Source organism: Haliotis asinina, chromosome 1 (genome assembly GCF_037392515.1).
Source record: "Haliotis asinina isolate JCU_RB_2024 chromosome 1, JCU_Hal_asi_v2, whole genome shotgun sequence".
Taxonomy (NCBI): Eukaryota; Metazoa; Mollusca; class Gastropoda; order Lepetellida; family Haliotidae; genus Haliotis; species Haliotis asinina.
This window is the reverse complement of record NC_090280.1, coordinates 31,075,977-31,191,884: the sequence shown is the minus strand read 5'-3', so window position 1 is coordinate 31,191,884 and position 115,908 is coordinate 31,075,977. Positions and strand designations below refer to the sequence as shown.

Here is a 115,908-nt window from a genome sequence, read left to right as displayed (position 1 = left end):
TGGGATGAGGAGGTCAAATTGGGGGAGGGCGGGGTTTAGGTGTAGTGCAGTGAGCATGACTGTTAGTAGTTGGCTATTGCTGTATGGTTGGTATAGTTGAGATTGGCTGTTACGGGTTGTTTGTGCGCGTGTGTTTTAAACATGTATGCCTATATGTCAGTAGTTTAGATTGGGTTGATTGAAGCGTCCGTGTAAATGTGGGTGTGGGTGGGGCAGTTGGTGTTAATGTAGCTGTTTGAGATGTTTGGGGTTGTGCCCTGGGGTGGGGTGGCGGGGAGTCCGATGGAGTGTTGTGAGATTTAAAAATGATGTGTCTATTTTTAAGGAATGAGTGTATGCAATTTAGAATTCTGCAGTGTATGACACTTTTTTCAAGGTTTTTGTGTGAGGTCGTTGTGCCAAATCTTGTGAATTGCTTTACTGAAATCAATGAAGATGGCCAAAGTGTATTTTTATACATGTGCTACTTTAATATCGTAGTCCATATGTGGTCTAGAGATTGTCGGTGTGGTCTGAAGCCACTCTGGTCCACCTTAATTAGGGTTTTGGTATGGTTTCGTTAATAATAATTTCCAGAGTTTTACATAAATGGGCGATGCGACAAATGGGGCGATATGAGTCAGGCTCATTGTGGGGTTTCCCTGGTTTGAGTATTGGTATCACCCTGGCTGTTTTCCAAGTGTTGGGTATGGTTCCTGAGGTCCAGATACGATTAAAAAGTGTAAGTGTTAGGTTTTGCATGTCGTGTGTGAGGTTGCTGAGTATAGTGCATGTACTGGCATCTGGACCTGGATCGGAGGCGTGGTGTTGTGTGAGAAGGTGGGAATGCACTTTTCTGTGATAGCTAGCATGGCGTTTGTAAGGTTGTTGTTGTATGTGTTGATGTCTGTGCTGAAAATGGATGTAATATGTATGTGCTTGAGTGTGGTGCGTGTGATGTCTACAGCTGTGGGTGATTGGAGGTGGACAGGGGTAACAGGTGGGATGAAGGTCATTTAATGAATTGAAGTTTTGCGTGTTTAGCCAGTCGGAAAAGCGGATACCGTTAATGTCGGTCTTTTTCCCCACATTGAAGTCTACAAGCATAATAGTATCAGGGCATATGAATTTTGAAAGAATGTCCAACCATTGGTGAGTCATTTGGAAATTTGGTTTTCAAAAACCTTAATGGGGGTTAGTTCTTTATTGGTGGGTTTAGCAATGAGAGCCATAAAGATGCCACATGTACTTCGTGACCTTCGTACATATACCCAACCACCCAGTAGCGTTTGGTTGATCCGTTACATGTTCATAAGCAATTTTTCCAGTGTGAAGTGAAATAGTTACTTTATTAGATACTCAATCTGATACGCACTGTTAAGCTTCGCATGTATGTTCTGTTGACCTGCATGTATTGAATGTGAATCCACATACTTTGTACTTTGAACCCAGTGTCATGTTGTTTGGACTCTAACAATTCAGCCACCACAAGGCTAAAGCACGTGCATCCAACAAGAAAGTATATTGTGCAGGTCGGTTGCCTAATGCTGCTTGACTTCATGTGTAGGTATGTGTGTTCATTTTAGAGTCATTGTAGTGATATTTGTTAGACAATTTGAATGCTTCGTACTGGTGTCAATATCGTCAATGGTATGAACACCATAACGACCTTTACCGTCGCTCCACAGTGAGTCAATAAGCTTACTGACTGACACACTTTGCCCCAAGGACCATGTCACCATGACCCGACACAGACATTATATGGGTGTACCATGTAGCGGTTATAAGGAATGCAGCCACCAAGGAAGGACTTTGTTTGAGGGTGGGATTCTCAATGGTAGGCAAGATGATATATACAAGTGTGAGTATTCTACTTCCCAGCACTGTTATGGCGTGTGTTTCTATATTTGTAAAAGACCGGTGGCTTTCTTCTCCATTCATATGTATTGGTATATGGAATATCTGTACAAATAGGGAAATCTAGCACATAAGATGTAGTATGCATCCTTTGACATTGTCTACAGTTGTGATGATCAGTGGAGGTTAATACGATTTGTGATTGATTCGACCTCAGTTTAGTGTAATCAGCGCTGCATAATACTTGTTTGTGAATAGCTATTATATGTAACCGGTCTCGTCTACTAACGTTAGGTGCGATTCCCCAAACACGTTTTGCCTTGTTAATATTAGTTTCCATCAGATAATTGTAACAAACAGTGACAAAGATGCTGCAAATCCCTGTTCAACTTGTATCGTACGTTCCTAATTATTTCAAGAACAATTTCTCTAACAAAGAACAAAAGACTAATTCATTCAAATGTGGAGTAAGGCCACGGTTTTATTCATGAAATACAAGGTAGCGAGAGTGTCGCGCAACACCTACAGCCTGGGCTAGGCCTAAACTATGTACAGACTACCGGCTTTACAGCATAGGGCAGAATGTACTGAGAGGATGAAGCCCCAATAACCCCATCACTCCCTTGACACGCAGCAATAATGAAAACAACCTCCCAGGGTAAACCAAAAGAGGCCTAGTTAAAGTGCACAATACATGTTAACATTATGCTAAACTGACCTGCAAGGGTATTAACAGTACTCCAATAGTACAAAACGGTACTTCAATAGTACAAACGGTACTCCAATAGTACAAACGGTACTCCAATCGTACAAAACGGTACCCCAATGCTACAAACGGTACTCCAATAGTACAACAAACGGTACCCCAGTGGTACATTTATAAAGGAAGGTCATCGAATTACTATGCCCAGACTGCAAGTATTACGCCGCGACGCGCATGCTGATCACCAACCTTCTGTCATGATCTTCACCGTGACTGGCTGCTACTATAGCTGAAGCATCTCAGGCCACAATATACATGCAACATATGTCATATTTGGGATTTCACTTTCTCAACAATATACATGTTGATCGCCAGCCCGTCCTCATGGATTCACTGACGCATACTGTGACTGCTGTTTCCATGCTCCTGGCCAAGTGCAATCTGCCATGTAAACTAAGAGCCAGCAACTTGTCAAAGCATAAAGGAATTAATACACAACACATTCAAAACCTTATAACTCTAAAAGAGGGGGATATAGGGTGGGAATTAAATTGTGTGTTGCCTGAATGGCGCACTCAAAAGAGGACATTCAAACCATATGCATTTATCCCCCTTTCTTGAAAGGAATCAAGGGCTTGGATAACTGTGAGCCATTTTAGGTTCCACTACGCTATATCAATATCACATGCTTCCCGAGCGAGGACCGTATGGAAACAACTCAAACGGACAGAGGCCTGTGACAGCTGTGATTGGATGAAATAGTGTAAGATGTGTATGTGTTTTAAAAGCACATCCACCCTGTTATTAAAACTGACCACAATTTTAAGTATTTAATACTGTCATTTTTATCACCATGGGTCATGCTTATGTGTGTACATACATTTTGAAGTAGGTGACATTCGGTGCGGAGCTGGGGGTTGATGTGTTCCGCTTCCTGTGCTTGGCAAATGTGCGGGACAAGTTGGCCACAACTTGTGTTTTATTGTAGCTTAGAGGCCAGACTGTGCCCATGTGTACATGGAATGGCTGTTGATAGCCTGGCTATTTTTTAAAAAAATATAAGGTTACTATAGAAGTCTATGGGAAAACATTTGGTGTTGTGTAACCTGTAGCCCGACACACAGAGTTACGTCCCATTGCAATAGCCGTTAATCCATACATTGGTTTATACAAGGAAAATTTAATTTCATATAATCGAACCATACATCCGAAATTACTGAAATAAAATATTTTATCCTGTAGGGATAAAAGTAATTATTTCAAGAACAATTTCTCTAACAAAGAACAAAAGACTAATTCATTCAAATGTGGAGTAAGGCCACGGTTTTATTCATGAAATACAAGGTAGCGAGAGTGTCGCGCAACACCTACAGCCTGGGCTAGGCCTAAACTATGTACAGACTACCGGCTTTACAGCATAGGGCAGAATGTACTGAGAGGATGAAGCCCCAATAACCCCATCACTCCCTTGACACGCAGCAATAATGAAAACAACCTCCCAGGGTAAACCAAAAGAGGCCTAGTTAAAGTGCACAATACATGTTAACATTATGCTAAACTGACCTGCAAGGGTATTAACAGTACTCCAATAGTACAAAACGGTACTTCAATAGTACAAACGGTACTCCAATAGTACAAACGGTACTCCAATCGTACAAAACGGTACCCCAATGCTACAAACGGTACTCCAATAGTACAACAAACGGTACCCCAATGGTACATTTCCAATGCACGGTCATCGAATTACTATGCCCAGACTGCAAGTATTACACCACGACGCGCATGCTGATCACCAACCTTCTGTCATGATCTTCACCGTGACTGGCTGCTACTATAGCTGAAGCATCTCAGGCCACAATATACATGCAACATATGTCATATTTGGGATTTCACTTTCTCAACAATATACATGTTGATCGCCAGCCCGTCCTCATGGATTCACTGACGCATACTGTGACTGCTGTTTCCATGCTCCTGGCCAAGTGCAATCTGCCATGTAAACTAAGAGCCAGCAACTTGTCAAAGCATAAAGGAATTAATACACAACACATTCAAAACCTTATAACTCTGAAAGGGGGGGGATATAGGGTGGGAATTAAATTGTGTGTTGCCTGAATGGCGCACTCAAAAGAGGACATTCAAACCATATGCATTTATCCCCCTTTCTTGAAAGGAAACAAGGGCTTGGATAACTGTGATCCATTCTAGGTTCCACTACGCCATATCAATATCACATGCTTCCCGAGCGAGGACCGTATGGAAACAACTCAAACGGACAGAGGCCTGTGACAGCTGTGATTGGATGAAATAGTGTAAGATGTGTATGTGTTTTAAAAGCACATCCACCCTGTTATTAAAACTGACCACAATTTTAAGTATTTAATACTGTCATTTTTATCACCATGGGTTATGCTTATGTGTGTACATACATTTTGAAGTAGGTGACATTCGGTGCGGAGCTGGGGGTTGATGTGTTCCGCTTCCTGTGCTTGGCAAATGTGCGGGGCAAGTTGGCCACAACTTGTGTTTTATTGTAGCTTAGAAGCCAGACTGTGCCCATGTGTACATGGAATGGCTGTTGATAGCCTGGCTATTTTTTAAAAAAATATAAGGTTACTATAGAAGTCTATGGGAAAACATTTGGTGTTGTGTAACCTGTAGCCCGACACACAGAGTTACGTCCCATTGCAATAGCCGTTAATCCATACATTGGTTTATACAAGGAAAATTTAATTTCATATAATCGAACCTTACACCCGAAATTACTGAAATAAAATATTTTATCCTGTAGGGATAAAAGTAATTATTTCAAGAACAATTTCTCTAACAAAGAACAAAAGACTAATTCATTCAAATGTGGAGTAAGGCCACGGTTTTATTCATGAAATACAAGGTAGCGAGAGAGTCGCGCAACACCTACAGCCTGGGCTAGGCCTAAACTATGTACAGACTACCGGCTTTACAGCATAGGGCAGAATGTACAGAGAGGATGAAGCCCCAATAACCCCATCACTCCCTTGACACGCAGCAATAATGAAAACAACCTCCCAGGGTAAACCAAAAGAGGCCTAGTTAAAGTGCACAATACATGTTAACATTATGCTAAACTGACCTGCAAGGGTATTAACAGTACTCCAATAGTACAAAACGGTACTTCAATAGTACAAACGGTACTCCAATAGTACAAACGGTACTCCAATCGTACAAAACGGTACCCCAATGCTACAAACGCTACTCCAATAGTACAACAAACGGTACCCCAATGGTACATTTCCAACGCACGGTCAGCGAATTACTATGCCCAGACTGCAAGTATTACACCACGACGCGCATGCTGATCACCAACCTTCTGTCATGATCTTCACCGTGACTGGCTGCTACTATAGCTGAAGCATCTCAGGCCACAATATACATGCAACATATGTCATATTTGGGATTTCACTTTCTCAACAATATACATGTTGATCGCCAGCCCGTCCTCATGGATTCACTGACGCATACTGTGACTGCTGTTTCCATGCTCCTGGCCAAGTGCAATCTGCCATGTAAACTAAGAGCCAGCAACTTGTCAAAGCATAAAGGAATTAATACACAACACATTCAAAACCTTATAACTCTAAAAGGGGGGGATATAGGGTGGGAATTAAATTGTGTGTTGCCTGAATGGCGCACTCAAAAGAGGACATTCAAACCATATGCATTTATCCCACTTTCTTGAAAGGAAACAAGGGCTTGGATAACTGTGAGCCATTTTATTTTCCACTACGCTATATCAATATCACATGCTGCCCGAGCGAGGACCGTATGGAAACAACTCAAACGGACAGAGGCCTGTGACAGCTGTGATTGGATGAAATAGTGTAAGATGTGTATGTGTTTTAAAAGCACATCCACCCTGTTATTAAAACTGACCACAATTTTAAGTATTTAATACTGTCATTTTTATCACTATGGGTTATGCTTATGTGTGTACATACATTTTGAAGTAGGTGACATTCGGTGCGGAGCTGGGGGTTGATGTGTTCCGCTTCCTGTGCTTGGCAAATGTGCGGGACAAGTTGGCCACAACTTGTGTTTTATTGTAGCTTAGAGGCCAGACTGTGCCCATGTGTACATGGAATGGCTGTTGATAGCCTGGCTATTTTTTTAAAAAATATAAGGTTACTATAGAAGTCTATGGGAAAACATTTGGTGTTGTGTAACCTGTAGCCCGACACACAGAGTTACGTCCCATTGCAATAGCCGTTAATCCATACATTGGTTTATACAAGGAAAATTTAATTTCATATAATCGAACCTTACACCCGAAATTACTGAAATAAAATATTTTATCCTGTAGGGATAAAAGTAATTATTTCAAGAACAATTTCTCTAACAAAGAACAAAAGACTAATTCATTCAAATGTGGAGTAAGGCCACGGTTTTATTCATGAAATACAAGGTAGCGAGAGTGTCGCGCAACACCTACAGCCTGGGCTAGGCCTAAACTATGTACAGACTACCGGCTTTACAGCACAGGGCAGAATGTACTGAGAGGATGAAGCCCCAATAACCCCATCACTCCCTTGACACGCAGCAATAATGAAAACAACCTCCCAGGGTAAACCAAAAGAGGCCTAATTAAAGTGCACAATACATGTTAACATTATGCTAAACTGACCTGCAAGGGTATTAACAGTACTCCAATAGTACAAAACGGTACTTCAATAGTACAAACGGTACTCCAATAGTACAAACGGTACTCCAATCGTACAAAACGGTACCCCAATGCTACAAACGGTACTCCAATAGTACAACAAACGGTACCCCAATGGTACATTTCCAACGCACGGTCAGCGAATTACTATGCCCAGACTGCAAGTATTACACCACGACGCGCATGCTGATCACCAACCTTCTGTCATGATCTTCACCGTGACTGGCTGCTACTATAGCTGAAGCATCTCAGGCCACAATATACATGCAACATATGTCATATTTGGGATTTCACTTTCTCAACAATATACATGTTGATCGCCAGCCCGTCCTCATGGATTCACTGACGCATACTGTGACTGCTGTTTCCATGCTCCTGGCCAAGTGCAATCTGCCATGTAAACTAAGAGCCAGCAACTTGTCAAAGCATAAAGGAATTAATACACAACACATTCAAAACCTTATAACTCTGAAAGGGGGGGGGATATAGGGTGGGAATTAAATTGTGTGTTGCCTGAATGGCGCACTCAAAAGAGGACATTCAAACCATATGCATTTATCCCCCTTTCTTGAAAGGAAACAAGGGCTTGGATAACTGTGAGCCATTCTAGGTTCCACTACGCCATATCAATATCACATGCTTCCCGAGCGAGGACCGTATGGAAACAACTCAAACGGACAGAGGCCTGTGACAGCTGTGATTGGATGAAATAGTGTAAGATGTGTATGTGTTTTAAAAGCACATCCACCCTGTTATTAAAACTGACCACAATTTTAAGTATTTAATACTGTCATTTTTATCACCATGGGTTATGCTTATGTGTGTACATACATTTTGAAGTAGGTGACATTCGGTGCGGAGCTGGGGGTTGATGTGTTCCGCTTCCTGTGCTTGGCAAATGTGCGGGGCAAGTTGGCCACAACTTGTGTTTTATTGTAGCTTAGAAGCCAGACTGTGCCCATGTGTACATGGAATGGCTGTTGATAGCCTGGCTATTTTTTAAAAAAATATAAGGTTACTATAGAAGTCTATGGGAAAACATTTGGTGTTGTGTAACCTGTAGCCCGACACACAGAGTTACGTCCCATTGCAATAGCCGTTAATCCATACATTGGTTTATACAAGGAAAATTTAATTTCATATAATCGAACCTTACACCCGAAATTACTGAAATAAAATATTTTATCCTGTAGGGATAAAAGTAATTATTTCAAGAACAATTTCTCTAACAAAGAACAAAAGACTAATTCATTCAAATGTGGAGTAAGGCCACGGTTTTATTCATGAAATACAAGGTAGCGAGAGAGTCGCGCAACACCTACAGCCTGGGCTAGGCCTAAACTATGTACAGACTACCGGCTTTACAGCATAGGGCAGAATGTACTGAGAGGATGAAGCCCCAATAACCCCATCACTCCCTTGACACGCAGCAATAATGAAAACAACCTCCCAGGGTAAACCAAAAGAGGCCTAGTTAAAGTGCACAATACATGTTAACATTATGCTAAACTGACCTGCAAGGGTATTAACAGTACTCCAATAGTACAAAACGGTACTTCAATAGTACAAACGGTACTCCAATAGTACAAACGGTACTCCAATCGTACAAAACGGTACCCCAATGCTACAAACGCTACTCCAATAGTACAACAAACGGTACCCCAATGGTACATTTCCAACGCACGGTCAGCGAATTACTATGCCCAGACTGCAAGTATTACACCACGACGCGCATGCTGATCACCAACCTTCTGTCATGATCTTCACCGTGACTGGCTGCTACTATAGCTGAAGCATCTCAGGCCACAATATACATGCAACATATGTCATATTTGGGATTTCACTTTCTCAACAATATACATGTTGATCGCCAGCCCGTCCTCATGGATTCACTGACGCATACTGTGACTGCTGTTTCCATGCTCCTGGCCAAGTGCAATCTGCCATGTAAACTAAGAGCCAGCAACTTGTCAAAGCATAAAGGAATTAATACACAACACATTCAAAACCTTATAACTCTAAAAGGGGGGGATATAGGGTGGGAATTAAATTGTGTGTTGCCTGAATGGCGCACTCAAAAGAGGACATTCAAACCATATGCATTTATCCCCCTTTCTTGAAAGGAAACAAGGGCTTGGATAACTGTGAGCCATTTTATTTTCCACTACGCTATATCAATATCACATGCTGCCCGAGCGAGGACCGTATGGAAACAACTCAAACGGACAGAGGCCTGTGACAGCTGTGATTGGATGAAATAGTGTAAGATGTGTATGTGTTTTAAAAGCACATCCACCCTGTTATTAAAACTGACCACAATTTTAAGTATTTAATACTGTCATTTTTATCACTATGGGTTATGCTTATGTGTGTACATACATTTTGAAGTAGGTGACATTCGGTGCGGAGCTGGGGGTTGATGTGTTCCGCTTCCTGTGCTTGGCAAATGTGCGGGACAAGTTGGCCACAACTTGTGTTTTATTGTAGCTTAGAGGCCAGACTGTGCCCATGTGTACATGGAATGGCTGTTGATAGCCTGGCTATTTTTTTAAAAAATATAAGGTTACTATAGAAGTCTATGGGAAAACATTTGGTGTTGTGTAACCTGTAGCCCGACACACAGAGTTACGTCCCATTGCAATAGCCGTTAATCCATACATTGGTTTATACAAGGAAAATTTAATTTCATATAATCGAACCTTACACCCGAAATTACTGAAATAAAATATTTTATCCTGTAGGGATAAAAGTAATTATTTCAAGAACAATTTCTCTAACAAAGAACAAAAGACTAATTCATTCAAATGTGGAGTAAGGCCACGGTTTTATTCATGAAATACAAGGTAGCGAGAGTGTCGCGCAACACCTACAGCCTGGGCTAGGCCTAAACTATGTACAGACTACCGGCTTTACAGCACAGGGCAGAATGTACTGAGAGGATGAAGCCCCAATAACCCCATCACTCCCTTGACACGCAGCAATAATGAAAACAACCTCCCAGGGTAAACCAAAAGAGGCCTAATTAAAGTGCACAATACATGTTAACATTATGCTAAACTGACCTGCAAGGGTATTAACAGTACTCCAATAGTACAAAACGGTACTTCAATAGTACAAACGGTACTCCAATAGTACAAACGGTACTCCAATCGTACAAAACGGTACCCCAATGCTACAAACGGTACTCCAATAGTACAACAAACGGTACCCCAATGGTACATTTCCAATGCACGGTCAGCGAATTACTATGCCCAGACTGCAAGTATTACACCACGACGCGCATGCTGATCACCAACCTTCTGTCATGATCTTCACCGTGACTGGCTGCTACTATAGCTGAAGCATCTCAGGCCACAATATACATGCAACATATGTCATATTTGGGATTTCACTTTCTCAACAATATACATGTTGATCGCCAGCCCGTCCTCATGGATTCACTGACGCATACTGTGACTGCTGTTTCCATGCTCCTGGCCAAGTGCAATCTGCCATGTAAACTAAGAGCCAGCAACTTGTCAAAGCATAAAGGAATTAATACACAACACATTCAAAACCTTATAACTCTAAAAGGGGGGGATATAGGGTGGGAATTAAATTGTGTGTTGCCTGAATGGCGCACTCAAAAGAGGACATTCAAACCATATGCATTTATCCCCCTTTCTTGAAAGGAAACAAGGGCTTGGATAACTGTGAGCCATTTTAGGTTCCACTACGCTACATCAGTATCACATGCTGCCCGAGCGAGGACCGTTTGGAAACAACTCAAACGGACAGAGGCCTGTGACAGCTGTGATTGGATGAAATAGTGTAAGATGTGTATGTGTTTTAAAAGCACATCCACCCTGTTATTAAAACTGACCACAATTTTAAGTATTTAATACTGTCATTTTTATCACCATGGGTTATGCTTATGTGTGTACATACATTTTGAAGTAGGTGACATTCGGTGCGGAGCTGGGGGTTGATGTGTTCCGCTTCCTGTGCTTGGCAAATGTACGGGACGAGTTGGCCACAACTTGTTTTTTATTGCAGCTTAGAGGCCAGACTGTGCCCATGTGTACATGGAATGGCTGTTGATAGCCTGGCTATTTTTTTAAAAAATATACGGTTACTATAGAAGTCTATGGTAAAACATTTGGTGTTGTGTAACCTGTAGCCCGGCACACAGAGTTACGTCCCATTGCAATAGCCGTTTATCCATACATTGGTTTATACAAGGAAAATTTAATTTCATATAATCGAACCTTACACCCGAAATTACTGAAATAAAATATTTTATCCTGTAGGGATAAAAGTAATTATTTCAAGAACAATTTCTCTAACAAAGAACAAAAGACTAATTCATTCAAATGTGGAGTAAGGCCACGGTTTTATTCATGAAATACAAGGTAGCGAGAGTGTCGCGCAACACCTACAGCCTGGGCTAGGCCTAAACTATGTACAGACTACCGGCTTTACAGCATAGGGCAGAATGTACTGAGAGGATGAAGCCCCAATAACCCCATCACTCCCTTGACACGCAGCAATAATGAAAACAACCTCCCAGGGTAAACCAAAAGAGGCCTAATTAAAGTGCACAATACATGTTAACATTATGCTAAACTGACCTGCAAGGGTATTAACAGTACTCCAATAGTACAAAACGGTACTTCAATAGTACAAACGGTACTCCAATAGTACAAACGGTACTCCAATCGTACAAAACGGTACCCCAATGCTACAAACGGTACTCTAATAGTACAACAAACGGTACCCCAATGGTACATTTCCAACGCACGGTCAGCGAATTACTATGCCCAGACTGCAAGTATTACACCACGACGCGCATGCTGATCACCAACCTTCTGTCATGATCTTCACCGTGACTGGCTGCTACTATAGCTGAAGCATCTCAGGCCACAATATACATGCAACATATGTCATATTTGGGATTTCACTTTCTCAACAATATACATGTTGATCGCCAGCCCGTCCTCATGGATTCACTGACGCATACTGTGACTGCTGTTTCCATGCTCCTGGCCAAGTGCAATCTGCCATGTAAACTAAGAGCCAGCAACTTGTCAAAGCATAAAGGAATTAATACACAACACATTCAAAACCTTATAACTCTAAAAGGGGGGGATATAGGGTGGGAATTAAATTGTGTGTTGCCTGAATGGTGCACTCAAAAGAGGACATTCAAACCATATGCATTTATCCCCCTTTCTTGAAAGGAAACAAGGGCTTGGATAACTGTGAGCCATTTTAGGTTCCACTACGCTATATCAATATCACATGCTGCCCGAGCGAGGACCGTATGGAAACAACTCAAACGGACAGAGGCCTGTGACAGCTGTGATTGGATGAAATAGTGTAAGATGTGTATGTGTTTTAAAAGCACATCCACCCTGTTATTAAAACTGACCACAATTTTAAGTATTTAATACTGTCATTTTTATCACCATGGGTTATGCTTATGTGTGTACATACATTTTGAAGTAGGTGACATTCGGTGCGGAGCTGGGGGTTGATGTGTTCCGCTTCCTGTTCTTGGCAAATGTACGGGACGAGTTGGCCACAACTTGTGTTTTATTGCAGCTTAGAGGCCAGACTGTGCCCATGTGTACATGGAATGGCTGTTGATAGCCTGGCTATTTTTTTTAAAAAATATACGGTTACTATAGAAGTCTATGGGAAAACATTTGGTGTTGTGCAACCTGTAGCCCGGCACACAGAGTTACGTCCCATTGCAATAGCCGTTTATCCATATATTGGTTTATACAAGGAAAATTTAATTTCATATAATCGAACCTTACACCCGAAATTACTGAAATAAAATATTTTATCCTGTAGGGATAAAAGTAATTATTTCAAGAACAATTTCTCTAACAAAGAACAAAAGACTAATTCATTCAAATGTGGAGTAAGGCCACGGTTTTATTCATGAAATACAAGGTAGCGAGAGTGTCGCGCAACACCTACAGCCTGGGCTAGGCCTAAACTATGTACAGACTACCGGCTTTACAGCATAGGGCAGAATGTACTGAGAGGATGAAGCCCCAATAACCCCATCACTCCCTTGACACGCAGCAATAATGAAAACAACCTCCCAGGGTAAACCAAAAGAGGCCTAATTAAAGTGCACAATACATGTTAACATTATGCTAAACTGACCTGCAAGGGTATTAACAGTACTCCAATAGTACAAAACGGTACTTCAATAGTACAAACGGTACTCCAATAGTACAAACGGTACTCCGATCGTACAAAACGGTACCCCAATGCTACAAACGGTACTCCAATAGTACAACAAACGGTACCCCAATGGTACATTTCCAACGCACGGTCAGCGAATTACTATGCCCAGACTGCAAGTATTACACCACGACGCGCATGCTGATCACCAACCTTCTGTCATGATCTTCACCGTGACTGGCTGCTACTATAGCTGAAGCATCTCAGGCCACAATATACATGCAACATATGTCATATTTGGGATTTCACTTTCTCAACAATATACATGTTGATCGCCAGCCCGTCCTCATGGATTCACTGACGCATACTGTGACTGCTGTTTCCATGCTCCTGGCCAAGTGCAATCTGCCATGTAAACTAAGAGCCAGCAACTTGTCAAAGCATAAAGGAATTAATACACAACACATTCAAAACCTTATAACTCTAAAAGAGGGGGGGGGGGGGGGGATATAGGGTGGGAATTAAATTGTGTGTTGCCTGAATGGCGCACTCAAAAGAGGACATTCAAACCATATGCATTTATCCCCATTTCTTGAAAGGAAACAAGGGCTTGGATAACTGTGAGCCATTTTAGGTTCCACTACGCTATATCAATATCACATGCTGCCCGAGCGAGGACCGTATGGAAACAACTCAAACGGACAGAGGCCTGTGACAGCTGTGATTGGATGAAATAGTGTAAGATGTGTATGTGTTTTAAAAGCACATCCACCCTGTTATTAAAACTGACCACAATTTTAAGTATTTAATACTGTCATTTTTATCACCATGGGTTATGCTTATGTGTGTACATACATTTTGAAGTAGGTGACATTCGGTGCGGAGCTGGGGGTTGATGTGTTCCGCTTCCTGTGCTTGGCAAATGTGCAGGACAAGTTGGCCACAACTTGTGTTTTATTGTAGCTTAGAGGCCAGACTGTGCCCATGTGTACATGGAATGGCTGTTGATAGCCTGACTATTTTTTTAAAAAAATATACGGTTACTATAGAAGTCTATGGGAAAACATTTGGTGTTGTGTAACCTGTAGCCCGACACACAGAGTTACGTCCCATTGCAATAGCCGTTTATCCATACATTGGTTTATACAAGGAAAATTTAATTTCATATAATCGAACCTTACACCCGAAATTACTGAAATAAAATATTTTATCCTGTAGGGATAAAAGTAATTATTTCAAGAACAATTTCTCTAACAAAGAACAAAAGACTAATTCATTCAAATGTGGAGTAAGGCCACGGTTTTATTCATGAAATACAAGGTAGCGAGAGTGTCGCGCAACACCTACAGCCTGGGCTAGGCCTAAACTATGTACAGACTACCGGCTTTACAGCATAGGGCAGAATGTACTGAGAGGATGAAGCCCCAATAACCCCATCACTCCCTTGACACGCAGCAATAATGAAAACAACCTCCCAGGGTAAACCAAAAGAGGCCTAATTAAAGTGCACAATACATGTTAACATTATGCTAAACTGACCTGCAAGGGTATTAACAGTACTCCAATAGTACAAAACGGTACTTCAATAGTACAAACGGTACTCCAATAGTACAAACGGTACTCCGATCGTACAAAACGGTACCCCAATGCTACAAACGGTACTCCAATAGTACAACAAATGGTACCCCAATGGTACATTTCCAACGCACGGTCAGCGAATTACTATGCCCAGACTGCAAGTATTACACCACGACGCGCATGCTGATCACCAACCTTCTGTCATGATCTTCACCGTGACTGGCTGCTACTATAGCTGAAGCATCTCAGGCCACAATATACATGCAACATATGTCATATTTGGGATTTCACTTTCTCAACAATATACATGTTGATCGCCAGCCCGTCCTCATGGATTCACTGACGCATACTGTGACTGCTGTTTCCATGCTCCTGGCCAAGTGCAATCTGCCATGTAAACTAAGAGCCAGCAACTTGTCAAAGCATAAAGGAATTAATACACAACACATTCAAAACCTTATAACTCTAAAAGGGGGGGGGGGGGGGGGGGGGGGATATAGGGTGGGAATTAAATTGTGTGTTGCCTGAATGGCGCACTCAAAAGAGGACATTCAAACCATATGCATTTATCCCCATTTCTTGAAAGGAAACAAGGGCTTGGATAACTGTGAGCCATTTAAGGTTCCACTACGCTACATCAGTATCACATGCTGCCCGAGCGAGGACCGTATGGAAACAACTCAAACGGACAGAGGCCTGTGACAGCTGTGATTGGATGAAATAGTGTAAGATGTGTATGTGTTTTAAAAGCACATCCACCCTGTTATTAAAACTGACCACAATTTTAAGTATTTAATACTGTCATTTTTATCACCATGGGTTATGCTTATGTGTGTACATACATTTTGAAGTAGGTGACATTCGGTGCGGAGCTGGGGGTTGATGTGTTCCGCTTCCTGTGCTTGGCAAATGTGCGGGACAAGTTGGCCACAACTTGTGTTTTATTGTAGCTTAGAGGCCAGACTGTGCCCATGTGTACATGGAATGGCTGTTGATAGCCTGACTATTTTTTTAAAAAAATATACGGTTACTATAGAAGTCTATGGGAAAACATTTGGTGTTGTGTAACCTGTAGCCCGACACACAGAGTTACGTCCCATTGCAATAGCCGTTAATCCATACATTGGTTTATACAAGGAAAATTTAATTTCATATAATCGAACCTTACACCCGAAATTACTGAAATAAAATATTTTATCCTGTAGGGATAAAAGTAATTATTTCAAGAACAATTTCTCTAACAAAGAACAAAAGACTAATTCATTCAAATGTGGAGTAAGGCCACGGTTTTATTCATGAAATACAAGGTAGCGAGAGTGTCGCGCAACACCTACAGCCTGGGCTAGGCCTAAACTATGTACAGACTACCGGCTTTACAGCATAGGGCAGAATGTACTGAGAGGATGAAGCCCCAATAACCCCATCACTCCCTTGACACGCAGCAATAATGAAAACAACCTCCCAGGGTAAACCAAAAGAGGCCTAATTAAAGTGCACAATACATGTTAACATTATGCTAAACTGACCTGCAAGGGTATTAACAGTACTCCAATAGTACAAAAGGGTACTTCAATAGTACAAACGGTACTCCAATAGTACAAACGGTACTCCAGTCGTACAAAACGGTACCCCAATGCTACAAACGGTACTCCAATAGTACAACAAACGGTACCCCAATGGTACATTTCCAATGCACGGTCAGCGAATTACTATGCCCAGACTGCAAGTATTACGCCGCGACGCGCATGCTGATCACCAACCTTCTGTCATGATCTTCACCGTGACTGGCTGCTACTATAGCTGAAGCATCTCAGGCCACAATATACATGCAACATATGTCATATTTGGGATTTCACTTTCTCAACAATATACATGTTGATCGCCAGCCCGTCCTCATGGATTCACTGACGCATACTGTGACTGCTGTTTCCATGCTCCCGGCCAAGTGCAATCTGCCATGTAAACTAAGAGCCAGCAACTTGTCAAAGCATAAAGGAATTAATACACAACACATTCAAAACCTTATAACTCTAAAAGGGGGGGGGGGGGGATATAGGGTGGGAATTAAATTGTGTATTGCCTCAATGGTGCACTCAAAAGGGACATTCAAACCATATGCATTTATCCCCCTTTCTTGAAAGGAAACAAGGGCTTGGATAACTGTGAGCCATTTTAGGTTCCACTACGCTATATCAATATCACATGCTGCCCGAGCGAGGACCGTATGGAAACAACTCAAACGGACAGAGGCCTGTGACAGCTGTGATTGGATGAAATAGTGTAAGATGTGTATGTGTTTTAAAAGCACATCCACCCTGTTATTAAAACTGACCACAATTTTAAGTATTTAATACTGTCATTTTTATCACCATGGGTTATGCTTATGTGTGTACATACATTTTGAAGTAGGTGACATTCGGTGCGGAGCTGGGGGTTGATGTGTTCCGCTTCCTGTGCTTGGCAAATGTGCAGGACAAGTTGGCCACAACTTGTGTTTTATTGTAGCTTAGAAGCCAGACTGTGCCCATGTGTACATGGAATGGCTGTTGATAGCCTGACTATTTTTTTAAAAAAATATACGGTTACTATAGAAGTCTATGGTAAAACATTTGGTGTTGTGCAACCTGTAGCCCGACACACAGAGTTACGTCCCATTGCAATAGCCGTTAATCCATACATTGGTTTATACAAGGAAAATTTAAGTTCATATAATCGAACCTTACACCCGAAATTACTGAAATAAAATATTTTATCCTGTAGGGATAAAAGTAATTATTTCAAGAACAATTTCTCTAACAAAGAACAAAAGACTAATTCATTCAAATGTGGAGTAAGGCCACGGTTTTATTCATGAAATACAAGGTAGCGAGAGTGTCGCGCAACACCTACAGCCTGGGCTAGGCCTAAACTATGTACAGACTACCGGCTTTACAGCATAGGGCAGAATGTACTGAGAGGATGAAGCCCCAATAACCCCATCACTCCCTTGACACGCAGCAATAATGAAAACAACCTCCCAGGGTAAACCAAAAGAGGCCTAATTAAAGTGCACAATACATGTTAACATTATGCTAAACTGACCTGCAAGGGTATTAACAGTACTCCAATAGTACAAAAGGGTACTTCAATAGTACAAACGGTACTCCAATAGTACAAACGGTACTCCGATCGTACAAAACGGTACCCCAATGCTACAAACGGTACTCCAATAGTACAAGAAACGGTACCCCAATGGTACATTTCCAACGCACGGTCAGCGAATTACTATGCCCAGACTGCAAGTATTACACCACGACGCGCATGCTGATCACCAACCTTCTGTCATGATCTTCACCGTGACTGGCTGCTACTATAGCTGAAGCATCTCAGGCCACAATATACATGCAACATATGTCATATTTGGGATTTCACTTTCTCAACAATATACATGTTGATCGCCAGCCCGTCCTCATGGATTCACTGACGCATACTGTGACTGCTGTTTCCATGCTCCTGGCCAAGTGCAATCTGCCATGTAAACTAAGAGCCAGCAACTTGTCAAAGCATAAAGGAATTAATACACAACACATTCAAAACCTTATAACTCTAAAAGGGGGGGGGATATAGGGTGGGAATTAAATTGTGTGTTGCCTGAATGGCGCACTCAAAAGAGGACATTCAAACCATATGCATTTATCCCCATTTCTTGAAAGGAAACAAGGGCTTGGATAACTGTGAGCCATTTAAGGTTCCACTACGCTATATCAATATCACATGCTGCCCGAGCGAGGACCGTATGGAAACAACTCAAACGGACAGAGGCCTGTGACAGCTGTGATTGGATGAAATAGTGTAAGATGTGTATGTGTTTTAAAAGCACATCCACCCTGTTATTAAAACTGACCACAATTTTAAGTATTTAATACTGTCATTTTTATCACCATGGGTTATGCTTATGTGTGTACATACATTTTGAAGTAGGTGACATTCGGTGCGGAGCTGGGGGTTGATGTGTTCCGCTTCCTGTGCTTGGCAAATGTGCGGGACAAGTTGGCCACAACTTGTGTTTTATTGTAGCTTAGAGGCCAGACTGTGCCCATGTGTACATGGAATGGCTGTTGATAGCCTGACTATTTTTTTAAAAAAATATACGGTTACTATAGAAGTCTATGGGAAAGCATTTGGTCTTGTGTAACCTGTAGCCCGACACACAGAGTTACGTCCCATTGCAATAGCCGTTAATCCATACATTGGTTTATACAAGGAAAATTTAATTTCATATAATCGAACCTTACACCCGAAATTACTGAAATAAAATATTTTATCCTGTAGGGATAAAAGTAATTATTTCAAGAACAATTTCTCTAACAAAGAACAAAAGACTAATTCATTCAAATGTGGAGTAAGGCCACGGTTTTATTCATGAAATACAAGGTAGCGAGAGTGTCGCGCAACACCTACAGCCTGGGCTAGGCCTAAACTATGTACAGACTACCGGCTTTACAGCATAGGGCAGAATGTACTGAGAGGATGAAGCCCCAATAACCCCATCACTCCCTTGACACGCAGCAATAATGAAAACAACCTCCCAGGGTAAACCAAAAGAGGCCTAATTAAAGTGCACAATACATGTTAACATTATGCTAAACTGACCTGCAAGGGTATTAACAGTACTCCAATAGTACAAAAGGGTACTTCAATAGTACAAACGGTACTCCAATAGTACAAACGGTACTCCAATCGTACAAAACGGTACCCCAATGCTACAAACGGTACTCCAATAGTACAACAAACGGTACCCCAATGGTACATTTCCAATGCACGGTCAGCGAATTACTATGCCCAGACTGCAAGTATTACGCCGCGACGCGCATGCTGATCACCAACCTTCTGTCATGATCTTCACCGTGACTGGCTGCTACTATAGCTGAAGCATCTCAGGCCACAATATACATGCAATATATGTCATATTTGGGATTTCACTTTCTCAACAATATACATGTTGATCGCCAGCCCGTCCTCATGGATTCACTGACGCATACTGTGACTGCTGTTTCCATGCTCCCGGCCAAGTGCAATCTGCCATGTAAACTAAGAGCCAGCAACTTGTCAAAGCATAAAGGAATTAATACACAACACATTCAAAACCTTATAACTCTAAAAGGGGGGGATATAGGGTGGGAATTAAATTGTGTGTTGCCTGAATGGCGCACTCAAAAGAGGACATTCAAACCATATGCATTTATCCCCCTTTCTTGAAAGGAAACAAGGGCTTGGATAACTGTGAGCCATTTTAGCCCGAGACACAGAGTTACGTCCCATTGCAATAGCCGTTTATCCATACATTGGTTTATAGAAGGAAAATTTAAGTTCATATAATCGAACCTTACACCCGAAATTACTGAAATAAAATATTTTATCCTGTAGGGATAAAAGTAATTATTTCAAGAACAATTTCTCTAACAAAGAACAAAAGACTAATTCATTCAAATGTGGAGTAAGGCCACGGTTTTATTCATGAAATACAAGGTAGCGAGAGTGTCGCGCAACACCTACAGCCTGGGCTAGGCCTAAACTATGTACAGACTACCGGCTTTACAGCATAGGGCAGAATGTACTGAGAGGATGAAGCCCCAATAACCCCATTACTCCCTTGACACGCAGCAATAATGAAAACAACCTCCCAGGGTAAACCAAAAGAGGCCTAATTAAAGTGCACAATACATGTTAACATTATGCTAAACTGACCTGCAAGGGTATTAACAGTACTCCAATAGTACAAAAGGGTACTTCAATAGTACAAACGGTACTCCAATCGTACAAAACGGTACCCCAATGCTAGAAACGGTACTCCAATAGTACAACAAACGGTACCCCAATGGTACATTTCCAACGCACGGTCAGCGAATGACTATGCCCAGACTGCAAGTGTTATGCCACGGACTGTGTCTCTAACACAGCTCCCCCAATACTTGCATGTGTACTTGTAGTTCATGAACATATGTAGTAATTCAGATAAGGGATAGCACTTAAATAATAGAGCTATGTCCCTGTAAAATAGTTTAAACCCTAAAAACAATTATGTCTGGGGAAATATCCTGTACGTGTTGCAACTTGCAACTAAAATAAACCCCAAACCCAAAATACTATTTGAGAATAACTGAAACTTTAGTAACAATCTGGTTAGATACATCTAACTCGCATCATAAAAACACCGTATTTGCTCCTGTCTTAGGAACGTCTCCAGACTCTCCTGCAGTGCATTCACAAATGTAGCATTGCCCACATCTGACAAGGCACCCGTGGCGAGCCACCTCCTCGTGGTGGGTGCTGGGTAATGCTAAGAGCTCGCCGACACCCCCGCTGTGGACCCGGGGGGATATTTGGTCCACCAACCCGTTTGCCGTGGGTTGCGGCCCTGTGTCGGTGGAAGACGGGAGTCTGGGGGTTGAGGGCAATGGGGGCCTGTAAACGTGTTCCTTTTGCTCAACACACCCCTTCGACCCTTACTTCACCTAGACGGGTGGTTGAATGGGCCCGGTTCAACCAATCGGCTGGTCATGCCAAGCCCTGTGCATAGACTGTAAATTTTTTTATCAATGCACAGGTATAATTTGGAACTAATTTTGATTGATTTTGGTCTTGGCTTTAATGTCTAAAACATGTTTGATGTTGAATTATGTTGCTTTGAACTTTGCCTAGAGTCTTATGCCAGAAGGCGATGGCTCATGGGCCAATCTGGTAGACTAATTATTTCTAATTCTTCTACTGGAGTATATCATCCGAGTATCCTTGGTGCTGCAAGTTGGAGACCCACTTGTTAATAGCATTGTCCTTGTGATGCTCCGTGGTGGGTGGGGAGCTCGGATGATGAACCTTCTACACTAACTATGGAATACAAAACCCCCCAAAAACGAAACAAACATCAACTGGACAGTGATGATGATGACCAACGACCTTCTAACTCAACTGAATACTGGCCACGATTTTTAGTTCTTGAGACACTTGACAAGTCACCATTAAAATTAAATCCGTTTGCAGTGTCAAAAGGTATACAAGGTATTGCAGGTGAAGTCCCAAACATCAAACGACTGCGATCAGGCTCTTTGCTCATCGAATGCAGCAGGAAACAACAAACAACAAATTTGATGTCAACACAGCTTTTGGTTGGAAAACCGGTTTCGGTATCTCCACATAGAACTTTGAACACTAGCAAAGGAATTGTCAGAGACCGGGATCAACTGTTTGCCGATATGAGTGAATTAGATATAGCCACAGAAATGAAAGAAGAAGGAGTGATTTTTGTGAAACGATTCACAACCTGTAAAAACTCAGAAACTAAACCAACAAACACCTACCTATTCCATTTTTCTTCTCCAACTGCTCCAAAAGCAATTAAAGCAGGATATTGTCATCTCAGTGTTGATACTTATATTCCTAACCCGTTGAGATGTTTCAAATGCCAAAGGTATGGTCATGGTGTTACCAACTGCACAAATGCTATTACATGCGCTCACTGCAGCGAAAAAACTCATGTTACTGAAGACTGTGACAGCAACTTTAAAAAATGCTCTGGAACACATTCATCTTTTTCAAAAGAATGTCCGATCTGGAAACAACAAATGGAAATTAATAAAATCAAATTCACAAGGAATCTTAGTTTTGCTGATGCAAAGAAACTTGAACCAAACGAGTCCTATGCTTCAGTTGCGAGAACATCAACAAATCAAACTGTAACTTCAACAGTGTCCACTTCATCAGCGCAGTGCCAAACTGATTTGACATGGGTTGACACTGTTGCACCCGAAATCTACTGTCCTGACCAGTCAACGCAAACTGTTGTATCTACATCAACAACTGTTAGAGAAGAAGTTCAGCCATCTTCCCAGGAACAATCATCATCACAGCCCATTTCCAAACCTTTCTCTGGGAATACCAAAACAAAAAATCAAACCAATAAATGAGTCTGCAAAAAAATACCATAAGGGCAGAACCTCAAAAGCGGCAGAAAATACAGTCCAAATTTATAATAAGTTTGGATCTCTCGAAGATATGGATGTTTCTGACAACATCCTGCGTAGATCTCGTAGCTTGTCACCAACCAAAAAGACAAGGGGTAGATCCCCAATCAATCCCCCATAGAAACAGTTTCTCCGTGTATTGTCCAGTGGAATTGTAGAGGACTAAAAACCAACTTTAATGAATTACAACTGTTGATTCAGGATTTACAACCATCAGCTTTCTGCTTACAGGAAACTTACCTGAAGCAGGCAGACAATTTTAACTTACGTCAGTTCATTGGATATCATTCTCTTTCTCCTCCAGGTGATAGGGCCACTGGAGGATCTTCAATCCTTGTAAATCAGAATGTTATACACAGCCCTGTCTCACTTACAACTAATCTTCAAGCCGTTGCAGTGAGACTTACTCTTCATGTTGCCTTCACAGTATGCTCGTTGTATATTCCGCCTTCTTCAACACTTCAACTGTTTGATTTACAAGCTTTCTATGACCAACTTCCCAAACCCTGTATAATAATGGGTGATCTCAATGGTCATAATCCACTGTGGGGTGGTACAAATATAAACACTAAAGGTAAAACACTAGAAGATTTTATTTTCAATACTGATTTGTGTATATGTAATGATGATTCGAGCACATATCTGCATCCAGCAACCGGCACCTACTCTTCTCTGGATCTGTCTCTTGCAGACTCTAATCTACTTAATGAATTTGAATGGTCAGTCTACGATGACCTCTGTGGAAGTGACCATTTTCCTACTATACTAAAATGTGTAACTCCATCTGATGTTCCTCCATCATCAAGGCGGAATTTTAAAACGGCTAACTGGGCTTTATATAAAACACTGTGTGCTGAAAAACTTAAACCCGAACGGTTTATTGACGTTCCTGATGCTATTAAATGCTTTTCAGATGCATTGAATTCCATAGCTGATGAGTGTATACCAAAGTAATCTGCAGTTCCACATATTCGAAAACCATGGTTCAACGATGACTGCAAACAAGCTAGGAAGGCAAGGAAAAAAGCAGAACATTATTTCCGTCGCCATCCTATGGTGCATAATTTCAATAAATTTAAAATTTTAAATGCTAAAGCAAGGCGTACTTTTAAACAGAACAAACGCCAATCTTGGCAAAATTATGTATCTAAAATAAATTCTCGGACACCCATGTCCAAGGTATGGAACATGGTCCAAAAAATTAAAGGTAAAGGCACTAAATCTACTCTCCATCATCTTAAACATGGAGATCAATTGCTTACTGATAAATCAGATATTGCTAATAAGCTAGGTGAAACCCTTGCTAAACACTCTTCCTCTTCAAATTATGTAGCAAAATTCCAGCAATATCAAAAACAACAAGAAAAGAAAACTATTAATTTCAACTCAGATAATGGGGAAGATTATAATGAAATGTTTTCTATTCATGAACTTCATACTGCTCTTGATCAGGCCCATGACACTGCTACTGGAGCTGATAACATACATTATCAACTCCTGAAGCACTTACCAGAATCCTGTTTAGAAACGCTCTTGTATATATTTGATGATATTTGGACTTCCGGGAAATTTCCTTCTTCATGGCGTGATGCTATAGTAGTACCAATACCTAAACCTGGACGTGATCATACGGCTCCGTCCAATTATCGCCCGATTTCATTAACAAGCTGTGTTTACAAGACCATGGAACGCATGATAAATAATCGACTTGTTTGGTATTTGGAAACTAATAACCTTATCACAGATATACAATATGGTTTCCGGAAAAACAGAACTACTGTCGATCACTTAGTGCGTTTAGAATCATTTGTAAAAAACGCACTAATTAACAAACAACACGCTGTGTCTATCTTTTTTGATCTTGAAAAAGCATATGACACTACTTGGAAATATGGCATTTTACGAGATTTACATGACTTCGGTTTGCGAGGTCGTCTGCCTGAATTTATTGCCAACTTTTTAAATAACAGACATTTCCAGGTCCGTGTGGGTTCTACCCTGTCTGATCATTACAATCAGGACCAGGGTGTTCCACAAGGCAGTATTTTGTCAGTCACTCTTTTTAGCATCAAGATCAACAGTTTATCAAAAGTTTTAAATGATTCAATTGATGGATCGTTATTTGTGGATGATTTTAATATTTCTTGTCGTGGTAAAAATATGCATACCATTGAACGGCAACTGCAGTTGTGTTTAAACAAGATTAATAAATGGTGTCTTGAAAACGGCTTTAAATTTTCTAAATCGAAAACTAACTGCATACATTTTTGTCGTAAATACAAACCTCATAAAGACCCTGAACTGTCTCTAGATGGGACACCCCTTACAGTTGTGAAGGAAGCCAAATTCTTGGGTCTAATCTTTGATTCACATTTAACGTTTTACCACATATTAAATCACTTAAAACTAAATGCCTGAAAGCTCTTGACTTGTTGAAAGTGGTTTCAAATTCAAAATGGGGTGGGGATCAAGCTACCCTTCTCCATCTATATCGATCACTCGTTCGTTCTAAACTTGATTATGGCTCCATCGTCTATGGTGGAGCCTGCAAAAGCAGTCTTAAACTTCTTGATCCTGTCCATCATCAAGGTCTAAGACTTTGTCTTGGCTCCTTCAGAACTTCACCTATTGACAGTCTTTACGTTGAGGCCGATGAACCATCTCTTGCACAACGCCGTATCAAATTATCTTTACAATATATCACAAAACTATACTCTAACGAATCTAACCCTGCATATAACTGTGTCTGCAATCCCCTTTATGAGGATTTGTATAGCAAAAAGTCTTTTCTTGTTCCACCTCTTGGGCTCAGAATAAAGCCGTTGATGGCTGCTGCTGGTATTGAGCTGAACAATATAGCTCCTTTCCGTCTTCTTTCCTCTCCCCCTTGGCAGTTGGTTAGGCCACAGGTTGACCTAACATTAACTACATTTAAAAAATCAGAACCTAATGAATTGCAGTATAAACAAGAACATAATCAGTTGAAACATACATATAACAATTACAAATCCTTATTTACAGATGGGTCCAAGGACGGTGGTGCAGTTGCTTGTGCTACTGTCATTGGATCCAGAACAATATCTTCTAGATTACCAGATAATACTTCTATTTTTACAGCAGAAGCTAATGCCATATTAACAGCCCTTAAATATATTCAAAGACACCCTAAACGTAAACAGTATATAATCTATTGAGACTCTCTTTCTTGCCTTCAGGCTATTAAAAATATTTCTTGTAAACATCCACTTTTAATTGAAATTATTGAACTGTATAATACTCTTGCTACTGGCCAATACGACATCGTCTTTTGTTGGTTACCCAGTCACGTAGGTATTTCTGGGAATGTGATGGCCGATCTTGCTGCAAAAGCAGCACTTAACAAATCTGTGACACCACTTCTTCTTCCATATTCAGATTACAAAGCTTGCATTAGAATGTATATCCGAGATCTGATGCAGAAGAAGTGGGACACTCAAGTAGGTATCAATAAATTACATGAAATAAAACCGTATATTGGTTACACCTACTTGGGCTGTCGGTCCAGATTTGAGGAGGTCATCATGCGACGATGTCGTATTGGCCACACAAGACATACACATAAATATTTGCTTAAAGGTGAGGATCCTCCGTTTTGTATCCCTTGTGATGGAAGAATCACAGTCAAGCATATCCTGCTTGACTGTGTTGAGTATTCCATCACAAGGGATCAGTATTTTAATTCACGAACTCTGAAGGATCTTTTTAATAACACAAGCTGTCATTTAATCATTGCATTTTTAAAAGAATAAGATATATTGACCGAATTGTAAATACATAAATATTTTATTAATGGAAGTTTAAATTCATACTGTGCTTGTTAGTGGCTGTATCCTCAAAGGGGGTTGAAGTACTGTAAAACTATTGTCCCCATGAGAGGGTACGTAAGTCCACAAACATTTCACGTTTTTAATCGTAGCATAAGTGTCTTTTTATTTGCATGGCTAGATTTCCCAAATTGCTGACGGCTGAGGGGATGATGTAAATCCAGCTAGGGTCCATGCAGGTAGCAAAGGAACAGTAAGTCCCCATGGACCCTAGTATGGTGATCTACCTTCAGTTGTTAGCAATCTATGGCCCATTTTTGTCCTCTATAGATAAATTGTTTTAGGTATAGTTACTAGTTTTATATTCTCATCTGTGATATTCTAGTTGTTTTACTGTCCTTCGTTGACAGGTTTTATATAATAGATAATTATATATATTTCATTTTAGTATTAAATGTTCTCGTCACGATATGGCTGAGATATTGCCGATGTGACGTTAAACTTTAACTCACTCACTCACTCACATCTGACAAATGCACCCCATCTTCTCTGTAGAAACCGGTGTCACTTAAGGTAATTGCATGCTTAACTGTCCTGCCCCAAAAGCTCAATGCTGCTTTAATACCTGCACGATTCAGACGCCGCCTTGCATTTTCCATAGCTCTGTGACTTTCTGCACCATGCCAATAAAGTCTAGGGAAAATCTGGGACCAAATAAGAACAGTGTGTTGCAACAGATTCGCAATTTCAGCAATGTCTGATTGTACACTATTTAAAAGATATTGGATTGGCTGCCTTCCAAGATCATTAGATCCCAGATGTATCAAGATGACACTTGGTGGTGGTCTCCTGTTCAATTCTGTCAACAAGACTGGTTTCAGCTCAGCCCATTTCATCCCCCTTTTACCAAGCCATACAACACTGAGCCCTAGCATGTCCAGCCCCAGCTGATTACCTATCTTCAACCTTGAACTGTGTCTCTGAGCCCAATAAATGAAGGATGACCCAATGATCCAAACATCTGATAGAAACTTTTCTCAGTTCAATTGTAAACAAGATAAATTTACTTAAATGTCTCATGTTATAGGTCGTGGAAAGGGTAAGAGTATTATGCAGAACTGAAATGTGAATCCTATCTATCTAACATAAGACACATAAGCACTGGAATGCCATCTCCCCCATTTCCTAATACTATCAAATGGTACCCCCTTTTCTGCTGCTGTTGATGCTGCCCCTATTCTGAATGAGTGAGACTTGTAAAGAGCTTGATTCAGCCCAAGGAATGCGACCTATCTGGAGACCATAGCTGAAAATTGATACCTTGTTAATGGTTGAGAATTGTAATGCTGAAATAAATAAGGGCCAACCCTAGGTCTGATTCTGAGGTAATTCTTCATGCAAGTAACTGGGCACATATTACTTCCCTGTACTTGCTTGATCCTCAATGTAAAACTCTTTCCCCTTTGATCAGTCTTTGAATATCGTAGCCTTATCAACAAGGTCGATTTATCCACTTGTACATCTTTCAATCCTAGCGGTCAATCTGCATGAAGGGTATCTGTGAAAACTAACTCGCCAACCCGAAACAGCCCCAAAAATGCCAAAGCATAACAAGCTTTAAACAGTGTAGCTTCATACGTTGAAACACATACAACTTGCAATGCTTTCGGTAATTGCACCAAGATATTGTAGGTAATTGGGGCACTTGTGTCAAACTTTTTGTTTAAGCGTCTACTTCCTTCCAACATCTTTTGGACAAAGAAATTGTTTGTGACCTCAGGTAAACCTCTTAACTTGTGTAGGTAACTTAGAGCTGATACATGAAGGTTCAGGGTGCTTGGAGAATATTGCTTGAGCGACAATGAGGATAAGTATAATACAAGGGTATTCAGCTGTACTGGAAATCCTGTATTAATACCATGAAACTGGCAAAACTTTACAAATGAGTTATGTGCAGCTGCATAAGCTTTCTTTGTGCTTACTGATAATGAGGCACTAACTAAACGTTGGGCTTCTACTGCACAAGCTTCCAAATTCTGTCTGGTGTTGTTGTCGCTTTCTCGTCTGCATTCGGCACCAACTTTCGGAACCTGGTCAACTGAAAACGAGAAAGCGAGTCTGCTATTCCATTGCGTCTACCTTCAATGTACTGAGCTCGTACTGTAATGTTCCACTCCAGACATCGGAGCACAAGATGACGTACAAGGGTCATAACTCTTTCACACTTTGACGTCATAGAGTTTATGATCTGCACCATTGCCTGGTTATCTAATAGAAATAGCACTTTCCTATTGCTGAGGCGCTGACCCCATACCTCAATGGCAACAACAATTGGGAAATATTCAAGAAGAGTGATATTTTTGGTCAAATCGCTGTCAATCCATTCATCTGGCCAGGCCTCGCTGGCCCAACTCCCTTGAAAGTAAACACCGAAACCTCGGCCTCTCCCCCCAGCACTATCTGTGAACAGCTGCAAAGTGTCACTTGACTCCACCATTTTGAACGCATAATTGTGTTACCATTAAATTCTGTGAGAAAAGACTGCCATGTCAACAGATCTTCTTTTATGCCTCTGGTAACCCTTATTCTGTGGTGCTTTTTTCTACCCTTCATGGAATTTATCAGTCTCCGGAGAAATGCTCTCCCTGGTGCCACCGCCTTGCACAGGAAGTTTAATGAACCAACCAGAGATTGCATCTCAAATAATCTCACCTTTGATGAATTCAAAACTGCATCAATCTTTTCTCTAGCTTTGTTTATTTTCTCTGTTGGAACCCTAACTGACATTGCCATACTGTCAAGCTCCAGACGAAGAAAGACTAATGACGTTGTTAGATAAACCGTCTTTCAGTCGCAATGGGTACACCTAGCTCCTCACACACATCACAAAATGCCTCTAATGATCTCTGACAACCATCTGAATCTGCAGGACCACTGAACAGAAAATCATCCAGGTAGTGCACTGTATCTCCTGATTGCTCCCTATCCTTCACCATCCATTCAATAAAAGTCGAAAACTTTTCAAAAAGGTGACAGCTAATACTACAGTCCATTGGGAGGCACTTGTCATAGTAGTACTTATTATCCAGCACAAAGCTAAGTAAGTCAAAATCTTTTGGAGATACTACCATTAATCGAAAAGCACTCTTTATATCAGCTTTGGCTAACAATGTCCCGTTTCCAAATTTCTGAATAAAGGAAACAGCATTGTCAAAGCATGCATAATGCACTGGTGACTGCTCAATAAAGTCATTAACACTTTCACCTTGGGGATAAGATAAATGGTGAATTACCCTGAAATCACCAGGAGTTGATTTTGGTACTAAACCTATCGGAGATACCCTAAAATTAGCTAATGGAGGAGAGGTGAAAGGTCCAGCTATTCTCCCTAAATCAACTTCTTTTTTAATCTTTTCCTTTGCAATACTTATATTCTCCCTGACAGATTTTAAGTTTCGTGCTGAGAACCTCCTTTTGGGACCGCTGTAGTTTAACCGAAATCCTTCTCTAAACCCTGTTACCAGCTCCTGGGCGACTTCCTGGTTGGGATAACTTTTCGCCATTTCCGCCCAAACCACTTGTTTGATTGGAGTCCATCCCAGGGTTAATTGATCTTGAGATTTGGTTTCCTCGACAATTCTGGGCTGGATGGTTGTCGTTCCCACATCTTGAACATGCATGCTTGAATCTGCATTGTCGACGAAAACAGGAAGCATAATTGAAGGAGTTGCATGTGGCCTGCCTTTTATTACCTGGTCGCTGAAACTGTCTACTCAATCCTCTGTTTTGTGTGGTAGAACTCGGGTTTTGCTGCGCTAAGGGATCTTGCACATACAGCATCCATAGTTCTACTTTGACGGTGCCCCATGGACTGCCTGGACACCTAGCTTGCCGTAACCTAACTTGCTCATCATATAATCTCCATCCATATCCGGGATGTCGAGTTGCTGCCATTCTAATGGTGTTCATGTACTTAAGCATGCCTTGAGTAGCCTCCGGGTGTGCGAGAATGTAAATGCTCATGTAAACAGTAAATGCTGTTGTCCACTCAAAAATGTTCTGCACCCTTTTACCTGTTGACTTTGGTTTGAGCTCGAGTTGACCTCCCATGTTCACAAACACTACTGACGTACATGCATAATCCTCCAGTTCCCTGTCTGATTTCAGCAATAGAGATAGACTGACATACTCACCTTTCCATATTTTCTCCTTGAGGGCGATTGGGAGATTCACACCTACATCATCAACCCCACACTGAGTCAACCCGGGTACATCACCGTCAGAAGCTGACAAAATCTGAGGTGGCCATGTTTGCGTACTTAACGGGGAATTTGCTGTAAAAACAGGCTGTGAGGGTTTGGGAACAGGAATATCTGTCTGCGGTAAAGAGTGCGAATTAGCATCAACTATGTGTGGATCCAATGATATGTCAATATACTCACCGCCTGTGGGCAATGCCCTACCGTGACTCCCGTTCGGCTCTGCTGGCCCCACCTCGTCCGGAACCACCGGTCTCGGCTCGCGTCAGCGGACCCGCTCTGTCACCGCCTCGTCCTCGGTCGCTCGCCTCGATTTTCTGGCTGCTTCACGCCGTTTTTTTCCTGTTATCTTGTGTCCTGGCACTGTAATCACGTTTCCGCGCTTTCTCTTCGCCCGTCTAGTCCCCGGCATGTCGACACCATCAAACCTTTCACTCTCAGCAATTAAATTGTGTGTTGCCTGAATGGCGCACCCAAAAGAGGACATTCAAACCATATGCATTTATCCCCCTTTCTTGAAAGGAAACAAGGGCTTGGATAACTGTGAGCCATTTTAGCCCGAGACACAGAGTTACGTCCCATTGCAATAGCCGTTAATCCATACATTGGTTTATACAAGGAAAATTTAAGTTCATATACTCGAACCTTACACCCGAAATTACTGAAATAAAATATTTTATCCTGTAGGGATAAAAGTAATTATTTCAAATGAACAATTCACTAGACTTTCCATATGTTTATGACGGGTGCCACTAGTAGGGAGGATACTCTCACATTTTTGCACGACCTTTCTGATAGTGATTCATCAACACATGTTCAGTATGGTATGGTAACAATCACAGAATTGTTCCATCGCGTGTACATGTATTTTAGTTTGTTCATAGTCGCTAATTATAATTCTTCAGATCCATGCTTTGTAAAACTTGTAAATCTAATAGAATTCATCTAACGCAATTTCATGTTGCAGTTATGGTTTTTCCACGCCTTCATTCTTTGCTTGTGTCAGTTCATATACCGATCCCTTATAAGTCATAAATCTTCTTTAAAATGTGTTAATCATTTGCTATTTACAGTTAGCTCCAGTACAGGTATATCACGTATATCACGTATGTTGGAATGTTCCTTATTTCGATGTGACATGTCTAACTGCATGGACGTAAGTATTGACCATGCTCCGCGGCCATTTCGCTGACAAATTGCTAAGTGCGGCCAAAAGCAAACTCACTCATTCACTTTTAATCATGCAAAGAAAATATTTATGGAACCAAAGATGTGTACATCACTGTAGAAATGTTACGCATTTTCAGCGGCATACTCGGATTGTAGTGAAAACGGACCCCCGAGGTGTGTTAAACTGCTATCGATGTCCCAACAACAACCAAAAAACCAAAAACAATCAAACATCTTTTAAAATCTTATCTGCTCGAGAATTTAGAGTTTATATAATCATATAATCTGCTTGATCTTGGTGCACCTGTGTTGGTCGTTCTCTGAGCTCAGAGACCGTATTCTCTTGGCTCGGAGGCCGTTCTCTCCTGCGCGGTGGCAGGTCAGAGTGAGCTATTTATACCAGTACGGCGACTTCAAGGGCGTAGACGACGCTGAGCCACTGACACCGTCTGGTAAATCAAAATGTACGTGAAAAGGTGGACTGTTTTCGTATTACAAGAAAGACGAACTAGGCAGGGGATTCTGAAAGAGGAATTAGATGAGATGTATAAAAATCACCAATGTTTAATATCGAAGGATTCAAACCAGCGGGAACATCATGGACCACGATTTGAATGGGTGCTGAAGGTGGAAATCGACCAAAAGGACAGGCTGGGTCAGTGGCATGTTTCTCTACTGGGTATATTACTTTCCCCTGTAATGGAAATGCTTGATAGGCTTTTTGTTTGCTTGCACGTTAGATAAATTCCAGTCTTAGATAAATATATCTTAACAAACTTAAAAGTCTTGAATTTAGATGGATATGAAATGTCTCTATGAGAGTTTATAGCATCATTTACAGCACTGGACCAGGTTTTCTTATTCATAAAATGACCATTACTGACATAGTTAGCTGGTACATCGTTTAGGTTATACTCATGTACAAGTTCCAGCATATTAGATATCGGGGATTTTCTACTATATACGGTGCATGTAGAACTATCCCAACACATAAAATGACCAAGACGAACTAGAAACATTACTTTAAAAACACAGTTATACTTTGCATTGCCTAACTTTCCTAATAGGTAGAGGGCTCTTTTGTCTATGTTGTACTGTAGTGGCATAATACTGCAGGCATCCAATACAACAATACTGGAAGAGCGCTTGTGTAGTCCCTGAACCGTTGTACAACTTCGAGCATTTCATATTCTTTAAGAGAATTTACTTACGTTGCATCCACTGAGGTCACATGCTAAGATTACTCTCTGCCAGATACGTGCTGCAGATATAGGATTAAGTCCATCAAAATACAATCCATTATTATGACTAGTGTTCATGAGCACTTTTCACATGCAGATTTAATAGATTTTCTGTGTGGAACATACACATTGATACATTACTGATTTTAACGTTATCGTTTGAGCATTCAAAGTGTAGAACTCTTGCATGCATTGTATTTAGCTGCCCACACATGAGCATAGGTTTCAGCGACATCGAGAGGATTTTGCTGTCCGTTGATAGACGAATCCATCACAGTAATGTCATCAGCAAGAAGTTTTCCAGGGCATTTACCCCATGGCAGGATTACGCCAGAGTCTGAATATCCAAGTTCATAGAGGTCATTGATGAATGACGTGAACGAACATTACTCTACCTTGACTTACTCATTGATTACTTTGCTTGTGTGCATGTATTCATTCTTCTTCATCCTCCAAGAATCTACTTCTCTAATGCCAGATATGCCACTTCTGTGTTCGGTAACTGCAAGCCGCTAGTTAAACGTCTTGTGGAATCAGCCTTTACAAATGACGATTATCTGTACTGCTCCACACATTGAGACCATGAATACGTAGTATCAATTTTTTTTCTGTATATATTTTTCAGCCCCAGGGGCAAACCTGACCGCATCACCAAGCCAAGCAATAATCGGGGGCAATAACTCAACATCTCAATTGACTGTCAGGTGTGGGCCAGATGCACTTGGAATAGCTATATTGTATAGTATAGAGATGGGCAAGAAATCATTTAATGACTCTAAACAGCCTATCATTCAGATGGACTGGCGAAAGACGTCCGTAACTGTAGTGGACACAAGTTTGCAACAGCGGATGACAGCCTCAGGTGTTATCACTGGAGCAACAGGCAGTATACAGTTCATCCTGACAGATTTGAAAAGTACAAATGTTTCGTCCACATACTACAGCAGCACGTTATTCTTGGCGGAGTTCAAAGACACCCTAAACGTAAACAATATATAATCTATTCCGATTCTCTTTCTTGCCTTCAGGCTTTTAAACATATTTCTTGCAAACATCCACTTTTAATAGAAATTATTGAATTGTATAATGATCTTGCTACTGGCCAATACGACATCGTCTTCTGTTGGTTACCCAGCCATGTAGGCATTTCTGGTAACACATTGGCTGACCTTGCTGCTAAAGCAGCACTCAACAAATCTGTGACACCACTTCTTCTTCCTTATAGTGATTACAAAGCCACCATTAGATCTTATATCCGTGATCTGATGCAAAAGACGTGGGACACCCAAGTGGGTATCAATAAATTACATGAGATAAAACCTTACATTGGTTATACCCACTTGGGATGTCAGTCCAGATTTGAAGAGGTTATTTTAAGACGATGTCGTATTGGCCACACTAGATATACTCATGTGTACCTTTTGAAAGGGGAGGATCCTCCGTTTTGTATCCCTTGTGATGAAAGAGTCACAATCAAGCATATTCTGCTTGACTGTGTTGAATTCTCCATCACAAGGGATAAATTTTTCAATGTCAAAACTGTCAAGGACCTTTTAACACTGTTAGTTGTCATTTAATCATTGGTTTTTCAAGGAAATTGATTTTTTGGTGGAATTTTGAAAATTATGTTGTGTAAATAGATGCATTTTAATGATTGGTAGTTTGAATTAGTAACTTGAATTGTTGGTGGCTGTACCCTCAAAGGGGGTTGAAGTATTGTAAAATTATTGTCCTCCTGAGAGGGTACGTAAGTCCACAAACATTCACAGTAAATTTAAGTCTACCAGGATTTTAATCGTAGTATTCATGTGATTTTAATTTCGGCTAACTTTTCGTACAATCGCCAGCAGCTGAAGGAATGGTGTAAATCCAACTAGGGACCATGCAGGTAGCACAGGTACTGTAAGTCCCCATGGTTCCTAGTGTGGTGATCTACCTTCAGTTGTTGGCGATCTATAGTCTGTTTCTATATTGTATTGTCTAAATAGTGCTATTAGTTTTAACTTTCCATACTAGTTTTAATTAAAATTGTGATATTCTAGTTGTTTTACTGTCCTTCGTTGACAGTTTTTTCCACATGTATATATTTAATTTAAATGTTATCGTCACGATATGGCTGAGATATTGCCGATGTGACGGAAAATATTAACTCACTCACTCACTCTTGGCGGAGACATCTGGAGTTGCTGAGGCAACAGCCAACATCACAATCACAGGTGCATAATGTTACTACAACTGAATCTGAAATGTTTCATTTCCTTCACACACGCACACAGACTATATGAATATTTATATTTATCTATTTATAGATAAATGCTACTTTTGTGCGCTTAATGGGGACTTTACGCGGCACGTGAGAACGTGCAGTGAAACAACTGATTCAATATTCGTTGAGTTTGGGTGAAATGAAAAAGTGTCAAAACCAGCGGAAAACAAGTTGCATTTACCTCACAATTTATACATTTTTGAGCTATTAATCACATTTCTTGGTGTATTTCTGCATCCGTCCATGCGTGTTCTTCTATCAATTATAATTGTAATTCTTGGTCAGTATGAAATATTCTTAACTTGTCTCATAAATGTATTGCTTGTCACAATTTATTAGTCACAATTTATTATTGAATGCATTTAAACAATCCAAGCAGGAGCGATTCATGCAAATCAACTGAATATCTATGCACCATTTATACAATGCCCATTGCATTCGTGTATGGTTTTAATAACTGTAATGTTAACATCGGCATTCGTCTACGTCGATTGCCCCGAATGCTGATGTACACTGCTTTCCCTACAGCTTATTCAGAGCATATAGAGATGTTCCCCAGTCCAGACAGGCTCAGGTATGATGATGGTCAGCGCATCTCATTCAGGTGTACAGGAAGGATTGGGAATCAGTTTCATGAGAACAACCTCCAGAACCCCTGGACATGGGATTGGAGATCGATAGACAACGAGTTCAGCTCCTGGACACGGTACCCCGATGACCAAAACATCACCTACGACCTGCCTACTTCATCGGCAGAATGTCAGTATACAGGGGCGTCCACACTGGTGCATGTAATCTCGAATCTAGACAATGGAGGAGATTCGGGTGTTCTGTCGTAAGTGCAGACTACAGTACAAACAAGACTGTTTACATTGTTGGTAAGATGTAATAGTTGTTTACGGTTTACGTTATTGGTAAGATTTCACAGTTTGGATTGCTCGATTATATATTGCATTTAACTGGTACAAATTAAGGTTTACACATAACGAGGACACAGGTCTCTAATTTATAGTTAAATGTCATTAAAACCTGTTAGGCAGCGTAAAAATAAATGTTTTCTTTCCCCCGGGCACATTTGTTTCAGAAGTGAGGTGGGCGGTAGGACTTTTTAAACAATTTTTGATTGAAAAAAAGATACACATTTTTATTTTTTCTCTCAGAAAATAGAGCTTGGAAAGGTAATGAGTTGTAGATTCAGTTACACTTGTTGTTACAGACACACATTCTAATAGTGCACAAATTGACTATTTTTTTAAGTGGCAATAAAAACCTGTTATGCGCACAAATAAATGTGACGCGCCGATGCACGAGAAACATTTTATTTGTTTTATTTAGCCTTAGTTATTCTATCCCATGAAGAGCTTCATGTCTTAGTAAAATATATCGTTTGTCCAACTAATCTTAATTAGGCCTATATCTTATTAGAAGCGTGCAGATGAACCCATCTGTCAGCCGGATAAGCCATGCAACGACAGAAACAAAGACTCATGACTACCTCCTATATGCTTTATGTCTTTTCATAGGTCAAGCAGGACCAGTCACAGGTACACCTGGACCGAATACAGGTGATAAGTTTTGGATAACTGAAAGAAGGCAAGAGTGGTTCACATATGTTTACATCCACTAAGTGTCTAAATCGAAGAAACGTTCTTTTTCAAAGAAACAGCTTTATGTTCAGTTTAAATGCATTTAAGCTTTTAATAACTGGACGACATAGTCAAACCCCTTTTAAAATCATCTAAAACCAGCTTTCCTTTCTCTTCTCCTGTGAAATCTGTCATGTCAACAAAGGTCTCCGCCTGCTACTCCAGGGGAAATAACTCTTGATGATCATGAAGTAAAGTTCATCCAAGTCATTTGAATCCTACAAGAGTTGCCTCCTATGCTAAGTAACGTACTACATGTAATGTAATGTAACACCTATTTTAAAAGTGTATGATCAGTTGTAGGCAAAGCTTTTATCAATAATTTCTTGGAAAACTGTTTATGTCAGCCTGGTACACCATTCATATTAGCAGGACAAGAGCAAAAACAAGGGATCAGAACTGTGTCCTAACTGCTTTATTTATTTTGTCAGCTGACGAAGCATCAGAGGTACAGTCTCATCCCGACCTGCTTCTAAGTGGTGAGTTTTGTACAATTGAAAGAACTGGTTGTATGAGTTGACATTGACGATCATTATAAAGAAGTCACACTGGCACATATTTCAGATAATGGTGACCATAGCGCATTGTTCTACTTAAACACATTTATGTTTATAATACCATGACGAAGAACAGTCACACAGAATGCTATTATCAAGATGGGAAGAAATCGTTTATGACCTTACATATATATGCGGCCTGTACTATGAATGTGTCCTGCATATGAACCTTCATGTCAGCAGCGTAATTCATGCAGGTCAGCAGGAAAGCAACAGAAGAGAAAGGATCAGGTGTAATTCCTAACGGCTATATATTTCTTTCAGGTCAACAGCTACCACGATCAACAACTCCTTCCGCAAAGCCGACAAGTGGTGAGTTTTGTATAACTGGTTAATTTATATATTTAGTGTAAATTTCAGAAATGTCTTGTCTATCAATGATGCACCACATTACCATAGAGCACATATAATTCTGGGATAAGTGTCTGGATATTGACATCGACATTCCGTGGCGACAAATGTCCGCCAACATTCTGAAAGCATATCCTTACTCTAATGGTATTCTCCTGTCGTTTTTTGGACACCAGTCTGCACCATTGTTATTCCCAGGCCAGAACCAGGCCTATACTTTACGTGTAATGTATAGCTTTCTTTTAGGTCAACAGAAAGAAAGCAACAGCGGGTTATATAAGTTGACACTGACGAGCATTATAAAGACTTTTCACTACCACATATTTCAGACACTGGTGATCATACGCAATACTGGCAATTTAATGTCAAAGTGCTATCTTCAGACTAAAATCTACATTTTCCTTCTTTAACGTATATTTCTTATTGGAACTAAATACTAGTGATTGTGGTCGAGTGCAGTTTCTGTTGTATCGTCTCTGTTTACAATCAGCTGGAATTTGTTATCAATACGAACCGTGCGTTAGTAGTGTATGTCATGCATGTTAGCAGTGAAGCCACAAAAGCGATATCAGATCTACCTCTTAACTGCTACATATTTGTTTCAGGTCAACAACCACCACGATTAACAACTCCTGTAAAGCCCTCAAGTGGTAAGTTTTGTGTGACTAGCTTGTTTGCATATGTAACCAGAGTGTGAATTTCAGAAATGTCCCAAAATATTGTCCAATTGTCTATTGTATTGTCGAAAAATAGTGTTCTGCATTTAAAGATATATGCCGCGGTGATTTTTGTGTGACTAGTTAATTTACAAATGGAGCCAGAGTGTAAATTTCAGAAATGGCTCACCCATTAATAATGTTAGACAGTACCATTCAAGCATATATAATTTGTTCATTGTATGTCTAATCGATCTATTTCTTTGTCTTGGGCATGATGACAAAAATGGGATGTACGGTACTGAGCACTTTCAGCATGACCCAAGAAGAGAATTGAGAACAGTTTAAGTTATCACATCGTGTCTCGGGAAATACGGGGTTTTATCAGTCCCGAGTAAGGTTGTATACAAGGGAATATAACCTTACGAGGGACTGGTAAAACCCCGTATTTCTCGAGACACGATGTGATAACACATATATCTAACTGAATGTTTTAATTAAATCAAAACAAAACAACACGCATCAAATCGACTTACTGCCATGTTGACACCAGCTGATCGTTTGACCTCAATGCACCGCACGTTACTAAAGGCTTATGGATGCACGTTTTTCGTAGCGGAGTGATCTGACTTTCGCAGCGGGAGTATACGACTTATACTCATACTCCCGCTGGCGGATCGTGATGGATGTACATGGTATTTTATCAGAGTCACGTGGACCAATCAAAACGCGACATTCTTATATGAGGCTAGATAATCCCAACTGTCCTAAACCAACATTTGCACACATCTTTAAAAACTGAGGTGAGGGTGACCTGCGTATAGCTGTTACAAGAGATTCTGTAAAGTCTGTTTGGATATTATTGACGTATGGTCAAGGCTGGTACTTAAGCTGCAAGTAATGAACATAAGCGAAGACTTTTACGTAAGTGCACTCGGGCCAAATATATGATCAAAATACCTCCTTGAGGACTCGACAAAAAAGTGTCAAAGAAAAGGCAGTTTCTAACGTGAGACAATAACACATTTATGACAACTAGGCGTAGTGAAAACACGGTGATTTCATCTTCTACTGAACCTAAACAAAACATTGCATCACAACAATTATCGTAATTATTACGACGTTCGGTTACAGTTAGACTGTCATGTAGCAATAGAAATACATTTTATGCTTCAAATGACAGTAACGTGTGTTCGGGAGAACCAGCAACCCTTTCTTGGTGTAGGAGTGACTATAGGCGTGTGTGTGATGCTGGCCGTTGATGCCATCTGTCTTGGTTTGGCCTTCGTCTTCAGAGAAAAAATACTACAATGCATATCAGGTAAGAACTTTAAGTGTCAAATGTTTTGGGAATGTTTCGCCGTCTCACGACATAGGGAGGTATATACGTGTACAGTTGCAACAGTGACGATCCATCATAGACGGGAATTCTCCCTTTGAGCTAAACGTTATATTTTTAGAATGATGGGAACACCAGGTTACACCACGTTATACAAGAGAAGAGAGTTTGGTGGCAATAACCACAAAGGGTCATAAGGTGCGGAGTCGGACTGTTAATCTGTTGCAAATGTGCCGACCCAAAGTTAGACTTATTCACAAAGTCAAATTGAATGCATTCGTTACCCCACCCAGACCTCAATGATACTCTAGGGATGGAGAGCGCGGATGGAAGTGCCATTTGGTAACTCATCTGTTCATAAATCTTATATTTCCTTGTTTCAAGAGAACAGAACACGAGTAAAGCAAAGATGTCAGTATTGTCAAGGTAGGCTAATCTCTTCCAGAATTAATGATTCGAAACATTCATCACAATATAACAGACATTCTACTTGCAAATTAACAACGTGTTTCGAGTGAGATTTCATGGGCATATAGGTTTATTAATTTTAAGATAAGACAGAACTATTCTGCAGCAAAATAAGCACCTTAAAGGAAATTCATTCTTTCTTAACTGCAGTCTACAAGCTCAACAGCGGTCGCGCCAGTTGGAAACCAGACACCAGGTCAGATTTCTATCAGTATACATACTTGCCTATGTCTTTATGTTGTCAGCTAGAATGCATCTTGTTAAAGGGATAATATGAAAGTAAACAATTACATACAGGTACAGCTGTCGTCTCATCAAACGGTTAATGACTTATCAGACCGTTGCATATCGGTAACATATCCGACCACCTCCGTGTTAAGTCAGAAAGTCAACAAGGAAACTGCTTAAACAAGTGATACTGTGGAAATGTTCAACTGATTACAGTCGTCTAAGTGTCGTTACAAATCTGAATGACGCACTGATCATTGCAGTCTAATTACCGTTACACATCTGAATGATGCACTGATCATTGCAGTCTAAGTACCGTTACACATCTGAATGATGCACTGTGATCATTGCAGTCTAAGTACCGTTACACATCTGAATGATGCACTGATCATTGCAGTCTAAGTACCGTTACACATCTGAATGATGCACTGATCATTGTATTCTAAGTACCATAACACATCTGAATGACGCACTGATCATTGCACTGAGTTAGTGTTTTGATCATGTTTAAATGATACAAAAACTGGTGAACGTTGTGCCTCTGATTTGGTTATGTTACAGGGGTACAGGACGTCTATGCAGTTCCGAACAAAAAAGCAAAGAAAAAATCCAAACGTAAGTGTATATTTCCCAACACCAACAAAGAGCAAAGTGACAGGGTTCTAGGGAATGTATTATACTCTAATCAGCGTTGATACATATGTGCTAAATACCGAACCTGACATGTATGTATCGCAATCCTGTCCTAATTCGAGGATTCGATGTGACTTCTTACTGTTTATTTGAATTTGAGATGACTTCACATGATTTAATGGGAATTGAAATGACTTTATATGATTTGTTATCTTACCTCACACATAAATGTCCTTTTTCTGATTGGCTGAGCGTTCTTCTATTATTTTCAATTACCCCGCTCACAAGCGAGGTAAATTGCAATGCACCCCCCTGCCAGTAGCAACTCATACGGTACTTCGTGGTAGTTCTTTATCTCGAATAACATTGAAACACGCATGATTCACGGAAATTACCGATGTTTTCCGAATGCAAATCGATGGAAGGGGGATAAATCTGAATCTGTTTTTCTTGTGTAGTCCGCAAAATCTTGAAATGTGAATATTGAGAGGGGGAAATGCACAGCGGCGGCTTTAGTAAGACAATTTGATTCACACAGGTTGTCTGAAGTGCACGATCCGAAGTCCATACTTCAAACACTTCAAACGTAACCCTGAGGTGTTTACTAAGAGAATACGTTGTTCACTGGTCCCTCTGGGCCCATAGGTTGATGTATCCTCGATGTTTGTTTATGTTCGGGCTCAGGGAACATAAACAAACATGGAGGAATCAACCCGCACCGCCCTCCTATAATATTACTTGATGTGACCTCCCTGCATTTAATTGGAATCGATATTACTTCATTTGGTTTAATTGGATTTGGGTATGGCTTCACATGGTTTAATTGGATTTATTATGACTTTTCTTGGTTTAACTGGGTTTGATCTGACGTTTATTTGATCTGCATTTCACTGATTTCAAATTGACTATTTATTACGGTTTCATAGACCTTTGTGAGTGATCATGGGTTTAGAAATATCCAAACAGCATCTAGTCGAGGGACTCGTATAAAACGAGAAAAGGATTAACAGATTATTTGGATTCGAACATGACCCACTAGATTCATCAGACGTAATGAGTTCTGTGTAAATGTAGGACAAGGCGAGTTCGTATGTGAGCCTCATATACATTGTTCATTCCAGGTGACGAAAAAGCAGAGGTCAAGGTTAAGAAGTAAGTAGAGGTCAAGGTTAAGAAGTAAGTAGATGTCAAGCATGAACAGGGTGTGTAGGTGAAAACATGTATATATGTGTGGCAGTGCATGATATGTGACAGTCACTATGTATGTGGTGAATACATATTTGGCAATCAGTGTATACCTGACAGGCTGTATGTCACAAGGGTATCTCTGAGCGTCAGTTTATTTGTGATTGTGAGGGTTTCGGTTTTCCCAGGAGAGCTTATTGGCGGAGTACCACCGAAGCAAAAGATGCGGTGCTAGGAAGCATAAACCATGTCAATCGTAGATTTCTTTTCAAAACATTATTATAATCCTCTTCGCTTGTTCTGAACTTTATATAAGTGGCTTCTTCGCTTGTTTTGAAAAACATTGGAGGAAGCTTCATGAGTAAGGCCATTGTCATAATCTTCTTCGCATTTTAAATGTATTTAATTAGAAATAATAAAAAGCATATTGCAATGCAACTGGCGAGAGCCTATTTAGGAAAATGCCTTACATGAACTTTGATTCCCGACTCCAAACCCTGATGGACAATATTGTAAACAGCATCATCGGGGACATCGCCTACACAGACCATGTGTCCGAACTTCTTAAACTGTCTTAAAATCAAAGACAGTGAATGTGATACCACGGATAATGACGACGTGTAACGACTTTATATATTTTTTCATATGAATTAATGAAATGTTTATTTACGTCTCATCTGTGTATATAAAATCGTTCGGGGATTTTTTTGTTTGTTTTTTTATTTAAAACAAATAAGTATATATAATGTCTTTACTTGCCATTTTTATGTGTGCTCAAATTACAGAGCGTCCGTGTTAATCCTGATTTCTTTATAATATGTCAGAGTCTCATAGTGCACTGTCTTCATTCAGCCATAACACTGCATTTTAAATACCGCGAAGGCGACGCTCATGGAACCGAGAAGCGTCACGATTTTAGCCTTCCCGATCACGAACCGACAGTCATCGTACTGACACTTTTTATCCGACAGTCAGCGTATGTGACAGTATTATCTGTCAGCGTGCATTTGCGGCTGCGTTTATCCATCAGTACAGGATTTATCTGTATGTGAAAACCAGTGAAAACCAATGAAAATTGAAGGTTCCAAAGATATTAGTCTCTTGCGACACTCTGCTTATGACGTGTTTCAAGTTGAAATACGTCTATGTATCCATGGTTATACTGACCATTGTTATGTTTCAGGGCAGGAGATGATGGTAAGACGTAGGGTAAAACCGCAATGTAGTATTCTAACCATCCGTTCTTAAAGAGTAATTGCCGTGGATGTTGAAGCGATTTCAAAGTGAGTAGAAACCCATAGAAACAAAGTCTTTTTCCACTGTGATCACAAATGTTCAGTGCTGACAAACAAATGAAGGTAATGCAAGGAACATTGGAGTAATGATCACAGGATCATGTCTCCATCAAGGCCCTCACCTCTCAGACCTAAACGTTTAAATATTATTCAACCCAAACATGCACAAAAGAAGACTCTAAATGGAACAGTAAATTCAAATATGTTCCGATACATTTTCTTCTCTTAACGAATCGATTTACCTGACGCGATTGGTTACCTTTTCACCGAAAATATCACATCACTTTTCACTGAAAATAATAAAGAAGTCAATCACCCATAAAGACTTGTCATTTCTGTGGCATGTCTAGTGATGCAGGTGAACGCTCTGTATACCCAATACAAGGAAAGTAAACAAGTATCCAGAAAGGGTCAGAAACCAAAGAAAAAGAAACAAAAGAAGACAGAAGGTAAGGTATATTAAGAAGGTAATTTCATTAAGTTTCATCATAACTTTTTTTCATGTTTTTAACAGAGTATGGTTTACGAGCTGACCATACGAAGGGGAGTTGATGGGCTGTAATACGAAAGCCTTTAGCATTTGTGTGAGGACGTCTCTTTCGATTTTGTGTCAGCTCCCAGAATTATTTTGTTAAGAATATTCAGGAAAACCATCACTTACCCTTCCCGTTTTATCCCATGGCGGCACCCGTGGCGAGCCACCTCCTCGTGGTGGGTGCTGGGTAATGCTAGGAGCTCGCCGACACCCCCGTAGTGGACCCGGGGGGATATTTGGTCCACCAACCCGTTTGCCGTGGGTTGCGTCCCGTGTCGGTGGAGGACGGGATCCTGGTGGTTGAGGGCACTGGGGCTTTTAACTGTGTTCCATTGCCCAACACACCACTTTGGCCCTGACTTCACCTAGACGGGTGGTCGAATGGGCCCGGTTCAACCAATCGGCTGGTCATGCCAAGCCCTGTGCATGGAGGATATGTATCATTGCACAAATTTTATTTGGATTTTTACTTTCGGTCTTGGCTTATTTGTTCATTGAGCTTTTCGAAATTTAAAATGCATTTTTGAAGTTCTGAACTTTTGCCTAGAGTCTTATGCCCAGAAGGCGGTGGCTCATGGGCCAATCTGGTAGATTAATTATTTCTAATTCTTCTGCTGGAGTATATCATCCGGGTATCCTTGGTGCTGTAAGCTGGAGGCCCGCTTGCTTTAGCATTGTCCTTGTGATACTCCGTGGTGGGTGGGGAGCTCGGATGATGAACCGTATTACACTAACCATGGCTTATGAAACTCCAACAAAAAAAACAAAACGTCCACTTGATATTGACCCTGTTGATACTGACCATAGACCGTCTACATCGATTGAGTATTGGCCACGTTTCATTGTGATTGAGACTCCTGACAAGACACCGTTGAAATTGAACCCCTTTGCTGTATCCAAAGGTATTCAAGGCATTGCTGGGGATGTGAAGAGCATAAGACGTTTACGTTCGGGTGCCCTGCTAGTCGAGTGCGGGAAAAAGCAGCAAGCAACAAATCTGATGAATATTAAATCTTTCGTGGGCATTCCCGTCACGGTGTCTGCACACAAAACCTTGAATACAAGTAAAGGTATCGTGAGAGGTAGAGATCGATTGTTTGATGACATGTCGGAACTTGATATAGGATCTGAAATGAAAGATCAAGGTGTACTATATGTCAAGCGCTTTTCAACTCGCAGAAACAACGAAACCGTCAAAACAAATACGTATCTGTTTACTTTCTCATGTCCAAATGCTCCAAAATCAGTGAAGGCAGGCTACTGCAACATACAAGTTGATACCTACATCCCCAACCCGCTCAGGTGTTTTAAATGCCAGAAATATGGACACGGTGTAAATACGTGCACATTGTCAGTTGTGTGTGCTCACTGTGGTGAGAAGACACACACAACAGAAGATTGTGACAGCGATTATAAAAAATGCACCAATTGCTCAGGCGACCATTCGTCCTTTTCTAAACAGTGTCCTATTTGGAAAGAGCAAATGGAGATCAATAAAATAAAATTTACTCAAAATATCTCTTTTTCGGAGGCCAAAAAAACTGGTAAAGAGATCTGATCTTCCACAAACTTATGCTACAGTAGCAAAAACATCATCAGGATCTAAATCTAACACTACATCAACCACAGGCTGCCAAACTACGTTGACTTGGGTAAATTGCGATTCTCCACAGCTTTTGTACCCAGCTATATCATCACAGACTGAGGAATCACTTCCTAGTACCTCAAAGTCGTCTTCTGATCACAAATCATCATCTCAGTCACACTCTAAGTCTCAATCCACAGCTGATAGTCAACAAAGTGTGAAAAATAAATCGAAGCCAAAGCCTGATGCTTCAAAACAACAAAGTGGCAGAACTCCTAAAGGGTCACAGAACAAAATTCAATTGTTCAATAAATACGGGTCTCTTGAAGACATGGACGTTTCTGAAAACGTCCATTCTAGGGCACATAGCTTGTCGCCCTCTAAAAGAGTGCGGGGTAGATCCCCAATAAATCCCCCCAAAAGATAGTTTATTCCAATAATATTGTACAGTGGAACTGCAGAGGATTAAGGACTAATGTACATGAATTACAGCTATTAGTCCAAGATTTTATACCTTCAGCGATATGTCTCCAAGAGACATATTTAAAACAAACAGATACATTTAACCTTCGTCAGTTTAATGCATATCACTGTTTTGCACCTCCGGGTGATCGGGCCACTGGCGGATCATCCATTTTAGTCAAACAAAACGTTATTCAAAGCCCTGTTTCACTTAATACTAATATGCAGGCTGTTGCAGTGAGAATTACTTTACATGTAGCGTTTACGCTATGCTCTCTTTATATTTCTCCGTCGACGACGTTTGCCAAAACTGATCTTCAAGCTCTGTATGATCAGCTCCCGAAGCCCTGTATTATAATGGGAGATTTAAATGGGCACAACCCACTCTGGGGTAGTGTAACTACAACCACTAAAGGGAAATTGTTGGAGGACTTTTGTTCTGACAATGACTTATGTATTTATAATGATGGTTCCAACACATATTTACACCCTGGGACAGGGACCTATTCTGCTCTTGACTTGTCATTGACAACTTCCGAACTACTAAATGAATTCGAATGGTCAGTCCACGATGACCTCTGTGGAAGTGACCATTTTCCTACTATGTTAAAAGCTGTAACTCCATCCGATGTTCCTCCATCATCAAGACGAAATTTTAAAAAGGCTAACTGGGCTTTATATGAAACACTGTGTGCTGAAAAACTTAAACCTGAACGTTTTATTGACGTTCCTGATGCTATTGAATGCTTTTCGGATGAACTGAATTTCATAGCTGATGAGTGTATACCAAAGTCCTCTGTAGTTCCACACATAAGAAAACCATGGTTCAACGATGAGTGCAAACAAGCTAGGAAGGCAAGGAAAAAAGCAGAACATTATTTCCGTCGCCATCCTATGGTGCATAATTTAAATAAATTTAAAATTTTAAATGCTAAAGCACGGCGTACTTTTAGACAGAACAAACGCCAATCTTGGCAAAATTATGTATCTAAAATAAATTCTCGGACACCCATGTCCAAGGTATGAAACATGGTCCAGAAAATCAAAGGTAAAGGTACTAAATCTACTGTCCATCATCTTAAACATGGAGATCAATTACTTACTGATAAATCAGATATTGCGAATAAACTGGGCGAAAATCTTGCTAAACATTCTTCCTCTTCTAATTATGTACCTAAATTTCAGCAGTATCAAAAACAACAAGAAAAGAAAACTATGAATTTCAAATCTGATAATGGGGAAGATTATAATGAAACGTTTTCTATTCATGAACTCCATACTGCTCTTGATCAAGCTCATGACACTGCTACAGGAGCTGATAACATACATTATCAACTCCTGAAGCACTTACCAGAAACCTGTTTAGAGACGCTCTTATCTATTTTTGATGATATTTGGACTTCAGGTAAATTTCCTTCTTCATGGCGTGATGCTATAGTAGTACCAATACCTAAACCTGGACGTGATCACACGGATCCGTCCAATTATCGTCCGATTTCATTAACTAGCTGTGTTTGCAAGACCATGGAACGCATGATAAATAATCGACTTGTTTGGTACTTGGAAACCAATAACCTAATCACAGATATACAGTGTGGTTTCCGTAGAAACAGAAGTACTGTCGATCACTTAGTACGACTGGAATCATTTGTGAAAAACGCACTAATTCATAAACAACATGCTTTGTCTATCTTTTTTGATCTAGAAAAAGCATATGACACAACCTGGAAATATGGCATTTTGAGAGATCTACATGATTTGCGAGGTCGTTTGCCTGAATTCATAGCCAACTTTTTAAATGACAGACAATTTCAAGTTCGCGTAGGTTCTACCCTGTCTGATCATTATAATCAGGATCAGGGTGTTCCGCAAGGTAGTATTTTGTCAGTCACACTTTTTAGTATCAAGATAAATAGTTTGTCAAAAGTTTTAAACGATTCAATTGATGGATCATTATTTGTGGATGATTTTAACATTTCTTGTCGTGGTAAAAATATGCATACTATTGAACGGCAACTGCAGTTGTGTTTAAACAAAATAAATAAATGGTGTCTTGAAAACGGCTTCGAATTTTCGAAGTCCAAAACTAACTGTATACATTTTTGCAGAACATATAAGCCACATAAGGACCCAGAACTATCTCTAGATGGCACTCCCATCAAAGTTGTAAAGGAGGCCAAGTTCTTGGGATTAATTTTTGACTCACATTTAACGTTTCTACCACATATCAAATCCCTCAAAACTAAATGCCTGAAGGCTACCCTCCTGCAACTTTATCGATCACTGATCCGGTCAAAACTTGATTATGGCTCCATTGTATATGGTGGAGCCTGTAAAAGCAACCTGAAACTTTTAGATTCTGTTCACCATCAAGGTCTAAGACTTTGTCTTGGCTCCTTTCGAACTTCACCTGTTGACAGCCTGTACGTTGAGGCCGATGAGCCATCTCTTGAGCAGCGACGTATCAAATTAGCTTTACAGTATGTAACAAAATTATATTCCAGTGAGTCAAACCCTGCATATAACTGTGTTTTCAATCCTCTGTGTGAGGACTTATACAATATGAAATCTTAGCTTGTACCGCCTCTTGGTTTAAGAATTAAACCATTTCTTGCTGCTGCCGGCATTGAGCTTGAAAACATAGCTCCTTCCCGTCTTCTCTCTTCTCCTCCTTGGCAGTTGGTTAGGCCCCAAGTGGACCTAACACTGACCACATTTAAAAAATCAGAAACTAATGAATTACAGTATAAACAAGAATATAATCAATTGAAACATAAATATAGCAGATATAAATCCTTATTTACAGATGGGTCCAAGGACGGTGGCGCAGTAGCTTGTGCCACTGTCATTGGATCCAGAACAATATCTTCTAGATTACCAGACAACAGTTCTATTTTTACCGCTGAGGCTAACGCAATATTAACAGCTCTTAATTATCTTCAAAGACGCCATAAACATAAACAATATATAATCTATTCCGGCTCTCTTTCTTGCCTTCAGGCTGTTAAAAATATTTCTTGTAAACATCCACTTTTAATTGAAATTATTGAATTATATAATGATCTTGCTACTGGCCAATACGACATCGTCTTCTGTTGGTTACCCAGCCACGTTGGCATTTCCGGTAACGCAATGGCCGATCTTGCTGCTAAGGCAGCACTCAACAAATCTGTGACACCACTTCGTATTCCTTATTCTGACTACAAAGCTAGCATTAGAGCTCACACTCGTGATCTGATGCAGAAGAAGTGGGACACCCAAGTAGGTATAAATAAACTACATGAAATAAAACCCTACATTGGTTATACATACTTGGGTTGTCAGTCCAGATTTGAAGAAGTCATTTTGCGACGATGTCGTATTGGCCATACAAGATACACTCATGCATACCTTTTAAAAGGTGAGGATCCTCTGTTTTGTATCCCTTGTGATGAGAGAGTCACGGTCAAGCATATTCTGCTCGACTGTGTTGAATTCTCCATCACAAGGGATAAATTTGTCAATGTCAAAACTATCAAGGACCTTTTTAGCACTGTTAGTTGTCATTTAATCATTGTTTTTAAAAGAAATTGATTTTTTGGTGGAATTTTGAAAATTATGTTGTGTAAATAGATGCATTTTAATGATTGGTAGTTTGAATTAGTAACTTGAATCGTTGGTGGCTGTACCCTCAAAGGGGGTTGAAGTATTGTAAAATTATTGTCCTCCTGAGAGGGTACGTAAGTCCACAAACATTCACAGTAAATTTAAGTCTACCAGGATTTTAATCGTGGCATTCATGTTCTTTTAATTTCGGCTAACTTTTCACACAATCGCCAGCAGCTGAAGGGATGGTGTAAATCCAACTAGGGACCATGCAGGTAGCAAAGGTACTGTAAGTCCCCATGGTTCCTAGTGTGGTGATCTACCTTCTGTTGTTGGCGATCTATAGTCTGTTTTTATATTGTATTGTCTCAATAGTGCTATTAGTTTTAACTTTCCATGCTAGTTTTAATTGAAATTGTGATATTCTAGTTGTTTTACTGTCCTTCGTTGACGGGTTTTTATGATTTATATATGCTCTTTTTCATTGTTCAAAGTTCTCGTCACGATATGGCTGAGATATTGCCGATGTGACGTTAAGTATTAACTCACTCACTCACTCGCTTATCCCATGGCCGGATATGCTTCCTCTTCTATGTCATAGGAACGAATGAGAGCTTTAAGCTGAAATTATACACATGTATATCCCTCATGTTCTGTGAATACCTTTCCCAAACACGTTTTCATCACGTAACTACTAATTAATGTTTTCGGTCATTATTAATTGTTACCCACGTTATGTACATACATCGGCCCGACAGGCCCGGGACATTGGTAAAGGTCGTGTGTTCTACATCCAAACAGTCGAGGTACCTAGTTGACTGTAAGTTCCTGTTACATGAAAATCTTCTCCACTTGTAAGAAGAAGAATAACTCTCTGAAATTAAGCCATCTTATTTTTTATGCACGACTCATAAATCCTCTAAACCTTTGAATTTTTATTTTAAAAAATGACGAATACTTCAGCTTGGATGATAATGATGATGACTGTCAGCAACGTAAGACCTTAGAATAATTGTTATATTTTAGTAGCAAGTAAACCCAAAGGCTCTTTGCCCTTGCGTGTTGGGCCCATATACGTAGAAATAGTAAGATTCAGAAGCATACAAGGTAAGGGTTAAGTTTGAGGGTCCACACTATTCCTGTGTGTACATTACATAAACAATAATGTTACCGAGACTTTTGTACACATCAAAGTCCATCCACTGTTATAACTACTGATACTTGTGGCTCACGTGACCTCATTTTAGGCAAGGGAGTTGTTCATGAATTGCCTGTCTTCACTCAGCAGGTGGAATAGGTCACTGTTAACAGACAGCTTGGGTTATCCCGAGTAATAATGCGTTAGTGCTGTGAGCATACACAAAAGAAAGTATTATTATTATTCAATAACTGGGACGAAAGGGTAACCTTGTGTTCGTTCGTCACACTGAAGACCAAGGGTCGACTGCACATAATAGTACAATGTGGGAAGCCCGATTCTGGTGCACCCCTCCCTGATATTGTCTAATATTGGTAAAGGCGGCGGGGAATCAGACCCGGGCCTTTGGCTTGACGAGCAAACGCTTTAATCACTAGGGTACCACACCGCCCCGTGACAAGAATGAATATTCGGATCTAAATGGGTTAATATTTCAAATTAACTTCCATTTAAGCTGTGTACGAAAACGTCGAACAGAATACTGGCAATACTACCGAAGGAATACAAGACGTATATGCAAAACCGAACAAGAAAGCAAAGAAAAACCGAAGACCAAGACGTGAGTTATACTCTTTTCATGTATGAAAACCAGAAGTTGGTAGTGTCACAGGTATCACGATACCCAGTTCTGCTATCTGATAAGGATCCAGCCTCGATCTCCTTGATAAGCCCAATCATAGCAAATGGTTATGATTTCAAATACACATTTGGTTATGTTGCTGTGTATTTCACAGGTAAACAGGCAGGCCTATGATAAACATTTAAACATTGTATTTAGGAGACATGCCAGAAACCGACCATAACCGTTGTATAAGATGGCATGAGTCTCAAGTCTGCATCACTTTTTTGTCTCACAACTAGATACACCAAGACACACCCTTGAATACTAATTTAAGGTGACGTACTCATCAACACCTGTAGGGCGTTGAATGCAAACACGTTACCGTCATCGTTGGTTTCTGTAATCTTGCAATCAAACTGCTCAATTTCCGATTATACGACTGCGAAGAATATGGATGGACTGATTCCAGATGACACTGTTTGTACAATACTTTGTGTTACACCAATACTCCTAAAACTGCAATACTGAAGAACATGCTTAAACGTACATGCTTTTACTCCTTGGCTTTTCTTTTGCGGAAAAGCAGAGGAATGCTTGGTAGCTGAATTGTTAAGTTTATATCTTTGCAGGTTTTGATGGCATTTGAGACGTCCACTGAGAACATAGTTGGTATTGTCAAAGATTAGAATTCTCCATTTGTTCTTCTGTACACTATTAATTAACACAACTGAACTTCAGGAAAACAAGAACATCGGACTGAGCAGACATATGAAAACGTGGACATCTGAAAATGACCAAATGAGTGTTCTGTGTGCGAGATGAGCTTGGACTTTGCACGGATATCATCATCTTGTCACACACCTTTGCTTTTGGCTCCATACACACACCGACTACGTCAGTGAATCACGTCTTTGCATAGACAGTATCATAGTATTTGTGCCTTATACACGAACCAGTATTCGGAGATATGGATGATGACATATTACCTCTTGGACTGTGCTACAGTTCAGTTTTACAAGTCAACCCTGCTTAATACAGATATAGTTGCATATCACCACGAAAGAAGAGGCTCAAGGGATCAGGTGCTTAGGCTTGGTGCTCAAATGTCATAGCCTCCCAACTGCATAGATCAATGTTCATGATGTTGGTCACTGGACTTTTTGGTCCAGGCTCGATTATTTACAGACCACCGCCATATAGCTAGAATATTGCTGACTGAGGCGTTAAACAGCAATTTGTAAAATATGAAAGTAAGTGTTATCTGAAGTTAACTGAAAATCCAATACGTGAAATACTGTATGTATTGATAATGTCCCCACGTATGTGACATTTCGAGTAAAACATTTAGACTACCAGATGTGTTTCCTGTCTACCTGATCTGTATCTTTATGCTTTTGAATTGAATTATGTATTTGACACACATGGTAATCTGGCCGAGAGGTGTAACACAAGGTGCACGTTTATAAGTTATCTAATATCATTTAAAAACCATCGAACGGCCAGTTCAGTTTCACTGCTGTGTTCAAATGCAGGGAAAGAAGGAAGATCGCCTCATATATTTCCTGTTTAGATGTATGCAAAAATATTCAGTGGCACAAAATACTGCTTCTCTTGTTGTTTTACATTTAACTTTTGAGATATATTCGAGGTGGTTCCACAATCAAATAGCGACAAGAAGTTTAAATGAATGAGAGAGTGAATATGATTTTACGCCGCTTTCACCAATATTCCAGCAATATGACGGCTGGTGACACCACAAAATGGCCTCACATATTGCATCCCGGATCTTCAGAGTGACGAGCCCACGCTTTAGTCTACCCGACTGCCCGAAAAGCGAGTGAGTGAGTGACTTGAGATTAACATCTCTTTGGACTTTGGACTCCAGGGGAAAGCCATCCGTGATATAGATAGGTCTGCTGTAGCGTACTGCTTGATGAAATCTACGAGTTAGGACATGCACATGGAAACACTATCACTCGAGACTCGAACCCTCAATCACATGTTTTCTAGTTGGTCATTGAACGCAGCTCTGTACAGCAAATTGGACGTGTGAACCACAAGGCCTCCTGGACATGGTGGGCGAGCTGTCTAAGGCGCCAGTGATCTAGCGAACTTGTAGTGCCGGGATCGAACTAACATGTGGTAGGGTGTAAAATGAGAACCGCAATAACCTGGTACACCTTGTGGCTGCACGAGTTGTATGTATCCAGGGAGTTTAGATTAACAATACGATGTGCCCTTGAGATTGAGGTCCTATGATCGAGGGTAAAAACGAGGCCTCATGAGTTATTTATTATTATATGCTAGACAAGCAGAGCTAATTTTCACACTGTACCCGCCACTGACAAAACAGACGTTTCAAGCAAGTTACTCTTTTGAATTATGCCACACTTTACTTTTGCAGATGAAGTATGCTTTTGTATCGGCCTTGCACTTGTTTTTGATTGGGTTAAAGGATACGCATAAATTTAACGAAAGCCTGGCCTCATCGAGATTTGATAGTGATTCAGAAACACATGTCTCTGTTGAGAAGCACATGTCTCAAATGATTGTCTAAATCACTCCAGGCAAATGTTATTCACAGTCACAGTAAGGAGACTTAACACTTTGCATAGACACTGTAGTCAGGTAACTCGCCGTCAAGACAATGCAAGAAAGGCTGCCGATGACGATATTTCACACTCTGTCAAGACAATCGAAGCATTACTCTTTGTCAACACACTGTGGTCCGGCGTGACTTTTTGTCAAAACTCTTTGTAAGGTCAAGTAACAGGCTGTCCAGGAAGGTGAATGCCGGCGAAGACACTACAATCTCTGTCAAGACACTGTGAGTCTACCCAAACATCTGGAATCCCTCTTAGTATACGTGAATGTATACTGTTCCATTTGAAATGGGTAAACCTTTAATTTGCCACTAGTGTACAGGTATTTACATGTATGCATTTTCGTGTATTACATTTATACATTTACAGAAGTGTTTTGCGATATTGTTCCTACAGCACTTTATTATGTGACAGATGTGGCTGCTGACGACCTGGGTTCGATTCTCCGCATTGGTACAATGTGTGAAGTCTGTTTCTTGTGTCCCCAGCCGTGAGATTGCCGGACCTCGTTCCTCAAAGCGATCGTAGAGCTACGTCAGTCGTAAGTCTATGTTAAAGTATGGGAGTTACGATCAACTTACCCCTACGATCGCGTTGAGGAACAGGTCCCAGGACTAGGCTGAGACGTACAGCCTTAGTCGCTCACTTATTATGTGACAACATAACGAGTCCGACGTTATGTCGTAACTACGACGTGAAGGAACCGAAAGTACATGACAGCTACATTGCTATGCAAATCGTTATGCATTTGTTACATTGTCATCGCGGGCCCGTAGTTATCGGCGTGATTACATACATGCAATACTTTGACGAAATGATGAATGAATACGTTGATGAAGACGAAGGCATAGTTTAGTTCGGACTTCTTTAGATGGTTTCACAAGACATGACAAACAAGTACACATAAATGAGCGGACTTCCACCTCAACGCCAGGGCCTTTCCAACAAGCGGCATAATCCTGCTCGCTGTCGTCCCTACAAAGACTGTAGGAATGCCGGTCTCAACACTCACGTCTCACGTCTCACCTCTCACATCCAGTATAGATGTGAGCATACACATATATAGTTTTTAACAACAATAGACAGGCAAAGATTCAACAACGGACAGATAGTGAAACTAATAGCACTTCCTTCTACGGTTGATGTGATGACAGACATAGCCAAGGGGGATGACCAATAAAGGTCATAAATGTCATTTACAGTAATTAATGGAAGTGACAAAGAGGAACAAGGTAGCTGACAAAACAATGCGCTCTGCGGTAGTGATAAAGATCAAGATTGCAGATTGAATAATAATAACTAAATATCATATAGCCTGGCTACATAGTTTTTGGTCTGTAGAAATATTTGGACATGGCTGTCCTGAAGTAGACACTATAACACTACGACTTGAAGGAACCGAAAGTACATGACAGCTACATTGCTATGCAAATCGTTATGCATTTGTTACATTGTAATAACGACTTAACAGATTTCCTCGGGAATTATATGGAGGTCCACCATTAAATACTCGGGAGGAATATGAAACTTGAGAAGTCTTATGCTTGTTTTGTATCTGGTCTAAAGTACTGTTCTGTTCGAAACACTGGATAGTTGGTTTGTAGTTTAACGCAGTAGTCAGGAATATTCCAGCTATATGGCAGCGCTTGTAAATCGAATTTGGACTGGATAATCAATATCATGAGCCAACCACGTCAGCTAGTCTGACCACCCGATCCTATTAGCCGCGTCCAAAGACAAGCATGAGTTGTTGAAGACCAATTCTATCCCGGATCTTCTTGCTCGAAAGAAGAAGCAGGAGGCATATTTTATGCGAACAATTGACAGAGACGAAACTAAAATATAAGGTGTTTATAGTATTCTCCGGGACACATTTTGGCACCCGTGGCGAGCCACCTCCTCGTGTGGGTGCTGGGTAATGCTAAGAGCTCGCCGACACCCCCGTAGTGGACCCGGGGGGATATTTGGTCCACCAACCCGTCTGCCGTGGGTTGCGGCCCTGTGTCGGTGGAGGAGGGGATCCTGGTGGTTGAGGGCAATGGGAGCAGCACCATTGTTCCTATTGCTCAACACACCACTTCGGCCCTGACTTCACCTAGACGGGAGGTTGAATGGGCCCGGTTCCACCAATCGGCTGGTCATGCCAAGCCCTGAGCACTAAACTATTATTGCTCTATCATTGTTTGGCTTGATTTTGTGATACACAATATTGATCTCTTTTGTAACTTGTATATATTTAATATGATACATATATTGTCAAATTTGAAAAACATTGCCTAGATGCTGGTGCCAGAAGGCGATGGCTCATGGGCCAAACTGGTAGATCTTTCTGCTGGTGTATATCATCCCTATATCCCTAGTATCTGCCTGTTGGACATCCGCAGGCAACAGGATACTGCCTTTATTGGCACTCGGTGGCGGGTGGGGAGTAGGGTTGACGAAACTAAATTCATACCATCATGGCTTTTCAAACCCCAATTAAAAAAACAAAGCGAACGCTTGAAAATGATGCTGAGACTGATGATATTTCTGTCATTTCAAAATCAGTGGAGTACTGGCCTAGATTCCTGGTGCTGGAAACACCTGACAAAACCCCAATCAAACGGAACCCATTTGCTGTTGCTAAGGGCATTCAAGGGATAGCAGGTGATTTAAAAAATATCAAAAGGTTGAGAACAGGGTCAATCCTTATTGAATGTGCTAAAAGGCAACAAGCAACTAACTTGATGTCAATCGATGAACTTGTTGGCGTCCCTGTAAAGGTTTCTCCACGCAGATCTCTCAACACTAGCAGAGGTATCATAAGAGATCGAGACAGACTCTTTGAAGATATGTCTGAATTGGATATTGGTTGTGAAATGAAAGACCAGGGAGTTAGCTTTGTTAAAAGGTTTACCAGACGTCAGGGTACCGAAATAATCAACACAAATACATACCTTTTTTCATTTTCGTCTCCAACAGCACCAAAATCAGTCAAAGCAGGATATTGCAAAATTGATGTTGAAATGTTTATTCCGAATCCTTTGAGGTGTTTTAAATGTCAAAGGTTTGGCCATGGCGTGAATTTCTGCAAAAATAGTATCACATGTGCGCACTGTAGTGAAACTAGTCATGTCACAGAAGATTGTAAGAGTGATTTCAAAAAGTGCAAGAACTGTTCTGGTCCTCACTCTTCCTCCAGTAAATCGTGTCCAGTCTGGAAACGAGAAATGGAAATCAACAAACTAAAATACACAAGGAACATCACTTACCTGGAAGCAAAGAAACTTGTGCCAAATAACGAACAGACTGAGACATATGCATCTGTAACAAAAACACGCCCAGTCTCAACATAGACTGCATCAATTCAGTGCCAGACAGATTTGACGTGGGAGAACTCTGTCACTCCTCAACCAGTCGTGCCATCTGAATCTGCTACCCAGACTACTGTTGAAATTCCATCGACACAGATTTCTGAATCTTCATCTTCTATGACACGTGAAACACCTACTGTGACAACTAAACTGCCTTCCACGAACCATTCACAGCCATCAAAAACACATTCTGGAAAAGGACAAACTGCTCCAACAAGGTATAAAACAGATTCATTTTCTCGATCTAATCTACCGGGTAGACACCCTAAAGGATCAGATGATCCAATCAAAGTCTACAATAAGTTTGGATCACTTGAAGAGATGGATGTCTCAGAAAGCATCCATAGTAGACCTGCTAGTTTGTCGCCTAAAAGAAATGGGCGAGGCAGATCTCCAGTTAAGCCGCCTAAGAGATGATTCATTCTCAAACACTGATTCAGTGGAATTGTAGGGGATTTAAGACAAATTTTAACGACTTACAATTATTGGTCCAGGACTTTAAACCATCAGCTTTATGTCTGCAGGAAACGTATTTAAAGCAAACAGACAAAATTAACTTACGCCATTACAATTCATATCATTATTTTTCTCCTCCTGGCGATAGGGCCACTGGAGGTTCTTCTATCGTAGTCAATCAGAATGTAATTCATAGCCCTGTTACACTTACATCTAATCTTCAAGCAGTTGCAGTACGTCTCACATTACACGTTGCATTTACCTTATGCTCTTTGTACATTTCTCCGTCTTCAACGTTTCAGAAAACAGACCTTCAATCTCTGTATGACCAGCTACCCAAACCTTGTGTTATTATGGGAGACTTAAATGGCCATAACCCTCTCTGGGGTAGTACAACTACAAATGCTAAAGGTAAATTATTGGAAGAGTTCTGTTCAGATACTGATTTATGCATATTTAATGACGGTTCTAACACCTATTTACATCCGGGTACAGGAACTTATTCTGCACTTGATTCTAACCTACTGAATGAATTTGAATGGTCAGTTCATGATGACCTCTGTGGAAGTGACCATTTCCCTACAATTCTAACACCTGTGAACCCATCTGATATTACCCCATTTTCCGGATGGAACTTTAAAAAAGCTAACTGGCCTTTGTATCAAACGTTGTGTTGTAGCAGACTTAAATCTGAACTTTTGTTAGAAAGTCCTGATCCTATAAAAGATTTCTCTGATGAACTAGTAAACATTGCTGATGAGTGTATCCCTAAATCTTCTGCAGTTCCACACATCCGAAAACCATGGTTTACAGATGACTGCAAACAGGCTAGGAAGGCACGGAAGAAAGCTGAGCGTTATTTCCGTCGCCACCCCATGGTCCATAATTTGAATAATTTCAAAATTTTAAATGCTAAGGCACGGCGTACTTTTAAGTACAGTAAGCGCCAATCCTGGCGCAGTTATGTGTCGAAAATAAATTCCCGAACACCAATATCAAAGGTATGGAATATGATCCAGAAAATAAAAGGTAAGGGCCCTCACAATTGCATTAAACATCTCAAAGCCGAAGATGCATTATTAACTAGTAAATCTGATATTGCAAATAAACTTGGAGAAACTTTAGCCAAACACTCTTCCTCATCGAATTATGTACCTCAATTCCAAAAATATAAAGAACAACAGGAAATGAAATCTATTAATTTTAATTCAGATAATGGGAAAGATTACAATGAAATATTTTCTGTTCATGAGCTCTTTACTGCTCTAGAACAAGCTCGCGATACTGCTACAGGAGCTGATAACATACATTATCAGCTCCTGAAACACTTACCGAAATCATGTTTAGAGACACTGTTAAACATTTTTGATGATATTTGAACTTCTGGTAACTTTCCTTCTTCATGGCATAATGCTATAGTAGTCCCTATCCCTAAACCTGGACGTGATCATACCGATCCTTCGAACTATCGACCTATTTCGCTTACCAGCTGTGTTTGCAAGACCATGGAACGCATGATTAATAATCGACTTGTTTGGTACTTGGAAACCAATAATCTGATCACAGATATTCAGTGTGGTTTCCGTAAAAACAGAAGTACCGTTGATCACTTAGTACGTTTAGAATCATTTGTCAAAAACGCTCTAATTACTAAACAACATGCAGTGTCTATCTTTTTTGATCTCGAAAAAGCATATGACACCACATGGAAATATGGCATCTTAAAAGATTTACATGAATTCGGATTACGAGGTCGTTTACCTAAATTTATAGCCAAGTTTTTAAATGACAGACAATTTCAAGTCCGAGTGGGTTCTACCCTGTCTGATCATTACAGTCAGGATCAGGGTGTTCCACAAGGCAGTATTTTGTCTGTGACCTTATTTAGTATCAAGATTAACAGTTTATCAAAAGTTTTAAACGATTCAATCGATGGATCATTATTTGTGGATGATTTTAATATTTCTTGTCGGGGTAAAATATGCATACTATTGAACGGCAAATGCAGTTATGTTTAAAGAAAATAGATAAATGGTGTCTTGAGAACGGCTTTAAATTTTCTAAATCAAAAACTAATTGTATACATTTTTGCCGTAAATATAAACCACATAAGGACCCAGAACTGTTTTTAAATGGCACTCCTATCACAGTTGTCAAGGAGGCAAAGTTCTTAGGTCTGATTTTTGACTCTCATTTAACTTTTCTTCCACATATCAAATCCCTAAAAACTAAATGCCTGAAGGCACTTGATTTATTGAACGTCGTGTCTAATTCAAAGTGGGGAGGGGATCAAGCAACCCTTTTACACCTGTATAGATCGCTTGTCCGGTCGAAGCTAGATTATGGCTCAATTGTATATGGTGGAGCCTGCAAGAGCAGCTTAAAACTATTAGATTCTGTCCATCATCAAGGTCTAAGACTTTGTCTTGGCTCCTTTCGAACTTCACCTGTTGACAGCCTGTATGTCGAGGCTGATGAACCATCTCTTGAGCAGCGACGTATAAAATTAGCTTTGCAATATGTAACAAAACTATATTCCAATGAGTCAAATCCTGCGTATAACTGTGTTTTCAATCTTCTGTATGAGGATTTATACAATAAGAAATCTTCTCTTGTTCCGCCTCTTGGTTTCAGAATAAAACCACTTATTTCTGCTGCCGGCATTGAGCTGGATAATATAGCCCCTTCCCGTCTTCTTTCTTCTCCTCCTTGGCAACTGGTCAAGCCACAAGTTGACCTAACATTAACTAAATTTAAAAAATCAGAAACAAATGAACTACAATATAAACAAGAATATAATCAACTGAAACATAAATATAGCAATTATAAATCTTTATTTACAGATGGGTCCAAGGATGGTGGTGCTGTGGCTTGTGCCATTGTCATTGGATCCAGAACAATATCTTCTAGAATTCCAGATAACAGCTCTATTTTTACAGCAGAGGCAAACGCCATATTAACAGCTCTCAGATATATTCAAAGACACCCTAAACGTAAACAAAATATGATCTATTCAGACTCTCTTTCTTGCCTTCTGGCTATTAAAAATAGTTCTTGTAAACATCCACTTTTAATTGAAATTATTGAATTGTATAATGATCTTGCTACTGGCCAATACGACATCGTCTTCTGTTGGTTACCCAGCCACGTAGGCATTTCAGTGAATACACTGGCTGATCTTGCTGCCAAGGCAGCACTCAACAAATCTGTGACACCACTTCTCCTTCCATATTCAGATTACAAAGCTACAATTAGATCTTATATCCATGATCTAATGCAGAAGAAGTGGGACACTCAAGTAGGTATAAATAAATTACATGTAATAACACCGTATATTGGTTACACCTACTTGGGTTGTCAGTCCAGATTTGAGGAGGTCATTATGCGACGATGTCGCATTGGCCATACGCGGTATACACATGAGTACTTGTTAAAAGGTGAGGATCCTCCGTTTTGTATCCCTTGTGATGAAAGAATTACAGTCAAGCATGTTTTGCTTGACTGTGTTGAATATTCCATCACAAGGGATAAATATTTTACATCACGAAGTATGAAGGATCTTTTTAGTAATGTTAGTTGTCATTTAATCATTGCGTTTTTAAAAGAATTATATCTGTTTCAGGACTTGTAAATAGATAAATATTTTATGATTGGAAGTTGAATTTGCAGATAACATGGTTAGTGGCTGTATTCTCGAAGGGGGTTGAAGTACCGTAAAATTATTGTCCTCCTGAGAGGATACGTAAGTCCCAAAACATTTGGAATCAGATTTAATCTTCCATATTCTTTTAGCTGTAGTATATGTGTCATTGTAATTTGTGGCTAATCTTGCATACAGTCGCCAGCAGCTGAGGGATGGTGTAAATCCAGCTAGGGACCATGCAGGTAGCAGAGGTACTGTAAGTCCCCATGGCCCCTAGTATGGTGATCTACCCTCTGTTGTTGGCGATCTATGGCCTGTTTTTATATTGTGCTGTCTCACATATTGTGCTGTGACACTATTATTTTTTTAAGTTTCCACACTAGTTTTAATAATAACTGTGATACTCTGGTGGTTTTACTGTCCTTCGTAGACAGGTTCTTCATAATGTGGATATATATTCTTTTTGTCACGTATGTTCTCGTCACGATATGGCTGCAATATTGCCGATGTGACGTTAAATACTAACTCACTCACTCACTCACTCCGGGACACATTTAAACCAGTGTTAGAAATAGATTAATTCATTAGTGGTGCTAATAATCCAAAAATGTCATTAGCCCTTCAGACACCATATTGGTCCGAATAATATAGTCTGGTTCATAATTATTGAGAATTTTTCTTCTTACTTTGAGCTATCCTAACACCTCAACTGATTCACTGATACTTGTAACTAAGTAATGGTATAAGGGAGGTAACTCATCTTGGCCTACTGAGTATAGTACAATTAGAGTTACCTCCCCTGAATTTGTAGCAGACGCCATTTTCCTCAGCACTGTCAACAATGTCTGCTGAAGATAAAAGAAGGTTGATTTTTGAGTTGTGTAATCAAGGAATTGATGATGTAAATACATTGGCAGAGAGAACAGGAACTCCTCTTTCTACTGTGTATAGGATTAGGAAGAATTTTAAAGAGGGAAAGGATTTTGGACACCAGAAAGGAGCAGGGAGACCCAGAAAATTGGACTTCTCAGATCGCGTCCAGCTGGGAATTTTAACATCTAAAAAGCAAAGGGCAAGCATCTCCAACATCAGGTATGAAATGATAGAAAGGGGATCAACAGTTGTATCAAAATCTACAGTTAGAAGAAATTTGATTGATCTTGGATGGGAGAAAAAGACTGGAATTCCTTCTCCTCTCATGAAACAAGAACATAAAGACAGGCGTGTTGAGTGGTGTTTGGCACATGAAAACTTTGACTGGGAAAATGTGATTTTTACTGATGAAAGCTCAATATGGGTATATCCCAATAATGTGAAAATATGGACAAAGTCTGCGTCAGCACCGTTGTATCGACGACCTAAATACAGCCCAAAGTTTCATGTATGGGGAGGGATATCCTTATTAGGAACGACCCCGCTGTGTGTGTTTGAGGGAAATCTGACAAGTCAACGCTACACTAACATATTAGATAATTTTCTCCTTCAAAGTGCACATGTGTTTTATGGAAATGACTGGATTTTGCAGCAAGAAAATGATCCTAAACACACCGCAAAACATGCCAAGCAGTGGTTTCAGGAGAAACATGTGACTGCATTACCATTTCCTGCGTATAGTCCTGACTTAAATCCCATTGAGAACATTTGGGGGATGATGAATGAATGTGTGAATCACAAGGGGTTGACAAAAATTGAAGACATGAAGAGAGAAGTGGTCCGATACTGGGACAGCATAACTCACGAGACACTAACCTCTCTGAAGGAAGTATGCCTACCCGTCTTAGACTGTGCCGTGAAGCTCAAGGAGACTTGATAAAATATTAAATTGTTACCTATACAACATGAAAAGGTCAGTTCAATTTCACAATACATTCAATTTTATCTGATTTGTTCTCGTTTAATAATATGAAATGCTTTAGCTATTCTCAATAATTTTGAACCATACTGTACAAGATAATGTACAGACAATACGTTCTGTCACCTGTTTACCTATGAGCCATGACATCTTTACTGTATCGCATATTCGTTTTAGTTTGGCATGGAAACCATTTGACAAGATCCATGCATGAATAAATGGAAGGCGATGCTTTCTGCTTGGAATGTTTTGTCGGTTAACATAAGATAGAAACTTTTCAATTCTGAGTATCTACCAACTTCTCTCAAACAATCTATAACTGATGGTAATAATTGAATGATTTCTGCTATATCGTTCTCAATATCTTGGTCAACATCCACTTCATAAGTTCGAGTTCGCCATCTTCTCATCGGAAAGCTTCGTGTCTTTGACCATCACTAATTTCTTTACTATTAAAGACCGTATTGTGATTCTGTACCGCCACTAGTACATGTTTCTGCCCGCTCCCGGATTCATCTGAGAGCGTCTCACTTTCACATGCACAGCGCATGATGTGCTTATTATCGGGTGAAGGAACTACTTTTGTCCGTTGTTTCGAATTTATATAGGACCAACTTGGAGACTTTTGGTCACATATTTCAATTTGCCCGTCAATGGCGACAAACACACAACTCAAATTATCACTTCATTTTCTGGATGGGTGTTACGAAAATGGATAATGTCGTCAATTAGGTGACTTTTTTTACATCGACATCGAGACACATGTACTTCATGGGACTATAAGACCAAAAAGGGCAAATTGTGTCAACAAAATCAATGCTAGCAAACCGTATCAAGCAAAACAATTTGCCACTTGCAAACGTGTGTCTCCACGTGTAGCAAGCCGTAGCCTCTCAAATAAGAAATTCGCCTGTAACTTCACTAATTGAGTGAAATTATCCACACCCCTTTACACACATACATATCGGAATAGTCACCACCTCGTATCACACTAGTTTGTGAAGTGTCTGTTGCTTTGACAATTAAAATCACACATTATTTCCATTTGAAAACATGCCAAATAACATGGAAGTTTTACACTTTTCTAATAACGTTTGCGGCGAGTTTCAGATCACGTTATTACGTAATTATTAATCTATCAAAATACGATAAATTTGACAAAAAATGCATATAGTTTGACTTTACTTACACAATTTGTGCGGGTAAGGACACATGGTAAAGGTAGTTTCATCCGTAGCGAGCCTTTGCTTTGTCCTTAGCAAGCCGTAACGGCCACTAGCAAACATCTATTATATTATACCCATTATAGAGTGTGGCCTATCTACGTGCCAAGTTTGGTGAAGAAATAATGAAGGCTTTTAAAGATCTGCTACTGTATAGACAAAGGTGAACGGACGGTGTACATTTTGGTACCCTCCAAAAAACGCGTCATCTTCATATTACATTATCATGAGGACTTCAGTCATCATCAGGGGAAGAATCTTCCACATAATAATTGTCTGCATCTGAGATCATTATCATAACCGCTATCACAATTAGAATCTTGAGCTGTTTCAGCCTCGCTATCTTCTGCCTCATATGCAAGTCTATCTGCTCATTATCTCCTTTGATTTCTGGGGTTTCACTCAAACAATATTTTAATAAGTACCTTAAAACAGTCAAACGTATTAAAAATAAATCTTGAAATGATTCACGATTGTAATGAATATTTCACGCGAAAAGGTCACTCTCTGGCTCTTCAGAACAGACCAAAGACGTCACTGCTTTCGATTTAAATCCTTGTAATAACGTGCATTTTACTATTTGTTTATGTTTTTAGGGCGATTTTGTCGCTAAAATTAGCAGCCAGGATTCAGGAAACATAAGCAGCTCCTAAATTATCACTATCCATGCGTACCAGCTTCGGTAACTTTTGGCAAGCCCGCGCAAAGGTCAACTAGCATTTTCCTAGCGGGTAAGCAGTTGTTTCGACAACCGATTTGAACAACACTGATCGTTATACAACTTCGGAAACGCTCGATCCACATGACAACTACGTATACCAGGAAGCCAATTCTTCAATAACACTATAACCGTCAAATTTCAATACATTAAATCTGCTTCAATAGGTCAGCTGAATCAAAATGAGCTTAATTTCCTTGTGTCCAGATACTGGGCGATTCAACGTGACACATTCATATAGTTCATTGTATTGGTTTTCGTGTTTTCACTTTCCTTGTGCATGCAATCAGTGCTGTCAACAAAACCTGATTTCGGAATGAGGAAAATCGACTCCATATATCAACAAAACGATCGACAAATCTAGCCTCTGTGCTGATACACACGTTTGTAACTGCCCATGGCTTACCTTGTGTTTAGCTGTTCCATTTTATGGTGAGTATGAATTGTCCGTTCTGAACACCGTTTTGGCCCTACTGATTACTGATGCGTGTTGCCTGCGTCACAAGATTCTGGTGTTAGAGGTTTTGCTGGTTTCACTAATTTAAGGAACTTAAATTTAAGGAATGTTTGTGATGTTATATTTGGTCATTTTGTTTGATTGTGAAATCGATTCATTATATTTCAAATGCATTGTTGCTTTCAATAAAAATACTTAAGTAACAATTGACTCCAATTTTTCGTAGATCCAGCCTCAACTCAAGAAAAACAAAAACTATGCAATTAGAAACAGCATGAATAGGAAACCTTCAGATGCTTATATGATCTGTAAATGGTGAATGTAAACAATAATCTCTCTGGTTCACGGTAATGAATATAAAGAACCAACCTTCGTTCAGTAAAAATACGTAGACAGAATTGCCAAAAGTGAGACGGGAAGTGATATATCACTTGATTACCCAATCATGGCTAATTGTCGGCCAGTATGTATACATATTTTTCCGTGTATAAAACACTGCCTTTCAAGAGAATGAAATACACTCATGCAGTTTCAGTTGAACTTGAACACACTTCCATACATTGGAACATTGTCTATACCCACCATACCGCTAAGTACATATTCTCCTTGTAACAACTCTTTGAATCAGCTGCTTGATAACGGTGTTAGTACCTACAACGAAACGTCTCACTCATTGAAATAAAGAAGTTGCCTATCCATGGAACTTGGTTTTCTGCACCTATACAACTTCTGAAATGCCTCTTTCAGATATATTTTCAATATTTGTAACTTCAGAATCATATTCCAGAGCTGGAAGGGTGTCACTATGAAAAACTGCACGTACTAAATCAAAAGCGTTCCACTTTTGTGTATACACCCAGCAAGCAACGCTTTATCTTATGTGAACATTCTGTTTTGTCTTGATTCCCATGAGGAAAATAATAAAAATAACTAGAATAAGTTCGTAAAACAATTATGCGTGAAAACAACAGACGGAAATATATTGAGGTAATTAGCAGTTGTATTCTAAAATGAAGTAGTTGTTGAGTTGGGCTTTACGTCACATAGGGAGTATTCCAGCCATGTAGTAACAAGCCAAGCCTATCTTGAAAACATATATACTCTTTACATTATTGTTGAAAAACAGAATATGTCATAGCACCAATATTAAAATGAACTAAGTTCATCAATCAATCGGTATCAATTTGACAACGTAAAGAGCGGCAACGCATACTCAAATGTGTTATAATGCAAGAGCGGTTGTTATTGTAGTGAAGCCAGAGGCGCTAGTGTAGCATCAGTTTGTAATGTTGTGTATTATTCACAGGAAGTACACTATCTTGTACGTATCTCTTCGGCGAAGCTAACTAAAGAACAAAAACATTATGTGTCATTTACGTGGTGTAAAGCATTTTTAGCTATTGTGCGTGTCGATAGATAGATAGATAGATGCGTCCCCCAACTACGTATACATGTTTCTAAGTTGTGAGGACTATTCTCATGGTGGTGGGCTTTCACCCAAAGGGTTAACGCCTATGATCTTCGTCGCGGTGCCAACGTGGAGGTGAGATACTGTAATACAAGTGAAATATTCATCCTAGCACAGTAAAACCTAACTCACCCACCCAATCTAGACTGTCCTGCTATTCTGTCTCACAATCCGTGAACCACATTATTTCCCCACTGTCCAGCATTCCTTTCAGTACTAAAACTCTAAAAAAGCAAGTGTAGATTTTTAGTAGTTGAGTTTCCTATTACACGATTACACGATGCCATTTAGAAAGTGGTCAGGTGTAACATATGTCATACTTGGTATTACAGCCGACTATTCCCGGATGGGACTCAACCAAAAAAGTAACAGAATTTGTACTTTACTAAGTAAGTGTAATCCCAAATATGACATATGTTACATCTGACCATTTTTTAAATGGTATTGTGTAATCGTAACTTTCGGCCGTTGAGCCGTGCCAATTATCAGAGGGGTACACAAAATATCCGACTGCCAAGTGTCAGACTGCCATCGCGGAAGACAGATCTTCAGTCGCGGTTGCTGAGCGGGTTAGGCGGGTTAGGCTGACTTTGTGTGCTGGCGATTAGTGCCTGACTCTGAGAGTGCGAGTTCGAATCAGCCCAAAAAAGTACTAGAATTTATAGTTTGTTTCTAATGACGGAGGTACCTATCTTCAGCTGGCACTGTAGTGCGTGGACGTCCAGTTCTTGGTCTGTCAACGGTGACCGCGGATGTCAGTAGCACCTAATAAGTCTCCTAACCCTGATACGGTAGCATCCAAGGCGTTTGCAACAGCATTGTATGTCACCCCCATCGGGACCATCTCAACGACCCATTCTCTCACTTTAGGTGTTACACGTGGCATATTTCTGGTAAATCATGTCATGCATTCTAGTCTCTCTTTATACCCTCTAGAATTATTCTGCACCTTAAATGGATGCAAACACTGCCTGAATATAGACACGTTTTGATGACCGATATTGCTATGTGTAAAAAGAAAATAGTGAAATGTTATATTGCAAGGAATATTGTTAACAAAGATAAGTTCAGATGTTCCTGATCACTTTTTCACAATATCAAAGTCACGTTATAACAGTTGTTTCTTGTTTTAATAGTTGAAAAATGATGACTTTAAGTGGTTCATCTTTGTCTAAAAGCTGAATAGTATTTCAACTTTTCTTTCGGATAGCTAAATCATTCTTATTGGTATATTTCGGCATGGTCGAAAATAGGACAATTTAATTCCCCTGAAAAAGATGCATTTCATCTGAATGGTGTCCTCCCAAAACGCCGACCTCCCAAAACACCGACGTGTTAAAACAACAAATGTTATGGTTCATTGCATTCTAGTTTGTTACTCTGTAACCTTCATTAAATAATGAACTAGTCCAACTAATCCTACTCCCAAAACACGAAGACAAAAGACTTTTAAAAGTGTTTATTTTTTCATAAGTTATCAAACGTATTGTAAATATAAGCACCGCATAAGGACATCAACAACTGGAAATTTCATTTGATACTTAGGTAGGCACTTTATACATGCTATAGCAGAGACGTATTCATTGTTTCATAACTCATCAAATAGATTATATCAGCACTATATAAAGACACGTGAAATGAAATTGTCATAGTTCAACTATGGCACTACTTGTCACACGAATGTCACAGTTCATGTCACTAGACTTCAATGCTTCAATGATGGCAGAATGATGTCACAAGGGTTTGTCAACCAAGTTTGATGCCCCACAGCATCGAGGAACTCCATCGATGTCTTGGTCCCAACACGGAGGGATGCTTGAAGACGGAAGAGCCTGTTGTCAACTTCTCGGTAGACCCTTTTCCTAAGAGGGGGAGTGGCACCAAGATTGATCTGCTGGAGTTTGGCTCTTTCGTTGATCTCGACCTTCTGGATGATTTCCACAAATATGTAGACGTTGGGGTGGTGGTGATGGAGCTGCTTGCTTAGTCTGCTGTGGAAACCTTCTAGGTTGTTATTGGTCCTCGATCCAGCAGTCTGATGATGGTTCCAGAGATGAAGTGGAAATCGAGCCTCATAGTCGACCCAGGTCTCAACAATGTAGTCATTCATGTCGTCTGCACGGGGAACAGCTGGTGTGTCGTTCATGGCATCAAGCCATGTGTCCTGAACATCACCGACCGGCAGGAGTGGGAGGCCAGCAGCTCTGCGGATCCATCTCTGTACGTCAGGGTTGTCTTTGTAGAGAACAGCAAGGCCAAGATCTTGTGTTTTCCTCCATACTGCTTGGCAGTAATGGAAAAAACACCCTTTGACTTCAGCTTCTGTACTCTTGTGGGTTGAAGGGGGCTGTTGTGTACCTCTTGCACCTTGTCCTTGAGGAGTCGGAATAGTCTGGCATACGTGGTCTGTTGTCGATCAGGCATCAGGACGAATACGAGTGGATACATGGTTGAGCCGCTGCGTGCATGTATTATGTAGAGTTGGCTCCACAAGGGGCATGACGAAAAGGTACCGTCCATGTAGATGGTGTCTGCGGACTGAAGGGTAGCTAGCTGTTCCTCTGTGGAAAAGGCAATCATCTTATCGTCATCTCCATCGCTGAATAGCAGGAAGGGGCGTCCGTCTTGTATCTCGGTCCATTGTCCTTGTAAGTCAACATCTCGACGACTCTGTGTAAGGGCTGGTATAGATGTCTGTCTGTGTCGGTAAAGTGCACTGCTTACACTGGCGAAGGAAGGCATGGTGGGTGCTGCATCAGGTGTCAGTCGAGCAATCTCGTCATTGTAGATAGCTTGAACGGGTGTCGTCTCTTCTCGTGCCCTCTTCCTCAGTGTGCTGATGATCCTGACGGCGTTACTGTCACGTGGTGGATGTAAATGTTCACCATAAACATTCACGCTGAAGTCGCCAGCTGTTGTGCACTTTCCTTTGCAGTTGCTTACAGTACAACGCCAGTGAACAAACTCGCCTCTGACTTTATTCTTTGTGTAAGTGTGACCTTGAAGGAATACCTGAGGGGCACCCTTCTGCGACTTCACGTACTCTACTCTCTGAAGACCAGCCATCTCTGTGGTTGTTGAAAACCTATGTCCTCTATCTTATATTGTTTGCGAAAACATAATCCTACTAACTATGTTTTAAAATCAAATTGTCAACAAAACATTGTTTTCATTATCTGAATAAATGACTCTTTGATCAAAACAGGGAGAAGATACATACATTATTACTAGGAGTTCTTTGATCAAACATAATGCTGTTTCGTGTGCAAACACATACATACACTAAACAGGGAGAAAATAATGTATATACAGTGTACGCTCTGACTAGCAAAAGTCAATTAATGTGAGTACTTTGATCAAACCTAATGCTGTTCCATGTAAAAACACATACTAACAAGACTAATTGGGCGGGTTCATTTATCAGTGGGTGAGACAGGGCTGTTCTTACAGTCACACCTCATTAATTTGTCTGGGTTACGGGAGGTCGGCGTTTTGGGCGGTCGGCGTTTTGGGAGTGAACCATCTGAATGCTTTTGGTAATTTTTATTGGTGATTTGCACAAAGCTGCTATTTGGCTTCATTGTAAACTAATATCTTCTAACATGTATTTGATAGTTTGTCACTTATTCATAAAGGTAGGAGGGTAACATTTCTTTGGCGTTTAGTTTATGATTGTGTGCTGATATCAAGTGTGTTTCGTTGCCTTTAAAGAGAAATATTGTGATCAATAACTGTTCTGTTTATTGCAGTGCGGAGTCAGATTAAATGAATTATGGCATTTTCCTTGGTAACTGGGGCTTGGTGAAACATTCAAGAGAGGGCCTTTCCCAGTGTTGTGTTAGAGTTCACGGGAACCCGGTAAGTCTCAGGATCGTTGTCAATGAAACGTCCTTCCATTAAGCCCTTTCTGTTCAGCAAAAGCCCAAATGAAATATAGGGCCGCCTCCTATTCTCGCGGGTTTCCTGTTCTCGCGGTAAACACTTTTTTCTGCCGAGGTCGCCGATGCGTGATACTTAGCGGCTGTTTACATCACTGACCGGTAACGAGGAAGTGGCCCAAATCTGTGAATTATCAAAATTTTCCAAGGTAACGAAAAATCGCAACTTTTCCCCGCCCTTTCCGACAGGATTCCTCCCTATTACAACTAATAACGTTACTTTCTCGTTATGCCGCGAGAATGGAAGACGCCTCGAAAAGTCAGCGGCTGACGACCATGTTTTCATCGAGCTCAAGTGCGATATACACCTGATGGATCAAGCAGTTGATAGATGCGGATGTTAGAGGGGAAATATCTTCATTTAAAAACAGCAAGCATGTCCGTAAGTACCGGGAGAATAGGAGACGCCAGTTTACGTCTGTGCATTTGTCAATCACTCATTGACCAGTGGAGATCCGAGTTAGCATCGGTCTTCAGTATGCCAAGCTGGTCGTAAAAGGCGTCTAACGGGATCAGGTGGTCAAGTTTGCTGACATGTCATCGTATACTAGTTGCGTAGATCAATACTTAAGCTGTTGATCACCGTATTTTCCGGTCCAGATGCGATTATTAACGGACTGGGAGATGGAAGCGGCACTAAACGGTTAACACCAACCAACCTTCCAACTTCTCACTTGGATCCCTCTCCAGTGCATGTTGAGTAAATCAAGTTGTGTCTCTTCACAGACTTCGAAACCATGACAGAGTAGAACAGGTTATTGAGGTGTTTAATGATAATAACTAACCACCCTTTCTTCCTCCCTTCGGGTGTGTCTGTTGTTTTATGCGCTGGGACAACAAGGTGTTTTATGAAAGTGATTAATCACCGTTTCTCCAAGAGTGTCTGACGCGTGTCTCTTCACAAACATAGTCGATGTAAAAGTGGTTAGTTATAAACTGATGCTAACTTTCTTAACTATCGATTATGGTTTACACTTTGAAAAGTAATTTGTGTATCACAGAAAACAGCGTCATGAACGATACAACGACCCCTGAAATGACGACAAGTGCACAGCCCTCTTCAGGTTGGTACAAGTGAGAGAATGAGTGAATGAGTGAGCTATTTGGCTCTTTGCGCCAAAATGGAATCTACCTCAATACTGGCTATTCTCTTGCACTGACATCTATACAGGTATAAAGATTACATTTGAAATAACCACGCTCTTTAAGTCTACGTCCAATGGTAACCGTTATATTTTTGTCAGTAAAAATGATGTGTTGAATTGGACGATGTGAATTCTGTATACCCAAGGCAAATGTTGGAATGTTCACCAGAACGTGCTTATACCGCCGGGCCTCTAATAAGCATTGTTTCGCAAATGTATTCTTCCTTGGTCTAAAAATAATATATTTAGGAATGGTCCCTTCAGTCAAAACTTTCTGTCATCCTGTATTTAAAAATACAGGGTGTCGGTATTTTATAAGGGCCGGGTCTCTAACGAACGCCGGGTCTGGAGGTCCGTTGAAAATTAAGCGCCGGAGGCATAATGATGGGTGAGGTATTGTCAGTGGCGTACCAACAGCTCTGAATCTTGGAATGGTAAATGTGGTCGGTTTCTAGTTGGTTTCATCCTGATGGGTGACTGACAATCATTGACGTACCAAGATCTCTTCATAATTATAACCCGGACCTTGCCTTCATTCCAAAAGGGTGTATTCATTCTGTATTAACCTTGAACCGTTTATCCAGGCATTTCTGTATGTTCCCTTTTTAAACAGAATCCATAACAGTGTACATTTACGACCCTGTACAAATTGCGGGAATGGATGAGATACTGGCTTACCATTTTCGCAATTTTGCCCTTTGCCCGTGGAATCTGAATGCATACACCCAGGGCCTCTGAAGATCCGGGTTAGAATTATGATGAGATCTTGGTACGTCAATGATTGTCCGTCACCCATCAGAAAGAAACCGACTGCAGTTCATTTGAGCTTACCATTTTCGCAATTTTGCCCTTTGCCTGTCGAACGTGTATGAAGACTAGTCATTGTCTTGCTTTAACAGTTCAAGTATAAAGATTATACTTGACTGAAACCAACGTCAGAGTATTATTCTACTATCGATGTTTTCTTTATTTTTATTTCCAGATTCAACAACGTTCGGGAACACCACGGAAACTGCCACCGGTAACCTTGGTAGCCATTAGATGTAAATTAATAAAGATGAGGCCCTAAATTGGACGATGTGAATCATACGTTTCGAGGGCAAATATTGGAAGTTTGACTAGGAACTACTAATATAATTTTCTTCGGAATCGATTCCCGAAGTGAGCAGAACATGTCAAGGTCACTTCTGGCGTCCCCCGTCACGATATTGCAGGATTATTGCTGAAAGCGGCTTAGAACTATGTTATTACCTATTCACTCGCTAACGACCATCTCTCGCTGTAAACTGTAAATTAATATGTCCTCATATAAAAGGTTCATTAAAAGTAATCAGAATAATATTCACGTATTGATTTCGCTTTACCCGTGTGACAGCCACAATAAACTCAGCAAGAGTTGTATACTACCAAGGGAGTTGAGATTGAAACACGATGTGCTGTTGAGACTGACATCCAGTGATCGAGGGGAAAAGTACCAACGCCTTGAGCATGCACTAGTGCGTGGATGTGAGCGCTATATAAATATCCTATATCCTATATCCTAAATGTATCATTAATCCAAAACGTATTAAGGAAAGTAGACATTTGAATCTAATCTGATTTATGCAGGCAACCTTTCCGCAAGACCAAGGAAAGAGAAACACAGTCTCGATATGTCAGTGACCATGGTTGTCATTAGTTAGTCAGTAATTTGTGTGTGTTCATGACATTTTGCATGTGAAGTAATCCTTACGATCGATGGACAGTAAAGAAACTTGTGCAATTTAAAGGCATAAACATATTGTGGGCTGGTGATACTGTGAATCACCACCGCATATCTATGACAAAAGAATGCCCTACAGATTGTCGGTGGAAGATGACGACCCATGAGTTAGTGAATGTGTTAGGCTTTACGCCGATTTAGCAATATTCCAGCACTATTACGGGGGTGGGCTCCAGAAATGGGTTTCACATATGGTACCCATGTGGGGAATCGAACCCGGGTCTTCGGCGTGACGAGCGAACACCTTAACCACTAGGCTAACCCACAGCCCTGACGGCCCATTATATATGTTTCTGTTGTGAATGTACGAACTCAGCAATGAAAACTATATATACCTATAATTATTATCAAATAGGACCACTTCTTATCACTCGGGCGGCGTTGTTTGAAATCCATTTTTGGTGTGCCTCATAGTGACATTGCCGGAATATTGCTAAAAGCGGCTTAAAACCGTACCCACTCGTTTAATTGGAAAGGGAATCCCGTTTAGCTCGATCGTTGGGTTGTCATAGTTTTATGGAACCTGTTTATTCCGGATACTGATGATTAGAATACCTACTGCTGGAACACGAGCATAAACACAAAGTGACGGCGAACCATATTTCACCATAATCCGTAATTTTCTTTAAATCCACTTTGAACTCTACATTTCGGATTAATGGGCTTCATATGTAAACGTTTTATATTCACCAGCCCCCAATGTCATCATCATCACCGGTTCAGTCTGCACCATGCTCGTCGTCGTCACCTGCATCACCCTGCTTGTGTACTGTGTAAGGACTTGGGGCAAGTCGGGGAATGGATGTAAGTAGTAGTTCTGTTTCAAATGACTGTTGTCAAGTAAACTAGCGGCCGAAAGAAAGTTATCACTTTTAAAGTAATTAACACCGATTTCAAAATAGAAATAAGACGTACATGATATTTACGATAGCAATTACATAAACAGAAAAAATCCAATAATTTAATCAATTTGAAAATACTTTTGCCATAAATTATTAAGAAAGGATGAACAGGTGAAAGTTCATACAAAAAGTGAATAATGTCACAAAATGAGACAGGGGTCCTCAACAGCGAGTGTGACCAGTCTGGGCATCCATACACGCCAACAGACATCGTCTCATTGACGACATCAGTCAGCGCATGACGTCAGTGGGAATTCTGTTCGATAAGTCCAAGTTCCTGTCGGTTCGCTGCTGGTGATACACGCTGTCTCAGATGATGACCAAGATGGTATAAAAAATATTCAGTGGGGTTCCTGTCTGGAGAACGTGCTGGCCAAGGCAATGTGTTGACGTGAACTTAGTGTGGGGCCTTATGCTGACAAGCTGCCAACTCCTCTTGGCTATTGCCAAATAACGGAGAGTACTGAAGGTCTCACCAGTTCATACCTTGGCATTCAGATTCCCTCGGATGACATCCAGCCACGTTGTTCTCTGGCCACAATTTCCACCCCATAAAATCCTCCATAGAACACATGAGGGGTCAAGGAGATTCCATGGAAGGGACCTTAGTACACCAGCAATGAGATGTCGTTGACGGTATTAGCATGCATTTGGATCCCACTTTCTGTTGGAGTGGCTGTAGGTGTCTGTATAATGGTGGTCGTGGATGTCATCTGTCTGTGTGTGGCGTACCACTTCAGGGACGAAATAGCAGACTGTATAGGTCGACACAGAGACAGTCATGAAGTGAACTACGACTAAGTCCAACGTCTGCAGGGATGGAATCATTCTTTCAGGATGGGGGATGTGCAAAGTTCTCATTTTGACATGCTCTCCTGAAAATGGTAAATAAGCTGCACACTCGGTCCAATGATTTCAACAGTTGATCATTAGCGGTTACCTCTGAGTGTGGACTGCATTGCATCCAGCCACATAATGTTGAATATTTCTTATAATCTGTGTATGACAGATAAAAACATTATAATCTTTGTAAACGGCAGCCAACATAGGCCATACTTCTTCGTACTTTTTTTTTTGTAGCTCTAGGTATTCACAAAGTCTTTCACTTTTCCAGGCGTGAAGAGAACCAGAAATACAGATGTGCCAGTAATGTCCAAGTAAGTGTATCTTTAACAATTATTGCTTTGAGCCATTCATTACTACGAAACGTAAAATGTGAATGATTTATGAAACTTTGGAAATTAAAACTAGTTTCTATTAAAATATCTTTTATGTATTTAATGTTTTATGCAGCTAATTTTAAATGTAACAAATACGTGGACATCAGCTGGACACAATAAGACAATTGATCAGGTGTAAATGATAGACAGAGTCGTTAGCGATGTCCAGGTAGGTGCATCTCTGTATAATTACTCTTTTAAAGCATCTATTAATATCTGTATTCTCTCCCAAACATTACAGCATGCAGAATCCCTCGGCTACAGTGATCGCTCCTGTCAGAATCCCAACACAAGGTCAGTGTTTGTCAGTGTATATGCTTACTTACTCGTTTCTACTGAGGATACCTAAATGGTGATATAAGAGAGTATTGCTGCTGTTTACACTAGCTATTTTAGAGGCCGTTGTGAAAGTCTGAAATGTTCTTAACAGTATCTGTCACTCACTCACTCTCCATAATAATTTGCTTTCCTTCCAAAGATGTGTCAGAGGGGCAATACAAACTTTCTGTATGTATCTGTGTAGGTGTCGGTGACGATTATGAAGTACCAGTTGACAGGAATGACTACTATGCCCTACAGAGAGACGTTGCTGACGTTCCAAACACTTATGAGAAGATACGACCATACCAGAATGTGTGAAACGGGGAGTCAGTCAAGACGAACCACCAACCTTATAATCAATGTTGATGCGGACTGAACATTTGAAATGAACTCTGACAATCAGAAAAAGAAAAGTTCAATTGCATCAACTGAGCATGAATTCCTACATTATTTTCTGTTTCTTGAGACAAGCAGTTGCCGTTAATGCATAATGATCTCAGAAGAAGGATTTCATAAAGCAGGTAGATATTAATGAGTGAGTGAGTTTAGTTTTTCTCCGATGTCGGGCACACCAGAACTGGGCTTAATCTTCATATAGAAGGTAAACATGTGTAATCTTCATGTTGAGTCATGCTTTAACAAAATGTGCACAGATGCACTTCCTTTTTGTTCATTGTACTTGTGCACATGTCCTTATTTACCAATAATCATAAATTAAGTATATGTTTAGTCATGTTAATTTTGCGCCGGGTTACACGTCAGATGAAACACAATACAGTGTACTGATGTACAGTACCTACTGTACTGTGATCTCTTCTTCAGATCAAGAATATATTTCTCTGATTCACGTTCACGTGATATACAAACAACAATCCTATTCTAAATAAAATTACATTTGAATCAGTTTCCTTAAGATTTCTACGTTACGACGTGACAATATTGAGGATATATTGTACATGTTTGTCGGGTGAAAATGAAAACCTTTGTCGTATAATCAACAATTGTCCCCATGACTTCTGGACTTCAATAAGTGTCCCAACAATGATTTCCGGTATTCTGATGTTTCCTGTGTAAAGGAATCGAGTTTTATTTAATTGATTCTGTGTTTTTGTAGGACATTCCTCATAACGCAATTGTTAGCACATTTGCTTATGAGAAATGACGATCACTTTCGTAATCATCCATCCCTTTTCATGAGATATGCCTCGATATGACCGCCATATAAGCGGACTATTACTATTTCTGTTATTACTATGGAAGATATATGAGACATTTAAAAATTTGACATCACACTGTCAAAAATAATGTTCAAGGCAAGTGCTAGTTTGACATGCAACGTATGCCCTAGGCTCTTACCAGATGCAGTTCCCTCTTTTGACTTGTCCCTTGGGTTTATATGAATTTGTTAAATGCACTTTCCTATTTTGTATCTTACCATTTTCACAAGTGAGTTCATCAGATGGCCAATTAACTTGCCCTTGTATGTGTTTGTGGCCATGTATGTGTTCCAGGATGCAACTTGGAAACTTTAAACATCTGGTGTCATCGTCATTTGATAGTCATTCATAAATAAATGATATTAATATAGGTAGGTCAATACAATGGGTTCTATATTATGGCGTCCTTATCATTATGCAAGTATATGATGAGGAATTTAGTCTTTGGAGGCATTTAGAATATGATGCATTTGCGATTCTAAATTATAGTTAGATTAAAATAATTGGAGGAATGAAATGTCAGGAAATAGGTCGCGCGGGCTGGCGTCCTGAAATTTGAAATGTTTGTTGGATGGCAATCAGTTAACTCATCGGTTTCTTCCAGTCTTTGAAAAGGTCATGCCTGGAACTTGAAATGAATGATAAGGATATCGTATAAAAGTAGAATGGTCTTGTGGTTTTAGGAATCGATATAATAGCAAGTTTTATCTCATTTTACGTATTTTTGTTAATTTGTCACCACGATGATTTTTGGTTTCAGACAGATTATAAACATTATTAGGCTCGTTGCATGGTTTTACCTTGGTCAAACAAACTGTTTGGCATGGTCTGGATTCCTTATATGTCAGAATATAACTCGTTATGAAGGCACCGGCACTAACCTGTGTATTTATTTCATTTTCCAATTTATCTTATCCTGTATGGTAACCATATGACGTGTGTGTACATTTCTTTCCTCTAATCTTCCACGACAATGACTGCTTCCAATGCATGCAATGTTTTATTTTGTTCTTACCCTGTACGTTGAAGGGCTGCCAACAAAACTTTGCTTTAACCCTTTATCGTTCTATATGTTAAGTGTTGACCATTGTTTTGTTCAGAAACCCGGTATGTTTTAATTGTATCGTAAACGTGAAGTTATTACACTATATCTTGCATATACTGATTGATTCGTTATGTCAAGCTACTATCCAGTATAAGTACGGAAGTTGTCTGATAGTACTAAAGGTTAAACCGCGCTAATCTATACATCTGTTTTAGCTATTTTTTTGTCATTTGACTATTTGTCGTGTGGAAAACAAAATCTGAGGTTAGGACAGATCAAGCGGTTGGGTGAATGAGTGAGTTGGTGTTAGCGTCTCTTTCAAAACTTTGATTTAGGTCATCGTGCGACAGCTTAACGTGGGAGCTAGTCTTACCTGGATGAGTGAAAGCCTACAGTTGTACGCCTCCTTTGTAATATTTCACCAATAATCTCTCAGTCAAAGTGAGAGATACTAGAAATTGGCTTCACAGATATACCCAACTACAAAGGCATTGGTCCAGTGGAAAATAAATCACGAAGACTGTAAAACTAAACAAAGAATTGGTCCTGTGGACAGTAGGTCATTAAATCAAGAAAACGAACCAAACGGATTGAACCAGTGGAGAGTAGATCATAAAGACTAGATAAAGAAAAGTATACAAAGGCATTGGTGCGTGGGGAAAAGATCTCAAAGAGACGTAATGGTCCCATGGAAAATAGGCACAAGCAAACAAAGATGCTTGCTTGTGTCGTTATGTTGTCAGCTAGAATGCACATGATTATAGGAATGAAATTAAACAACAAAATTACATGCAGATACAGCTGTCGTCTCATGAAACGGTTATTGATTTACCAGACCGTTACATATCGGTAACATATCCGACCACCTCCGTGTTAAGTCAGAAAGTCAACAAGGAAACTGAATAAACTAATGATTTTAATATGAATACGTAGATGACTAATGAACTGAATCAAACATACATTCAAATGTCCTTCTCAGTACTGTGCAAAATGTTTATTTGATAACAGTCGTTGACGAACTAAGAAGGTTTTATGAACTTAACGAACGATAACAAGCACCATTTTCACACGTTTATAACCAGTTAGTCAAGAACACTCGAAAGACCTGTAAAGTTACACAGCACTAAGAACGTCACCATTCCATGCAAGCGCTGGTTATCGGGAAGTTCCATGACCTGACTAGACTTTGCCAGTCCTATACTCGCTGATCAGGCAGAACATCATGGTGTCAATTCCTGGCTTTCTTGGAGTAGACTCAACCATTGACAGACCACCAAAATATATGTGACTGACACGCTGATCTTGCAGTCTAAGTGCCGTCAGACATCTCAATGATGTACTGGTCGTAGCAGTCTCAGTATCGTTACACATCTGAATGACGCACTCATCATTGTAGCCTAAATACCATGATTAAACATCTCAATGACGGTCTGATAATTGTATTCTAAGTACCGTTACACATCTGAATGATGCACTGATCATGGAGTCTAAGTACTGTTACACATCTGAATGATGCACTGATTATTGCACTCTAAGTACCCTTACATATGTAAATGGCGCACTGATCATTGTAGTGTAAGGACCGCAACACATCTGAATAAGGCACTGATTATTGTAGTCTAAGTACGGTTACACAGCTAAATGACGCTCTGATCATTGTAGTCTAAGTGCAGTTATACATCTAAGTGATGCACTCGTCATCGAAGTTTACGTACAGTTTCATATCTGAATGATGCCGCGATCATTGTAGTCTAAATACTGTTACACACCTGAATTACGCACAGATCATTGTAGTCGAAGTGCAGTTTCATATCTGAATGATGCTGTGATCATTGTAATCTAAGTTCCGTTACATAACTGAATGATTGCACTGATCATTGATGTCTAAGCACCGTTAAACATCTCCATGACGCACTGATCATTGTAGTGTAACTACCGTTACACATCTGAATGACGCACGGATCATTGTATTCTAAGTACCGTTAAACATCTGAGTGATGGACATATCATTGTAGTCTCAGTGCCGTTACACACCTAAATGACTCACTGATCATTGTAGTCTCAGTACCGTTACACATATGAATGACGCACTGATCATTGTTGTGTAAGTATCGTAAAACATCTAAATGGTGCACGGATCAATATAGTCTAAGTACCGTTATACACCCAAATGATGCAGTGATCATTATATTCTCAGTACACACCTGAATGACGAACTGATAATTGTAGTCTTAGTACTTCATTGACGCACTGATCATTTTAGCGTTAGTACCGTTACACATCTGAATGACATGCTCATCATTGTGGTCTAAGTACCGTTGCACATGGATCATTGTAGTCTAAAACAAACTGATCAAAGCAGTCTAACTATCGTTACACATCTGAATGATGCAGTATTCATTATAGTCTAGGTATCGTTACTCATCTGAGTGATGCACTCATCATTGCAGTCTAAATACCGTTACACACCTGAAGATACACTTATCATTGTAGTCTAAGTACCGCTACATATTCTGAATGATGTTCTGATGACTATTGTCTAATCTGATTGACACAATAATAATTGTAACTAATTACCGTACCCATCTGATGGAAGTATTGAGCATTATTCTCAACCGTTAGTCTCAAAATACCTTAAGAGCTATTTAGCAGAGCTGTTTACGTGTACCGAGGGAAAGCTCACGGAAGTGTGGTATGCGTTGTTGACCTCGGCGACAAGCGTGATACATGTTCCGAGTCTAACGATTTTACAGGCTCATGTGTGGTATTGTGTGAATGGACGTGTCTAATGTTTACACCACTTTAAACAGTTAGTCTGGATGATTTCATTTTTATGCTGTGGTGCTTCTACAAATTAATCAGTTTCTGTCCATCGTACACGCACTTCAACATGGCATTTAAATTACCGGGAACATTAAACTATGGTTATTAGCAACAACTCAAAGGTATCGATCATATCATTGCCGTCTGATACGACTGCGGGGCCTTATTTGCATTCAGACTTCAATATATAGTCAGTCATTTCAGATACGATAAGAGTAACGTGAATCAACAAAAGTGTCTGTTATTTTGAAAAATCGAGTATCAAGTTGGCAATCCATTGATCAACGCATATATTTTCATTTTATGAGTGAATGAGTGAGTGAGTTAAAATGTAACGTCACCTAGGCAATATTTCCACCATATCGTGATGAGAAATATTGTACAAAAAATAATATATGCACGTAAAAAAAAGTCATCGACAGGCTGAAAGAAAAATGACTAGAGTATCACATTAACAGTTAAAACTAGCCAACATGTATTTTCAAAAGTAGATAACTATTTTAGACAAAAACATGTAAGAATGGACTATGGACCAACAACTGAAGGTAGATGACAATACTAGGATCATGGGGACTTACAACACTACCTGCATGTTTCATGAAAGGCTATGGCCTATTTTAAGCGATGTGTGAAATAACCCTTTCCACGCGACAAATTTGCTTTGCTTTGCCAAATGTTACTAAATGGAAAAAGTGGAAGAACCTGTTATGCAAGGTTAATGGCGAATGTCTTTCAACATTTCTAAAGCCTGATAAACACGAAAATGAACAAACACCAGGTTAGTTATTTCAGTCTAACGAATATAAAGCATATAATAAGAAAAGAGAAGGTCAGCAATTTCAACAAGGTAGATTAAATTACATTTCCCTGTCCCGATTTCTTTAGCAATGTCACTGTATATCTTACGTTCACTGAGTATATCTTCACGGGAGTGCGTCTCGTTTTATGTCATGTCAACATAACTTAACTGCTTTGAACGAGTGTCGTATTTGTGTATCACGCCAGTGGTTGTCCATTAGACAGCAGCTTGTGAACCCAACCAGGAAGTGAGTCCTGCAGCTTGTGGCGGGGGAGATACCATGCACAGGTATGTGTGTTGTGTCCCAGTTTGGTTCATTGAATCAAGAATTCTGAAAATAAAAGCATTGCCATTCTCATGTCGTGTTGGTAAATGAAATAAATTGTCTACATGTTAGGTTTGTATATGTACATACCATCGTGTGTGACTCGTACACAGTTTTCAATGTAATTTGACATGCATTGTCAAATAACGCTAATACTAATATTGTCGTGGCTTGCTTCTTGCAAGTAACAGTTCAGTTTTGATTACGGCAATTTATGTGACTGAGTTTAGTTTTACGCCGTGCTGAGCAATATCCCACCTATATACGTCCTGGGCCAGACAATCAAGTGAGCATCATCATGAGCATCGATCTACGCAATTGGGATACGATGACATGTTACAACCACGCCAGGGAGCCTGACCACCCAATCCCATTAGTCACTTCTTACGATTAGCAGGTGTTACTATAGATTAATTCTAATCTCTACTAGTAGCAATTTTAGTGATGACCATTGTTTGTTCATGTCATTACTTTGTGTGAAATGTATGCTGAGGTCAGTGAACTGTACTCGACACCAATGGGTAGTACATGTTTGATTTATGTCACCAATTCTTTTGAAATACAGTAGTTTGATAGGTTGTTTAAGCGTTACTGTAAAAACGTCAAGGGTAAAGTTTGATCTGAAAATATATCCATACCCATCTAAATGATGACATACAAGTTTCAGGAACAGCTGCTCGCACCTGTTAAAATAGAAGCATGTATTCACGTGATCCGTTTCGTCTGCTGATCTTCATGGTCTTTCTCTCAGCAAGTAAGTATAAACGTGACTATCGTCACACACAGGCACATTCACACGCACATACACACGCAAGCACACACACGAATGCAAACACGGGACACTCGTCAGAGCAAATAAATTCCAGCATCAGGAGTGCGTGGTATTAGTATACACATTCCGAGACTGTAGTGGAGTTATTCCTGCTGTAATATCTGAGTGAAAACATTCATTCACGTGAATCAACGTACGTAAAACAAGATTATAAACCCTACTTCTGAAATTCCAGATTTTCATTTCGTGAGATCTGAACTCAAAACATGATGCTCAAAGCATATACAGAGTCACTCATTTTAACCACAGATTATCTGTGAAGTTAAAAAAACACACACCATGAACATGTAGACAAAGTTTGTCACTGGAGAAATCCGTATTACATTGTAAATAACCCAGTCTGGGAGAGACAATCCAGTGATTAACAGCAGGGACATCTACGCAAGTGGAAAACGGACGACATTTGTTGCGTCTTACTACGGGTTGACGAGGATCAGTTCCAACCGGAAATCTCAGAAGACTCCAGATTGCTAAGTGGAATAATCACTCATTATCATTATTGAATTGATGTAAATACGCGTCCTTCTTTGTCATTTTCAACTACATGTATATATCTTTCTGCGTGTGTGTGTTAAATATGTGTGTGTTGGCGTCGGTATGTGTGTGCGTTCTTGTGCTTGTCTGTATGTCTGTATATGTATGACACAGTGTGTGTATTTGTATATGTATCTGTGAGCGTGTGTTTGTTTGAGGATGTGAGTGAGTGAGTGAGTTAGAATTTAACGTTACATCTGGAATATTTCAGCCATATACGGGTGTATATGAATGTATTCATGCCAGATTTTTACAATACTGAGCCAAGGTACATGTTTATTGAATTGATGTAAAGACACATCCTTGTGTTTCAGTAAAGGGGGCAAGATTAATCACATCGCCAAGTCAAATAACAATTGGGGGCAGTAGCGCAACATCTCATTTGAGTGTCAGTTGTACCCAAGATGCACCCGGGATAACACAAGTGTTTAACATGGAGATTGGCAAGAAGTCTTCTTCTGGCACTAAGCAGGCAATAATCCGAATGACCAACACTGATTCGTCAGTACAAGTAGTGGACACAAGTCTACAACAGAGGATGACAGCCTCGGGGTCTATCAGTGGAGGAACAGGCAGCATACAGTTCATCCTGACAGATCTGAGATGTGCTGATGCTGCTTCTACATACTACTGCATCACGCTATACTCGACTGACACAACTGGAAGTGATGAGGCAACTACCAACATCACAGCCAGAAGTGCGTAATGATAATAAATGTTAACTAAAACTGATTCAGAAAACATTTGGTTACCACACACACACGCAAATAAAAGATTGTGGATATGCACTGTACGAGAGAGAGAGAGAGAGAGTGAGAGAGAGAGAGAGAATAAATATTTGACGTGTTTCAATTATTTTATTTTGTGTTTCTCAAGTCTTATCTGCACACGTGTGTTGTATGTGCTTCTAGAAGTACATGTCTATGTTCTGTGTAACAATCTGATCAGGTTCAAGTCATGCAGATCAATTGTATATTACTATATTATGCAAACAATTCCACATATTACAAATCATAGCATCAATTCCACTCGTGTGAATCATTTATATTGTAATAGTACTTGTAATATTGTCAGTGTTCTGTGCCGGTTGATCCCAGTGTTGACATACAATTTCCATATCCTTTCGTACAGCTTACCCAGAGCAGATAGAGATGTTCCCCAGTCCCGACAGGTTCCTGTATGACGATGGTCAGCTCATCTCATTCAGATGTATCGGAAGGATTGGGAACTTGTTTGATGAGAACAACCTCCAGAACCTATGGGCATGGGAGTGGCGATATATAGACAACGAGTTCAACTCCTGGACACGGTACCCCGATGACCAAAGCATCACCTACGACCTGCCTACTTTATCGACAGAATGTCAGTATACGGGGGCGTCCACACTGGTGCATACAATCTCGAATCTAGACAATGGAAGGCAGTTCAGGTGTTCTGTCTTAAGTGCAGACTTCAGTGCAAACAGGACTGTTTATGTTCTTGGTAAGATTTCAGTCTTTGTCTACAGTGATAGTGTTTTGTAAGTGATACACTTTTGTGGCATCGATACGTTCTCTATTGTGGTATACAGATACATGCATATTTTACATGTTTGTTATCAGTACACAAAACAGGACACGTCCTAACTGCTGCAACCTCCTTTCCAGGTCAAACACCGATAGCAACGCCATCACCGCCCGATACGTGCCCACGCGGTGAGTGTTACCAAAATGTAAAATAAAGCAACGGAGATTTACATGTGTATCTAAGAAGGAATTTACTTCATGATCCTGACCACAGAACTAATAGCATGGATGCCACGGTTTTCGTCACATGTGATACTGGGACAGTCACCATATCACTTATGTCAATCAAAGGCGACAACACACATGAGAACTGAAAATGGTATTTCCCTCATTTTTCCTTTTGTCGTGTCCACGCTTTTCCTGATCGTTGTATATTAAAGATATTATCTCTGTCAGCTGTCCTCGGTTAGTACGACCAGAAAACGTCTGTTTATTCCTGTACGATATAAGAAGGTCATTCCTGGTGTTATCCAGACTTTGCTGGAATATTGTTAAGAGCGGCATAAAACTAAAGTAACTGACTTGGTCATTCCATGTAATGTCCATCAGAAGTGTGTGTGAAGTTTCATCCCGTTGTATCCCATCTCTTTCTATATATGAAAGGACGGTACATGTCACAGAACTTCTGGGTGTAAAGTAAATTTAAAAGTTCAGTGTAAACAGTGCACATTTAACTGTACCCAGTCTCCCATCCCTCGGTCACTTTTAGTTTTAGTGTCGTCTATAAAGGGAATTTTAGACGTCACTCTTCTAAGGCGTTACTCTCAACAAGGTCACATTGAAGGGCAAGAGTTTATGCGACCAGTTCATGTCCAAATATCTAAAATTATCCTTTAGTTCTTTCACGCGAGAGTGTTTATGTACCGATATATTGACTATTGTAGTTTACTTAAAGCTCAGGAATTTAGTCCGTTGTGGGTTCAAAATTCATTTCATCATTCTTCCGACGGACTGATAATTATATTTCACGCTGCACTGAAACAAACTCAGTTGTTCTTCCTTTTTACCGTGTTAAAGAGATACAAAATAGAGCGCATCTCCTGAATTGTTATCATTTCCGAACTTATGACTTAATGTGATAAAAATTCAAATTCGTAATGCAACTTAGCTATTGTGCACACAGACGAGGTAAACTGCACATTCAGTGTAACATAATTGGTTTATTACACATTTTAATAAATGCACAATGTTTAAATCACAGAACAGAACCAGAAATCCTCGATTGGTGTTGGAGTGGCCGTAGGTGTCTGTATAATGGTGGTCGTGGATGTCATCTGTCTGTGTGTGGCGTACCTCTTCAGGGACGAAATAGCAGATTGTATAGGTATGTCGACAGTTTCTTGCAAGTCCGAGTGCGTCAAGAAATGAACCATCACTAAGTCCAAAGTCTGCAGGGATGGAATCATTCTTTCAGGATGGGAGATTTACAAAGTTCTCATTTTGACATGCTCTCCTGAAAATGGTAAATAAGCTGCACACTCGGTCCAATGAACAGTTGATAGCAGTTGAGGCAGCAGAATATGATGATGTTTAACCCCACACTGATCATTCGTTTCTGAACACAGTGGCATCATGATACAATACACGGGGGATGCATCTGCTCTTGAAACTGCAGGCACAGGCAGCAGCCATTAGCGGTTACCTCCTGAGTGTGGACTGCATTGCATCCAGCCACATAATGTTGAATCTTTCTTATAATCTGTGTATGACGGCTACCTTTGAAAACGGCAGTCAACATAAGCCATACTTCTTCGTACTTTTGCTTTTTTTTTTTGTAGCTCTAGGTTTTCATAAAATCTTTCACTTTTACAGGTGTCAAGAAAACCAGAAATACAAATGCGAGAGTAATGTCCGAGTAGGTGTATCTTTAACAATTATTGCTTTGAGCCATTCATAACTACGAAACATGTGAATGAGTTATGAAATTTCCGAAATTAAAAGTTTCTATTAAAATACCTTTTTAAATTTTATGTTTTATGCATCTGATTTTAAATGTAAGCAATATGTAGACATGAGCTGGACACAATAATACAAATGATCAGGTGTAAGTGATAGAGGCGTTAGCAATGTCCAGGTAGGTGCATCTCTTTTGAAGCATCTATAAATATCTATATTCTCTCCCAACCATTACAGCATGCAGACTCCACCAGCTACAGTGATCGCTCCTGTCAGAATCCCAACACAAGGTCAGTGTTTGTTAGTGTATATGCTTACTTACTGTCTACTGAGGATACCTAAATGGTGATATAAGATAGCATTACTGTTGTTTAGGCTAGATTTTTTTAAGGCCGCTGTGGTAGGCTGAAATGTTAATAACAGTATCACTGACTGATTCACTCACTCAGTGTCCATAACAATTTATTTTTCTTCCAAATATGTGTCAGAGGGGCAATACACATTTTCTGTATGTATCTGTGTAGGTGTCGGTGATGAGAACGAAGTACCAGAGAACAGGAATGACTACGATGTCCTACAGAGAGAAGTTGCTGACGTTCCGAACACTTATGAGAAGATACGACCATACCAGAATGTGTGAAACGGGGAGTCAGTCAAGACGAACCACCAACTTTATAATCAATGTTGATGCGGACTGAACATTTGAAATGAACTCTGACAATCAGAAAAAGAAAAGTTCAATTGCATCAAGTGAGCATGAATTCCTACATTATTTTCTGTTTCTTGGGACAAGCAGTTGCCGTTAATGCATAATGATCTCAGAAGAAGGATTTCATAAAGCAGGTAGATATTAATGAGTGAGTGAGTTTAGTTTTTCTCCGATGTCGGGCACACCAGAACTGGGCTTAATCTTCATATAGAAGGTAAACATGTGTAATCTTCACGTTGAGTCATGCTTTAACAAAATGTGCACAGATGCACTTCCTTTTTGTTCATTGTACTTGTTAAGTTCAATTGCATCAACTGAGCATGAATTCCTACATTATGTTCTGTTTCTTGAGACAAGCGGTTGACGTTAATGCAGATAGCTATTAATGAGTGAGTGAGTGAGTTTAGTTTTTCGCCACTTTTGGCAATATTCCATCAATATGATGTCGGGAGACACCAGGAATGGGCTGGTTCGTGTGCGTGACGACTAACCGCCCTAACCACTAGGCCACACCACAGCATATTAATTAACGCCAGATGTTTAACGTGAAAACGTCAGAACATCAACTTCCTGATCTCTGGTTTGTTGTTGTGTGGTTGTCGTCGTTGTTGTTTAAAGCTGCACTTGGCAGTTCTAAATCTACATCACCGTGTTTTGTCAATAATTGAGTGTGGAATAGACAATTCAATGGTATACATCACTAACATCAATCTACGTAACTAGAAGGATAGGAGAATAAGGGAAAAAAATCTATATCTAAGTATAGAACGTTAAAATATGTAATCTTCACGTTGAGTCATGCTTTAACAAAATGTGTACAGATACACTTCCTTTTTGTTCATTGTACTTGTTTCCTTATTTACCAATAATCATGAATTACTTATATGTTTAGTCATGTTACACGTCAGATGATACACAATAAGCACTCACTGCACTGTGATCTCTTCTTCAGATCAAGAATATATTTCTCTGATTCACGTACATGTATATAAATAACAATCATATTCTAAAACAAATTACACTTTAATCCGTTTCCTTGAGATTTCTACATTAGGAAGTGACAATGTTGAGGATATATTGCACATGTTTGTCGGGTGAAAATGAAAACCTGTGTCGTATAATCAACAATTGTTCCCATGACTTCTGGACTTCAATAAGTGTCCCAACAATGATTTCCGGTATTCTGATGTTTCCTGTGTAAAGGAATCGAGTTTTATTTAATTGATTCTGTGTTTTTGTAGGACATTCCTCATAACGCAATTGTTAGCACATTTGCTTATGAGAAATGACGATCACTTTCGTAATCATCCATCCCTTCTCATGAGATATGCCTCGATATGACCGCCATATAAGCGGACTATTACTATTGTCGTATAATCAACAATTGTTCCCATGACTTCTGGACTTCAATAAGTGTCCCAACAATGATTTCCGGTATTCTGATGTTTCCTGTGTAAAGGACGGCATGACGCAATCGTTAGCACATATGAGAAATGACGATCACTTTCGTAACTATCCATCCGTTTTCATGGGATATGTCTGGATATGACCGCCATATAAGCGGACTATTACTATTAATGTTATTAATATGGTTGATATATGGGGCACTCCAAAAACCACAGGAAACCACAGTCCATTACAGATAGTGTTCTATAACAGTAAATCCTGGTTTGTCCGGAACACATCATCTGAAAATAACCCAAACAACCGAAAGAAAAAAAAACAACTAATTCTTCCAGACTATGTTATTCAAAAACGCAAACTTCAAAGGAGAAACATTACCGAACGATATGTAGCAAGTTGATATACAAAATATTATATATCTAATGTACGCTGATTGAATTTAATCTTTGGGGGCGTTTAGAATGTGATTCATTTGCGATTCTGAACTATGGTTTAATAGGTTAAAACAGCTGGAGGAATGAAATGTAAGGAAATAGGTGGTTGTTGTCCTGAACTGATGTGTTTGTTGGGTGACAATCAGTTAACCCATCAGTTTCTGCCAGTCTTTGCTAAGAACACCTGGAACGTGAAATGAATGATAAGCATATCATATAAAAAGTTAAATGCTTTGTGCTTTTAGGAATTGATACTATCGCGAGTTTTATCTCATGTTACTTTAAGGGTTTTTGATTGTTGGTTTCAGACACATTATAAAGATCATCAGGATGGGTGTATGCTTTTACCTTGGTCAGACAATCTGTTTGGCATAGCATGGATTCCTTTGAAATCATCTTTGAAGGGGCATGGTTGATTTTGTCTTGCATATTGTAAGGTAGAGAATTCAAAGACCTTATATGTCAGAATATAACTGGGTATGAAGGCCACAGCACCAGCCTATGTATTTGTTTCAGTTTCCATTTTAGCTTATCCTGGATGACAACCATGTGACGTGTGTGTACATTTCTTTCCTCCAGTCTTCCACGACAATGGATGTTGCCAATGTATCCAGTATTTTGTTTCTGTACGTGAGGCTGTTTAGCGTTGTATACTATATTTTGTTCTTAAATTGTAAGTAGCTAATGAATGCGTTGTTTTAACCTTTATCTTTTTATGTGTTAAGCGGTAACAATTGTTTTATTTTACCATGAACGCCAATCTACTGCCACCGCATGCATTGCTTTTCTTGTTTTTCTGTCAAGAAGAAACCCTGTATTTTGTTTTATTCATATTCTGTACGTGAAGCTACTAAGCTATCTATGAATTGTTTTAATCTTATCATAAACGTGAAGCTACAATTCCGTATTTTGCATGTACTGATTTATTTCTTATGTCAAGCTACTATCCAGTGTATGTATTGAAGTGCTTTGATCTCTATGTCAAGCTACTACGTGTAGCACTAAAGGTTAAACCGCGCTAACCTATGCGTATATTTTAGCTATTTTCATGTCCTTTTATGTTCTCGCTTGAGTATTACTTGCCCTGGATGTAACAATCCTGTGTATGTCTTATTGTGTTCCTACCTTATATGTCATGCTTCCATTCTGTGCATGCGTTGTTTTTTCCATTAACCATATGTTATGCAACAAAGTTGTTATTGCATTATTTATACTTTTATCCTCATTTCAACGTACTCACTTGGACATGTATTGTTTTGTTTGCTCCACGTTGTTAATTTTCTGCGTCTATGGTCTCAGCGCCTCTAGAAAGCCTGGTACCCTAAATTAAAAAAGACGCCAGACACGTTAAAAGTCAACGATATGAAATCTTCCATCTATACATTACTTGAATGAATTTACCTCTGCTCATAATATTTCAAGTCAGTATGTACTTAAGTTGTAATGGATAATTGTAAACTCTCACGTGATAACTGGAGCTAACTAAAAAGCATGTGTAATTGTACGCAGATATATGTGACACTAGAAAGGAGTGCTCCGCTCTGCTCACGTGCATCTGAGATCAATTTCGTCCAGTTCATGTATGTTGCAGGTGTTTGTCAACTTGAAGAACGAAAGTGAGCCGGATGTCTGAGCTGTGGGTTCGCTCAGTTCAGGTACCTCTGAGCTCTGACGAGCCCATGCATAGCTTAAATGGAGCTCACCACAGTTCACCTGTAACACAGGTCAGCTCCTTTATACCTGAACTCCGCTCATTCATGTCAGGGCTGTTGCCCCTAGCTCGTTTTCAGGTGGAGCTCCCCAAGGTTCATGTATGAGAACTTGAACTCCGCTGAGGACACGAAATTAAGCTCATATCATATTTGGCTGAGCTTAAAATCTGCATTGCTGAGGTGAATCTAAGTTAGACCGCCACTCAGATCGATGCCTCAGCTGGAACTCATCTCAGTTCCTGCAGGTCTGAGCTCACAGATGTCTAATATGATCCAGTAGATCAAGCAGACTTTGGAGATTAAGAGACTGTTGTTTGTTTGTTGTGATCGTAATCATCATCAAATGAAACTGAACAAAGTCTGGCTAGGGCAAAACCCTAAAACCTGGCATGATGTTTCGTTTTGTGTGCAAACCGACCCATACCCTGTTGAATCAGTAGTGACCAGGTATGTGCACCATGTCGGGTTAGATCTTTGTGAATGGAGTGTTGAAGAAAAACTGAACTAATTCGGCTATAGTTCACAAACTACCTACACGTGGAAAACAAAACTGTGCCCGAAGATTTTTGCATTCATCACGAATACCTCAGTTTTTACCTGCTCATTTCATGGTTTCGACAATGTTGAACAATAGCAAAATGAAAGCTTTTCAGTGTGCAAAAGGGCAATATTTTGATTTATTCGTTAAATCTTTCTTCGATGATACAGTGCTTTCCTCAAATGTCATCAACTATTAGTTTTAAGGGAGGAAAATGAAAAGGATGACCCGGTTATATGTCATCCTCCACTGTTAATAGGACATGCATTGCAAACATGACACGAAACGTATACGTACGTACTATTCCCGGATGTTTCGACCATATCAACTATAAGAAAAATGACAAACACTTCAGGTGAGAATTGTTGCAGATTTAAGCAAAGCTTTGTCTGCACAAGACGCGTGACTGGTTAACAGAATGAACATTTGCCATTTATTTGCATTTTGTAACCACCTCGTTTAGTCAGTTCGGAAGATTTCCCATCTGTTTAACTATGAGGTGCTTAGAAAAGGATTATGCAAGTATAAACCAGCTCACCCAATTGTAGGATGCTTTCTAACAATGCTTGTCGGTCCCCGAACATCTGCAGTAGAAACACACTGAGGCAACAAGGATGGAGAACAACACAGCTACTGTAATCGAGGATAAGTGATAACGCCGAAAATAAATTAAGGTGTATTAGGAGATTCAACAATATTTGTTTGACGCCGTATATAGACTCATGACCATTATGTCCCGCTCTTTACATGCTGAACATCGTTCTACGCAGTCTGAGGTAAATGTTGTTATTCAATTGCAAGGCACAATTAAACGTCAATAACCTTGTGACCTTGACCCCTGACCTGATTTTATGTTCACAGTTAAATGCCAATCCTGACTGTAGGCTATCCTTTAAAGTCAATGTCCTTTTGGCCGTATTCATGAGAAATATAGTCGGATTTGTGTTTGTAGTAAGTCATTAGGGACAAATAATATCCTACATCAATATCCATTATCAAACTCACCAGTTTAGCATTAAAAACAACATGAACAAAACTGTTTCAGGAGGCTACTCATACCCATTCGACATGGTGGTGGAGTATTCTTGAAAACGCTTGTAGAAGCTCTTATATCCGGGTTTTGCTGCTCATTGTAAGAGTTATGTTTTAGTAAAGGAGTAAACAGTAACAAATAAAAGGACGACGTCTCCTTGACATGATCAGTTTGGATGTTTCGTTGAGCATCTCCACTCACCGCTTCGTCGTTATTATAGAGAGATGCTCCCTCTGCGACAGCGCTCACCACCACCACCAAGAACACAACAACAGCGATCTTCATCCTCTACCTGTAACGATGAAATTCGAAATGGACATGGTGGAGACTATGGTGTGTTTGTTAGGGACGTGACCAAGATGGGATTAGGGTAGAACCCAGTAACCACGCTGATCAGACCAACAAACACGGACATGATTCTGACAAAGCATGGACCGCAAGTAACAGTAATAGTCTACTTATACGGCACACATATTCAAGAACATTGCCTGCTCACTGCGTTAGGTACATTACTAGCCCCGGTCATAGGACACTTGTATTTTTGGATCAGTTTTCAACTCACTGGGGATCATACTGTCGTGCTGCCTCTTATGTAAGCAATGAACTAAACTCTCACATTGCCAGTACATCCTCACGGGCACCTATCGCACAGCTGGGTGAATTGAGACAATGTGGATCTAAGTATCATGTCCAAGGATACTACGGAATTATGCCTATCTGGAAACCCGAGGCTCGGTACCTCCAGCAGGGATCGAACCCGGGCCTCCAGCGTAAAAGACCACTGCATTCTTGCGTTTCAAATAAATAGCATAAGTTTGGTGAGTGAGTTGGTTTTAAATATTCCAGCAATATCATGGCGGGGGATACCTGAATTAGCTTCTCACGTTGTATTTTTGCATACAATCCAACCTGGGTTTTGCGAGACGACTGAAATCTTTAACTATAAGCTACCCCATACCTTCAGCATAAAAACGCAATACTCCCGAGTACACGTGCCCTCCATAACAAACGTCGCACTTCGCACGTCGCGCTGAAGAGCCGGGTTCTGTTCTGGAATTCCTGGAATAGAGTTATCAGCGGCGTAAAACCATATTCACCCATTCATCCGCTCCAGAACAAACAGTTGCAGTAATGGAAATCATACCTTGGTAGGCTCTGTGCCTTCCTTGCACAATGGGGTATAGGCAATGTGGAATTGATTCACGCCAGTATTTATAAACTCCATGTAATTGGATTTACAGAGTTGTAATTTTCTTATCAGCTGATACCGTTACCAGCTGTAGATGAACTCCCTCATCCACGGCTGTTATATTAAATGGCATAATTAAACTGGCACACAGTGAAAACCCGATACCCTGCAAAAACTGTTGTCCGGATTAACGAATCCTTGGTATACATTGGGGTCCCCAGTTCGCTCAACAGAAAGGTTCTCAGTTCCATAAGGTATACCTTATTGCAAGCGCAGATTGTAGAAATTAAAATGTCTTCCTTCATGAGAAAAATGTACTTAGGTGAACGACCTGTATGAAAATGATCCATGAATCTATTTTTAAATGACATATTCAGCATGATGTCACAGTTTGTTATATTACATGTAGAGGCATATGCCCTTCATCCTGAATATGGACGAATGAATCAAAGAATTATAGATTGTAGCAAATGAAAAGAGAGAGGGGGCGGGGGGACATCTGACATCTGGCCCATTTGGCCCAAAATCACAATAACGTTTTGAGGATCTCTTCGGGATGAGATAAAACGTATATTCCTTCATTTCATTCATGATTGTATGTTATTCTGTGCCTGGATATTTGACACTATATTAATCATCTTGCGCTTTACCTACACTCCGTATTCAATAGCTTCATGATTTGCGTCTGGGACACCAAATTTCATTGCAATAAAATAGGTAATGTCCTGTTTGAGGGTGAAACTACGGGAATATACATCAAGGTCTGGTAGTGAATGAAGTTGAGTGACACACCAGAAACATATGTGAACACACCAAGTTCTGAAGAACAACTTTCAAACAGTCGTGAATCACGTGACCTTGACGGCACATGACAAGGAGGCTTTCCAGATGATTACTACTTTCATTCAGAATTGTTTGTAAGCAGGCCAATTTGGGCATCTTGAATCCGACCACCCATCGCTTTATAATATATGAATTCTGGAGAATATTCTAGCTGTACTTCAACCTTCATCAGACATACAATCACAGGCTGTTCCATGGCCGTGGAACGTAACTTAGTGGGTTGTGATTGGACGGGTCAGGCAAGGGTCAACAGGTGCGTGATATGGACATCTTGAAACCTAACTTGTTTAACCCTGCATATTGTATACGTCTGGCCACCGGCCTAATGAATATACAAATGAATATGCTCCTTCTGCTTAGTTTGACATTCCTGACATTGATCATAGTATTATTCAAATTCGTCACTTTCTTTCTGGAGCCAAGAAATACAAATGTGCCAGTAATGTCCATGTAGGTCCATCTTCATTCAGTTTATGCTCTTGAACTGCCAAACTAAAATGTGAATGATTTATGACAAAATGCAAATTATAGCTAATTTTTGGAAGGAGAATGTCAGCGTTTCATTATGTGTAGTTTTAATAAATATCCTGTCTCATTCAGCCACAGTGATCGCACCTGCCCAAATTCCAACACAAGGTGTGTGATTACTGTACACGTTTCCGTTAGAGGAAAACTGAATGATGATTTAAGTCAGGAAAAGGCTCCCTAGGACCCGTGCTGGCTGTAAGAAATGACTAAACAAGACTAGTTACATGTCGATGTGTCCCTGCATCAGATTCTGTTCTCTGCTTTTAGCCACTGTTTGATCATTGTTTAGGCTACGTGATTTGTAACGTTGATTGTTACTCAGCATTCCCTCACACACTCCATTCATACACAACAAGCTACCCATCTGACACACAACGTTTTCTCCACGTTGTCGCAAGGTTGTTCATTGGTAACGTCATGATATTCTGCCAGAAATTTCTGCAGGAAAAAATTTCTGCCAGAATTTTCTGCAGAAAAACATTTCGCAGGAAATTTCTGCAGAAAATAATTCTGCCAGACATTTCTGCAGAAATGCATTTTCAGAGCCAATTTGTGAGCTTATTAACACTTGAACATACTGGCACATGAACATTTCGTGTTCATCTCCTCGAGCTCTTTCCAATGATATGAAATATGTCTTTTTAGCTTGCTCCCCTCCGTGTGTCTAGTTAGGACTCACTGGCCATTCCTAAGTTGTCCCGTCCGGCCTTCAACCTTTCCGTTATGTAACCATGACCTACTTCTCCTTTATCTATCTGACCCAGTATGACCCAGGGTGCCACTTCAGTCAAACCCTAACAGTGAACTGCAGACGTATGTTGAATACACCTCTCATACACACAGTCTCATAACCTGTGATTCAACAAGGAAGTACACTATGCAGGTCGGGTTTCTAATGGCGGTTGAGTTTACAGGTATGTGTGTGTATTTTGAAAAGTCATTGTAGTGGTAAACAATATGGCAATGCTTCGTATTGGTATCTATATTATCACTTGCATGAACACCACACACACACTTACCACCGCTCCACAGTTAGATGATACACGCAGACATTCATCCCACTGACTGTGCGATACCATTGCCTTAGGTATTTGTTACTCAAACGTTGTATTTGGTGTGACATGTAGACATTATAGGTAATGGGATCTTAACTGAGTGGCATTTTAGAACATGCAATATTGAACAAACCTTATAGATGATAACGTTTTATATTTCGTGCGAATGAGTTTCCATACAGACCCGTGTACTGTTGTCAAGCAGGGAATGTAGTCATCAAAGAAATATTTTGAGGAAGATAGGATTCTAAACGGTGGGTAAGGTGACACGTACAGTTGTGAGTAAACTGCTTTGACGTGTGTATCCTCAGTTCTAAAGAAAAGATGACTTCTTCTGTACTTATATGTATTCATAGATGAAATAACACGACAATGTAGTTGTACAAAACTGGACGTCCGGGAACATAAAAGTAGTGTTTATCCATCTATTTTGTCTATAATTGTGATAATCAATGGCAGTTAGAAGCTGTTTGACCTCTACCTTTGTTGTGTGTTGTCTTACATACCTGTAACCAGCACTACCTGTTACCTGCACACCAGTGGCTGAAGTATACAGATCTACAATGTGTATCAATGTATAGACGTAGCTATTCTTGTCCTCTGATGCTAACTACAGTTCTCCTGTAATCAGCACTACGTATTACCGAAATGCCCGTGTCTGATGTATACAGTTCTGCAGTGTCTTTGTACGAACAGAACCAACACAGGACAGACACATTGCCTACTTGTACGTTGAATAAACTACAATTAATGTAGAACCTTATACTACAGAGGGGTAACTAACTTATTTCAGAAACAGAAAGTCCCATCTCTCAGAAGCCAGAAAAAATGAACCCACGTCACCATTTTTGTCTTCTGATCTTCATGACCTTTCTCCCTGCAAGTAAGTACGTATACAGAAACTGTTGCCAAATAAACTTAGTTACAAACCTTTCAAAGAAAAAGCAATAATGATACTTGTATCATGAAATATTTTGCCTCGCGATCGGTTCACATATTCATTCCTGTACATCTTTCTTCTGCAATGTCAGATGTTCCACTTGTGTGCTCTGTAACTGAAAGACGAGAGTTAAAATGGTCTTTAAAACTTTACATTCTGTAGATTTCTGTGTAGTTCAGAAACCGGAACCATGAATATTTGATACCTGTGACATTGGAGCGTTCCTCTACTTTGACATATTTTCATGGATTTCATATTGAACTTATGTAAAAAATACTTTCCAGCCACTGAGGCAAGCCTGACTGCATCACCAAGCCAAATAACAATCGGGGGCAGTAGCCCAACATCTCAGTTGACTGTCAGTTTTTCGCGAGATGTGTCCCTGACAATACGACTGCTTGACATTGAGATTGGCAAAACGTCTTCTACTGGCTCTAAGCAGCCTATAATACGAATGGCCAACACAGATTCCTCAGTACAAATAGTGGACACAAGTCTTCAACAGCGGATGACAGCCTATGTCAGTCGAGCAACAGGCAGCATACAGTTCATCCTGACAGATCTGAGATGTGCTGATGCTGCTTCTACATACTACTGCTCCACGTTCTACTCGGAGGGGAAAGCTACGAGGGATGAGGCAACCACCAACATCACAGCCAGAAGTGCTTACTGATAATGTTAACTACACTGACTTAAAAATTTTCGGTGACCACACACACACACATGCGCACACACACACACACGCACACACAACGATATGCCCCGTAAGACAGACAGACAGAGAGAGAGAAGGTTGGTGACCTTGAGATACAACACTCACACATACACACACAGAGAATAATTCACCTGTTTCAATTGTGTATTTACATTATGTTTTTTTGTGTTTCTCAGGTCCTCTCTGCACACGTGTGTTTTATTTGCTTGTATGAGTGCATGGTCTGTGTAACATTTACACAATCTAATCAGGTGCCATTCATGTAGACCAATTAAATACTGTAATCGTACTGATAATATGGTCATTTTGCTATGGCGACTGACCGGAGTGTTGACACACAATGTCTCTATGCTTTCTTACAGCTTATCCAGAGCAGATAGAGATGTTCCCCACTCCTGACAGGGTCCTGTATGACGATGGTCAACCCATCTCATTCAGGTGTACAGGAAGGATTGGGAACCAGTTTGATGAGAACAACCTCCAAAACCTGTGGACATGGGAGTGGCGATCGATAGACAATGAGTTCAGCTCCTGGACACGGTATCCCAATGACCAAAACATCGCCTACGACCCCCCTACTTCATCGGCAGAATGTCAGTATACAGGGGCGTCCACACTGGTGCATGCAATCTCGAATCTAGACAACGGAAGACAGTTCAGGTGTTCAGTGCTAAGCGCAGACTACAGTGCAAACAAGACTGTTTAAATTGTTGGTAAGATGTAAAAGTTGTTATTTTTTCGCCGTTGATATCTGTTCGGTTTATCTTATTGGTAAGATTTCACACATGAGATTCATCGATTATACATTGCATTTAACTGGTACAAGTTAAGGTTAACGCATAACGGGACAAAGCTTTCTGATTTATCGTTAAAATTTAATTAAAACCTGTTTGGCTGCATAAAAATAAATGTAAATGTTTCCCTGGCATATTTGTTTCGGAAGTGAGGAGGGCGGTTGGACTTTTTAAACAATTTTTGATTGAAAAAAGAGACGAGGGAGGAACACATTTTTATTTTTTCTCTCTCAGAAATACAGCTTGGAATGTTTAGCACGCGTTAGAGAGTTGTAGATTCACACTTGTTGTTACAGACACACATTCTTACAGTGGACAAGTTGATGATTGGGACGCGGCAAAGTCAAAATCATTTTTTAGAAATGGCAATAAAACTCTGTTATACGCACAAATAAATCTGACGAGCCGATGCCCGAGAACATTTTACTTGTTTCATTTAGCCTTAGCTATCCTATCACACGAAGAGCTTCATGTCTTAGTCAAGTATATCGTTTGTCGACCATTCTTAATTAGACCTATATCTCATTAGTAGTGTGCAGAATCTGTCTGCCTCATACGCCATACAACGACAGAAACAAAGGCTCATGACTACCTCCTATATGCTTTATGTCTTTTCATAGGCCAAGCAGGACCAGTCACAGGTACACCTGGACCGAATACAGGTGATAAGTTTTGCATAACTGAAAGAAGGCAAGAGTGGTTCACATATGATTATATCCACTAAATGTCAAAATCTAAGAAACGCTCCTTTATAAAGAAACAGCTTTATGTTCAGTTTAAATGCATTTAAGCTTTTAATACCTGGACGACACAGTCAAACTCCTTTCCAAAGCATCTAAAACCAGCTTTCCTTTCTCATCTCCTGTGAAATCTGTCATGTCAAAAATAGTGTCCTCCTGCTACAAGAGGGGAAGTAACTCTTGATGTAGTAAAAGTCATCCCTGGTGTCTTATTAGTAGCGTGCAGATGAACCTATGTGTTAGCCGGGTGCGCCATGCATGTCAGGAAAAGAGCGACAGAAACAAAGGATCACGACTGCCTGCTATATGCTTTATGTCTTTTCTTAGGACCAAAAGGTACATCTGGACAGAATACAGGTGATAATCCTGTCATAGATGAAGATGACAGTGCTAACGAGAATGTTTATGTTGTTGGTAAAATTTCACTGCTTAAGCTATTAAAAGAAATGACCCCATATATTTTATTCTCTCTCAAACCATAATGACAATCATATTAAGTGTGTCCAAGGTTTCATGTCGATAAACAAATCATATTTTACAATCCTGTAATCAGAACTATAGATTATATGTACGCCAGTAGCTGATGTATGCAGTTCTACAATGTTTATCAATGTGTAGGCGAAACTGTCCATGTAATGAACGTTGCTCGTTAAGTTTGTTCGTGGCCTCAAGGAATAGTTCTCCCAAAAAATATCTTGCTTAGCAAATGTTGTGAATCCTAGTGCAGATGGAATCATGTTCCTTTCCATGAAAACAGAAACGTTACTGTTTCTTGTTTTACAATAATTTATTGTTTGTCAGGTCATAAATCGTGCTAATCTTCAAACATGCACTTGTAGATCAGTGCCAGCCTTCCAAATTGACTCAAGCAATCCCCCACTTGTTTGTTTTGCCCAGCCCATCATTCTTGTAACATGGGAATGCGGGGCCCCTATCCCAATCATACTAAGTGCTCATTCACTTTACTCTGGTGTTAACCGAGGCACGTTTTGCTGTCAAACGGGTACAAGTGATGACAGAGGAGTTCAGATCGTGTTTTATCATACAGATTAACTATGGGTACTTTTTCTGCACGTGCGGAAATTTTAGCGCTAAAAGTCCTTAACCTATAATGTAAATGTCTTTCGGAGATGTATTCCCAACCACACCTCATACCAACCATATATGGCCACACGGACAAAAATTAAAATACTTTCTGTTATGACTGCGTTTCTTTTGCACGTGAGTGTATATTGTAGTTGACTTTGTACCCGGTAAAGGCTAAACTTTACCCATAACGGGAAATCAGGATTTTTCTTTTTTGCGAAAATGTTATTTACACCTGTTAGATATTCTGTCCCATGAAGATCTTCATGTTCTAGTAAAATGTATTCAACTATTAATGCAACAAAACAAGAAACAGTCAAACTGGAAAGCTGTAATTAAAATGGGAAAACATCGTTTGTTGTCCGTATCTAAATCAGGTCTATATTTATGTTATGCAGATGCACCTTTCTTGTCAGCCTGGTACACCATACGGTTAGCAGTCCACAAAAGGAAAGAATCAGGTCTACACACTATCTGATCTGTTTTGTTCCAGGTCAACAACCAACAGGGAAAACGTCTACTTCAGATATGCTCACAAGTGGTGAGTTTTGTATGATAGGAAGAAAGCAACAGCAGGTATGCGAACACTCTGGCACAATCACGCCGAAACTAGCACATACTTCACGTTCACAACCTTCACAACCATACACGTTATAGACTAAGAACACGCTGTCATTCTTTGGTGGCATTAAAGTATTTTTAGTGGACCCAAAAGTGAGTGATTCTTATTCCTGATTGAACACACTTCCACTTTCAATATCAGGATGGCAAACAGTCAAAGAGGAAGGATATGATTACAACGGGAATAGATCCCATACACATGAACTTTCATGTTAGTAGGACAGAAACAAAAGCAAAGAATCCGGACGACTTGCTAACCGCTACATATTTTCTTCAGGTCAACAACCATCACGACCAACAACTCCGCCTGCAAGTGGTAAGTTTGGAAGTGGAAGTGGAAGGAATCACCAATTAATCTACTTTTACGAGTGTAAATTTCAGAAATGTCTGGCCTTTTAATGATGTACTATTTTATTGAAGAAGCATGGTCAATTCTGACCTAATTGTCTTCACATTCACATCGTCACTCCGCTGCAGGTAATTCTGCAAACGGTGGCTATTACTCGTTACAGACATTCTCTAATCATAATGTCATCTTCATTTTCGACTATCTTGTTTCGTTTGCTTTTTACAGCATTCACTTCAACGATCAGTATACGTATGTTTAACGGAAGGTGTACTGAGGGTACTAAAGCTTCTTTGGTTGGTGCGCTGTCGGGTGTTCCGCCCATCAATCAGATACTTAACAAGAACAAATCGCACATGAATCCGACATGTAGGAGTCAGGGCCTGGACATTTAGTGACTGAAGCACTGACAAAGATCAGTGTGAGATAGTCTCATGACAGAATAATACAAATGGGATACAGGGACTGATCACTCATTCTAGGCCCTCATAATAGAAATAGGAAGGGATTGAGTAATATACTTCAAAAGCATATCTTAAGAGAATGAGCGTACAGTGTATACAAGGGATCTGACACGGCCAGGGTGAAATATATTTAGCTTGAATAAACGCGAGCGAAGGTCTTCAGGTACTTGCCCTTGGTTTAAATACTTAATTTCCGAAACGTCAGTAAAAAGTTGGATCAACTGGTGCAAACATAAGACAGTATCTCATTGCTGACAACCAGGTATTGTCAAAACACAATCTACCATGTAGCAACAGAAATACATTTTATGTTTCAAATGCCAGCGACGTCTGTCCAGGAGAACCAGCAATCCTCTCTTGGTGTTGGACTGGCTATAGGCGTGTGTGTGATGCTGGTCGTCGGTGCCATCTGTCTAGGTTTGGCCTTCGTCTTCAGGGACAAACTAGTAGACTGCATATCAGGTAAGTACTTTTAAGAGATAAGTGTTTCTGGAATGTTTAAATGTCTCGAGACAGAAGAAGGCATACACTGTTGTAGAAATTCTTAATCTGTCTGTGGAATCACATAACATTTGACGATCCAACAACGAATTTTATCATGAATCTTAACTTAATGCTTTTGAAACTATGAGAACGTCTGATTTATGGTAGAGAATAGCAGCGTTGGTAAGGAACACTGCATGAGTAATCTCGTCCATGTGATGGGGATCACAGTATGTGCGAGTTCGTGTGTTGTTGATCAAAGGCTTTGACTACTGAAGTTCGCTGAAGTGAGATGGCTTCTGGGTCAATGATTTTCACAGTCCGTTCAAAACCTGACCATCGATAAACTGCGTTATTCGTCAGTGAAGAGTTCTTGTGACCACAGTTATATACTCTTCAAAAAAGTAGGGGATCTGTACATTCAATGTACGATTGTCGAAATTGGGAGATACATGGGATTGAATCATCGTTGATACAATAATAATAGATGTTTTGAGAATGCATCACCATATGGATTTCATTCAAAGCAAAGCTGTTCGTTCAGTTATCCCCCTTGTTAGGTGATTTGGGTATGACATGAAAATTTCAGGTTTACAATTTTCAGTCAAAGACAAAGACAAAGACAAAGATATTTATTGTACTTAAGGCCTCCGGCCCATATACAAGTAATACAAGTACATTGTTAGCACATGTTACAGACATTTCACGGAAGAACTTACAGTGCAGATAAAATATTGCTTCTAAGGTTAACAGCATGTTTCACATAGAGGGCAAGATTACGTATTACATTTTCATTTTTGGAGGACAGAATGGAAGTAAATGCAGTTGATGGATATTTCAACAGGTAGTTATTTGGGATATATTTTTGTCTTAAATCAGTGTAATGTGGACACACAAAAGCGAAGTGGATTTCGTCTTCTATGGCCGAGTTACATAATGGACATAACCTTAAATGTCTCTCTATTGAAAGTCGTCTGCCCTTATTGACTGATAAGTCTAATAGGCCCAATCGAAAATTAACAAATATACGTCTGATATTTCTAGATCTCAATACAGACAGATATAATTCTGGTTGGATTAAGCTCTTAAAAGATCTATACAACTGATATCTCGAACTGTTGTCTAGACAGAAATGCCATTCTTGATAATACATATTTACAGATTGATCTCGAAATTGTTTAAGAAATAGACTGATATTACCAACTGTTTGATTTAGCCAAACAAATCCAAAGCCATGAGAAAACAAGAGATTTCTAATATAGGAAGCCCATGTTGTCTTACCCCTAGCGTCTAAAAATACAAGCATATTATAAGCTAGTTTTGGGATTCTTTGTTCATGCATTCCAAGAATCTTTAACCAATATTTTAGACATCTGATTTGAGAATTTATATAGATCGGATATCTACCACATTCTCCATAAACCATACAAGATGGTGTTGCTTGCGCTACATTTAAAAATCTTTTGCATGCTAAAAGGTGCAGTTTCTCCAGGCATTCATAACGTTGAAATCCCCAAATTTCAGAACCATAGAGCATAATCGGTTGAATTTGTGCATCAAACAATTTAAAATATATTTTCGGGGTTAAAGTTCCAATATTTTGGGAGACTGACATAACGTTAATCAGAGCCTTCTTAGCACGTGATTTCAAATCTGTAACACTCTTTTTAAAGTTCATGGTATGAGAAAACACTAGTCCGAGATAGGTATAGTGGTTAACAACAGATAGAGGTTTGCCATTCAAAAACCATTTTTCTTTAGAGGCCACAGGGCCCCCTCTTCTAAAGATAACTATGTTTGTTTTTTCAAAATTTACAGATAATTTCCATTCATTTGTATAACATTCCAAAATATTCAGTTGGTTTTGTAGACCAACAATAGTATCTGACACTAAAATTACATCATCGGCAAAAAGGAGGATAAAAATTTCGATAATATCTGGAACCATTTGCACACCATGTTTGCCTGAATTAGAAATATCATAATACAGTTCGCTTATAAAGAAGGAGAACAATATAGGACTTAAAATACACCCTTGCCGAACTCCCATGGGGCAGTCAAAAAAATCGGTGACATCATCACCACAACGAACACATGATTTTATATTCAAGTACATAGATTTTAAAATAGTGTACATTTTCCCCTGTAAACCAGATTTTCGTAAGCAGTACCATAATTTAGAACGATCCACAGAGTCAAAGGCTTTCTTAAAATCAACAAATGCTACATAGAGTTTGTTTTTATTACGCGACAGACATTTTTGTATTATCGCATATAATGTAAAGATATGATCAATGGCTGAATATTGTTTTCTAAAAGCCGCCTGGCATTCAGGAATTAAGTTTCTCATATTTGACCAGTTTGAAATTCTTTTGTTTAAAACAGTTGTAAATATTTTCCCAATAACACTCATTAAAGATATGCCTCTGTAATTATCTGGATTGTCTTTAGTCCCTTTTTTATGTATAGGTATAATGACTGAACGAGACCAACTTTCGGGGAACGAACCACTTTCGAATACAGTATTAAAACACTTATGGATGAAGGGCATTAACACGGTTTGAGAACATTTAACCATTTCGATTATAATGTTATCGGGACCAGCTGCTTTTCCGCTCTTTAAACTACTTATAGCATTCTTAATCTCATCAACTGAAATGTGCGTTTCCAAAATCATTTGATCAACAGTGTCAAATTCATTCGAAGGGAAGTTATCATCATCGAATGTGTACCCATCACTTGGAAAAACGGCATCATTAGAAAAAACCCTCATGAAATGCGTCATCCATTCACTTTTTGAAATATTACTTTTTGGATTTGATCTCTTTCTAAATGAACGAATTTGTTTCCAGAACATAGTAGTATTGTTGATAGAATCATTCAATCTGTTCAGTCTTTTATTACACAGGTTAGATTTGAATTTTCTGCATGAAGCTTTGTACATGTTCCTCATTTTACAAAAATAATATCTGTTGCTCTCCGAGGGTCTACACCGAAAACGTCTAAGTGCTTTACGCGCGTCTCGTCGTGCAGTTTTACACTCGTCATTTAAGGGTGCTTTATGGTTTTGCTTAAAAGGCTTAATCTTTTTCTTCATACAATCTGCTGAAACTAATATGACATGGACAAACTCATCTAGAGCTCCCTTTAGATCGAACTCGAGCTGTAATAAGAGACGGTCATTGTAAAGTGATAATTTACTTTTCAAATTATCTAGAAATGTTTCGCAGAAGGCGTCATTCCAAACAATCTTTTCTTTATAATCATCATTATGGCTATTGTTATCTGAGCTGTTCATATTGGGAAACTGGCAAGTCATTTCTAATGGTAAATGGTCGGAGTCTACTCTGTCTCCAATATTTAACGAGTTAATACATTGAAAGAAATCTGGTGAACCAATAAAATAGTCATTGACACTTGATCCATGTTGCCCATGAAACGTATATTCGCCTTGCGAGTCTCCATATACTCTACCGTTCGCTATGAAAAGGTTGAAGGAATAGCATAAGTCTAATAACAAATTACCAAAGTTATTAACAACACTGTCGTGAGAATTTCGACCATCGATAGGATAGATGTCACTATCAGCGCACGCTTGAAATATATGATTCATATTATCATCATCATCAAGACTAAGGCACACATTGTTTTGTTTTCCTGTGCGGGCATTCAGATCTCCACAGATAACAGTGTGACTTTCAGCAAAGTCAGGGAGATTCGCTAGTAGATATTGCTCCAGTTGTTCAATATTACATTTGCGATTCGTATGCTTATAATATGTTGAACCAATAGGAGGGATATAAGTGCACATTAAATTCAAATCTTTATCAAGTGAAAACAATTCCTTTAAGAATTTGATACAGATGAAATTATCGATATCAGATGCTAATTGTCTATACATATTTCTAAGCGAATGGTGAATACAAATACAAACACCACCTGACAGTCTACCGTGATCTGACAACTTGACGGCAGGGCTATAATACACATCATACCCATCCAGCCAACTGAAGGAGATGCTGGTTACAAATGTCTCAGTCAAACATATAATATGAAATTTACCAATGTAATCAATAAAACTAATGTCATCAATCTTTTCAGTAAGCCCATTTATGTTCCAACATAGAAAGTGGGTTCTCTCACTAACAGATTCAATCCGAGTGAAGCAATGATTATGATCACCGGTGTCATTTCTAAGAGGACCCGGTGAAATAAAGTCCGGGCCTTGGCCGCCGTCCTATTCAGATATAGTACTTGCAAGTGGTTGACGGTCGTCACGAACGGTACGTGGCTGGCGTCTACGGTGTGTAATACGCATATGGGGACGGGACTGAGTGTGTGTATGTTCACTCGGTACCACTACAAGTTCGCCGTTCTTATAGTAACCAAACTGGCCAGTTTCCTTCAGATCCTGAAGTTTTTGACGTTGGCGTGTTGTCAGGTCACTCGAGATACCATATCCATTTTCCTTCAATACAGACCTAGATTTAAGTGCTCTAACTTTGTCATCTGACATTAGCATCTTGACAATTATCGGGCGTGACTTAGTTGAATCAGCACGTTTGCGCCCAAGGCGATGGGCTCTGATTACGTCAGTTGGTTGCCACGTTTTGAACGTTAGGAACTTTGTGAACAGTTTTAAGATAGTTTCTTTGCACGCTATTGATTTTTCATCTTCGGTTTCCGGTACACCATGTATGATGACGTTGTCGCGACGGCTAAAGGATTCCAACTTATCTAGTTCATCATCTATCATGGTCAAACGTTCATCAAATCCATTAACCTTTTCGTCCATGGCGTCCAGATCAGAGTACATGATGCCGTACTCATGTTTGGAGGTGGCGATGTCTGATTTGATATCTACCACCGCCTTCTCTAATTGATCACATCTCGATCCGATTGATATCATTTCAGTTTTCAAGGCGGTGATCTGTGATGACAGATCTAATTTGACGTCACGTATTTCAGCTATTAAGCACTCTCTCACTTCTTCCAAAGTCAGGGGGCCGGGATTAGTTTCAGTGTCATTTGCACACATCAGAATATGCTTCACAACACCCACGGGCGGCACGTTACCACCCAGAAAGCAAATCCCACGTGCAATTGGAGTGGTGTGCATAGCCAAAACTGGGTCACAATTGACAGTAGTGACGTCACATGATGTACAAAGGTAGATGTTTTCTTTCGGCACAAATCGCTCAAAATGGACATTTTCAAGTGCATCTATCAGGAGGTATGATGAGGTAAGATGCACAGCGGTGAGAAATGTACAAATTATCAGCCTAAAGTGAAGATCTGTCCCCGACACGAATGGTGAGTACTCACTCTCTTGTTTGTGCAACGTCACTTGTCGTGTTCCCTTCGGGTGAGAGAAACTGCCGATTCTGGCTCGATAGGCATCAATCGAAACCATTTCGTCCTCCAGATGTGTAGATTATACTATATATAACTTCACCGTCCAATGATCGTTCCCTGGGAAGGTCTCTTAATCCATATTTTAAAGAAAAAACCCTCCCTCGATGGAAAACATGTTGCCCTCGGAAAGGGACGTAACTCCGTAACTCAGTAATGTATGATATGACCCTGAAGAGTCAGACATTCATCCAGACGACGCGGCATACTGGCTATGAGTCTCCTAATAGTCCTTAGGGGGAGTCTGTTCCATTTATCCTGTAGTCCAAGGCCGAGCTCATCCAGAGTAGTCGGTGGCCTTTGACGTTGACGATCACGTTTCCCTGTCATGTCCCAGACCTGTTCCATGGGGGGAAGGTCAGGGCTCAATGCTGGTCATGGCATACGGTAGATGTGTCGCAGGAGGTGATCATTGGCAACCGAGGACCGACCTGCCTCGCAAAGTGGACAACAAAGGGTGTCAGTATGTTTTTTCGGTAGTATTGCCCTGTGACCCTTCCTTGCACAACATGAAGAGGGGATCGGTCAGTCATAGTGATATCATACCCCATACCATTACTGCCCACATCGTGTGGTCTCACGTTGATTGTTAGCATGGTGTTCATTTCTTCTTCGCCAGACATGACACGTGGCCAATGACAATTTCTCCAGTGTCTACGTGCCCTACACCACTATCGTCTTTGAGCGATGTGACGATGAGTCAAGAGGGGTACAACACAGGGCCAACGAGCATGTAAATGAGCTGCATGGAGGCAAATCCTAATCGTCTGACCAGGAACTCGAACATCAGTAGCCTGATTAAGCTTGGCTGCAATTTGATTTGCCGTTTGAGCTCAATTCCTTAAAACCTGGTTGCGAATGAAACGGCCCTGTCCTCATGTTGTTGACCTCGGACGACCTGAACGGGGTCGATCATCAACATTTTGGATTTGCTGGTATCTGTTCCAAAGTCTGTTTATGACTGCCTTGGACACACTGAAGGCGTTGGCTACTGCTCGCTGAGAAGTGACAGTTTGCAACATTCCAACTGCACGTAAACGTTCATCATGTTGCATACGCCGCATTGCAAATTCAAACAATGTAAACGACTAGTAGCATACACTAACAACTGTATGGTGTACATATGCAAGAAAATACAATCGGACAACATGGTCTACAGTGATTTATTGACCTGCCTGAAAAATGTCACGATTCATAATGACACCCCATGCACGTGTAGGAGGCTTCCACGTTGTGCTCGTGCTTTCCATGCATTGTGTGATAACGTGAAAGGATGCTGCATACACAAGATGGATGTCATTGTAATGTTCCTCAATTTCGTTCTAGCAGACTTCAAAGTTCTGGTTCCCTTACGTTTTTGGAAGAGTATAGAATCCACAAGTGACGAGCTCTGCCCAGACAAGAGAGTCGAGTCAATAAACTACTTCTTAATGAGGTGGAAGAAGGAAAGGAATGCTGGTGGCTTGGGGGAAATTGGAACATTTCATCTATGACAGCACCTGTATGCCATTTCATTTGTCCTTTCATTAATCTGATAATTCGTTGTTTCAGGACCAAGGAACACCAGTAGCGCAGAGATGCCAGTATTCTCCATGTAGGTTCGCCTTTTCCTGATTTAATAGTTCCAAACATTCATCATCATGTAACAAATATTCAAATTGTACATTGAAACTGTCTCGTATTCCGAACACATAAAGTCACCACGATATTTTTCTCCTTTCTCAATCACAGGGGTTTACAGACCGATGCCACTGTGATATCATCTGCTGGAATCCAAACACAAGGTCAGATTTTGTCAATGTACATTATCATTATACAAATGTCTAACAGAGCAAAACAGTGAGACAAGAACGTAAATTCTTCTCGTTCTCCATGTATTGGTGTAAAAGCTGACGAATACTAAGTGTTAAGTACTCTGTTGAATTGTTGTTAATATTTCCCGTTGGCACAAAACCATGCTTCCTCTTCAGGTCATGGGTTTATCAATTTCTAAGCCAGAGACGCGTACAGACATGGACCATTACCGACGGCGAGCGTTAAATAACCCTCACACCATTCAGATAGGCTTGCATGACTGCAAAATACCATGGTAACTGACTGTGGCAAGGGTGTGTATCAACGCACTTAATACACACATTTCTTGCATGTGCAGGCGATGAGTACGAAGTACCAGTTGACAGGAATGACTACGATGAACTGCAGGGAGAAGGTGCCGACGTCCCCAACACTTATGAGAATATACGAAGATACCAGAATGTGTGAAACGAGGAGACTATGACCATCAACTAATAACGAACCTTTTATACGTTTGCTCAGACATCACATGCTAGGCTCCAAACATCTCAAAACCGAACTTAGAAAAGACAATTAAGGGATCAACAGCATGAACATCTGAACAATTGGCATACCATTTCATGACAATGTGTTTGGAACGAATAAACAGATTGTCACCAACCAGAACAACAGAAGAGGGGTAACAGAAAACAACAATGCATTTACATCCTACTATATACGTATGCATCCAACTCCCCAACATCCACTATTATTTACTTGGGATATATAACAAAAGGTATAGTGGGGCATACATTAAGGGCACTTATAAGGAAAGAAAAGGGGGTTAAGTTGGGGGTGGGGTTGATGGGAGTGGGGAGCAAGAAGGCAGTGAGGCATAGGCCGTGGCTCTGAGTATAGCGCTGGCAGCAAACTGGTTGAGGTGAATGGCCTTGACCTTGACCCAGAGAGCTTGCCACTGTTTGTTTACATTAGTGACAGAGGGGTGCGCGGACGTGACCGTCTGCAACTATGAAATTGAGTCACAGGTCTAAATGTATAGGCTTGTGTTGGCGATAAACGGATAATATGGATAACTGAAAATTGACCGCCTGGTCTAAATGTATAAGCTAATTGTGAGACGGGTAGCGCAGATTTGTTTGGGCAGTTCTAAATTATGTGCAGTAGGTTGGAGTTTGGTAGAAAGGCCGCTAGGGCTTCGAAGATATTGGGCGGATTGTGTGAGTTTAAGAGTTAATGGATATTATTGTGATATTTAGTAGGTACGCTGTTGTGTAATTGCTTAATAGTTGCTTGTTGTGGGTGGCAATGTGTGAATATGTAGTTATTGTCTTCCTGTGGATTGCAGTGTGTGCATTATAGTCCACCTGGGTGTCGGTTTTGTTTGTAAAGTGTGTGGTTTTGGTTTGTAGTGTTTGAGTTTGCTGAGTATAGTGTATGTAATGATAACTGGACCTGGACTGAGGCGTGGTGTTGTGTGAGAAGGTGGGAATGCATTTTTCAATGATGGCTAGTATGGCAGTTGTAAAGTAGCTGTTGTATGTGTTGATGTCTGTGTTTAAAATGGATGTAATATGTATGTGTTTGAGTGCGGTGAGTGTGATGTCTACAGCTGTGGGTGGACAGGGGTAACAGGTGGGATGACCTTTCATGAATTGAAGTTTTGTGTGTTTAGCCAGTCGGCAAGGCGGGTACCGTTAACGTCGGTGAAAGGTCTTGTTCCCCACATTGTGTGGTGTGCATTGAAGTCTACAAGTATAATAGTATCGGGCCTATGAAGTTAGAAAGAATGTCAAAACTTTGGTTAGTAATTTGGAAATTTGGTTTTCTATAAACCTTAATGGGGGTTAGTTCTTTATTGTTGGGTTTAACAATGATAGCCATAGAGATGTCACATGAACTACGTGACCTTCGTACATATACCCAACAACCCGGTAGCGTTTGGTTGATCCGTTACATGTTCATAAGCACTTTTTTCCAGTGTGAAGTGAAATAGTTACTTTATTAGATACTCAATCTGATACGCACTGTTAAGCTTCGCATGTATGTTCTGTTGACCTGCATGTATTGAATGTGAATCCACATACTTTGTACTTTGAACCCAGTGTCATGTTGTTTGGACCCTAACAAAGCAAAGCACGTGTACCCAACAAGAAAGTATATTGTGCAGGTCGGTTGCCTAATGCTGCTGACTTCATGTGCAGGTATGTGTGTGCATTGTAGAGTAATTGTAGTGATATTTGTAAGACAATTTGAATGCTTGGTACTGGTGTCAATATCGACATTGGTATGAACACTATAACGACCTTTACCGTCGCTCCACAGTGAGGCAATAGGCTTACTGACTGACACACTTTGCCCCAAGGACCATGTCACCATGACCCGACACAGACATTATATGGGTGTACCATGTAGAGGTTATAAGGAATACAGCCACCAAGGAAGGAATTTGTTTGAGGGTGGGATTCTCAATGGTAGGTAAGATGATATATACAAGTGTGAGTATTCTACTTCCCAACACTGTTATGACATGTGTTTCTACAGTTGTAAAAGACCGATGGCTTCCTTCTCCATTCATATGTATTGGTATATGGAATATCTGTACAAATAGGGAAATCTAGCACATAAGATGCAGTATGCTTCCTCGGATATTTTCTACTGTTGTGATAATCAGTGGCTGTTAATACGATTTGTGATTAATTCGACCTCAGTTGAGTGTTGTGTTACACACCTGCAATCAGCACTGCATAATACTTGTTTGTCAATAGGTATAATATGTAACCGGTCTCGTCTACATACGTTAGGGGCAGTTCCCCAAACACATTTTGCCTTGTTAATATTAGTTTCCTTCCGAGAATCGTTACAAACAGTGGCAAAGATGCTGCAAATCCTTGTTTTACCTTGTATCATACGTTCCCTAATTATTTCACATGAACAATTTACTAGACTTTGCATGTGTTTATGACGGGTGCCACCAGTAGGGAGGATACTCTCACATTTTTGCACGACCTTTTTGATAGTGATTCATCAACACATGTTCAGTATCGCATGGTAACAATCACAGAATTGTTCCATCATGTGTACATGTATTTTAATTTGTTCATAGTCGCTAAGCTTTGTAAAACTTGTAAATCTAATAGAATTCATCTAACGCAATTTCATGTTGCAGTTATTGTTTTTCTACACCTTCATTCTTTGCTTGTGTCAATTCATATACCGATCCCTTACAAGTCATAAATCTTCTTTAAAATGTGATAGTCATATGCTATTTACAGTTAGCTCCAGTTCTGGCATATCACTTAACATTTTGGAATGTTCCTTATTTCGATGTGACATGTCTAACTGGATGGACGTAGGTTTTGATCATGCTCCGCGGCCATTTCGCTGACAAATTGCTGAGTGCGACCAAAAGTAAACTGACTCATTCACATTTAATCATGCAAAGAAAATATTTATGGAACCAAAGATGTGTACATCAATGTACAACTGTTACGCATTTTCAGCAGCATACTCGGATTATAGTGAAAACGGACCCCTGATGAATCTAAGATGGGGCTCCTGCCCCACTTTGACCAGGTGTTAATGGGTATGACACAGTCCTTTCCTTCCGTCTTTTACTAGGTCCCCCTTCTTTCCCTTTTCTCTTTCTCACTCTTTTTAAATTTCAGCTGAACATTACAGTTCTTATGTATAGCACCGTGATAATTATTTCTTTCAACCAAATGATCGTGGTCACGCACTTTGGCAGATTCTGGCTCGAAAGGTCCTTGACAAACGTAACAAGTGTCCGCCATTTGAAACTTCAGTTCTCATTCTTCTGTTATATCGATAGGATAGGACTTTTGTAACGTTTCCATGATTGCTTTCTCGTTTTGCTCTGAAGCGCCAGTGAAATGGGAAGTGACATCAAGCCCCGGATAGGCTATTGAGGATTTAGTAAAGACTGAATCTAAAAACTCAACTCTGTAGGAATAACCGGGAGGTTCATGCTTCTGATAAAGGGTAGTATTTCATCGTTTATGTGTAGAATAATAGTGAAATAGTTCCTTGAAGACGTAGTGAATGACCGACCGTGGTTGTCTCTGATCGGCAACTGTAGGCCATATGAACTGCACGTTTACGCTGTTGACAATGAATGGAGGTAGCCGGGCTGCCGTTACGTCTGTTGTCCCTGTGACCCAGCTGCGCTTTGGATGCGAACGGGAAGTATTTTCTCTTTATACATATAGTCTATATCACTTCCTCATGGAGGAGACTTTACTTAGCTGGTACTGCACTGGTTTGATCATCGTAACGATCGAAACAACCAATGAATCATCAAACGTCTGTTAAACTGCTATCGATGTCAATACTAAAACCCCAGAACACACACACACAAACCCAACAACAACCAAGAAAAACCAAAAACAATCAACCAGCTTTTAAAAGTTTATCTGCTCGATAATTTAGCATATATATAATCGTATAATCTGCTTGATCACCTGTGTTGGCCGTTCTCTAAGCTCAGAGACCGTATTCTCTTGGTTCGGAGGCCGTTCTCTCCTGTGCGGTGGCAGGTCAGTGTGAGGTATTTACGAGGGGATGTCAATAAGTTTTGAGCCTTGAGCATTTTTCATACCCAGGTGTCACAGCCTATAGTACGACATTCAACCTTGGGGTGTAGGTGATGTGATATATAAGTTTTGGTATCCTACTCTCAGAAGTTATTGAACAGCTCACATTGACAGAAAGAGACCCCCCTCACGGCAGTGAAAATGAATAAAATTGAGTATAGAGCAGTAATTAAGTTTTTAGTTCTTGAAGGAAACTCGGCGAAGAACATTGAAGAAAGGCTTTCAGGAGTTTATGGGAAGTCTTCCCCTTCATCTGCTACCATCAAACGATGGGTCAATGAATTTAAGCATGGTACAGAAAGTCTTGAAGATGACCCCCGTCCAGGTCGCCCAACAACAAGCAC

At 40.1% G+C, this 115,908-nt stretch overlaps 4 protein-coding genes and 2 pseudogenes across 5 annotated transcripts; 3 read left to right on the top strand and 3 right to left on the bottom strand.

The window, feature by feature from the left end:
- Positions 1 to 27,932: 27,932 nt before the first annotated feature.
- Positions 27,933 to 29,293, bottom strand: LOC137271832 (uncharacterized; annotated as a pseudogene).
- Positions 29,294 to 30,303: 1,010 nt separating this feature from the next.
- Positions 30,304 to 31,467, bottom strand: LOC137271822 (uncharacterized). The gene is made up of 2 exons (XM_067804224.1): positions 31,330 to 31,467; positions 30,304 to 31,173 (listed from the first exon to the last, which is right to left on the bottom strand). The coding sequence occupies exons 1-2, from the start codon at positions 31,465 to 31,467 to the stop codon at positions 30,304 to 30,306; spliced, it is 1,008 nt and encodes a 335-aa protein (XP_067660325.1).
- Positions 31,468 to 36,558: 5,091 nt separating this feature from the next.
- On the top strand, positions 36,559 to 114,107 carry LOC137290357 (uncharacterized). Its single transcript, XM_067821235.1, has 7 exons — positions 36,559 to 36,610; positions 102,328 to 102,375; positions 102,733 to 102,771; positions 103,590 to 103,727; positions 110,712 to 110,754; positions 110,892 to 110,944; positions 111,313 to 114,107. Exons 2-7 carry the CDS (start codon positions 102,363 to 102,365, stop codon positions 111,420 to 111,422), a joined length of 396 nt encoding a protein of 131 aa, XP_067677336.1. The 5' UTR covers positions 36,559 to 36,610; positions 102,328 to 102,362; the 3' UTR covers positions 111,423 to 114,107.
- LOC137258163 (uncharacterized) lies at positions 40,119 to 52,663 on the top strand (annotated as a pseudogene).
- LOC137258156 (uncharacterized) lies at positions 69,933 to 70,856 on the bottom strand. The gene has a single exon (XM_067795727.1). The coding sequence runs from the start codon at positions 70,854 to 70,856 to the stop codon at positions 69,933 to 69,935; it is 924 nt and encodes a 307-aa protein (XP_067651828.1).
- LOC137290351 (uncharacterized) lies at positions 84,974 to 90,675 on the top strand. 2 transcript variants are annotated; one of them, XM_067821211.1, is made up of 7 exons: positions 84,974 to 85,351; positions 85,785 to 86,135; positions 86,300 to 86,347; positions 87,420 to 87,542; positions 88,031 to 88,073; positions 88,352 to 88,404; positions 88,639 to 90,675. In XM_067821211.1, exons 1-7 carry the CDS (start codon positions 85,087 to 85,089, stop codon positions 88,752 to 88,754), a joined length of 999 nt encoding a protein of 332 aa, XP_067677312.1. In that variant the 5' UTR covers positions 84,974 to 85,086; the 3' UTR covers positions 88,755 to 90,675. The 2 variants fall into 2 exon arrangements, with proteins under 2 accessions (XP_067677312.1, XP_067677323.1); XM_067821222.1 differs by having other exon boundaries at positions 85,023 to 85,351; positions 85,785 to 86,015; positions 88,639 to 88,989.
- Positions 114,108 to 115,908: the final 1,801 nt, after the last annotated feature.

Bases quoted from the DNA above. Each gene is read 5' to 3' on its own strand.
- LOC137271822 (XM_067804224.1), bottom strand. From the start codon at position 31,467: ATGCCGGGGACTAGACGGGCGAAGAGAAAGCGCGGAAACGTGATTACA. The intron at 31,174-31,329 runs GTCCGCTGACGC...TCTTTACCGCAG, and splicing joins ACGAGGCGGTGACAGAGCGG to ACAGATATTCCTGTTCCCAA.
- LOC137290357 (XM_067821235.1), top strand. The intron at 103,728-110,711 runs GTAAGTACTTTT...TCGTTGTTTCAG, and splicing joins ACTAGTAGACTGCATATCAG to GACCAAGGAACACCAGTAGC. The intron at 110,945-111,312 runs GTCAGATTTTGT...TTGCATGTGCAG, and splicing joins TGCTGGAATCCAAACACAAG to GCGATGAGTACGAAGTACCA.
- LOC137290351 (XM_067821211.1), top strand. From the start codon at position 85,087: ATGGAGATTGGCAAGAAGTCTTCTTCTGGCACTAAGCAGGCAATAATC. The intron at 87,543-88,030 runs GTATGTCGACAG...TCACTTTTACAG, and splicing joins CGAAATAGCAGATTGTATAG to GTGTCAAGAAAACCAGAAAT. The intron at 88,405-88,638 runs GTCAGTGTTTGT...GTATCTGTGTAG, and splicing joins TGTCAGAATCCCAACACAAG to GTGTCGGTGATGAGAACGAA.
- LOC137258156 (XM_067795727.1), bottom strand. From the start codon at position 70,856: ATGGCTGGTCTTCAGAGAGTAGAGTACGTGAAGTCGCAGAAGGGTGCC.